The sequence below is a fragment of the Mya arenaria genome, chromosome 16 (genome assembly GCF_026914265.1).
Source record: "Mya arenaria isolate MELC-2E11 chromosome 16, ASM2691426v1".
NCBI lineage: Eukaryota > Metazoa > Mollusca > Bivalvia > Myida > Myidae > Mya > Mya arenaria.
The window spans coordinates 16738360-16882538 of NC_069137.1; the positions used below are offsets into that span (position 1 = coordinate 16738360).

Here is a 144179-nt window from a genome sequence, read left to right on the forward strand (position 1 = left end):
CTGGGCATCTGACCTTCTATAAGATGACATTTTAAATGTAAAGTCGGCGAAGATTGCACAAGTGTCTCATAACAACCCGAGGCATATTCTATAAGAGCATGAAGGCCAATTCTCACGCAGAGGTCAGGTTTTGTCATGTTTTAACCCCTTAAACACATAAGTGTTACTTCTGTTAACCAATATAGTTCTTTTAAAAAACACACAGCAATTCTAACTATAGTTGTTTTCCTATAAGCTTTAAGCTTGACAATAAAACGCACTCTAGTTGGAAAAAAAGCAAACAACAATGTTCTGTAATTATGTTTTTCTATCAATTCCTTTAAAAATAGTAATTTCCTGAAGATTCCTTTTAGTTGAGTTTTGAATAGGTTTTCTAAGGTGAGGAATAAGGTATTTGTTAATATAAATATCATCATGAAACATCTGTTCTAGCGAAACTATATATATATATATATATATATATATATATTTATATATATACACAAAATAAATTGATAAGTCAGCAAAAACTTAATATCTCTGATTATTGTAAATTTGGATTGTTGTGTTGAAGCCAAATTGTGATTGATAGGTTACACAATAAAACATTTTGATTCACTTAGTGTAACAATGCTGTTGATATACATGTTTTTTTTTTAAATATTTAGTCTAATTTTATATACATATGTATAATAGTATGCATTGTCCACATTGGCCTTAGAATAGTTTGTAAATAAATCTTGAATCCTGTATGTGACGATAAATGTTTTTCAATTTCATTAAATACAAAAGTGTGGTAACTGATAGTGTTAGGGGAAGGTAATCCAGACTAAAAATACTACTTCAGATTAAAACCCAAAAGTATAGTTGTGTGTAACCTTTTTTCTTTTTGGCACCAGCCTGCAAGCCCTGCACTAATGCACCAGTCAATTGTAATCATGCCCCCCCCCCCAGGTCCGGAGAAAAGCAGGGACTTTGACTTACAGTCCAGCCAACCCCGGGTAAAATCCCCGCTCAGCGGGAATGAACTGATGGTAAAATCCCCGCCACATGCCCTGGCACCCAAGAGACCCTAGGCTAGGCTCATTCCCAGCTATATTTTGCGCAGAGACAAAACCACCGCATTCACCTGGCACTGTAGGGACACCTAAAAGATAAAAACACGGCCCATTTCCGCGGTATACCCCCGTACCTCGGAGGCCATGGTTACAATTGACTGGTGCATAATAAATCGCTGTCTGGGCTTTCTCAAATTCTGGATATATCGCAGGGCTTGTTATTTGTTTATGACAAGCACTGGTGTCAGAATTCAGGCTTGTTCATCCACAAGATTGATTACATGGTCTGATTAACTGACAAGCTTTAAGACTTGGCCGAGAAAATATCCGATTTTATGTTTCATGTCAGTTGCCATTGAACATTATTCTGAAATGAGTTTTCCTGTGGATTTGTAACTCCTTGATTAATTTCTTTTAAAGCTGCACTTTCACAGATTGAATGTTTCGATAACTTTTGTGGGTTTTTTTTATCTTGAAACGAGCCAATTTATGCGAAAAAGCATGGTAACCAGTGATACTTAAAGAGTGCAGATTTTCATATATGAGTTAAAAAATTGATGTTTTATGCATTTTTCTTAAACCGTTAGTAATGCTTTTAGCCGTAGAACATGAAGTTTAAATCGGAAATATGAAAATCTGCCAACTGATCTTTTTTCAGCAGTATTTTTTCACTGGTTTGCAGATATTTAAGAAAAAATTGGCTCATTCAAAGACAAAAATGAAAAAAGTTGTCAAAATTTTAAATCTGTAAGAGTGCAGCTTTAATGACCATTTTCATCAATCTTTTTAGTTACATCCATAATGGTCTCGAAATCTGCTTCATAAGGTGTTATCCTTTTGACTCATGTGTCTATCTTTGGTTTGCAGTGGATGTAATTAACACAAGTCGTAACAAGCCCTGCACTTATAAAATATTTTTCGGGCTTGCTCAAATTCTAAATTTTATATGGGCTTGCTAAAAAATTTGATGTCAAGCAATAATATAAGAATTCTGGCTTGTTCATCCAAAAGTCTATTTTCGATGACTGGGTTTGCAATTTGTTTTTAAGAAAATGATTGCAAATCTTACGGGGAAAAATATATTCAATAACAATTGGATACTTATAATATTAAGTATCAAAATAGCTATGGAAATTGGCAGAACTCATTTACATTTGATTGATTTGTTTTATTCAGTACGATTGGTTCCCAATACCTTATGATTTAATATATTAAGCAGCAACCAAATAGTTATATTAATTGAACATCAATTTCAAACAATTTGTTCTCCTTGATGTATGCTGAATTAATTCATGGGAGAACATTGAAATGTTTTTATTGTTAACAGTATATTTACAGACGATAACTAAATTGACAAGACATGGCTAAAGTTCTTTTGCTGAAAGATGTACTGTTTTGTTTCTTCAACTATGTTAGGTTTCATATTTTTGGGCTTGTACAAAAAAATGACAAGCACAATGGCTTGCTGTTAAAATGGTAACTTTGATCACTTTATCATATCAGCGTCAAAATATGCATTTATTTTCACTTTTAAGCTCGACTATTCAAAGAATAAGGAGAGCTATCCTACTCACCCGAGTGTCGGCGTCGGCGTAACCACTTGTGTTTAAGTTTGCCTACCACCTCCTCAAATATTTTCAAAGTCCATTGATCTTTGGCTTTGAAACTTTGCACACTTGTTCACCATCATGCCCCCACCCTATACACAGGAGGAGGTAACTCTATCAAATATTTTGACAAAATTATGCCCCTTCTTCTCTTACAATTTATGTTGAAGTTTGCGTACCACCTCAAATATTTTCTAAGTTCATTGACAAATGGCTTTGAAACTTTGCACACTTGTTCACCATCGTGCCCCCACCCTATACACAGGAGGAGGTAACACTATCAAGCATTTTGACAAAATTATACCCCTTTTTCGACTTAGAATTTGCGTTAAAGTTTGCGTACCACCTCAAATATTTTCAAAATCCATTGACATCTGGCTTTGAAACTTTGCACGCTTGTTCACCATCATGCCCCCAACCTGTACACAGGAGGAGGTAACTCTATCAAGCATTTTGACAAAATTATGCCCCTTTTTCAACTCAGAATTTACATTAAAGTTTGCAAACAACCTCAAATGTTTTCAAAGTCCATTGACATCTGGCTTTGAAGGTTTGCATGCTTGTTCACCATCATGCCCCCAACCTGTACACACGACGAGGTAACTCTATCAAGCATTTTGACAAAATTATACCCCTTTTTCGACTTAGAATTTGCGTTAAAGTTTGCATACCACCTCAAATATTTTCAAAATCCATTGACATCTGGCTTTGAAACTTTGCACGCTTGTTCACCATCATGCCCCCAACCTGTACACAGGAGGAGGTAACTCTATCAAGCATATTGACAAAATTATGCCCCTTTTTCAACTCAGAATTTACATTAAAGTTTGCAAACAACCTCAAATATTTTCAAAGTCCATTGACATCTGGCTTTGAAGGTTTGCATGCTTGTTCACCATCATGCCCCCAATCTGTACACACGACGAGGTAACTCTATCAAGCATTTTGACAAAATTATGCCCCTTTTTCGACTTAAAATTTACGTTAAAGTTTGCATACCACCTCTAATATTTTCCATTCAATTTATGTAAGTATCTCAGCACATCAATTCATGTATGGTATTGAAATCTAATCTAACAGTGATCCATGCATGTTTTGCCAAAACTTTTCAATCCATACACCGAAAAGCGGCGGAATTGTCGAGCGCTTGTTATAATTTTGGTTTCAACATGTTGTGGTTTTCTCACATAAGATTATGATATATAGAAAGAAAACATGTAATTTTGCATATAATGCACATATATATATATCACCATTGTAAAATTCAATAGTTTTGCATAAAAATAACAGAATAAATATGCAACACATGCAGTGAGACAGAATTTGAAATACAAATATATGAAAAACTATTGTCAATGTTCAGGTACAGGGCTTCCATTAAGAATTTGAAACAGGAAGTATGAACTTCCTAACATTCAATTTTGGAAGTTTTTCACTGAAATGTGGAAGTTTAAGTCTCCAGAATACAATATCTTGTTCAACTATTTTTCAACAAGTATATTAAAAATCAAATAATTTGCAACTTTAACTTGCCAAATTCACAGACATATATATGTTATAATAATTTATTTTACTTAAAAACAGTTAAACTGATTGAAATTGTGACCATAAAAGTAATATTGACAAAAGGTTTTGATATTTTGAACTTCCAAGCTTTCAACTTTGGAAGTTTTCTTCAAAATTATGGAAGTTTTTGTCCTTCCAAAGGTCCAATTTTGGAAGTTTTAACCCATTTCTAGGGAGTAATATATTTTCAAACTTCCTTTAACGGAAGCCCTGAGGTAGTTATCATTATTACTGTTTTATATACTTAAAATATATTTCAAGTATGCATGTATTTCTTATAACATTTGGTTGAATGAAAGTATATTTACATTTTGAGGGTAAAATTATTTCACTTAGAGGTCTGGTATTAAACAATATCAAAAGTGCATAAATAAAGCAACAATGTCATGTTTTATGAGAAAAAAATGAATGAGGTCATGGTGGATAGCATCGGCGACTGATAAGCCTTGCCTTATCTGGATACTAAATTGTCAGTCTTTTATTGGTTGACCGGTATGGCTTGCAAGGCATTTTCCTGGTTGTACCATTTATATACAGTAAATCAACCCAATATAACCTGATGAATTTTCCCCACACATGCCTCAAAATTTGTCAACAACCTGCGTGCTATTTTATGCTTTATCTCAATAACTACCCATCTTTAAGCATTTCAGACTGGACTCTAACAGTGTTGGATGACTGAATACACATGCATCATGTAACAAATGCTGAAAGTAAGAAAAATAATTTAATCAAATGATAACCAGCAATTGATATGCTTAAAAACTTTCAAATTTTCATTCAGTAAAGGCAGCCTAGTAATTTGATCATTTCTTCATGCCCTATTTAATTAAACAAAATACAATCGTGCATTAATTATTATACTTTGGAACATAGATACATGTATAAGTTCATTTAAAAAGTCCTATGCGAACTATTTATCCACCAACTGGAATTAGAAATGGGCTTTTTCGAAATAAATAAATCAATAAAATACCAATAAAACATCGAAAATAAGAACAAGAAACAGAAACATGATTTCAGTGTAAGGTCGTTTTTAATTTCACCCATGGTTGTAGAAAAGAATAATTTTTATGACAATTACTTCACTTGTGAAATGAAATACGATCTTACACTGATATCAATTAAAATCGTCTGTTTCTTCCCGTGATAAGAAACCATCTTGTCTTAAATAAAAAAACAACAAGATCATTGTGGAAGTTTTTATCATTTGTCATATAGAAAAACATACCGTAAATGTATATTTCACTGAAATAATAAAGTGGTGACAATTTGATGTTGGTTTTACTTAGTTAATCATTAAGGAGAAGATTTTAGCAAATATATGTTCTGTTTTTATCTCACGTGAGCACGAAGTGCTCAAGGTGAGCTATTGTGATCATCCTGTGTCCGTCGTAGTCGTCCGTTTGTCCGTTGCCAACAATTTGACTGTTAACACTCTAGAGGTCACAATTTGGGCACAATATTAATGAAACTTGGTCAGAATGTTACCCTCAATAAAATCTTGGACAAGTTCGATATTGGGTCATCTGGGGTTAAAACTACGTCACCAGATCAAATTAAAGGAAAAGCTTGTAAACACTATGGAGGACACATTTATGACTGTATCTTCAGGAAACTTAGTCAGAATGTTAATATTAATAATGTCTAGGTCAAGTTGGAATCTGGGTCATGTGCAGTCAAAAACTAGGTCACCAGGTCAAATTGAAGGAAAAGCTTGTTAACACTCTAGGTCACATTTATGACTGTATCTTCATAAAAGTTGCTCAGAATGTTTATATTAATAATCTGTAAGTCAAGTTTAAATCTGGGTCATATGTGGTCAAAAACAAGGTCACCAGGTTAAATTGAAGGAAAAGCTTGTAAACAATCTAGAGGTCACTTTTATAAATGTTTCTTCAGGAAAGTTGGTCAGAATGTTTATATTAATAATCTCTAAGTCAAGTTTTAATCTGGGTCATGTGCGGTCAAAAACTAGGTCATTTGGTCAGATCATAGGAAAAGCTTTTAAGCACTCTAGAAGTCACATGTATGACTGAAATTCATGAAACTTAGTCAAGATGTTTTTATTGATTAGCTCTCGGCCAAGTTCGAATCTGGGTCATGAGCCGTTAAAAACTAGGTCAACAGGTCAAATTTAAGGAAAAGCTTATTAACACTCTAGAGGTCACATTTGTGACTGTATGTTCATGAAACTTAGTCAGGATGTTTATATTGATTTGCTATAGGCCAAGATCGAATATGGGTCATGGTCTTGATCAGAATGTTATTCTTGATTTTGAAACTGGGTAATCAGAGGTCAAAAACCAGGCCACTAGGTCAAATAATAGAAAAACTTTGTTCAAATAATAGGAAAAGCATGTTAGCACTCTAGAGGCCACATTTATGAACATATGTTCATGGAACTTGATCAGAATGTTATTCTTGATTTTGAAACTGGGTAATCAGAGGTAAAAAAACAGGCAACTAGGCCAAATCATAGAAAAACTCTGGAAACACTGTAGAGGTAAAATTCTCTCTTTGATCACCATTAAACTATGTCAGAATGTTTGTGTTTATGAAGTCTATGTCAAGTTTGAAACTGGGTAACATGAGGTCAAAAACTAGGTCACGAAGTCAAATTATAGAAAGCATTGTTAAAACACAGTTGAGTCCATATTTTCTACTTTATCTGGTCAGAATGTACTTATTACAGCAAGGTAAGGTTTGTACTTTCCATCGCCTTTAAAAACACTTATTCCCTCCCCCTGTCACAATTGCCTTCGCCCTGAAAACACTTATTTCACACTTGAATTGGAGCGATACAGGGCCTTTAGGGCCCTCTTGTTTTTATTTTTAATAGTATTTTCTTTGTTTGTTCCCAGTTTTAGTACAATGATGCCTTTTATCATGAAACTCCATGATCACACCGTTTGAGACCTTATATTTGCTAAGGCAGACTGTGTGTGATGTTCATAGTTTCATACAAATACTGCATCATATAAAAAGTATTTGCATTAGGTGCTCTGAATTGTATTCCTTCGTCTACATACAGAGTCGGGATTCCTAATCATAAAAGTATTTGGGGTTTAACTATAAGTTTATTAGTTGTTATATTATTAGATTCACTCAAGTTAATGCATACATTGATAAGATTTTCCACTTAAGTTTTTGTTGGGATAATAGTGAGGTTGTGCACACAAACTGGTTTAAACCCGCCCCACCCCTCCCCCAAGTAAATTTACATTTTACTGACCGTTCCTAGGGTCACCTAACAATCCTTGATAAACACACCTAGTTTTTAGCTCTACTGGCCAAAGGCCAGAAGAGCTTATGCGATGGTAATGTGTACGTAGTATGTGCATCCGTGCGGCCGTGCGTCTGTAAACAATTGCTTGTGAACACGATACAGTCTTCATTTTTGATTGTATCTCGATGAAACTTGTACAGTATCTAGATATCCATTAGAGCTGGGTTCCTTTCGAAAACCAGCCAGATCCGCCCATGCATGCCTAGATTATGGCCCTTGATAGTATAAAAAATGCCATTGTGTATACAATTGCTTGTGAACACGATACAGTCTTCAGTTTTGATTTTATCTCGATGAAACTTGTTCAGTATCTAGATATCCATTAGAGCTCGGTTCCTTTCGAAAACCAGTATGATCTGCCCATGAATGCCTAGATTATGGGCCATGAAAGTTTTCAAGAAATGCTTTCTATTTTTAGCCAGGTCTGCATGAGCGAATTCTTTTTTTAGCCAAGTTTACATGTACATGTAAATTCAAGTCTAGAGTTAAGGGAGACAATTTGCAAGTCTAGGATTTTGAGAGACAATTTGCTTTTTGCTTCTGCAGTTGATTTTGTGAATTACTCTGCCTTGTTCTTGTTGAAAGCCCAAAGGCCATTTTTTAGCTTTAAGTTCTGTAGTTTGCGCATTCATCTTAACAAAATTGGTTGTGAATGTTTAAGTTATGCACCTGGTGTCATTACTGGCCACACCCAGGGTTCACAGGTTTGGTAAACATAAATCTGGAAAGGTTTGAAAATCTTTTTGTGTGTTCGTGCATCCATCTCAGCACAATTGATTGTGAATGTTTGTTCAAATTTATCAATGTTGTCCTAGGATGCCCTTGACTTTGACCTTTTGACCAACTTTTTTAACTTTTAAAACTACAGAAATTTTTACTATGAGTACAGTTTTGAAAGCATTTTTTTTTGTCAGATGACTTTTACTTGGCACATAATAAAATAGTTCATGCAACTAATCTGCTTATAATACTTTCTGGGCTCAGATGTTGAACGTGCTACGTGTTCAGGTAACCCAAACACAAAACATAAACTATATGTCTGTTGCCTTTTACCCATACATACATGCTCTGGATTGATATGACCACAAAAGCCATGCCAGTAGAGCATAGGCCCTTTTGGGCCTCTTGTTATGATAAAGTATACATGTACTGTGTTGTTTGTAGAGTTTTGTGCTGTTGTTCCATGTTTCTTGTTTGTGAATTTTTTGTTTTCGTGTTCTATATCTTTGACGTTTACCCTGTGCAATTAAACGGGGTTCATGTTTAAGCTTTCGGTCACTGAGCTTGTTTCTGTAGTTTTTCATATAAATATGGTTATAGAGTTCATTAATAATAAAAAATATACTCATTCTTCGTATACAAGTACATAATTATGCATTGTGCTTTTTCACACAAATCTGCACATTATATAAATTGCACGGTAATACGTCATAAAAATAAGATTATTCATACTGCAAACTTATCGTGTTTGACGTTTATTAAACAGAAATGTACATACAAAGTATAACAAACATGTTATTTTTTAATTTAAGATTCAAATGGATATACACAAAGTCGAAAAGCCGTTCACGTGTGAGGTCTGTGGAGCTGGTTTGTCACGAAAATCTCATTTAAAGCGTCACAAGAGAATACACACAGGAGAGAGGCCATACAAATGTGGGATATGTGGGGCGGATTTTACTGATGGAACTGTTCTGATAAGACACGTGAGAATACATACTGGAGAGAAGCCATACAAGTGTGAGATGTGCTGTGCTGATTTCTGTCAAAAAGGTGATTTACAGAAACATATAAGAATACACACGGGGGTAAAACCATACAACTGTAATACATGCGGTGCTGCTTTCTCCGAGAAAGGTAATTTGCAGGCACATATAAGAATACACACCGGAGAGAAGCCATTCAAATGTGAGACATGTGACGCTTCTTTCTCACGCAAATGTTCTTTAAATATACACGTAAGAATACACACTGGAGAGAAGTCATACCTGTGTAAAATATGTGGTGTTGCTTTTTCGGTGAAATCGTATTTACAAAAACATACACGAAAACACACAGGCGAGAAGACATTTAGGTGTGAGACATGAGGTGCTGCTTACAATCAGAAGGTTGATTTACAGAAACATTCAAGCATACACACTGGAGAGTAGCCATTCAAGTGTGGTACATGTGATTTACCTTTCCCTTGAAATGGTAATTTACTGGAACATATAAGAAGACACTCAAGATAGAAGCCATATAAACAAAGTGGAGGTGATTTACAGAAGCATTTACGGAAACACACCGAAGAGAAGCAATTCATGTGTGATACTAGTCACATTAGTGATGCTGCTTTTTATCAGAATGGTGAAATGCAGAGACATATAAGAATTCACCAACAAGAGATGCTGTGAAGGTTTTGTTTTCTCTCTGAAATGGGGTGGGGGTGAGCTTATTTACCCTCGCCATCGGGTTATACCCATTCGGCGAGTACTTCTGAAAAGTAATTTGCATGACTATTTAATAATCCAAACATTTAAGAAGCCATTCAATTGTGTGACAAGGAGAAAAGCCATTCAATTGTGTGACCAGGGGAGAAGCAATTCAAGTGTGTGACCTGTTTGGCCAATTTCTGTGATTTACAAAAACATATATAAGAAAACATACAGGAGTAAAGCTTTGCAAGTGTAAGAAAAATAGAGCTGCTTTCTCACAGGAAGTTTGTTTATAGAAAAATATACCAATACACGTGGGAGAGAATCTATACAATTGTGAGATGTTTGACGCTGATTTTCCCCCTAATATTCACAGGAGAGGAGCCTTTCCTGTTCTAAATTTCATTGAGTAGGGCTTGTTGAAAGTTTCTGATTCCAGACACTAGTGTAATAGTTTGGGCTTTTTCATTTCATTTTAAAACGTTCGTAGTGCAAAACGTGTTGCTTACGATTTTAACTTGCTTAAGCGTTAGCCTGAGTTTGTGGCGAGTTATGAGAGCCTAAAACATTTATCTAATGCATGTTATTTATAAATCTGAAATAAAGTTATTTTGTCTACATATCTCTAATTAATCTTTTTAAATAATGATAGTACTGGCGATACCGACTGTGGTGTGAGGTTGAGGTTAAGATACATATTCGACCTCTGTTTGAATAAACCTAATGTGGCAGAAGTGTCCAACCTGGATTAAGTGGCCACATGTACCATGCAGCCACTGTGTCCTTTTCCCAAGGGTGGCCACTTAACACAGGTTTGACTGTTACTATTTCATTTTCATATCTACAAAGCTTGATATCTTACATTTTAAAGCTGCACTCTCACAGATTTACCATTTTAACAACTCTTATTTTTTGTCTTGGAAAAAAAGAAAAAAAATGCGTAAATATCTGCAAACCAATGATATAAGACTGCTGACACAAATAAATCGTAGATTTTTCATATTTCCGTTCGAAAATTAATGTTGTATGGCCTAAACCTAAACAAAGCATCGATTTTTCAACTTAAATTTAAAAAAAATGCGATCTAATGTTTTGTCAGCAGTCTTATTTAGCTGGTTAAAATGGATTTTCCCAAAAATTGGCTCGGTCCGAAACAAAAAATGAAAAGTTGTCAAAAAGTTCAATCTGTGAGAGTGCAGCTTTAAAACAGTTACCAAAAATTCAAAAATATAAATTAGTCACCATTTAAAAAAAAAAAAAGCACAGTATACGTCACTGATAGCACCGCATTTGGCATTTGATTAATAACTTAGTTTCTTTAAACACTTCACAAAACTGCCGCCTGATAGAAAACTGGCAAAACATTAGTTTGTCGAACTGAGGAAACCAATTACCTTATCAAACTCTGGTAATAAAACGACGCGGGACTCTTTAAACAACATAGAGGTAGCTTTGTTGCCCTCAAACGACGTTATTTTTCACGTGGAATACACACAATGATGTAGGTGTTTAGGAATGTGCATGCATCATGGTTAAACAATGAATCCTTATGATTAAATTTGGAAGTCAAACGGTTATATCGACATTTACCAGAACATGACGGGCGCTTTCAGTTCCAAACACTATTTTGTGTACTTCTGTGTGTATTCTTCAAACATGGTATACACATTGGCTATGTTCACTTTGTTCTATTCTGTTCAATGTTGTACACATTCAAGAACGAATTTCAACAAAAACAATGTTAGTATGGGGCAACCTTAAATGATCCACACTAAACTGTGTTAATAGCTGTGTATATCAAATATATCAAGTTTGCATCGCTCAGTATAAGCTACTGGCATCTATCTAGTGACAACTAACAATTGAAATTTGATTTATGATGGAACCGCTTTATCGCTTTCATCAGGAATATTATACGAATCAGAAGGTTTGTTTCGCATAAGAAGTGAACGTAGGACAAATGTATACAATAATTTAATATAGAGCACCTCAACGGACGGTTATGCTATTGATGCTATCGTTGTTAAAGCAACATGTTTTGAAACTATACATTGAGAGTAATTTAATTCAAACGTACTCGTGCATTTTCATACAATAATGTTTAATAACTTCTTAGTGTCAGATCCCTTCGTTTCTGTGTGGTCTTGCCTACTGCCTCATATTATCGTACTGAGAAGGCGGGCCCGGTTCAACTCGGGCAATCGCCAGAACTGCCTCATTAATTATTCATGATTAAGAGATTTTTCTAGCCAAATTGCCCACGGTACACAACGAAGCATAGCGTGGTGTGTATCAGGGATATCCGACGATGACTTTTGTATAGCGTGTTTTACAAGTCAGAACTTTATAAATACTTGGCATAGCAAAGGTAGATTTTGCATTTCGTGTTGGTTACAATGTACTAAGAGTTATTGAGTTGCTGTTTTACTGTAACAACACATTTCTTCAAATCCTGTAGTTTGTTAGAAAAGATGATGCTGTAAAGATATAAACTGTGACTTTTGGATGGAAGTAATCAAGATATGCCCTAAGAAAATTGCCACTCATTGCTGTTCCTCCAAACTATATTTATGTGAGGAACTACAGAAACAAGCTTAGTAGCCAAAAGTTTACAAATAAACCCCGTTTGATGGCACAGGGTAAAGGTTTAGGGTTAGGGTTATCGGCTTAATAATAAGAATAAAAATAATGTTTGTAAACTTTCATCAACACTTGAGTACACTGATATTTTCAAATAATTGGAACAACGCACCAAGTTTATAAAGATAACCTGCCTACTGTCGGTAAACTATACCACCGTGAAAATGGCTGCAGTGGTATCGGATATTCTCTGCAGGATCTGATAAGCTCCGCCTACCAGCTAGTCGTCAGCAAATATAATTCACTGCATTAAATTAATGTATTTCAAAAGCCAAAGTTAGTTGTTGTTAAACTGTTGTACAGAATAAACCTATTATGCAAATCCCGTTTCGGGTTTGACTTACTCTTTTACATAAACAAGGATTTGTTTCTTAAAGCTGCACTCTCACAGATTGAACGTTTTGACAACTTCTTTATTTTTTTCCTTGGAACGAGCCAATTTTTGCGAAAATCCATGGAAATCAGTGATTAAAGACTGCTGACAAAAAATAGATTGCAGATTTTTATATGTAAGTTGAAAAATGCATGTTTTATGTGTTTTTCTTAAACCGTTATAGTAACGGTTAAAGTCATAAAACAATATTTTCGAACGGAAATATAAAAATCTACGATCTGAGTGTTTTGTCAGCGTTCTTATATCATTGGTTTGCAGATATTGACGCAAAAATTTGCCCTTTCCAAGACAAAAAAATAAAAAAGTTGTAAATCTGTGAGAGTGCAGCTTTAATGTTCTTATTAAACATACCACAGGACATTAAAATGGCCATACAGCTATTTACATTAAGCAGTTTCTTTTTAACATAAGATTTATTGAGATATGATTGAGTACGTACATGACTTTAACCATGTACATATAAACTAAGATGTTTTTGAAATTGAAGACAATTGTCATTATTTAAATTCCTAGATAACATAAATTTGTAATATTCATTTTCCATTTCATTGAAATTACACTGCGCATATTTAATTTCGGTTCATTGGTTATTAGATTACTTTCATGTTAAAATTTGTTTCGTAACACGTTATTAAGAATTATTGCAGGGTTTATCTACACTGATAAATATCCCTCTAGTATTTACTTTTTACTCTGTTTATGTCGCCTGCATAATATAGTATGTTGATTTACAGGTTTTGTAAATAGAAAACCTTGAATTATTTACAAGACAAAACGGAAAACCACATTTGCTCCATTAGCTACGACACTGCAGTAATTTAAAACTAATACAATCAGACAAATATATAAATCGATGTATAGAAATACTTTGGAGGAAACTCTTTTTTGTTCAACAAATGTTTAAATATTTATCAAAACCTTGGAACACGTTCGAGGTTCGGAAAACACATGGGTCGATTACACTTTGGTGTTAATCGACTAATACAGCAAAAACATCTATTCTTTCTTATGTTTTACCCACTTTTAGGTGATTTCGAATTTCTTCTCCATTTGTTTTCTTCAGAAAACACGTTTCCAAACCGTTGTGATTGAGCACATGTGAATAGCCACCGTATTTCATCAAATATGATAATAAAACCATTATTGTGCAAACTGCACTTTGTTCCAGACGCCATTGGCGGTGATTTAAATGAGGAACACCGTGCATTTACTTATCTGTATCGTGTTTATTATGAAGCGTGAAACGAAAACATTGGATTCCGAGACCCCACTGGTAATTACGATCGGGTGAGTCCCAATGTTAACCGGCCTATATATATTACGATATCATTTTACATACTAAATAATATAAAAAGTTAAACTGTGTTTAGTTTGAATACTCTTGATAAGGTTTTTTGGGGTTTTTTTTGGCGACCGGCCTTCGATAGAGATCACTGCTTAGGAAAGTCATAACTTTGATAACAGAGCGATTACCCTTACTATGTTCACTCGTATATTTTGACACAAGAGTCTTACTATACATTATTTTATAAGAAACTTTCAGATGACTGATAGACTGATAGAAGTATCAATTATATATAGAATATAAACTTTCAGATGTCTGATAGACTAATAGAAGTATCGATTATATATATATATATATATATATATATATATATATATATATATATATATATATATATATATATATATATATATATATATATATATATATATTCAAGAATTATAACATACGACGATAATGAATGCTTATTATCTATATATATAACGGACGCACTCCGTCAGACTTATGGATTTTTTTTGTGCGTCATTTCTAAACAGATTTTTATATCAGCTGAATCCAATTGCCTTGTTTGATTGCAACATTACACGTTCAATGCAAAATAATAAATAAGCCCAACTATGAGAATTAATTTGACACATCTTATCTACCAATGTCACGTCGTAAACTCGGCTGTTAGCTGTTCACGTTTGCCGGAAGTAGTCTCAGCATGGAATTTTTGCTCAACAGCTCTGTAGAAGAATCCATACCATTTTCCCTAATATTCTAACGTTAGCATGTTACTATATATAGAAAATCAAATCTCATAACAACGTTTAAACGGTGTCATTTATTGAATGTATTTAAACGTATAATATAAAACTCATGTTAAAATGTGCCCTCCACTTGCCTGTTTTAAGACCTTAAATAAATAGCAAACATGTGAGTACACCTCTTATTCGAGAAACTAGGATAAATGATAAACGCTGTAATCACGTTTTTTCCTTAATAATTTAAAACAAATACATACATGTATGCAGACATATTAGAATACCGCTGATTTATGTAACTATCATCAATTATAATAAACAAACAAACTGTATAAAATATAAAGAAAGTATTGTGGCGTTGCTCACTTTTGATTGAAAAAAAGTGTTTAAATACTTATTATCTCATATAATCCATTGAACTCATATATTGCTAAAGATAAAAAAACAAAATATTGTTATTAGTTTTCTTTTTTCAAAAATAATATATATTCCAGAAGATGTTACAGCAAATAAAAGGCAGGTTAACAAAGACAAGGACTTGAAAGTGGTGTTTCTTAATTACTGCATATTTAAGCTATGTTATAATCCAAGTCGGAACCAGATCGTAATGAGCTCGGATAGCACTTTAAGCAGCCTTAAATATACACTTTGTTACACAATTACACTTGAATCAATTGGCAATACTCAATGTGTACACTTTATACTGGAAAATATATACATTAAAACGCAGCAAATACTTATTCTGTCGTTTGTGACTCATACACTATTGCAAGAACAAGTATTGATAAACTGACACATTTGTACTTGTTGTGTTTTATTTCGTATTAATTACTAGCAGATCCAGGGGGGCACAATATAAGTTTGAAATAGGCCACATCAGCATGATCCGTAATCAAATTAACATAAAACATTTAGGTATACAAATAGCAATCATGTTAACTATTAACAAGTATATTTGTATATTAGAAGTATGTACAACTGTATCTATAGAATCTGACATTTCAAATATTCACCAAACTTCTCACAAGAATAAAGCTTCTTATTCGACTGTTTTTATGAGAAAGCAATATGCCATGTTCTCTTCTCTGTTTCTCAGGTGAAGTTTTTACAAAGATCACTAAATATAAAGTAAATCCTAATAGCTCAAACCTGTATGGCTTCTCTCATGTGTTTACATGTAGTCTTATAAATATGTGTCGATGATTCTTTCAGGGATTTGGCAACATCGCACGTGTTATATTTGTATGGCTTATCCCCTGTGCGGATTGTCATACCTGCAAACACTCATTTTGAAGAACACAACACAATGAATCCTACACTTATAAGAAATATATTCGAACAGATACAGACTGACCAGCGACAGCAGCAAATATACGGCTTCTCTTCTGTGTGCATTTTACAACACTTTCCAGAGAGAAAGCATCTTCACTTGTTTGCATATTTTGAGAGAAAGCAGCATCGCCTGTCCCACACTTGTTTGGCTTTTCGTATGTGTATATTCTTCTACATTTGTGCATGTGTTCTAAATGACTTTTCGGGGGTAAAGCAAAAACTAATATCTTATACTTGTATGGTTTACCTCTTGTAATGTATGAATTATTGTATGACTATGTGCTTGTAAATGTCTTTTCAAAAGAAAGCAGCATCACATAACTAAAGTGTGTTTATACCCTGTGTTTATTCGTTTATTTGTTTAATATTGTATTGTTTAAGAGAAAGCAGCTTCACATATCACACACGTTAATGGCTTCCCTCACTTTTATTTTCTCATTTGTACCTGTAAAAAACTATAATGATGGAAATCAGCACCCCATACATACAATTGTATGACTTTTCTTTTAAACGCTAACAGCAGTAGAATGGAACTCAAACATTTGTATGACTTCTCTCCTTTGTGTTGTACACTCATATGCTTCTGTAGATAATTTATCTGACAGAAATCGGCATCCCCTGCCTCTCACTTATTGGTCTTATATGGTGTGTATTCTTATATGCCGCTGTAAAGAACTATTCTGAGAGAAAGCAGCATCACATGTCTCACATTGGTATGGCTTCTCTCCTGTATGTATTCGTAAATGTATTTTTAAATGATGGTTCTGCGAAAAAGCAGAATCACATAGTCCGCACTTGTAAGGCCTCTCTCCTGTGTGTATTTTCATATGTGTCCGTAGATTACAATCCTGCGAGAAAGCAGCATAACATATCTGACACGTGTATGGCTTCTCGCCTGTATGTTTTCTTATATGTTTCTGTAATCCATTTTTCAGAGGAAAGGCAGCATCACATATCTCACACTTGTATGGCTTCTCTCCTGAGTGTTTTCCTAAATGTAGCTGTAAATAATCCGTCCGAGCGAAACGAGCGTCACATATCTCACACTTGTATGGCTTCTCTCCCGTGTGCATTCTTATATGTTTCTTTAAATCACCTTTTTGAGAGAAATCGGCATCACACACCTCACAATTGTATGGCTTTTCTCCTGTGTGTATTTGAATATGTTTTTGTAAATGATATTTCCGAGAGAAAGCAGCATCACATATCTCACACTTGTATGGCTTCTCTCCTGTATGCATTCTTATATGTTTCTTTAAATCACCTTTCTGAGAGAAAGCAGCATCACATATCTCACACTTGTATGGCTTCTCTCCTGTGTGTTTTCTTACATGGTATGCTAAATTACTTTTAGTAGCGAAAGTAGCATCACATAACTCACAATTATATGGCTTTTCTCCTGTGTGTATTCTTATATGTTTTTGTAAATTATCTTTTCTCGAGAAAGCAGCATCACATATCTCACACTTGTATGGCTTCTCTCCTGTATGCATTCTTATATGTTTCGTTAAATCACCATTCTGAGAGAAATCAGCATCACATATCTCACACTTGTATGGCTTCTCTCCTGTATGTATTTTCATGTGACGCTTTAAATCAGGTTTCCGTGAAAACTTTGCCCCACAGACTTTACATACATGATTGTATGGCTTCCCTCCTGCGTGCACATCCATGTGAATCTGAAAATACAATACATGTATGTAACTTCATACTGGCAAAAGTGTATACGGGAAATAAATAGACTTATTTAATAGACTTAGTCTCGTGTACATATAACACAGTTTCAAAATTCTGTTTATCTTAAGACATCAAACTAAAATGATTTAAATCTTGGTTGTTTTATAGAATTTTGTAAATAAGTACACGCTAATAGCGGCATTATATATATATACATTTACCCACATTTAAAAGTGAACCAGCAAAAATGTCAGCCCTTTTCAGCATTTTAAAATTAAAACACATCAATGATCATACACAAATACAAATTTAAACACCATGGCGAATTAAAAAATGCATTAACATGTTACCATTAAGTCACATGAGAGTATTTATCTGAGTCTCAAAATAGAACTGAACATGATAAAAACGCCATATAAAGAAGTACTAACATAATACTACCAGAATAATTGCACAGATGGGGCATGGTAGAGTATGTTTCAGTCGGTCGTGTTTTAATGACGGGTGTTCGTAACTGAAGCCATGATGAACTTTTCACATCTGCGTGTTACATGTAATTTAGTGGTTTGCTGATAAATATTGAAATATATGTAAATATTGGAAGGACCCCGGACACTATCAACAGTACATGCGCATTCATCGTAATTGTGAAAAATAAGAGTTCATAATCATATACTAGTATTCATATATAACAAGGGATGTTTGTCAACCATCATTTTCCCCTGAGCGCCATGTTATGAGGAATATTTGGACAATTGAATGAAATACATGTATGCATAGACTAAAATGACAGCTGATTTGTCATTGACATTGGATGCCTTTAAGGCAGTCTTAAGATTTTGAACATTCATTAAATTGGATGATTAAATAAACAACAAGGGCAATCAAGAGATTAGAAACAAAGACATGACATGTTTGTAAAACGATCTGCCAATAAACTTTGAAACTTGTACCACACTTATAGACTGTATGAAGTAATAATCGTACTAATTGAAACATCAATAGAAGAATAAAAGTCAACACATTCAATGATACAGGTAACTATCTAATGTGATGAATTAAAGTTAGAAATGCAATACTTGTGCTACAATCGAAAACACCACTCAGACGCATAAATTCTGCATAACAATGTCCATGCTCTACACGAGATCCTCGTGGGTATAACTTTGAGTTATATGACGTCACACAGTGTGACTGTTTGATCTAAAGCCGATAAAAGGTGTTTATTCAGTTAATTGCATGAATAAAATGGTGTTTAATGGGATTTTAATTAACTTGATGAAGGATTTACACTTTCAGGCGTAATAAATAAGTTTATAATCATTAACAACTACGGATAAATTAATAAGTGGTAAAATGCAAACATAAAGAAAAAAGGCAGATTTAACATACATGTAGATAAAATGTAAAAATGGTTATTTTCTATGAATTCGGACAGCGAAAAAAAATAATTATTTTAAGGTGTCCGAACTCTAAGGTGAATTACGGTATATCTCGTCAAGGGAGATCACAGCACGCCGTACCGATCATTCGGAACTCCTCGGCCATTTTATCGAAAACAACCTCGGATGTATTTGGACGGTTTACACACTCAAAAAGTGGTACGTTTTAAGTCCGCTGCAAGTAGATCGCGTAGTAATTTTATTTAGCAGTTAAACTTTGTGACTTAACTCTTGGGATTCTTCATTATGTTTGCTATAATACAATTCAATGACAATAAATTTAAACTTAGATCAATAAATACAACTCTAAAACACTACATTTAACTAATGATATAATTCAAAATTTTACGAACTACTTCAGCAGATGTACCTGCATACATCCGAGGTTGTTTTCGATAAAATGGCCGAGGAGTTCCGAATGCGTACCGATGAGATATTTCTGGAAATAGGTACACGGTGTCGAGGTAAATATCGCCCCGACAATTTTTTTTATCAACAAGCTCGACGATTTTATTTTCATCGCCCGTCGGGTTATTTTAAAGGATTTTTTCGTAGACCGGGTCATTTTTTCGTCGCCTCGGGCGATCGGGCTACCGTTAATTTCGCACACTGATTCAAAGTGTGAGGATAGTAGGTACAGTTTTTAATCATGTTCAGATGATGACTGGTATTTGCAGATAGGCATGCATGTATCCCCTCAGCGGTAGGGAAAAAGTAAATATGACGTAAATTTAATGACCTATATAGGAGTTGCGACCTTGACATTAGACTCTATGAACTCAAAATCCGTAAGAGTCATCTACTGGTGACCCTAACCTAAATGTCAAGTTTGAGGGCCATGGGTGCAAGCATTGACGAGTTATCACTAGGATAACTTTTTCTTATTCAAGGTCACAGTGACCCTAACCTTTGAACCGATGACTCCTATAATTCATAGGGGTCATTAACTGGCCCAGCCAAAACCTTCATATCAAGTTTGAGGTCCAGGAATTGTCGAGTTTGCATTCAAGGTTACTGAGACCTTGACCTTTGACCCGATGACCCTAAAATCAATAGGAGTTATCTACTGGCTAGGCTCAACCACCAAGTCAAGTCAAGTCTGAGGACCATGTGTGCAGGCATTGTCGAACTATAACTCGGACAACCCTGTAACATATAAGGTCACTGAGACCTTTGACCTGATGACCTCTTAAATCAATAGGGGGTCATCTACTAGTCAGGACCTGCATCCATGTCAAGTTTGCTAACCATAGGTCAAGTCATTGCTTAGTTATCACTCGGACAACCTTTTGCAACCTTTTCCCTTTAAAGTTTCCTGTGACCTTGACCTTTGACCCCTTGAATCAATAAGGGCCAACTACAGGTCAGGCCCAACTTTCATGTCAAGGTTAATGACTATAGGACCAACCGGCCGACATGTGCAAAGCAATATATACTTTCTTCTAAGGGAGGGGGGCATAATTATTAATTATATGTTTCGCTAATGTTCTACTAGTATATGATTTGAATTTCATCAAATAAAACATTGTACACATCATGCATCAAAACATCTTTATGAACAGGTGTAGTGTATCAAAAGACATATTCTGTTAAATGGTTTGTTGATGGACGGGAAAGAAAAAAACTTCCAAATGTGTTCATGCTTAAAGTAGGCTTATAGAACTGAGATAGAACACGCTAACTCTTATCTAACCCAACTAATTTAAGATCATTAGATGTCTTGAGTTGGCTGACTTATTGCCTTATCAAATACTGTAATCTATAAAATGCATGAGGAATTAATTAAGATTCAGAGTCATTGCAGTATAATGTTACAGTCACTGTGTATTTTTTTTCGAAATAAAGAATGGTCTTCCTCCTCAGTGTATGACAGAGCAAATGTTAACACTGGAAAGGCTTTGTTCTTACAGTAGCAGATTTAGTTCTGAAGAGTGTTATTTAACCCCTAAGGTCTAAATATTTTGCAAATCATGGATGTAGTAAGTTTATTATCAACCAATTGATGTTTAAACTATAGACTAGTCACTGATTTTTTTTTAAATTATTTTCACCGCCTGTGTCTCGCAAATTCGGAAAAAATTGTTGACTTTGGGGAAAATCCAAAATTAAGCCAAAATAGCTAATGTAATGGCAAAATGAAATACACATGTTTTCACTTTTAATGCATGCATTATTCTGTGAAAAAGTAATTCTTGTCAAGATTTTGTTCATTATTCAAGGAATTCATTGCTTGTTTATTTATTGAAGTAATATGCATTTATTTAACAATTTTGGGGGGAAAATGGACATTTTTTCACACGGGGAAACAGCATTTAGAAGGCTGTAAATTGCATAAAAAAATAACTGTTGACACACTAAATAATTTTTCAAGTTGTTATACAGTTATATAAAGGTACTTGTTTATTAAACAGACCAGTTTTCCCTTATAAAATCAGTTTTACTATGATTTATTTTTACTTTGAGATTATAAACATTGTATTTCTGTTAACATTTCCCCCAATGGGCATGTGAACTGTAGCATTGTCTTGTCAACTCAATTATCTTCTGTATATATATTTAAAGGTGCACTCCAACAGATATATCGTTTTTACCAATTTTTTTTATGTTTTGTCTTGGAAAGAGCAAATTTTTGTGTAAATATCTGCAAACCAGAATTCTATAAAGGAGCCATTCATTATGAGCAAGAATGGCAATCAATTTGTGAAAATAGTAAATTGCAACCACAGATAGACAAATGAAGCAAATTGGTCACACTTGACAATTTTTTAAAGCATGTTTTCAAAACAATTGAGGAAATTCAAGAAGAACCATGAATACAGTAAAACATTCAAGGGGTACAAAATTCAAGAAGATAAAAATACACAGGAACCCTCATTTTGGATTTTTGTATAATGGGGACTGACATGAAAATCAATTTACTCTTTGCTTTTTCTACAAGCAAAAAAAAGTCAAGCATGTCCGTAATGTCTCGTTCGATAATGAACAAGCTCAACTAGGCATTTAATCTGTCTCAAGCTTGCATGACAGTGATTTTCATTTATAAATATTTTTACCACCTGTGCCTTGCAAATTGGGAAAAATACAAAATCAGATCAAAATAGCAAATATAATGGCAAATATACATGTTTTCACCTTTTTATGTGCACTTTAAGATGTGAAAGAGTTAGTCTTGCCAAGATTTTGTTTATTTTTCAAGAATTCATTGCTTTTTAATTCATTTACATTATGTACATAAAATTTTATCAAATTGGGATTTTTTTTGTGTTTTTTTTATGCATACTTTAAAGCTGCACTCTCACAGATTTACTGTTTTGGCAACTTTTTTTTATTTTTTGTCATGGAATGAGCCAATTTTTGTGTATATATATCTGCAAACTAGTATTATATGACTGCTGACAAAAGGTTAGATCGCTATATTTTATATTTCTATTCGAAAATTAATGTTTTATGTCTTAAACCGTTACTACCGTTGAAGGAAAATGCATAAATCATCAATTTTTGAACTTAAATATGAAAATATGCAATCTGAATTTTTGTCAGCAGTCTTGAACCACTTGTTTATAGATTGGCTTGTTCCAAGACAAAAAATATTTTTTTTGTCAAAACGTTCAAACTGTGAGAGTGCAGCTTTAAACTGTGAAAGAGTTAGTCTTGTCAGGATTATGTTTATTGTTCAAGAAATCATTGCTTTTGTATCCACTATTATGTACATTTATCAAATTGGATTTTTTTTTTTTTTAGATTGAGAAAAATGGACATTTTTTTGCAATCCTTAAGGCAGTAAATTTCACCTAAAAAATCAAGCCTTTAGAAGATGTAGATTGGCTTGCACCAACAAAAATCACATGATTATTCTATGTTATATCTGTTTTTTTCAATTTATATTTATAAGATACAATTTTCAACGTAACATCTGTGTTGGTTTAGATATGTTTTGACAATAAAATGCAGTATAGATACAGTGTTCTCAATAAGAACCGGCTGCTGGCCAAAATGGACGGTTCAAATGGCAATAGGGCCAGTTCAAATTTGGAAAACTAAATGAATTTTCAGTAGAATAAGTAGAAGCTGGTCAGTTACTTTACCATTTGAGACGGTTTAATCAAAACTTATTGAGAACCCTGTAGATATATAATTAGTAATGTTGCAATAATCCATTTTAACAGATTGGTTAAAATTGGTGAAACAATCAATTGTATTTGGTCATAATCCATCATTGTTTCAAGTGCTGAGTTATTTTTCATCTTTCCTTATTTGCATTCAGTTAATGTTCACCAATTTTTTACTTTGGGTTGCCTTGGTGAGGGCTACCAGACAAATCGGCCCCTTACCAAATCGCCCCTAGCTCAAACGGTTACCTTTTCGGCCCCTTACCAAATCGTCCCCATCCCGTAGACGTTTCGGCCCCTGATTACCGAGACGTTTCGGCCCTTATTTTTATTTTATTTTTTTTATATCTAAATACATTGTTTAAGTAAAAAACATGTAATTTCATTTTTTTTTAATAGACAAAGCTTTATACATGCATACAAAGGTATAGATAAAAATAGATTTAAAGAAAATATCTGTACACTTGAAAACATATTTTTATTTTATTTCTAAATATAAGTAAAAAACATGTAATTTCATTTTTTTTATTTTAAGAGACAAAGCTATATACATGCATACAAAGATATACATAAAAATAGATTTAAAGAAAATATCTGTACACTTGAAAACATGTAAAAATTTATTCACGAGAAATTTTATAAGACGAAATAGAGTTGAAGAAGAAATGTTTAAACTTCATTTTTTTTAAATAATCTTTAAATATTATACATAACTATGTTGCTAATATTATGTATAATGACATGTCCATTGTCTAACATCAGTCTTTACCAAACACCTATCGCCCGCCGTAGATGGCACCAACATTTTTCAGGAACTCCTCGCAGGTGACCTTATGCGAATCGTATGAGTCCCACTCATCCATTATCCTGGTGATGTCCCTGTAACGCTCTCGATATAAGTTATAAATTTTATGAAATTCAGTTATTTATATTCAAATCAGGTATATATAAGGATGAAAAAAACAAACTATTATTAATCTTATATTGAATACGTATGCAAAACCATACTGGCTTAAACGGTGATTTTAGACAGACGGTCTTATGGCGAATTGTCACATTCCACAGAGGTATCAGGCGTTGAAATTGTGACACTTTGTGTTTACAAGCTTATAAATACGTCTACAAGGTTTGTTCCGACTTTCCCAACCGCTAATCCTCACACTTAAAGATTAATACCAATTATCTCTTCGCACCTCAAACAGAATATTATTTCACTTTTTTATTACGTATATATTGTTTTACTCTTGTTAAAATGCATTTGAACTATCAAGTTGTATCTTGTTTGCAATTCATATCTATAAAACAAACATTATTTCCTAATTATGTTTAGATAAAACACTAATTGTCAAAAATAATAATTAATAATTATTCTGGAGCAATAGTATACCACATAGATAACAAATTAATGGTTGAAATGTAAAGGCATTTTTAAAAAAAGCAACACGTTTAAAACAAATGGTACCCACTTTTAGAAACGATTTAATATATATACTTACGTTGTTTATATTACTCAAATCTTCTTCAATCAACTCTAAATAACATTAACAAATTAAAGACAATTATTCACACGTCTTTGAATGTCTTTTTCACACCCACAACACTAACAGTTTGCCTTGCAAAAAAGAACGCATGGTTCAAAGACAAATTTTCTTTGAAGTCTTTAATGATCAATTAATAATTAACAGTTATAACAAATACAATTTCTTAGATTTTCTAACATTTTATATTAAAAATCAGGGTTAATAGTTATTTAGATTTTAATCATATTTTTATATCAGTCATATCAATGTTTTTCATGCATATCTGTCTATTTTTAAATTTAAATATTTTATTTACAACTTATTTACAGATCTCATTGACATTTATAAGACGACCTACAATGTTTTATTATACTCAAGATAAAAAATAAAATAAAATTAAGGGGCCGAAATGTCTCTATTGAAAATCACTAAGGGGCCGAAACGTCTCGAGTCATTTTAATTAAGGGGACGAAATGGCAGGGCCGAAACGTCTTAGGGGCCGATTTGGTAGTAGGCCGATTTGGTAAGGGGCCGATTTGTCTTGCTTCCATGGTGAGAAGCGAGTGCGCCAACACTGAGCTTACCAAAAATACAAACGGGAATAACAAATAAGTTATTGTCAAAAAAAACAATTGAACTATGGAATATCAGTTACTTGAGCGGAAAAAATATATATAAGTCAAACTTGAATCAATACACAACACTAGATTTATTATCCTCTGATGATTAATTGAATTAGAATTCTAAGCTAACGTTGCATTTGTACACGGTTGGAACCAGTACGGTATCTATTTCACTGGTTCAGAATGGGCCATTTAGTGTTAGATACTTACATAAATCTGTTCCGATCAATTGGTAAAAAGGTTAAAACAATTTTTAAGTTAAAGAAATATATTTGTTGAAATCCACCATTAAAAGGTAACAGACAACAATAAATGAGACGTATGAAGCAGTCAACACTTTCTGAGCTGTGTGTATGGAATTCTTCGCAGCGGTTATCTCCCCTGTTTATCAAAATAGCGTAACATTTATGAAGTTTTAAATGTAACAGTATTCATAGCTTGCAAAGATTTTTTTTAATATTCAATCAAATATTATGTGCTTATATTATATTACGATCACCACCATCAGAATTATATGGTTCAATAGATCAAGGTTTACATCATTTCAAAGGGTTCTTTACAAACACACTGTTATAATTAATTTAAAGCTGCACTCTCAGATATACTCTTTTTACAACTTTTTCATTATATGTCTAGGAAAGAGCAATGTTTGCGTAAGTATCTCAAACCAGTTTTATAAGATTGCTGACAAAAAATCGTATCGTAGATTTTCATATTTCCTTTCGAAAAATATTTTTTATGGCTTACTAATGGTTTAAAAATGCATCAAACATCAACTTTTAACTGAAATATAAAATTATGCGATCTATATTTTGTCAACAGTCTTATTTGACTAGTTTACATACATTTTTGCAAAAATATGGGCTCGTTCCAAGACAAAAAATAACAGTTGTCAAAATGTTCAATCAGTGAGAGTGCAGCTTTAATGCATGCTGACATCAATGTATGAATGTATGATTCTATCGCTTTAAAAAACCGATCATGTACCGAATACGGCCAAATCTTAAGTTGTTCGTACCTGGAAAATCTCTTGGAATCCTGCATTATACTTCTTAAAGAGCCTATGAATACCGCTTTCAATCAAAGCGCGAGGCGCTGAAAGACTATCTGCGGGCAAATATGTGAGGGTTGCAAATTTGAACTATGGGAATGGGTGAAGGGCACATAAATAAAAGTGAAAAATGTGCCGAGAGCGCTTGTGCCCACACTCGGCGAGGAAACAAACATATCTATATCTTTATGGCGTCTTGTGTCATTTTGTTTTTGTAAATGTCACTTCAGTCGTCGTAATCCCCCATCCCCATGTATTTACTGTTACAAAGGCATGCCCCATTTCATTCGTTTCTAAAGGTTTTTCGTTGCTTTGATTAAATATCATACGATAGGAAAATACAATACATCATATATATATATATATATATATATATATATATATATATATATATATATATATATATATATATATATATATATATATATATATATATATATATATATATCATTTCCTTTTATTAACATACACGTTTTATTTAGGGAAAACCATTTTTTTACAAACAACTTTAGCAATAATTCCATTCAAAATGCACAGTTTATCAATTCAGTCGACGTATCCCCATGTATTTGAAGTGACAATAAATGTTCTTTTCATTCGCGTCTAAAGGTTTTTCGGTGCTTTGATTAGATAGCATACGTTAGACAAGTTTTATGAACTTACACGTTTAAATTCTTTTAGGAAAATGATTCTATTTTTACGAGCAACTTCAGCAATAATACCTTTTAAAATGCAGAGGTTATCAGATGGTCGTTTTCCCGCTGTGAGGACAAACATGTGGTCAGTTAATGTATGTCTGAGAAACTATGTTTAGAATATCGGTCAGTTAATGTAGTTGAAACAATTTTTAGATTATCGGAACTTGTCTGTTTTATGAATGAGAATATGATTGTGCTTTTTAAAGTTCATTGATAAATTTAATGTTATTAATGTTTTATGTAAGTACCTGCGTAGAAATAGTACTAGTGCTGTTATGAATGCTTCGTACGTACTATTTGGGTGTTAAACAGGATTAATCCGAACTACTTTGCTTCACCAAACGTATGCATGACTCACTGTCGTATCAGGGCATGTGTGCTTATATAAATTGAAAGCCTAATGTCTAAAACTATGCCAAGAATACACCGGAACGAAGCTTTATGCAAAAAAATGAAAACATCTCATTAGAAATATAAACGCCTAAAATCATAGAATGAATAGTATCTTGTTATTGTGTCAGCAGGTAATTTTACAATGTATAGTATTTGAAGCATTAGCAATGCGAAACCTGAGATACAACTATTTTAACACTAAGACAATTATTTTTGTTTCTTATCTCATAAAAGTCAAATAAAAAAGCACCATTACAAATAAGCGTATTCAGGGTCACGTCAGGTTATAATAACAAATCCTGCAGGCGATGGGACACTTGCGGTCGGTAATAATTTCTGAAACAGCATGGGCTAAACTAAGAGTGAATATCAATATGTTATCTTTTTACCAGAGCCTCCATTATCTTGACCCTCATTAATCTGATAAATATAACGATCTAAAAATAGTTATATTCTGCTAAAAATAAAACACCGGGATACGTAATTACAGCGCGGAAATAGCCGAACAAGCAAAAACTCATACTCGGACTGCAACACAACTAATCTATTTTTATGGTGTCGACGTCATTCTGCTAAACATAGAGCGCATTGAGACAAAAATGGGTTAAAACGACATGAATAGAAGCAGATCTTTGGAGTTTGTGGTCTTAAGACTACCTGCGCGCATGCGCAGATAGTCTAAACACGAAACAAGCAAGAAGTGTATAAAAGGGTATTAGATAACACAACAGAAAGTTCTTTAGCTGTAGATGTTATGTGCAACGATGTGTTCTTTCATTGCTAGTGGGGGTATTTCCACGGTGTTTAAGTTCCGTTATGTCTCATGTTCAAATGGTTATCTGCCCATGTAAACGCTAGTGTACAAATAAAAGGATTTTATCAAAACACTTACTAAATCAAAGAAGCGACGCATGTTTGTGTGTTGCAGTTCTTTTTGTATTCCTTTGTGAAAGTGCTATTGGAAATAAGTAAAAGTGTATATATCATGGTAAATATTTGTGAAAGAAATCAGCCCCACATGTCTTACATGGTTCGGTTTCTTTCCCGTGTGTATTGCTTTGTTTTTGAAAATGACTTTACGAGGGTAATCAGCTCCACACATCTCGTACTTATCATCTCCTGTGTATTCGTTTATGCCTCTGTAAATTACCTTTTTTTTGAGTGAGCTCCACATAACTCACACTTGTACGGTTTCTCGGCTGTGTGTATTCGTATATATACGAATACATATATGTGTGATTAACCACTTTTTCTGAGAAAAAGCAACATCATAATATTACTTCACACGTATACGGCCACTCACAGGTCCCATCTTATTATGTTAAAACTTATATTGTTTAGATTTGTGACATTGTAAAGTTTTGGTTTTTAAATATGGTGTTTTAAAGTCTGCTTTAACTTAAGACTGTGGCAATGACCTCTTGCATATTATTGATATTATTTGTATGTGTGATCAATGGACATTGATGAGATTAAATTAACAATAAATATACAATGATATAATAATATTGTGTTTGTTTGAGAGAAAGGTCAGAACTTCATATACGTTATACACATATTCAAAGTAATTTATTAGCTCTTATTTCGATTGCATTTATCTTTTGGAAAAGGTAAAAATCAGTTAACTACAAGTTGCTGTTTATTCAATATAACAAAATAAACAATGGTTTATATTGATTTGCAGCTTCAGTATAAAATGCGTCCTAGCTAGCTTTATAGTTATAAAACTTTTAACCATTATCTTTCAAATCCATCGTATAATATTGATAATATCTGTCATGTGTTCCCGTTCCGGATCGAAAAATCCGACCCGAGAGCACCTGCGTTGCCAGGTAACGAGGCTTGCCGAGTTACCGGCTACACAGCGTGCCCGAGGGTCGGATTTTTCGATCCGGAACGGACACACATGATAGATTTTTTTTAGCATACCTTAAATTACATTTTTTGTGAAGAAAATACATAAGAAAGCGCGTTTTTGTACATTTCACCAAAAAGCGCATGCGATGACGTCATGGCGCGCAGTAATTTGTATTCACTGCATACGTCAATAAGTTCCGTCGCTATCACATCTTTTAAGGCATGGGGGGATGCCAGATGGAGTTTTCCAGCACGGCTGAAATCACCGGAAATGCCTATCCGGTGTGCTAGCATTCGGAACTCCTCGGCCATTTTTTCAAAAACAACCTCGGATGTATATGGACGGTTTACATACTTAAAAAGTGGTACGTTTAAGTCCGCTGCAAATAGATCGCGTAGTAATCTTATTTAGTAGTTAAAATTTATGACTTAACTCTTGGGAATCGTAATTATGTTTGCAATAATACACTTCACTGGCAATCAATTTAAACTGAGAGCAATGAATACAACTCTTAAACACTACATTTCATTAATGCTTTTATTCAAAAAAATACGGACTACTTCAACAGATGTACCGGCATACATCCGAGGTTGTTTTTGAAAAAATGGCCGAGGAGCTCCGAATGGTGTGCTAGAAAGATTTATATTTACGGCAATATCATTAAAATGTTTCTACAATCAAAATGTCAATATTGTTCCACTCATATAAAGAGTGTATATGTATGTTTTCTTTTCAAACATAACACTGTAACGGGGAGATAAAGAGCTCTTTATGTTAACAAAATGTCAAAAAATACACCCATCCAAGTTTAAGGACACCACGTTCGGCAATGAGTGAATTTACGTAATAGAGCGGGCACTGTTAACACATTTTTATGAGGATTTACAGGAAATAAATCTAGAATAAATGAGGCGATATGGCTGACCATCAAGCTTGACCAAATTTGGTATTTATTGGACAAACGGTTTTTAAGTTATTGATCGGACAAGACCGATTTTAGGAAATTTCTAGATGAAGAGGACGGACGTTATCGAGTGGCTCAAGCCATGTGGCTGAGATATCATGCCCAAACATATTCTGACCAAAGTTGGTGATTATTGCAGACAGGCTTATAAAGTTAGTGATCGGACAAGACGGACTACAGGGCAATTTCTATAAGCAAACGATGATAACTCTCGAGTGACTTTAGCGATGAAGCTTGTTATCAAACTTGTCTCATATCATACCCGTACAGATTCTGACCAAATTTGATGATGACTTTAACATCATATTTTGCTGGTATTCGACCTATGCTACATAATATATATATATATATATATATGCCTTCGCAATAAAATGGTAAACCGAAGTATTGAATATCCATTGTGATATTTAGTACCCTAGCTCCCTGTAATGAAGATACAAACACATTAGGTGAAGTTATATAGTTTATGTTTAAAACAGTTCTTGTTAAAGCTGCACTCTCACAGATTTACCATTTTAACAACTTTTTTTTATTTTTTGTCTTGGAAAGTACAAATTTTTGTGTAAATATCTGCAAACCAATGATATAAGATTGCTGACAAAAAGTCAGATCGTAGGTTATCAGATTTCCGTTCAAAACTTGTTTTATGGCTTACTAATGGTTTAAGAAAAATGCATAAAACATCATTTTTTTGTACTTCAATATAAAAATCTGCGATCTGATTCTTTGTTAGCAGTCTTTTATAGCTGGTTTCAATGGATTTTCGCAACAATTGGCCCGTTCCAAGACAAAAAATAAAAAAAGTTGTCAAAACGTTCAATCTGTGAGAGTGCAGCTTTAAATTACCAAAACAACATATATGCATTTACAAATATCAACACACGAACAATATTTAAATAACCACTGATTAGTTAATTACTTCTCAATGTAATACTAATCTTTAAATCAGTTCTGAAATGGTAAACACCGATCTGTTCTTAATCACGTAGAATGAGCAAAACAATAAACTTGCACATTCTTGTTGTAAGATAGAAATTGTTAACTTGAGGACGGCACATGCAGCACTTTATTAGGAATATACCTACATTATTATGCTGTTTATCGTATTTCGTATTTGCGCCCTAAGACCTTAGTGATATTTAAGTAAAATATGCAAACGTTCAAAGAACAATAATTGTAAATAATTGTTTATTCTAAGACAGTTTTTCACAGACAAATATAAGATATATATTCAATTTGATTATTCAGACACTTTCTAGTTGGAGTGTACCTAGAAATACATATGTGTCTATAATTTACTCTACCAAGATAATGAAGCATCGCATGTATAACAATTGTATTGCTTCTCGCCTGTGTGTATTATCATATGGGACTACAAATCAGAGACAGCAGCCTGTAGTTTTACACTGCATGGAACGCCTCCTATGTGTGTATTTTTATATCTGTCTGTAAATTATTATTTAAGAGAGCAGCATTGTATATCTCAAATAAGTATAAGTCTCTCTCCTGTGTGTTTAACATTCATTGGAGAAATATGTCATATGTCTCCCACTTTCTTATAAGTGTCTTTAAATTACCTTTCTGTGAGAAACGGCATCACATATCTTACAATTGTATTACTTCTCTCCTGTGTGTACAGTTGTTTCTAAAATCAATATTTCCTGAGGTATAAGTCTCTCCCCTGTGTATTTTCTACAAACAACATTCATTGGAGAAATATGTCATATATGTCTGACACTTTCTTATAAGTGTCTTAAAATAACCCTTCTGCAAAAAGCAGCAGCAAATATCTTACAATTGAATTACTAGTACTTCTCTCCTGTGTGTACAGTTATATTTCTAAAAACAATATTTCCGAGGAAACACAGCATCACATGTACCACAATTGAATAGTTTCTCTACTGGAGTGCATACTTCTTGTTTCTGTGATCTGTATTACCGAGTAAAAGCAGCATCACATGTCCTATACCTGACAGGCTCCTCGACTGCATGGTGCCTTATGTGTTTTGTAAATCACCTTTATGAGAGAAAGCAGCATCATGCACATGTTTCACTTTCATACGGCTCATCTGCTGTGTGTATTTTTAGATGTGTCTGTAGTTTTCTTTTCCGAGAGAAAGCAGCATCACATGTCTCACATTTGTATGGCTTTTCTCCTGTATGTATTCTTATATGTGCTTTTAAGTTTCTTTTCAGAGAGAAACCAGTTTTACATATCAGACATTTGTATGGCTTCTCTCCCGTGTGTACTCTTATATGATTTTTTAATTCACCTTTCTGGGAGAAAGCAGCTTCACATAACTCACACTTAAATGGCTTCTCGCCTGTGTGTTTTCTTGTATGTGATTTTAAATGATATTTCATTGAGAAAACAGCATCACATATATCACATTTAAATGGCTTCTCTCCTGTATGCACTCTTAAATGTTTCTGTAAAATACTTTTCTGACGAAAGGCAGTATCACATATCTCACACGTATACGGTTTTTCGCCTGTGTGTATTCTTAGATGTGCATGTAAAGACTGTTTTTGAGAGAATACAGCAGTACATATCTCACACATGAATGGCTTCTCTCCTGTGTGTGCTCTTATATGCGCATTTAAAGAACTTTTTTTAGTAAAATTAGCATCGCATAGTTCACACTTATATGGACTCACGCCTGTGTGTTTAATTGAATGTGTTTGTAAATGATGTTTCATTGAGAAAACAGCTTCACAAACGTCACATTTGTATGGCTTCTCTCCTGTGTGTATTCTGATATGTTTCTGCAAAATACTGCTCTGTCGAAAAGCAGCATCACATATCTCACACCTGTACGGCTTTTCGCCTGTGTGTACCCTTATATGTGAACGTAAAGTTGATTTCTCAGTGAAAACAGCATCACAGAGCTCACACTTGAATGGCTTCTCTCCTGTATGTATTCTCATGTGTTTTTGAACCGAGTATTTCTGAGTAAATTCAGCACCACATATCTCACATCTGTATGGCTTCACGCCTGTGTGTTTTATAACATGTATTTTTAAATGAGATTTCATCGAGAAAACAGCATCACACATATCACATCCGTATGGCTTCTCTCCTGAGTGTATTCTTAAATGTTTCCCTAAATCGCTTTTCTTCAAAAATGCAGCATCACACAGCTCACACCTATAAGGTTTCTCGCCTGTGTGTATTCTTGTATGTGCATATAGAGAACATTTCTGAGCGAAAACAGCATCACATATCTCACACTTGAATGGCTTCACTCCACTATGCGCTCTAATATGCAATTGTAAAGTGTTTTTCTGATTAAAATCAGCACCACAGATCTCACACTTGAATGGCCTCTCTCCTGTATGTATGATCATGTGACGCGTTAAACTGGAGTTCCTGGTGAAATTAGCTCCACACACCTCACATATGTATGTCTTCACCTGTGTGTGTAATTCCATTGGAATCTGAAAATAAAATACATATCAGTATATCTCTTTATTTATTATACATGTACTGTTTTATATAATTCAAACAATGTTGGTAATATGTTCACTCTTGTTGTTACTTTTCTACTTTTAAATATAAGTCATGTTCAATACTAATGTGAAAAACTACAGAAACAAGCTCAGTGGCCGAGGGTTTAAACATAAATCCGGTTTAATGGCACTGGGTAAACGTCAAAGACAAAGAAGACAAAGGTACCGCCATGGAATGGTCAGTAAAAATGTAAATTTACTGGGGGGTTTAAACAAGTTTATGTGCACAAACCTCACTCTTATCCCTACAATCCTAAATAAAGAAAACAAAACATAAAAGGTAAATCTTATCAAAGAATTAACTTGAGGCAACTTAATGATAAAACAAATAATAATAAACAGGTAAACCCTAGGTACTTCAATGATGACAGATCCAAACTCTATCTGCAGACGAATGAATACAATTAAGAGCAAAAACTTTTCAAAGATAAGATACAGTCATTGTTTGTAATTATGAGCACCACACACAGTCTGCTTTATGAAATAAAAGGTTTAAAACTGTGTGATCATAGATATTCATAATGAAAAGCATCATTATAAACCTTCTAATACCTATTTTATATATTATGTGTAGAATTATTCAATGCGCCAGAAATAATAACTGTTTTCCTACTGAAGCATTAGAAATTAAATATACATGGACACTAAGGCTCTTATTGATATATATCAGAAAATGACGCCTTTGTGATACTGTCTTTGACAGCCGATAAATCGGATAGTCGACAGATCAGGGTCTCTTATTTATCAGTTATGAAAATCAAAACCGGTTGCCCATCACTTAAACTAATTAATTATAATGAGATCAGGGATGGGTTATGTTTTATTGACATGATTCGTTATTATAATTGCTTTGCAATGTCATATAAATGTTTCAGTTTGACAACAAAATATCTATTTTCTTTCTACCCTTTTTAATCAAGAGGGCCCTGAAGGCCCTACATCGCTCACCTGATCCAATAAAGATCATCAAGAATAACATTCTGATCAAGTTCCATTAACATTTGGTCATAAATGTGTTAACAAGCTTTTCCTATTATTTGACCTGGTGATCTAGTTGTTGACCGCACAAGACCCAGATTCAAACTTGGCATACATTTAATCAATATAAACATTCTGACTAAGTTTCATGAACATACAGTCATAAACGTGACCTCTAGAGTCCTAACAAGCTTTCCTAAGATTTGACCTTATGTCCTAGTTTTTACCCACACATGACGCAGATTCAAACTTGATATAGAGATTATTAATATAAACATTCTGACCAACTTTACCGTCTCCGTGGCCTAGTGGTTAAGCGTCCGCCTTCGGAGCGGGAGGTCGTGGGTTCGATCCCTGGCCGCGTCATACCAAAAGACGTTAAATATTGGTACAAGTAGCTCCCTTGCCTGGCGCTTGGCATTTAAAAGGTAGTGCTTGGAAAAGTGGTGTACTCAGTACTGGTTTAACCCAGGAAAGTTGTACCCCGTGTATCGGTGCTTTACACCGAGCACGTAAAAGAACGAAGGGGTCTCTTCGAAAAAGAGCTAGGGTATCGCACCCGGACTTCCTTGTATCCCACCACTGTCTCTTCAGCGTGCTGTCCCTTCAGCAAAAACAAAGGACCCCGTTGGAAATAAGTGCTTGCACTTTCACGGGTTATCCTTGACCGCAAGGTCTAAAGAAATACATACAAATACATACACTTTCATAAAGATACAGTTATAAATGTGACCTCTAGAGTGTTAACAAGATTTTCCTTAAATTTGACCTGGTGACCTAGATTTTGACCGCACATGACCCAGATTCGAACTTGGCCTAGAGGTATTCAATATAAACACTCTGACCAAGTTTCATGAACATACAGTCATAAATGTGACCTCTAGAGTGCTAACAAGCTTTTCATATGATTTGACCTAATGACTTAGTTTTTTTAAGGCACATGACCCCGATTTAAACTTGACTTAGAGATAATTAATATAAACATTCTGACCAACTTTCATGAAGAAACATTGATCAATGTGACATTTAGAGTATTAACAAGCTTTTCCTTGAATTTGACCTGGTGACCTTGTTTTTGCCCATAAATGACCCAGATACGAACTTGGCTTAGAGCTTATCAATATAAATATTCTGACATAGTTTCTTGAACATACAGTCATAAATGTGCATCCAGAGTGCTAACAAGTTTTTCCGATGATTTGACCTGTTGGCGTAGATTTTGACCGCACATGACCCAGATTTAAACTTGACTTCAAGATTATTAATATAAACATTCTGACTAACTTTCATGAAGATACAGTCATAAATGAGACCTCTGGAGTGTTAACAAGCTTTTCCTTCAATTTGACCTGGTAACATAGTTTTTGACCGCACATGACCTAGATTCGAACTTGACCTAGATATTATTAATATTAACATTCTGACCAAGTTTCCTGAAGATACAGTCATAAATGTGACCTCTATAGTGTTAACAAGTTTTTCCTTTAATTTGACCTGGTGACCTAGTTTTTAACCCCAGATGACCCAATATCGAATTCGTCCAAGATTTTATTGAGGGTAACATTCTGACCAAGTTTCATTAAGATAGTGTCCAAATTGTGATGTCTAGAGTGTTATCAGTCAAAATGTTGACGACGGAAGACGACGGACGACGATGGACGACGACGGACACAGGGCGATCACAATAGCTCACCCTGAGCACTTCGTGCTTAGGTGAGCTAAAAACAACAACAAAGTACTCTGTTTAAAATATATATATTATGTGATAACAAACCGATTATCTCGATCTAAAATTAAATATTCAATAGTGCAAATAAAATTCTTTACAATAAATTATCTTTTTTTACTATTTGAAGATTCATTTAAACCTGAAACATCCTATTTCTTTATTCTTATAGCAATCATCATGGGTGATTTTGCCAAACAATTGACTTAATAGGTTGGGCAAACCTAACTGGTTCGGTCGAAAAAGTGGTCCCTTGCCATAGTATAACGATGTGAATTTTTAAAAAAGCTTTGCATGTCATAAACTTCCAAAGCAGAAGTTAAAACCAGTGCAGAAATTACCAAGAGGTTCCTGAGAATCTCATGAGAACAAATCCTGAGAAAATCCCAGGAAATTCCTGGTTTTCTGGACCCAGGATTTATCCGGGAACAGCAGGATTGAAATTTCTTCAAAAAATCCTGGGATCAGGATTTTCTCAGGAATTACCCAAGATCTCAGGAAATTCCTGGAACCAATTCCTGAGAATTTCGTGGGACCAGGAAATTCCTGGGAAACTCTTAAGGACCTGGAATTTTATTAGAGAACACATTTTGTCCAAGAAAAATACAAGACCATATTTCATATTTAGTTTCATTAAAAGTAAACCACAACATTAATTTCATATAATTTCTTATTTATTAATATTTACAAACAAACGATTATTTCAATTTTGTTATTTGCTGGGTATGTTCCTTTGGCACATGATCTGAAGGCATTAACCAGTTGCAATTTAGATGACACTTGTGTTCACACCGAACCTTTTGTGCACCACATCTGAAAAATTATGAAAACTTGTATATTTTATAATATCTTTAAATACGCCCCAGGTTAGAGCAATTGGTCATTGTTAGATTCTATTTTTAGTAACAGTGACCTTGACCCTAGGGACCCCAAATGCAATCGATAGAAAGGTATCTATAAACTCTTCCTTTATACCATGTTGGGTCAGGATATTTCAACCCTAACTTAAGTTATTCAGTTTCAACCGTTTTTCTATTTTTAGTAACAGTGACCTTGAACTTGAATCTAGGGACCCCATACAAAATCCCATGAAAGGTATCCATAAACACTTCCTTTATACCTGGTTTGGTCAAGATTTGTGGACCCTGACTAAAGTTATTCAGTTTCAACTATTCTTCTATTTTTAGAAACAGTGACCTTGACCATGACACCATGGACCCCAAATGCGATCCCATGAAAGGTCTCCATAAACTCTTCCTATAAACCAAGTTTAGTCAAGATACGTCAACCCTTACTAAAGTTATTCAGTTTCAACCGTTTTTCTATTTTTAGTAACAGTGACCTTGACCTTGAACCTAGGGACCTTAAACGCAATCCCATGAAAGGTCTCCATAAACTCTTCTTTTAGACCAAGTTTGGTCAAGATATTCCATCCCTTACTAAAGATATTCAGTTTTAACCGTTTTTCAATTTTTTAGTAACAGTGACCTTGACCTTGAACCTAGGGACCCCAAATGCAATCCCATGAAAGGTCTTCATAAACTCTTCCTATAGACCAAGTTTAGTCAAAATATGTCATCCCTAACTAAAAGTATTCAGTTTCAACCGTTTTTCTATTTTTAGTAACAGTGACCTTTACCTTGACCCTAGGAACCCCAAATGCAATCCCATGAAAGGTCTCCATAAACTCTTCATATAGACCAAGTTTAGTCAAGATATGTCATCCCTAACTAATGTTATTCAGTTTCAACCATTTTTCTACTTTTAGTAACAGTGACCTTGACCTTGACCCTAGGGACCCCAAACGCAATCCCATGAAAGGTACCCATAAACTCTTTCTATAGACCAAGTTTTGTCAAGATATGTCAACCCTTACTAAAGTTATTCAGTTTCATAGGTGAGTTTGACGATGCCCGCCCGCCCGCCCGAACAACGACGTTCGTCATTCTAATAACCAGATTTCACCATGTGAAAACCTGGTTAATAACATACATCAGGAATGTTACTGTTATTATATAATTAAAAGTTCTACTTTATGGTTCACATTAATATTATATAAAAACATTATATAGGATCTATAGGATGATGCAATTTCGCCAATCTAGGATTTTAGCTAGTGACCTCATATTTTTTACCAAAAAGACCCATATTTATACTTATTGGAGATATCGTTCATACAAATAACCTGATGAACAGAAACAATTCCATTTATAAGTGTGTGGAAAAATGAGCATTTATTATTTTTGACATTTATTACCGTGAAATATTTCTTTTAAAAATTTGACCTAGTGACCTAGTTTTTGACCCAAGATGACCCATTTCTTTAATAATCAAAATAACATGCGGACAAATAGACTGACCAAGTTTGATAACCATTGGATAAAAACTTGATTTTATTTCATATAATGAAATATTTAATGCAGAATTGTTAACGCCTGTGCCCGGTTTTCGCCATTCTATAACCCTCAATTTTTTATGAAAAGTCCGGCTAATCAAATAAAGTTTGAAAACTAAATCCGAAATTAAATAACAGACACCCTGCAACCTACCATGTGGTTGAGTAGGGAGTGCCATCATTGTTCTTTAGCTTTCCAACTTTCCCATCATATCTTGTTTGGTCTGAAGATCCTCATCTTTACAACATTGGTCATCTGTAGTATTAAAATAATAAGATAATGCACATGCATACATACCCAATTGATCATCAATGATAAATTAATGATAGCTCAATTGTAAAATTGTAAAACTAATATAGAGATACAGCTTATTCTTTCATGTTATAGCACTTGTGCATATATTCGTATAATACCACAGTCACACAAAGTATTACAGTCATGAAGCTTCAAAACATCCCAACATTGTATAAATGTTGGGAAAGAGAGCATAACACAGAATGTTTAAAATTTAATGCTGTCAGATAAAGAATTTCAAAAACATTATACTTAAATTATTCCTAAACATATTGTATTTAAAGATACATGTTGAAACTGTTCTTACCTTTTTAACGATTCGGAAAAATATCCAAAATATGGAAAGCTTCAGAAACCACCATGTTTACTTTCTTTTCCATACATTTAAATTTCCGACACAAACGAATGTAAACCTGATGCTGATTGGCTCATGTAAACCTCTGCAGGAGGCTTTCTGCCTGACCTTTCAATGGGCTTAGCCCAGGATGTGAGACACCAGGCCCCAATATCACGAAAATACTTAAGTCAAATCTTAAACTCAATCCCAGCTCATTTTACCATATAACAACAGAATTTATTGACAAAAATATGTTTTTTTACAAATTTTGAAAGCGCATTCCATCATTGAATATATTGATTAAAACCTTTGGTCTAGATTCTAATGAAAAATATTCTACAGCCAAAGATGTACTTGAGTACAATTCATTGCCTTTTAACAATTACTCAAGTATATTTGTTGCTCTAGAATAAGTTTTCTCCAAAATATTGACAAAATCTTTCAAAAACACATTTTATGAGAAAATACGTTTTCAAAACAAATAAAAACATGAAAGATTTTGACTTATACTAAGCTTTAATGAGGTAAAATGAGTTAAGATTGAGATTAAGTATTTTCGTGATTAAGTATTTTCGTGATATATACCCATGAAGAGTGAAAAAATCTTGAACACGTAGCAACAATAAACCTGTCAGCAGTATTCTTTCTGTTCATTTAGATAAAAATGATAATTGCCATACATGCATGATAAAACAAAATATAGCATCATTTTATTTAGGAATAATACAATAAAAAAACAGTTACATGAATTATATTTATATGATCATACATGTATATATATTATAGTTTGAAATGATTTTGACAGTATTCTTAATTAGTAATAAGTTATATTTTAATATTAATTTCATTTTACTCATTAGAATGAAGATTAAGATATTCTGAACAAAACCTTCTTTTTTAATAATGCCTGCTATTAAAGGAAAACAGGAATTAAACTTTTGAATGTTTCCTAGCTACCAGGATAAACAAGCAATTTTGTTTTGTTGCTGAATAATTGAGAATTTATCTAAATTCCTGACTTTCAGAATAATTTGAATGTAAAATTCCTGGTGTTGACTGATAAATTCCTGCCCGTTATCTTATTTGCTAAAAGAAAAGTCCTGGAGTATCTTGGAATTGTCCTGGTCCTTGTCTCTGGGTAACTTAAAGATCCTGGTGTGACAGGATACCTGCTCCAGGAATCATGACATTCTCAGGAAATTCCCAGGATTTTGAAAAGACCAAGATAAATTTCAGAACGGAACATCCCCCTCAAATGGCTAGTGAATTGATCAAATTGGGCAATATTGCTCGATCTTGAAGTTATGGCCCAAACAAGCAATTATAAGAACAAAAAAAGTAAAAGTTTATGCCTGGTCCAAGAAGCAACAAACCATGAATACTCGGAATACTTACACCATATGTACCTTAATGCACCAACTTGACTTGATTTTTTTACATGGTAAATCCTTCAGAATTAGAGTAATCCCGCAATAATGCAGCAGTCAATTGTAGTCATGGCCCCCAGGTCAGGTGAAGTGGGGACTTTGACTTTTGGTCCAAATCATCACTCCATGGCGAAGAATTGCTGGTAAAATTCAGACCGCACCCCCCCCCCCCCCCCATTCACAGGATTTATAGGAAAGGCCTATTCTGCGTTAATTTTGGAGTGAAAACAGAACCACCGCATTCACACGGCACTTATGGGCCACCTGGAAGGTAAAAAAACAGCCCATTTCCCTGGCTATCCCCTTTTGACCTTTACAAAATTTCGTGACATTTAACCTAATAACCTAAAATATATATTTTTTTCTTCAGATTCCTAAAGATATATATTTTATGTTATTTTAGGTTAAATGTCACTAAATTTTGTAAAGGTCAAAATTCAGCTCATTCCCACCAAATCACTGTGGACAAGATTGGCCTGATTGTGATAATCCATTTATTTGAGTCGGAGAAATAGCGATTCCTAAACATAAAAATAACTTGGCATCTTTAAAAATTGATATTTTTATGCATTGATTTACGATACGAAAACTCATGTTACAACTTGCAATTTACAAGGTTGCATTGATTGGATTTTAGAAAAACGTTTACTGTTGTATATAAATACTTTATTAACGTATATATTATCTCTATACTAATAGGGGTCCCTAGACTTACCGAAATACGATTATTTACCGAAAGACGGATAAAATTACCGAAATACGCATGAAAGTTACCGAAAGACGCCTTCTAATGCATTTATTTTTAAATAATCTTGTATATATAATGATTATACGCATTGTAGTCAAAAATTATAAAATAATATTTAGAAATAATGACTTTATTGACAAAAGAATTTCCCTTTTTTAGTCAAATAGAGTTATCTCCCGTCGTCAACCGAAATACGATTTATGGATATGGTTAAACTGGAGTAAACATGATAGAAATTTACCGAAATACGCTTGCTATTGTATTTATTTTTAATATTCATATATATTTGATGATTTTACACATTGTAGCCAAAAATTATAAAATAATATCTAGAAATAATGAGTTCTTTGACAAAAGAATTTCCTTTATTTAGCCAATAAGAGTATTCTCCTGTTCTCAACCGAAATACGATTTATTGATATGTCTAAGGTGAAGTAAGAACATGACAAATATATACAGTTAACTTAATACTAGATTTTTATTTTATTTTTCATCATTTCTCTACATACATGACACATACAATTAGAACAATGTATGCATTGATCACTACTACAGTCAACAACACATATAGCACAAGGAAACTCATCCATCATTAATGATTTCAGAGTGTAAAGTTCTATTCATGTGTACTTCTTTAATACGATTATGAATCTTCAAATGAAGCCGTCAATTTGTGTGAAAATCACCCGCAATTATAAATGTACACTTAATGCGGTCCTTTAATGCGTAATTATTATGGTATTTACTCAACACGTGTCACAGAGCCGAAAAGAATTAACACTGTCCTCCAAAAAACGTGCCGCTACTTTGTGGGGTGTCATATACCGGGTGATAATTATGTTGTTTTAAACATCGCCTGATTCTGTGTATTTGGTGTGGTCTGGTTATTAGTGTTAAAGATGAGAACTTCGCTGTTTAAAAACTTCTTTTTTCAATTTTCATATAAACAAAATTAAAATTTGAAAGCCCTGAACTATACTGTAGATCTAAGTTAGTTTAAAAGAAAATGATTTTAGCGACATTTTCGACCTATTTCAAAGGCAATGTTTCAAGTATATTCCAAAATACTTTCAAATGCTGTTTATTGATCTAACATTTCCATAAGAATATAAATGATATTATTTGAATCCAAATTCATAATCATTTTCATAATACAACAACTAATAAGTTATTTTTACCTGCGTTAAAGCGTCTTTCGGTTTGCGAAGGGAGACAACTATTTCACTGACATATTGTCTTTATTCAATTGAACAATAAGTAAATATTTTCATGAACTTTTTCATTTTTATGAGTGTGTTTTAGTTATATGAATATTATGAGATCATCATTAATTGGAATAATTGATTATTTTGGAAGCTTTTATCTGTCTTTCGGTTGGCGAGTCGGCACGCGGAATTCTATCTCGAACTCTGAAATTTCAACTGCCTATTACATCATTATATTTTAATATTTTTCTCTAAAATTTTGTTTGGTAATGTATTTGTATAATATTAATATAAAAGCAATAAAATAAATGCACTAGAAGGCGTCTTTCGGTAACTTTCATGCGTCTTTCGGTAATTTTATCCGTCTTTCGGTAAATAATCGTATTTCGGTAAGTCTAGGGACCGTACTAATAGTTTACCTTATGTTTATGTTGCCTATATTGAGACACTTTAAGTTTGCAAAAAACACTGAAGTGTTTGCTATTACTGATGCAGAGTCTCAATTTTTCTTATCTTTGTTATTATGGTCATATAATGGTAAATTTATAACTAAGGGACGTTACTGCGACTCATACAAAACAAGAGCGCATGAAACAGGCAACTGCTCAATACAGCTAGTCTTCGAACTAAACGTAAAATAAATGTTGTCGGACAATATGACTGAGCTAACCGGGCGGACTTATAAAGGGAGTATGATATGTTTAAGGTATAAATATTCTCCGCCTGGTTAGCTCAGTCGGTATAGGTCCGCCCGGTTAGCTCAATCGGTAGAGCGTTGGACTGTGAATCGGACAACCCTGGTTCGATTCCCGAGCGGACCAGGTTACTTCTGTTGTGATTAGTTATGAAATCCGTTCTACGACTATTCGCACTGTACCACTGCCCCTGGCATGTACACAAGTTGTCAGTTCCTTGCAGAGGTGAAGGCACCTTGTAGTGGTTAACCGCTTGATAGCTAGTCTGCCCAGGATAGGTGTGCTGTGATTGAACTGTCACTCTGGGACCCTTCAATGTGCTCACGCCGGCACCCGGGGTATAAACTACTTACACCACCTCAGTCGATAGCGCGTTGGACTGTCAATCGGACAACCCGGGTTCGATTCCCGGGCGGACCAGGTTACTTCTGTTGTGATTGGTTATGAAATCTTTTCTACGACCATTTGCACTGTACCACTGCCCCTGGCATGTACAGAAGTTATCAATAAGACATTATAAGTGAAAATTCCGATGTAAAAATCTTACAATGATCAGCAGAATGGTCAGTGAACGTTGTAATGGCTCTCATTGTCCCAATCAGCCCTAGTAGCTGGTATTCAATATGCAACTTAAGTCATTATCAAGGCGGCTCCAGGATTTGACGTTAGAGGGGGCGTAACTCAAGGGTGTACCATTTTTACCTGCGCCCCTCCCTCGGAAACAAAATTTATTTGGTTTAAAGTGTAGACAGGGGAGTTTGGGGGCCCCCAGAACATTTTAACAGTGTTATTTTATGATTTTTCTTATCCTGCATTGAAATAAAAAGTTATCTTGGACGATTTTACGTCCCCTGAATCCGCTAGTGATTCTTACGTTCATACATCGTTAACCTCATTCATTGTATAGGTCCGTTATTATAACGAGCAATCCGATAAGCTACATCGTTCCTTGATACAATGAAAACCAACAGACAAAGATATTCAATTAATTATACCTAAACATGTTTTAGTCTTATTTTCAAACACTTTTTTAACAGAATACGGACAATTAAAGTATTTTTTGTATTGATTGATAAAGAAATAATTATTGCATAGCAATTTTTCACAAGTGAAATTAACACAAGTTAAATACCACTTCGAAGATTGAAAGAAAGTACCAAGACTCACACTATTTAACATTTACAATTTTATCAATATTGGCCATTTTTAACAAAATCCAATTTGCAACTGACTACATGGCCATGGAATAACACCTTTTCGTACGTGGTAACGTTAAACTTTTATTTCCTCCACGGCATATGAACAGCATAATGATCAAATGTGTGTTTATACAGATATATAACATAGTAGTACAAATTGAAGAATATACAAGTATGAAAGCATAGAGAAAAACTGTTGCTCTATTAACACCTGTGAAAATTAGCATGGTCCGTTACGTCCATGGTCCGTTATGTCCATGGTCCGATATGTCCCCAAATCTGGTCCGTTATGCCCATGGTCCGTTATGTCCCCAAATCTGGTCCGTTATGCCCATGGTCCGTTATGTCCCCAAATCTGGTCCGTTATGCCCATGGTCCGTTATGTCCCCAAATCTGGTCCGTTATGCCCATGGTCCGTAATGTCCCCAAATCTTGTCCGTTATGCCCATGGTCCGTAATGTCCCCAAATCTGGTCCGTTATGCCCATGGTCCGTAATGTCCCGAAAAAATGGTCCGTAATGTCCCGAAAAAATGGTCCGTAATGTCCCCAAATCTGGTCCGTTATGCCCATGGTCCGTAATGTCCCGAAAAATGGTCCGTAATGTCCCGAAAAAATGGTCCGTAATGTCCCGAAAAAATGGTCCGTAATGTCCCCAAATCTGGTCCGTTATGCCCATGGTCCGTTATGTCCGTGACCAAAGCATTTTAGGCAAACGCAAGTACCATAACGCAATGCACTTCAACAAAAGGTGAATAACAAGTCAGTTTATATATTTATAATCAACTCACTTCAGTTGAGAATCTACACACGAATCCGAAATTCTATAAAGTTTAAAGTGAATATAACTTAAACAGTATCACCTTTATCGTGTAAGAGAAAAATAAATGTTAAAACTGAATAATCCTTAAGTTTTACACTGGATTCAGTACTATGAAATCTCTATAGATTATTTTTCAACGTGATCACTAGTTTATGCTGTTTATATTCGTACGTTTCTTTTCGTAGGGAACACAGAATTATATATCTCAAGTATCTGTATTGCTTTTCCGTCTGAATTCGTATATATATGTATACATGTTTGTTTCAATAAATTACTTCATGTATTACGAGAAAAAACAAAACGTGAGAGTTTCATTCATAAAATAAACCAGAGTCAAGCATGGTTTTCTTCTCTTCTACTCTTCTGTCTTTTCTTCTCCTTACGTTATTTCAGCACTATGGCACGGATTAATCAAATGTGTATTCGTTAATACCTTTCTAAAATACTTTTAAGAGAAAGCCGAATCTTGCACCTCTACATCATTTTTCCTGTGTGTTTTTTCATATGTGTATGTAACGTATTTTTTTGAGAGAAACCAGCATCACATATCCCACACTTGTATGGCTTCACTTTAGTGTGTTTTACCATGTGTTTTGTAAATCAGCTTTCTGTGGGCAAGCAGCATCACATAACTCACACTTGTATGGCTTTTCTCCTGTGTGGTTTCTTATATGTAAAGTACTGTTTTGAGAGAAATCGGCATCACATATTCCACACTTGTATGGCCTTTCTCCAGTGTGTATTCTCATATGTCTATGTAAAGTATTTTTCTCCGAGAAATCAGCATCACATATTCCACACTTGTATGGCCTCTCCCCTGTATGAATTTTCATGTGTACTTGTAAAGACTTATTCTGAGAAAAAACATCCCCACATATCTCACACTTGTACGGTTTCTCTCCTATGTGTATTTTTATATGCCTGATTAAATTACATTTCAGCGTGAAATCTGCATTACAAGTATCACAGTTGAATGGCTTCTCTCCTGTGTGAACTCTTAAATGTTTTTGAAACTGGTTTTTCCAAGTGAAAGCGGCATCACATTCTTTACACGTGTATTGCTTCTTTTCTTTGTGTTTTCTTTTATGCGTGTATCTCATGTGTGAATGTAAAGTACTTTTTTTAGAGAAATCAGCATCACATACTTCACAATGGTACGGCCTCTCTCTTGTATGTATTCTCATGTGTGCTTGTAAAGACGTATTGTGAGAGAAAACATTCCCACATATCTCACATTTGTACGGCTTCTCTCCTATGTGTGTTTTAATATGCCTTAGTAAACTACTTTTCGTTGAGAAATTAGCATCACACATATCACACTTGTGTGGCTTCTCTCCTGTGTGTACTCTTATGTGTGTTTTTAAATGATAATTCCGAGAGAAAGTAGCATCACAGACCTTACACCTGTATGGCTTCTCTCTGGTGTGTATTCTTGAATGATTCTTTAAATCAGCTTTATGAAAGAAAGCAACATCACATGTCCTGCATTTGTACGTTTTTTCTCCTGTATGTACATGTATATCCATGGTAATCTGAAAAAATATATACGTAAGTTATACTCCGTACTGACAATTAGTGTTTATATGGGTCAAAGAAATTATGTTGGAAATATAACAGGTTTTATTCCCATACATATTATAAAGTGTTTCAATAAAACTAATTCACATCATCAAATTAAAATTCATTATTCATGATTTCTGTCTAAAAAAACGATGTTTGATGACAAGGACAGTGTTTTTGGTGATAAGTTTATCAATATTTATAAGAGCATCCGCAAAAGTGTCTCTACGTACTTACTATTTAGCAATTCGATTTTAAACTTTATACAAGTATGTATATTTCTTTACACATGGGACATTTAAATGAGATTCACCTTTCTTGAATCTGTCTAGAGTGATTGGCTTTGCTATACATGTGCAAATTGCCCCTGGCAACATGGGTACCAAGTTTCAGTTGAACATCTAGGTTATTTACCTATAAACGTTTTTGCACAACGCCGATGATGACCACACTAATGCAACACACAACAATTTTTGTTAGAGGAATTGACAATGTCAACTTTCAAAAAAAACACACAAGTAAATGTAAAAATAGGAAGCAAAGGGATTTTGATCTACAGAATTAAAAAAAAATCTAAGAGATCAGAAATGCATTTAAACATACATGAAACGTTATTAGTTGACCTTTTAAGAGTTGATAAAAGAATTTGTTTTCCTAGACAGTCTGACTACTGTAAATGTCAAACACCTAGCTATTTTTATACCAATCTGAAATTACTGAGAAAACTCCAATATTTTTAATAATTGTATTTCAGGGAAAAGCATTGGAGGAGTAACACTTATGAAATAAGTCTCATTTCAGATATTGGCATAATGGCAACTGACATAAAACTTTTAATCAGAATTCATTCTTTGCAAAGCCTGTATTTTAGGGGATATTTTATATCAACACTTAAATGCAAGTCTGTCGGTTATGCCTTATCAAATAATATGCAATTTGGGGCTTGTTCTTATTTTGACTACATCTGATACAGGTTTTTTATATTTTATTCTGTTATGACAATATCATAACAACATAAATTATAAAAAATGTATCAGCAGAGTTTGAAACAAGAACAAGCTTGAAAAATATTTATATAATATAAATTGTTTGTATTCATAATGCATGGGTAAATTAATATGTACATGTTCTAGCATAGTCCATATAAACAGCCGCTTAAAGTCTTTGACGATTTTTGTTTGGGTGATTCAAAGTATTTCTTCACATTTCTTACCAAGAATGACAGATCCAAACAGTGAACACTAAGTATATCGAGCAGCAAGATATTGCATACCTGCTAGATAGTTCCAAAATACCAATGAATTGTTGACAGAAGCCCACCTGAGATAATTTTTTCATGATACACTAATGTTAAAAAAAAGGAATTGGTTAAAAATAATTGATGTTCAGGTTTCGAATTTAACTTTGAATAGCACTCGCAAAGTTTTGAGTGCTTTTCGAGGCAACTCGCAATTTTAAGGAAAAATCAACTCACAATTTTATTATTGGCTTATAATTGAAGTAGATATGTTCACCTTAGACATAGCTGGTAGTATGAATATTAAAAAGTATTAATATTGAAAACAGTGTTCAGCTTACTATTCAACCATACCAGTATCAAATATATATAGAGGATATTTGTTTATTTCAGTGTAAGATCGTATTTTATTTCACGAGTGTCATAGAAAAACATATTTTCACGAGTGGCGAAGCTATTAGCTACTATTTCTTGGACCATATGGCTGAATCGTTTGTCTTTTTGTATATCCACCTGTAAATTCAAAGCGCTTGTGGATGGCTTATTCTTTTTGGGGGCTTCGGATGACTCATCAAATGTGGCTGGGCACTTTTTGATAACAAAGCTGTTTACTGACATTGTTTACTTTGACAGTTGGGCAGAAATATTAGAAAGTTGATGGGTTTAAATATTGTGCACAAAAGCGCTACTGAGTTAGGTAATTACGTCATTTGTACTTACTTTGTATTCAACATACCTGGGAGCACAGGGGCAAAATTCAAAATTATACTCGGTCTTTTCTGTATTTGTTAGAGTGTGACTCCGTATTGCCTACTATACTGGTAAACAAATCATTTATAAGCTGTTTACTTTTGACTTCGTGGCAGAGATAAGTTTATGTTTATTCTACTTTTGTTTTAACATTTTGACGTCAAGAAAAAGCCGTCACAGAATTTTGCAAGCTTGAATAAAAGTCACTAGCAATTTGCAAATGTCCCTTGCACATTGCGAGTATGGGAGTCTAAATTCAAACCCTGATGTTTTAGTTTTGTGTTTTTAATATGCAGTGCTAAATATTTTGGAGTTACAGTCAAAGAATATTTTACATTGGTATGAATCAGTGGTATTGTGGCATTAATGCACCAGTCAATGGTAACCATGTCCCCCCCCCCCCCTTGGTCTGGGGGTATACCGGGGATAGCCGGGGAAATGGGCCGTGTTTTACCTTTCAGGTGGCCCCGCAGTGCCGGGTGAATGCAATGGTATGTATTTGCTAGGGTCCCTGGGGTGCGGGGGCATTTTACCAGGGATTTTACAATCTGTTTACCCCCACAGGACTGGGATTTTAGCCGGGGTTGGCTGGACCGAAAGTCAAAGTCCCCGCTATTCCCCGGACCTGGGGGTGGGGGGGGGCATGGTTACAATTGACTGGTGCATAACTTAAGAGAACTAAATGAATACTTAAATGTTAAAGAGTTTGCTAAACGCAAAGTAGTGTGGATAGTTCTGTAGAAGCCCATTTTCTGTATCAGATATAATTGTTTTTAATAATTTTGACCATAAAATGCAGTGAAGAATTACGATAAAATATCATAATTACTAATTCAAGTCCGTTTTGTACAACAATACTCCCCCTAGTTCTAAATAGGCCACTAAACCCTTCATTGAGTTATTTGTACTTACACAAAAAAAATCAAACTTGTATAATGGTCAGAACAACTTTGATGTTGAAGAAATAACAATGTTGGCAATCCACCATTAAAAGGTAACAGACATAATAAAACGGATATATGAAGCAAACAACACGTTAAAAGGGGATGGTGCTAAAGCCTGGTATCCGGTACCTTGTATCGCCCAGTACCAAGTATCACTTTCTGATACCGGGTTATCTTGATACCGGGCTAAGGTGATACCGGATATTGTAGGCATATTATTTTTTTTAAATGTACCTCTATTATTTTAGTAAAAAAACTTATATATTTGCAAAGTGCAAAGTAATACAAACAGGCGGAAGATTAAACGAAGTTATCAAAGAGACAGAGTTACGCAGATAATATAGGCAGAGAAGGGTTTAAAAAACACAGATAACATACACACAGAAGGCCATGAAGAAACGCAGTTAACATTCACACAGAAGGCCATGGAGAATCGCAGGTAACATATAATAAGAAGGATTTCCTAAAACATAACTTTAAATGTTGTCCTCTAAATGAAATACAAATCAAAATATATGTACTGTTTCGTAATCAAGAGTTTATCACACTTTATTTTAATGTTTTGTAATTAAACTACATCCTAGTTATTAAAGTGTTTCATATAATATATGATGTGTATGTTAATATTCTCACGTTTCTTGAATATCGTAAGTTGTGTTTAAATAAAATTAAATAGCGTTAGATCAAAAGACTGTGTTTGCTATTGCAAAATACCGCAGGTGGGACCTTTTGGTTGATACTGAATTTGAGATGTTTCATAATGCACTTTTGAGGGATAAGATGAAGTCAATGTTGTATGTTTTTAGATAGTTGAATGTATAGGTTTTATTTTAGATGTTTAACATTTAACATCCAAGTAAGCCGTCTCCTAAACATCACAATTATTCTCCAGTTGGAAGCTTGTAATCCAATGGCAATTCCCGACAAAATGAATGTGTACTTTAGAGATGGTGCATAGTTAATCTAATGTGATGTATTTAATTAAAACACGAATTAGAAATAAATTATTAATATATGTTTGTTATCGGTGTCAAAATATCTTAGTTGATGTGGTTGAAAATCCAAGTATACGTTTAAAAACGAAATGCACGAAAACACACACCTATACCCAAACCATGTGATTCATAATTGACCAATTGATTACGATACATATACTGTGTACTGTGGATTTATCTACAGGCTCGGAGGAAACGTTTTCTCTATGCGAACATAATCTGCCTTGTACATATAATGTATAAAACAATCCATGTTCGTGTTTTTATGACAGTAAAATAAGCCTTACGCGCATTATTTAGCACGGGCGGCCTCGTTGCATTTTTGTATATCCTTACTACTGTAACGTGCGACGTCAAAGACGCAACAGATCCCTTCAGAGAAAAGCATGCACAATCCTGAAGGGGTCCACTGGTCTTTATATTCACAACAATTAATACAGTAAAGTCATATTCCACACGGAGCCTGGTCTTTGCTAATTTGCATATTACCAAAACAAGTACATAAGCGTACTTCCGTCTATAACGGAATTTTATACTATGAATGCATATCCGCCTACAGCGGACCGCTACACTGCCATTCACGAGGTATAAATATATATATTCGAGAGATGGCAGAGTTGTAACGATTGTTTACAATATAGCAACATAATATTGCTCTTTATGGCAATAACCGTACACTGATTTAAGTACATGGGTACAACATAAATGAATACATTTTACACGGCTTTCTGAGTAAAGATCGAAGCTACCGTATGATAAAATTAGCTACAAAGACAGAAATTAAAGAGAAAACAGGCCAAATAATTAAATGCATTCAATGACAATTAAGTAAAGGGTGAGGCGAACTGGTAGATCTGGAAACATAAAACACTCACACACCTGTTTCATCTATTTATGTTTAGTTTCGAAAATAAAGCATCGAATATTAAATCATAATTGATCAGAATGTCACAGAGTGAACTTCCCGCCATTTATTTCGTGTAATACTTCAGTTATGTTACGTATAAATATCAAATATGCGTATACTCTTCTCCTTATTAATAGGCTTACACAACTCTCTCTAACGATACCATGACAAGATTTCATTCGGATAGAAATGAATTAAAGCGAAAGTATGGGAACCCGAATAAAAAAATTGTCATAAATCGTCAAGAATGAAATTTAAAAGTAAAAAAGAGAAGAAGTTTGGAAGAAGTTGAGACATATTGAACTTCATTATTTTGGGATTTTAAAATTAATGATTTTTACAATAATTAGTGACGACCGAGGACACAGATTGAGGCTCAACTATTTTGACATAATTTTGTAGATAACTAGCAGAAGTCAAATATTAAAAAAAATGTTGAAATATACGATGTGTTTAAGTGCTGAAGTCGAATATTATATGCAGGCTGTGAATAGTTAACATTTTTATCCCCATATACAGGGGAAGTAACCGCTGCGAAGATTTCCGTATATGTTGGCTGCTTCAAGTATCCACATAATTGTTGTGTGTTACCAAAATATGGTGGACTGCGCCCAATAAATTGAAACATGTTCAACTTTTTCTGACCAACTATTTCAAACAGTTGGTGTAAGGTAAACCTACTCATTATTTAAGAATATATAATATGTGCCTTGATTTTGTGATGCACGGTTTTCTCAAATTAAAAAAATCAAGAATGACTGGAAAATATTTTTTATGAAAGTTTTAGATTTTGTTAAAAACAGGTAAAGATTCTGCACCAATGCAAAAATCATATAGAAGTAAAGTTTCATATCCATTCTTTCAAGAAATGCAAAACAAAAATCCTAATTAAAGTGGTGTTAATTATTTAAAGTTAACCATTATATACAGTGCACTCCACCACAGGCAGCAGTTTCGTTGATAAGACCCACCCTATGGCCACCCCCCTCGTGTGGTCATTAATATACCTTTCAACTAATATTTGTTAATTGCCTGTTGATATCCACACACATTTTAGATATAACACCTCGTGTTGTTTGTTTACCATAATACGTCATACAGCTTTTGTGTTGTTGAGAACTAAATTGGCTAGGAGTAATATGAAGAACAGTATTCAAATAAATTACACAAAATCAGATACATGTACAGTAGGCGATTCTTATCAGTTTCCTCAGAGTTTCGCGGTGTTTTCACTCCTGAGTAACGTGGCGATTGTAATTATACGGTCCACTGATCAGCCTCGGAGGGAAAACGTGTGAAAACACCGAGGAGAGAGGATTATGATAAATTGGATGTCGTGTCCGCGATGACCAAAATCCACCGAGGAAAACGGAAAGTTTTTGTTCAGCGTGGAGTGTACTGTACCTGCTTGAATAGGCTTATTAGTTAATCATTTTGTGTATAAGTTAATATTTTTAGTGCAATATGTTGCATTTTTTTGTGAAAAGTACTTATTTTGTTGTTTTTTTACTGCAGTAATGCTCAAAATTAATAAAAACCTGAAATTTAAAGTGTGTATTTGTTTCGGACATCAGCTATTTCGGATGGTATGCTTTTGGGGATATGTTTCAATATACATACATGTATATATTCTACTTTTGATTGAACTTGAAACTGATTTTCGCTTAATACCGTTATTATTCTATTAAGTGCCCAACCCCTCAGTTTTCGGCTTGAAAACCATCATTTTTTGGGGCAAAATCTTGCAAAGAAAGCATATCTTTTAAACAAAGAGTTTCCTGATTTCCTGCTTTATATATGATCTTATTTCACTTTTTTTGTCTTTAATCCAAATATTGTACCGGTATTGTTAACTGATTTTTTTATCTCTGATAAAAGCAGTTGTCTCTAATTAATGCCAATCCCCTACTTCGAACTGACAGGTACAATTATAATAAAAGCCCAGGCGATTAATAGAATGATTATGGTAAGATGTATAATTAGTCAAACTATGAACAGCTTTGTATAAAACACTATAGTGTATGACTTTTCTTAGTTTAGGATTTATGTTTTTTTTCTAAAAGTACTTTTATTATAATTTAGCTTTATAATAATAACATAAAATATGGTAATATTTTAGTCTAATGAAACTTAAACATTAATTATTTTAATAACTTTCAACAAGTGATATTCATTGTAGCATTCTAGTATCAACATTTAATGTATTTATAGGAAGTGTTTGGTAAGTAAAATTATACTAATATTGATGCTTAGATTACAAAATGACACATTATTTCAATTTATATTCATGTGACTTTTGTCACAAGTAAAAAATTCAAAACTTATATCATTCCAATAACATGATAATTTTGTTATATTTCTCTGGTGGCATAGGATTGAATTGAAATATGGAAAGTCTATACAAGCTACAATAACATGTTTATTTCATTTCCAAGTTGACTATTTAAGAAATATAACACACCACTGAGGGTCAAATGACATTATAAGGACCGGCCAGTCAACCACCAAAGGTGTATATGGACCGAGGCGTTAGACGAGGACCATTCACCTTCGGGGGCTGACTGACCGGTCCATATAATGTCATATGGCCCGAAGTGGTGTGTTATATTTCTTATATTATACCAAACATTTTTCATTGTAATTCAATATTTTTTAAGCGATTTAAATGTGTTTTATTGAACAAAGCTAATATTTTTTACTTGCGACAATTTTTCGCCGTTGTGAAAATACAGCAAGCCGCACATACCAATTGTATGACGTCAGCGGCCAAAAATATAATATGGACCGCTGACGTCATTAAACTGGATTTTCATCAAAATACAGTGATCAAGTTTATGTATATAAAGAAGGGACAAATTAATGTGAGGTATAATATTCACCAATATTCTGTATTTAAATGTATCACTTAATGCATTTGATTGACATTATCATCCACTTGATTGACATAATCTTCCATTTTTTTCTCCAAAGGTGGTTAAATAGGATTTATACAACCATAAATACATAAAAGAATTACAAAAAACATAATCCTATGTGTGTTTAGGTCAGAGATCCCAAAGTTGAAAAGGAGGAAACCCTGCAGGATTCCTTCAAAAAAAGATTGCAACAAACTTCAAAGAGTTTTTTGAGCAAATATTATCTGGAAAAGTGCACCTTCACACAAAACTATGAGACCAAATGTTCTGTTTGCTCACGCTGGTTGCAGAAAAAGGAAATCTTATTTTTTTTGCATGTGGTTTAATGAGCTTAAATTCTGATTTCACTTGGATAAGATGCTGTAAAGTACATCAAGAATATTTTTCACTATGTGGCTGTTTCTTATCAATTCATTTTTATCACATTTGTATAATGAACTTCCTACCATGCATCAATGTGTGTATTCAGGGTTCCCACTTACGTTTGATTTGAATACGAAAGTCACAGGTCTGTTTGGGGGTAGCATCAGGTAGCATTTGTTTAGATTTGATGGAATTGATTTCTCAAGTTTAGGATTATTTCTAAAAATCAGCGTTGAAAATAATTAATCTCAGACTATTGTCCAATTGTAAAACATGTATTTGCTCAACCATTTCTATTTCATCTTAGCTCTACTGGCCAAAGGCCAGAAGAGCTTATGCGATGGTAATGTGTACGTAGTATGTGCGTCCGTGTGTCTGTAAACAATTCAGCGTTAACACGATACAGCCTTCAGTTTTGATTGTATCTTGATGAAACATGTACAGTATCTACATATCCATTAGAGCTCGGTTCCTTTCGAAAACCAGCCAGATCCGACCATGCATGCCTGGATTATGGGCCTTGATAGTATAAAAATCATGTAACCAAGTGCTCGTTAACACGATACAGACTTTAGTTTTGATTGTATCTCGATGAAACTTGTACAGTATCTACATATCCATAAGAGCTCGGTTCCTTCCGAAAACCAGCCAGATCCGCCCATGCATGCCTAGATTAAGGGCCTTGATAGTAAAAGAAATCAGTATGTCAGTAAACAATTGCTCGTTAACACGATATACAGTCTTCAGTTTTGATTGTATCTTGATGAGACTTGTACAGTATTTGGATATCCATTCTAAAGAGCTGGGTTCCTTTCGAAAACCAGCTAGATCTGCCCATGTATGCCTAGATTATGGGCCTTGAAATGATTAGATTATGGGCCTTGATAGTATAAAAAAGTGCTATTGTGTAATAAATGCTTGCGAACGTGAAACAGTCTTCAGTTTTGAGTATTCAGATATCCATAAGGGGTTGGTTCTTCTCGAAAACAGTGATGTTGACCACACAAGCGCAGCCAGTAGAGCATAGGCCTTTTTGGGCCTCTTGTTTGTTTTCTCCATTGATGTTTTACATTCCTTCTTTATATGTAGTATTCATTTGAACAATAGTGAGGAATACATCGTCACCTTGGTGCAAGCATCATATTCTTTTATTATGCCCCCCTTCGAAGAAGAGGGGTATATTGCTTTGCACAGGCATGCCGGTATGTCGGTCGGTCGGTCGGTCCGTCGGTAGACCAAAGCTTGTCCGAGTGATAACTCAACAATTCCTGGACGTATGGTCATCAAACTTGACATGAAGGTTGGGCCTGACCAGTAGATGACCCCTATTGATTTTAGGGCTCATCGGGTCAAAGGTCAAGGTCACAGTGACCTTTAATGGTAAAGTAATTTTAAAGCTTGTCCGAGTGATAACTCAACAATGCCTGGACCTATGGTCATCAAACTTGATATGGAAGTTGGGCCTGACCAGTAGATGACCCCTATTGTTTTTGGGGGTCATCGGGCCAAAGGTCAAGGTCACAGTGACCTTGAATGGTAAAAGGTTGTCCGAGTGATAACTCGACAATGCCTGCACCCATGGCCCTCATTCTTGACTTGGAGGTTGGGCCTGACTAGTAGCTGACCCCTATTGTTTTTGGGGCTCATCGGGTCAAAGATCAAGGTCACAGTGACCTTGAATGGTAAGAGGTTGTCCAAGTGATAACTTAACAATGCCTGCACCCATGGCCCTCATAATTGACTTGGAGGTTGGGCCTGACCAGTAGATGACCACTTTTGTTTTTGGGGGTCATCAGGCCAAAGGTCAAGGTCACAGTGACCTTGAATGGTAAAAGGTTTTCCATGTGATAACTCGACAATGCCTACACCCATGGCCCTCAAACTTGACTTTCAGGTTGGGCCTGACCAGTAGATGACCCCTATTGTTTTGGGGGGTCATTGGGCCAAAGGTCAAGGTCACAGTGACCTTGATGCGTAAAAGGTTGTCCGAGTGATAACTCGACAATGCCTGCACCCATGGCCCTCAAACTTGACTTGGAGGTTGGGCCTGACCAGTAGATGACCAATATTGATTTTAGGGGTCATTGGGCCAAAGGTTAAGGTCACAGTGACCTTTAATGGTAAAAGGTTGTCTGTGTGATTACTCGACAATGCCTGCACCTATGGCCCTCAAACTTGACTTGGAGGTTGGGCCTGACCAGTAGATGACCCCTAATGTTTTGGGGGGTCATCGGGCCAAAGGTCAAGGTTACAGTGACCTTGAATGAAAAAAGCTTGTCTGTGTGATAACTTGTCAATGCCTGCACCCATGGATCTCAAACTTAACATTTAGATTTTTGGTGACCAGCTGATGACTCCTATGTATTTTGAGGTCATAGAGTCAAAAGTCATGGTCATAACACACTCTATCCTCAAACTTTGAATGATCATAATCTTAAAACTGCCTCAACGGCATCCAATGTCAGCGACAAATCAGCTGTCATTTTGGTCCATGCAAACAATGTATTTCATTCAATTGTCCATATAATCCTGACAACATGGCGCTCAGGGGGGGGGGGGGGGGGGCATAATGTTTGACAAACATCTCTTTTTTCTATATATGTAGTACCGTATTTCCTCGACTATAAGACGGAGAACTGGTCCCGATTTTTAACCTTAAAGTAGGGAGCCTGTCTTATAGGCGAGTCTAACAGAAATTCATAAAGAATAGAGTCAGAATCAGGAATATTCATCATGAGGTATTCGACTGACTGATTTATTGTCTGTTGATGACACCCAAATAAAGTTTCACAGGAGACATATTTTGCTACCTTTATATTAATTGAAATATTTTGAAAAAAAAATATTTAAAAAAGTGAATTGTTATTCTTTCTATGTCTTAAATTCAACTTACTTTTTCCTTATTATAAGGCTTTGCGTATATCATGCACGTACATGTAACTGGCAGATTTCAATACACATATCCTTAATCGTTACATTAATTTATCCGCAATAGTTAACTAGTTATTGAGTTATTGCACTAACGTGACAACATGTACGTATTCTACATAAAATGAACGGTATGTATTAAACCGGACTGTTAATACATGCATCCATTCTGTCCATTTTCAGATTAAAATGGATTCACACACAGGAGATTAGCCATACATGAGACATATGTGTCGTCTGTAACAAATCATTTACTATAAAAGATACCCTACGAAACCACATGGGAATACAAATTGTTGGAAAACATATACTTGAGTTTTGTAACGCTTCTTTCTTTAAGAACAGAACCTGACAGAGATATTAAAGAAAACACACTGGAGTAAATCCATACAAGTGTGCAATATGACATATGCTCCGTATCATGATCAAAGTGAAATTGCATATAGTGGAGAAGCCATTCAAATGTGAGAAATGTGATTTGGCATTTTTCCCAGGGAAGTGATTTACATACACAAATGAGAACACACACAGGAGAGAAGTTGTACCAGTGTACAATATGTGGTATCCCCTTCTCTCAGAAAAGTAATTTAAAGCGACATATACGAATACACACAGGAGAAAAACCATACAAGTGTGCGTTATGCGATGCTGCCTTTTCGACTAAATATAATATAAACAACCATATGAGAATTCACACGGGAGAGAAGCCATTCCAATGTGAGAAATGCGGTTCTGCTTTTAATATGAAGAGTACCTTACAGAAGCATATGAGAATTCACACGGGAGAGAAGCCATTCAAGTGTGAGATATGTGATGGTGCCTTCACTCGGAACGGTGGTTTAAAGAGACATATAAGAATACACACAGGGGAGAAGCCATTCAAGTGTGAGATATGTGATGCTACCTTCACTCAGAGAAGTTCTTTACAGTCACATAAAAGCATACATACAGGAGAGAAGCCATACAAATGTGAGACATGTGGGACTTGTTTTATCCAGAAATCTCAGTTAGTTCGTCATATGAGAACACACACACATGAGAAGCCATACACGTGTGGAATATGTCATGGTGCCTTTACACGGAAAAGTAACTTACAAAATCATATGAGCACACACTTAAACGCCAATCGCATATCGGACTCACGGTAATTTACTGCAAAGGATATATGTGGTACAGTACGAAGAAAATAATGTGATGCTTGAACTAAAGATCTTTATTGGAGTAGTGATACAAGCGAGCGATATGTGTGTGTGTGGGGCACTTACAGGTTTATATTTTGTGTACATGCCTGCGTGTTTGTGTGTATGTGTGTGTGTCATTGTGAAAAATAAAGTTCGCATAAGGATAATATTAATGACACATGGGTTTAGTTTTTTAAACATATTTATTTTACAACGATTGTGAAACAAGTTATTACAACGGTATATTAATCACTCTAATTGGCACGATTTTACGCGAGAGTGTGGTCTGGTGTTGTGGAGGAAACCGGAGAACTCGGAGAAAACCCACTTGTCTGGCTTGGTGACCACGAACCAAACTCACATGCGCCCGAGCCGGGAATCGAACCCGGGTCGCCTAGGTGAGAAGCAAGTGCGCTTATCAATGCGCTAACCGGACCACATAGGTTTACTGACTTAAGAAAAAGTTGTTGTTTATGATGTGTATATTTGTTTTATCATTTATTTGTGCGCCGTAGAAAATGTTATTAACGGACATATTTTTTATATCATTTTGATCATGTGTAATGTTAAATTGTGTAATTTTATTTTCTATAATATGCATTCCATTGACAAGTGTTTATAGAGCTATCGTTTCTGAAATAAAATCTTCTTCTATTTCTTCTTCTAAAATATACATACATGTACCTATTGTACATTTGCTTTTCCACGAGCTGGCATAGTCGGAGAAAGAATGATTTATTACTTAAGTATTAATTAATCGTTTTCTGTATTAATTAATAATGTTTGCACTATTGATTGGCATGCAATGCGCCATGTTGGTTAATAATGTTTGCACTATTGATTGACATGCAGGGCGCTATGTTGGTTAATAATGTTTGCACTATTGATTGGCATGCAGTGTGCCATGCTGGTTAATAATGTTTGCACTATTGATTGGCATGCAGTGCGCCTTGTTGGTTAATAATGCTTGCACTATCGATTGGCATGCAGTGCGACATGTTGGTTAATAATGTTTGCACTATCGATTGGCATGCAGTGCGCCTTGTTGGTTAATAATGTTTGCACTATTGATTGGCATGCAGTGCGCCTTGTTGGTCAATAATGCTTGCACTATCGATTGGCATGCAGTGCGCCTTGTTGGTTAATAATGTTTGCACTATCGATTGGCATGCAGTGCGCCTTGTTGGTTAATAATGTTTGCACTCTCGATTGGCATGCAGTGCGCCATGTTGGTTAATAATGTTTGCACTATCGATTGGCATGCAGTGCGCCATGTTGGTTAATAATGTTTGCACTATTGATTGGCATGCAGTGCGCCATGCTGGTTAATAATGTTTGCACTATCGATTGGCATGCAGTGCACCATCCTGGTTAACAATGTTTGCACTATCGATTGGCATGCAGTGCGCCATGTTGGTTAATAATGTTTTGCACTATTGATTGGCATGCCGTGCGCCATGTTGGTTAATAATGTTTGCACTATTGATTGGCATGCAGTGCACCATGCTGGTTAATAATGTTTGCACTCTCGATTGGCATGCAGTGCGCCATGTTGGTTAATAAAATTTGCACTATCGATTGGTATACTGTGCGCCATGTTGGTTCATAATGTTTGCACTATCGATTGGCATGCAGTGCGCCATGTTGGTTAATAATGTTTGCACTATTGATTGGCATGCAGTGCGCCATGTTGGTTAATAATGTTTGCACTATTGATTGACATGCAGTGCGCCTTGTTGGTTAATAATGTGTGCGCTATCGATTGGCATGCAGTGCGCCTTGTTGGTTAATAATTCTTGCACTATCGATTGGCATGCAGTGCGCCTTGTTGGTTAATAATGTTTGTACTCTCGATTGGCATGCAGTGCGCCATGTTGGTTAATAAAGTTTGCACTATCGATTGGTATGCTGTGCGCCATGTTGGTTAAGAATGTTTGCACTATCGATTGACATGCAGTGCGCCATGTTGGTTAATAATGTTTGCACTATCGATTGGCATGCTGTGCGCCATGTTGGTCAATAATGTTTGCACTATCGATTGACATGCAGTGCGCCTTGTTGGTTAATAATGCTTGCACTATCGATTGGCATGCCGTGCGCCTTGTTGGTTAATAATGTTTGCACTCTCGATTGGCATGCAGTGCGCCATGTTGGTTAATAATGTTTGCACTATTGATTGGCATGCAGTGCGCCATGCTGGTTAATAATGTTTGCACTATTGATTAGCATGCAGTGCGCCATGCTGGTTAATAATGTTTGCACTATTGATTGGCATGCAGTGCGCCATGTTGGTTAATAATGTTTGCACTATTGATCGGCATGCAGTGCGCCATGCTGGTTAATGATGTTTGCACTATCAATTGGCATGCAGTGCGCCATGTTGGTTAATAATGTTTGCACTATTGATTGGCATGCAGTGTGCCATTTTGGTTAATAATGTTTGCACTATTGATTGGCATGCAGTGTGCCATGTTGGTTAATAATGTTTGCACTATTGATTGGCATGCAGTGCGCTATGTTGGTTAATATATTGTTTCGGTGAAATTACACAGCGCTAGATCATTGTGTGTATACCACGTGATAAATTGCGTCATAGATGCTACGTCGGAAGGCAACAATTTGCTTCGAATGAAGACTTTAAACAAAGATAACTTCACTATTTCTACAGTGTCACGGTAGATCGGACCTTGTGGATAAAGTTTGATAATTTTGGAAATTTAAGAATACACGTTTGAATACGAATTGCCCTTCTAGAAGCATATATAAAGTATAAGATCATGTGTATTAATAGCCTTACGTACAATGTAGAATTAAGCTTGATCGAAATTTTTCATTAATGTCTAACAATGTTCAATGGAATTGGTAAATTCTCGTTTTGGATATCAAGAAAGTTTGAATTTCAGATATTAGTATTTATTTCGAAAGGTTCTGATTCTATAAAGCAAAAAGAAAATCAGTCAAGAGAAAACTCAAGTGATACTCAACATCTTGGTTTAACACCATTCGGAACTCCTCGGCCATTTTATCGAAAACAACCTCGGATGTATGCCGGTATATCATTTGAAGAAGTTCGTAAATTTTTGAATAATATCATAAATTAAATGTAGTGTTTAAGAGTTGTTTTTATTGATCTCAGTTTAAATTGATTGCCAATGAAGTGTTTTATTGCAAACATATTAAGATTCTCTAGAGTTAAGTCATAAAGTTTAACTACTAAATAAGATTACTACGCGATCTATTTGCAGCGGACTTAAACGTACCACTTTTTGAGTATGTAAACCGTCCAAATACATCCGAGGTTGTTTTCGATAAAATGGCCGAGGAGTTCCGAATGGGTTTAACACAATGCAAAAGGTAGAGCAGATGAAATTGTTGATGCTCAGCAATTCAAGGCTCCCCTGTGTAGTTCTAAATAATCGCCCTTTTTCATTGTTTTTGTGACGCAAATTAAGGTTTTCCATGAATGCTCAACATATTTCAATGAAATTTGTATCTCTTAATCTTTAGTAACAGAACCATTGTATATTTTAATACATTTTAGTATTTCAGATTTTCATACTTATAATGCAGTTTTCATGAAAAACAAAGATTTTGAAATATTGAATAAAACTAAACTCAACTGACATCCCGGTTCTACACAATGCGAAAGAGCCAATATATCAACTTTTTAATGCTTGGCAACTAAGTTTGTTTTTCACTGTGATTAAATGAAGTTGATGTTGTTTTGAACGCAAAAACTCACAAAATACTCACTATAGAGATAACAAAAATATAAGCAGTGTTTGGATAGGACTTTAGATGGTAGAACCAGTCACATATGGTGGTAAAAATTGTGGTGGATGTAATTATATGTATTATATATTAAGAGAAATATTTGCTGATATCGGTAGATGAACGTTTTTATTTCACAACATAAGATATGTCACCGAACTCAATGAATTTCATGTTTTTACTTATTTTGTGCTTCTGTAATGAAATAAACATTTGATATCCAAAACACGAAATATGTTATGTATATAACCACATATGACAGCGTATAAGGGGTAATAAAAGTGAATTTGAATACATCGTAAGGACAAGGAAAATGGTGCAAGCATGTACCAAAATATAAAAAACATAGGGAAAATACAACCAACACAATATGAGTTTTTACCCAATAAAATAAAGATAAAAAACATCCATGACATAAACATTATAACAACGAATCAGGCAGTTTAAACGCCTTAACACAATACGTTGCATTTTTTTACCGCATATGTTATTACATGTACAATGTGTGTAAACATACCCTCATTTAAAGTCTTGTTCATTTGGGTTGTTTTTGTAAAAGTAACTATCTATTTCACTATGTTCACTTAACTTATAAATATCACTCCTTTTATATCATTGTCATAACTCTATCTAAAATGCAGGACGATGTGTAATGTAGGGACATGTCATTTATTTCCCATTCTTTGTATTGTTGTGTACCCTGAAATTGATTTCATGCATATCATTTTCCTACTCTTTTCTATGTTATGATTTTATATCAACTGTATATTCATGTATTGTATGTTATAAATATGTACTGCTCTCCGTTTTTGGAGGAATAAAAGAATCTACCTATCAGATCTATTACTTCCTCGCATTAATAAAATATATTAACCAAAGGCTAATATGAGTATAAAAGTACTTCGGAATATACTGGCGTCTAAGGTCTGCATACACAGGGTATTTATGAATACATGTAACTAGTTATTTATGACTTACACACTTGAAGAACCTAAGTTAATTTTGAAATATATTTAGACCATGGGTATGTTATTCAATGAAAATTTCAGGAGAGGTAGATTTTAAACGACGTACAAATATATATATATATTGAATACATTTTACGGCACCATTTTGATTTTTGGTACAAAGCATAAGTAAAAAGTAAAAACTCAAATCATTATGCAAATATCATTTAATTGATGAGTTTTGCTTTTTTAATTCATAATGCATGATTTAATATAATGTTGATTCATCACCTCTGTAACATATTATTGTTTTGGTATTCAGAAGACCTATATTATATTATTTTGAGATCAGTTTAAGGTCGAGGTAACAAGGGTCATGAAGGCCAAATGATTCATAAAAATCGTAAAATTAAGACGCATATTACATATATCCAATAAATTTGATTGCAACATAATTAACAAAAAGCTATGCAATATCCAGTATCACTACAGTTAACAACAGTCAATTTCAAAATACATTGCTGACTCGACATCAATTTTTAATAGGGATGCAAACGAATGGCAAATTGATATTCGAATATTCGGTAATTATTTTTATCAAATATTCAAATACCAAAATGAACCTTTTAGAATTGCAGTAAACTATTATTAACTGTAGTAACTAAGTCGGGCCCTGTTACCCTTCTTTGTCGTATCGTTTACACGCGACGGATACTTATTGTTCCACAAATTAGCCTCTGAATTTCCCCATTTTCAGAATACATTCCAAGAAAAAGGATACATCTTTAACAAAAAAAAATCGAATTATTTCAATTCCTGTGTGTTCATATTTGTAAACAATGCAAAATTAGATCCGGGAATTACGTATTTTCCCGGTCACAGTAAATGACGATATGCGCCAACATGTGACTTGCAGCCTCGTTCTGGTATTAATGTTTACGAACAATATTTAAAGAAGACGACACCATGGCCAAACGTCGATTTTGACTTATGTATTGTACAACAATACAGGACATATATCCTTAAAAGTTAAACCACGTTTCAAGGCAAGAGCGTTTTTTTTTCGAAACATGGAAAACTGTTTAAAGCACAAAACTAGCACATGTCCTTCATATTATCAAGGCGATTTGAGCAATATCGACAAGCTTGATTAGCAATGTAAACAACTCACTTGTATAAAGGCCAATCTCTTCAAACCTTAATTGACATAGTCATTTAGATGTATCAAAAATAATTGTAATGTGTTTAATGTCACTTGTCTAACAGCCAGTAAATGCAAAATTACAAGGACTGTTTATAGTTCCCGGCGATATATCCGATATGACGCGTGACAAGTGTCATCAAGTTCACACCTCTGGCATTAGGAGTCAATCGTTGTAAAAACAAGACAGACGAAGAACATATTTGTAGGCAAAAAGTTTATTAATTTAATAATTCAACAAAAGCATCGAATATTCGAATACCGATTTTGATATTCGAATACCAAACGTTCGATCGAATATTCGGATATTCGAATATTCGTTTGCATCCCTATTTTTTAATAACTCGTATGGCTTCCATTTGCCACGAATCACAGCCTCAGTCAATTTCCAAATTCATTGCTGGCTCGACATCATTTTTTAATAACTCGTCTGGCTTTCATTTGCCACGAATCACAGCCTGGCAATCCGACCATGGGACATTAAGTAACTATATACGGAACCAGCCATCAGGGATCTTTTGGCATTCCATTACAACCCTGTGCTGCAGTTCCTTGAGAGGTTTGTTTGTGTGTGTGTGTTTTTGTGGGGGGGGGGGGGGGGGGTTAATGGGATGGGGGCATTCTTACATACAAAACGGCTGGAGGTCTGCCCAAACATTTTGATACTATTTAGTTGGGGACTTAGACGGCCATGGAAGATGCTGTAGCCTATTTGCATTCAGGAATTTCATTGTTGTGCGAGTGGGTGGCATATAGTCCCGTTCTGGGGCAGTGATTACGAACAGTCTCACGTGTGAGCACAGACTCAACCCTCAATATGGCAAAACTTCATTTCACTGTAACTTTCCTTCTAGCAAAGCATTGATAGTAAATTTTGTTGAAATATGTTACTATTTAAATGTTGTTTTATTAGTTACATATATTATTGTAAAATATATGGAATAAAAAAATTAAAAATGATTTTGTGTTCCTTCATTAAAATGCTTTTCTGAGTCTGAGTCTTGATTTGGACTTGAGACTGTTCGTAGTCCTGGCCCCAGGACCAGCCTAAGTCCCCGACTGTCCCTCATCAAAGATTCCAACATGCGGAGAAAGTAAATATGCCTGGTACGTCATTGCGAGTACAGGGTGATACAGGAATCCAGTGGATTTCACGTGAATTCCACTCACCACGTGAAATACACCCAGGTCACATTCATTTTAATTAATTATTATTATTATTATTATTTGTATTAATTAAAATAAATGAGTTCTGAGTGGATTTCACGTTGGGTGGACGTGAAATCCACTGGATTCCTGTATCACCCCGCTCCACATCAACTCAGTCTACTAATGACACAGTGACACATCCGCTCACACTAACACATAATCGCCTTGCATATCGCTCTCTACAATGCATTGGCAACTCAACGTTCCCCCCCCCCCCCTTCGCCTGTGTACTCGGGCGCGGCCATCTTGACCATGAAAGCGAAATCTCTTTTCATCACTGAACAAGATGTTCGCCGAGTTAGCACGTGTAAAGCGATAGCCCATCGCAGTCTGCCTTGTCTGTGTCTTGGTAATAAAACAATGCATATAGAAAAGGCGTGTGGAATGCATCATGTGAAAACCAAAAACGTAATCAGTGAATAAGCAGATTGGTATTTTTAATTTATTTAAAAACTGACTCGTCATGAGTGCACTAAAATAACAATTGGAATATTACCATATGTATTTATGTAATAAAATGAGCAGGGCAGAACTGTTACACATTGTATTAATATTGTACCTTCAAATGGCGTCGAGCCTGACTACGCATCCGCGCCCTTTTTGTGTTTTCAAAGGTGGGGGCGGGGAGGAGAGTACATGGTTCTACTGTATATTAAGCCAAGTGCGATTTTATTTCGCGCGACAGAGCGATTTAATTCCTCGTTCCTCATCAGTTTGGCTATTTATCGCACAATCTTTATAATAAAATTGGTATTGGTAAAGATATACTATATATATGTGGTCCATTTTTTCGGTGGACATAAAACAAGTGTATTTTAAAATCTTAACGTTGAAAAAACGTTATGGCTTACAAAGGGAGGTTAATGCGTAATCCCGACCCCACCAAATAGTTGTTTGTAACCTTAGATTTATTGTGCAACATTTTTAGAAACCTCCGATACCAAGAGACTTACAGGTAAAATGCAAATGACCTAATGTCTGTAGAATTTAATTCATTTTTATTGTTTACGCATTAATGTTTGAAATAAAATTGCATATCAAAAGCTTGTTTGTTTTCTCCAAAAAATGGTTTGTAATATAATTTCGCGACAAGCAAAAATAAACTTGGATTTCCAAAAGATAGGATGTAAGCATACTCTGGCAGTCATTGTTGAGCACTCGATTCAATTCCAATTTTTACACAATGATTCAGCCGCACCATATTTGCACACACACACAAGATTGTCAAGACAGCACACTGCACTAGCTACAATAATGAGCGGTCAGGAACACTTTTTTATTATTTTAACATTTCCTATATGTATCCTTGTAACGCTACAACTCTCTACCATTTAACACTGGGCGAAAAAATACATAGTAATATCATTGACCTATAACCATGGATTGGCAACCGCCCTATATCGGTGAAACAATAAGAGCTTGCATGAGTTTGAGCTAATCGCATTAACACAGAAGATAGTTGCCAATCCATGGTTAATACATCCGTTGTAATATTATGCATCGATGTTGAATAATTATGACAAATTGTTCACTATATACCTGACAGTGATCTAAAGTGGATTTTATTTGTCATTAGAGTTGTTATTTTCACATTAATATATTCTGGGTCACGAATTCTGTTTTATACTAGTCTAAAATAATAGACGTGTTATGCGGGATTCTTCCAATCCCTAACGTCTAAACGGGAATGTGCAAAAAACGGGGGTGTTTTAAAAAATATTGAAATTGTTTTAAGTGAAGAATTTTATGGTTGAAATTGATCATAAAGAGTTATATTCATATTTTACCATGTAAGTGAAATGTTATTTTGCACTAAACAAGCATTTAATGCATTAAAACAAGTTGTTTACCTTTCCAATAAAACGAAAGTTGACTGACACAGAAAACAATTATGCGAAGGGGAACAACTCGATACAATCGTAATAACTCGGCCTCCTCCGACAAAGCTTCGAGATAGACCTCGTTGCACAATCGTAACAACTCGGCCACAGCCGAAATGTTCCGAGCGATTTAAAACTGTGCCCGAAAGCCTAATGCAGGTGTCCTTCATGTATGTATCGTTCTGTTTTGACAGAATGAAATGAAGAAAAACCGTCAAACTCATAATTATAAGTTGGATATTTATTTTTTGTATACGGAACTACTATAAAAAAACATTATCTGGTAATATTTCTTGTTTTTTATGATATTTTATAGACACTATATGCTTTAACCCGGAATCCTGATCGGAACAACTACCCACTTTTGATACTAAACAATTTGTACGTGAAGGATTTGCCATATATCAAAAATCTTAAAAAAATCCGTCAACGTACAATTATTTGGACTATGTTTTATACATACATGTACAAAACATGTCAGATTTGCCCCAGATTTAGTCCTTTAGGCCAAATAAAAAAAATAGTCTGGTTCAGGTAACGTTGTTCAAAAAAGTTAGGGGGGTAGGGATTATTAATTTTATTTTTTTGCATGGGCTCGACATATTGTTTAGATAGTGAATTTATCTTCCATCATGTGGTAATTGTACATGTCTTGTGCTTGCTGCTTGCTATATAACCATTTTAACCATTTATCCTTTGTAATCCTAACTTCTAGACTAGCTTTTTATGTACCCTTTGCCTTTTAGTCACCCTCTGTGCTATGCTAACCTGTATACAAAGTTTGCCTCGATAGTATTAATTTACACTTTTTCTTTTATATAAAATATGTGAACAGAAATGTTCGAAACAAACCTCCCAAAACGATGCCCCTTGTAGCGCCGTAGAAACTTCGTATTTTATGACAACACGTTTTACATCTACAGCACCATGTATCTCATGGAATATTTGATCAGACGTGCAAACATTTTGGACTGCTTTCATGAGCTGGCGCTCGCCGTGGTAATCACATTTTAATAGTTTAATTGCGATCACATTTGAAGAACTGACACACGCCGCCATCTTGTATCAAGGGAGGTTACCCGAACGGTAATATTAAATAGGCGCGGAATAGAAATATCGTTGTCGGCGCACGTTTACGATCAGATTTTCGGCGGATTTTCGAAAAAATGGCGAAAATTTTTATTGACGAAAAAATATCGCAATAAAAAGTGTTAGGGTCGGCGGTAATTATTAGGGTCAGTCGGGTTACCTGAACCAGACCTATTTTTGTGTCGCCTGAAAAGACTACATATAGGGGTTACTTTTGTCGGCGTCGGCGGCGCCGGCGTCCGCGTCCCATTTTCGCTTGTCCGGGTTATATCTCCTAAACTATTAGTGGTATCAACTTGAAACTTCATATGTACATAGATCTAATTGAGGGCAAGTGCAGTGCACAAGAACTGTTACTCTTGCTTCCATATTTTTAGAGTTTTGCCCTTTGTTATTTTTCATGCTTAAAATTTTGTCCGGGGCATATCTTGTAGAATATAAGAGTTATCAACTTGAAACTTCATATGTAGATAGATCTCATGGAGGGCAAGTGCAGTGCACAATAACAGTAACTCTTGCTTTCTTGTAGTTTTAAAATTATTGCCCTTTGTTAATTTTCATGCTTAAAGTTTTGTCCGGGGCATATCTTGAAGAATATAAGAGGTATCAACTTGAAACTTCATAGCTAGACATATCTCATTGAGGGCAAGTGCAGTGCACAATAACAGTAACTCTTGCTTTCTTAGTTTTAAAGTTATTGCCCTTTGTTAATTTTCATACTTAAAGTTTTGTCCGGGGCATATCTTGAAGAATATAAGAGGTATCAACTTGAAACTTCATAGCTAGATATATCTCATTGAGGGCAAGTGCAGTGCACAATAAAAGTAACTTGCTTTCTTAGTTTTAAAGTTATTGCCCTTTGTTAATTTTCATGCTTAAAGTTTTGTCCGGGCCATATCTTGAAGAATATAAGAGGTATCAACTTGAAACTTCATAGCTAGATAGATCTCATTGAGGGCAAGTGCAGTACACAAGAACCGTTACTCTTGCTGCCATATTTTTAGAGTTATTGCCCTTTGTTAATTTTCTTGCTTAGGTTTTGTCCATGGCATATCTCGTAAACTATAGGAGGTTTCAACCTGAAACTTATTCCGTAGGTATATCTGATTGAGGGTTCAAATGCCACCTACACTTGAAAGTTAAATGGCAACATCATTGTCTATAAATGAATAAAATGCCAATCTAACAGCTATAATGTCGACAGTAAATAATTCGTCAGGCGACACATCCAACTCGCGGAGTTCTAGTTTTATTTGGCCTTACAGATATCGGGATATTTGATAAACTATCGACGCATGTAAGAGTGTTTTGATATCTGATCACGTTTTTGGCATAATGATATAAATATGTGTTTAATGGTAGGCAATAATATTTTGGTAGAAATTTGAGTTTATATAGACTGATCAAGATAATTTCAAAATTGATTCCAAAAGGATTTTCTGGGCCAGGACTATTGCTACCTTTTGCTGGGATGGTGGACGTCTTGAGTCTTCCAAAGTAAAACAAATTGTCAAAGACTCATTGAAGATTGAAGACCATTTAGGTGGACTACACACTTCACAAGTTTCTTGGAGAGTCTGTATTGTTGCAAGCAATAGACTACAATATATTGGACGAACAAAATTTGACATCGACACAATGTTTCGTGCTCAGTCATCAAAATAGGAGAACTGGCAGGGGAAAATGTGACTTCATTGTGTGACTTCCTCATACAAAAAGACTTATTAAAACCTTCTAGAAACAAAAATCAAAATAACAACAATAGCTCTCATTTTGTCATTGGCAACTTTACAAAAAGCAAGGAGAGTTTAGGTGAACAAAAGCACCAAGACTATAAATGTCAACAGCACATCAAGATCATAGGCTAGAACCAACCCATAACTTGACGTACCAACACAATCATTGTTGTCTGTGTGTACAGGCTGCCCAGTTATCTCATTTGGTAAGAGCACCGAATCTTAGTGTTGGGAATCGGTTGCAATTTTACTATCGATGATCGGTTCCACTCAAGTAACCGATTATCGATAGTACAATCGGTTTTTAAAATACTAGATAGTACCTGAGTTGTAGTTTTATTCATGTACAGTATTAAACTCTTAATTATTATATGCATATACCTTATGTCTATGATTGAAATCATTAAGTGTTGTTGTATAAAAAATAGTTCATTTTCTTGCTCATTGTGGCTTTCATCAGCCATTTTGTTAAAGATAACATCTGAACACTTATTAATTTTTTTTATTTTTTATTTTTTTTTATTTTGTATTTTTTTTCGATAATCGATTATAACTAAATACTATCAATTGTCGCCGATTTCAGGCCCAACCAATCGATTTTCGATTATAATCGATCATCGGAACATCACTACCTAATCTTTCTGCCAATTTTAGGAAAAAGACCTTAGACTATATAAGAAAAAATTGTGTCGCAAAATATGCCTAAATTGGGAAATGTTACAGTTAAAACATAATTTTAAAAGTTAAATTTAATCATAACATTAAAGTTAAAAGATGTTTTTCATGCATAAGGCAAAAACAAAATATGTATGTTACCAGGCTATTGTTTTTGTGTTTTATTCTGTACAGCTGTTTAGTGACAAAACTGTTTCTGGTTTAAAGCTGCACTCTCACAGATATACCGTATTATATCATGCATAGGACGCACTTTTTTACCCCCAATTCTCGTCTTAAAAATTGCCTGCGTCCTTTCTATGCTATTAGAATTTCATCTGTTTTTTTTCCAAGTCCATTTCAGGTTGAAAATATCGGACCGGGGAAGAACGCGGTAATAGTAAGTATCTGTACTGCGTCACCGAAGAGAACAACTGACATAGGTAAAATCACGCAAGTTAACACACGCAGAAATATATTGAATGTTTACTTTAAAATGATTTATTGAGAAATAAATTGAAAAAAACACGAGTGTTTACTTTTTTATAAAAGGGACGCTACTCACAAAAACTCGATGTGAGTCAGCACTTTAACTGGATTGAGTTATAACGGCAACGGAAATCGGGAAAGGAGGTAAATAGCAATTAATCGTTGTTTATGATTTTATTGTTTCGATATTTTACAAAACATTTTGTTGTATGTTACTGTTTTAAAAAATTGATAAATGAATGTGCATAACGCAAAGTAGCATTATTATCACTATCAAATCTTTTCAAATGTGCGGAGGTGTGAAAAACACCCGCTGTCTGTCATTAGAAAAACATCAATAGAACAAACTATTGTGATGGTAAAACCTTATGGTTGTTTGTTCACACTTTACCCGATGTGCCTTCCGCTGGCAAGGCTAATTACTGACACTTAATTATGCCGACATGCTTTAATCCGCACAGCGACAAGCCTTATCAAAACAATCATCAGTTTTGACAATACACAGTTTTGTTGCGATTGCAACGGTTGCAACGGTTGACTGTCATTCAGAAAGCATGTCGAGACTATTGCAACGGTTGCAACGGTTGACTGTCAGTCTGGACTATTACGGCATTTGTATAAGTCTTATAATATGCGTAAATGTTCTCAAAATGTCAAGACATATATCATTGTTGTGTACACTAAATTACCAAAATAAGACAATAATTATCGAAATACACATGACAGTTACCAAAATATGCCTTATATACAATTTTTTGTTTGTTTTTTACTTCAATATATATGTTATATATACTTGACCAACCTCAATTTTTCGGCTCCGATTTTGACATTTTTCCGCTGCGTCCTATCTTATATATCAAGGGTTTTTACCCGTTTTCTCAACTATTTTTTTGCCTGCGTCCTATCTATGCTAGCGTCCTATACATGATATAATACGGTACCATTTTTACAACATTTTTATTTTTTGAGTTGGAAAGGTCAAATTTTTGTGTAGATATCTGTTTACCAATGAAATAAGATTGCTGACAAAAAATCAGATCGTAGATTTTCATATTTCAGTTCGAAAATTGATGTTTTAAACCTTTTATGGCTTAAACCGTTACTAGCGATTTAAGAAAAATGCATAAAACATCAATTTTTGGACTTAAATATAAAATCTTCGATCTTATTTTTTGTCTTTTTTTATTTCAGCAGTCTTACATAACTGGTTTCCATGGGTTTTCGCAAAAATTGGCTCATTCCAAGACAAAAAATAAGAAAGTTGTCGAAACGTTCAATCTGTGAGGGTGCAGCTTTAAATGGCATTGCAGTTCAATCAAGAAATATGAATTGTGATTACTTATTTTGTGTGCCTTAGAGGAGGTAGAGGTTTATTCAAATAATTTATTTCCATATAAAAAATATCAGAATTGTCACAGTAAGATTTAAAGTTTCAATTGCATTGAATGACAAGGTTTTGCTACATTTTAAAACAATAATCATTCATCGTTCACTTTATTGAATGAACAAGTGCATGGCTGTGCCCTTTTTTGCAGGCATTTAGTTATAGCTCAGGATCAGTTATTAGGACCATTGATTCATTCACAATTATAAATGCATAATTTACCAGCACTTTTGGTGACATTAATTTCAAGGTTAAATACACTAATTTCACTGCCCAAAATTTATTTCCAATATAGCTAAATAAAACTTTACTCAAAAAATCTTAATTTATCCCATAATTGACAGAAAGGTGTGAAATTTCTTCCCAAATTGGTAAATTTTGCAAATTCTCCCAAGAATGAACTGAAAAGTCTCTGTAAATTTATATATTATCTTATGCTTTCAGACAAAATGGCCACACATGAGAATATGACATTGATAAAGGACCAACTGTTTCTTGGTAACTTCACGGCTGGCACAGATATAGACTCTCTCAAGGAAGGGGGTATCACACACATAATCACAGTGGATATGATACAGCATTACTACCCTGAGGTAAGTATCTTTATGTGTTGGGGATTTGAATTGATGAACAGTGACTGTATTAAAGTGGCATTCTCACAGATGGACCCTTTTTAATTTTTTATCTTGGAATGAGCCAATTTTTGCATAAATGTCTGAAACTAGTGATATATATATACATGTGGAAGACTGCTGACAAAAGGTCAGATCACAGTTTTTCATATAAATTTACGTTAAAAGTGTTACTTACACTCTTAGCCCTAAAACTTCCAATTTTTGAACGTTAATATGAAAACTACGATCTTTTCTCAGCAGTTTTAAATCACTGGTTTCAAAATATTAACGCAAAAATTGACTTATTCCAAGACAAATAATATAAAAAGAAAGTTATCAAAACGGGAAATCTGTCAGAGTGCAGCTTTAATGTGACGTGATATTCTTATTTGGGGCGGAAATATGTCACCAACTCTTCAAAAACTACTGGTAAGGCCAAAAAAAATAATGTTTGTTTAGGGTAACCTTCCCAAAATTTCTAGGTAGAGTAGGTAGGGATTTTTTTTTATTTTATATTTTTTTTTTTCAAAATCTGTCGTACATTCATACTGCACGACCAATCAAAACATGTATAACAAAAAAATACCGATCTTAATCGTCTCAACGCTTTACAATATCTTGGCAAGCGTCCAATTCGCATTTATCTGCCATTCATAACTCTCTATTCGCTAACGAATATTTTTTTTCTCAGAAACGGTAAAAAATAGTTAGGCGCATTTTTATAGGTAGGGTCAGGTTACCCGAAACGGACATTTTTTTTTTAGGCCTAAGCATTAGTTTTTATGCCAAAAATGTGCTGGGTTTCTGATGCCATATTAAATTTAGTTTTATTCCCGTGTCATAAATAGATGTACAACATATTAAAACACTGTGAATATAGGCCATCTTTAGTTAAAAACACCACAAATATATAACTGTATGAATTCTAATTTCCAGAGTGGGGAAGCACACATCGACCCACACCACATGTATATCAACTGTATGGATCTTCCTTCCATCGATCTGCTGTCCAAGTTCCAGGAATGTTTCGACTTCATTGACGAGGCTCTGACATCGCCAGAAAATAAAGTTCTCATACACTGGTACTTGTGACTTTCATATTTTGTTGACCTATGTCTAATTCTATAAGCTGTATGTTTGCATGTATTTCACTATTTGCACATCTTTAAATTCCCTAAAGACCAATCCGTCTAAGAATGACTATAGTGGGGCCAAAAAAATAAATTGTTTGTTTAGGGTAACCTTCCAAAATTTCTTAAGTAGGGTAGGTAGGATTTTTTTTTTTTTGATTAATTTTTCAAAATCTGTCGTAAGTTCAGAGTGTTTTCTTGCACATGGCAGTCTTTCCTACATTACTGTCATTGCCTGACTTTGTTTTATCATATAAACAATAATTCTGATTAAAATCTGCATTTATCCGCCCTTCGTAACTCTCTATTCGCTAACGAATATTTTTTTTGCTCAGAAACGGAAAAAAATAGTTAGGGTCGGCACATTTTTATAGGTAGGTTTTTTTTTTTAGGCCTGGTCAATAAGCTCACAAGCCCTGCCCCCGTATTCATAAAGTTTCTTAAGTCACTTCCTAACTTAAGATGATTTCTTCAAATTTTCATTGTCAAATTAAAAGAAATGTATGAGTGTTTTTAACATTCAATTACGGTATGTTTTTTTTCCATAAGGTCAATGAAAATAATGTATTTCGGAAATTTTTAATTTTTTATTTCATATGACTTAAAGCTGCACTCTCAGAGATTGAATGTTTTGACATCTTTTTAATTTTTTGTCTTGGAACAAGCCAATTTTTGCGAAAATTCATAGAAACCAGTTATGTAAGACTGCTGACAAAAAATTAGATCACAGATTTTATATTTAAGTTCAAAAATTGATGTTTATGCAGTTTTCTTAAACCATTAAAAACGCTTTAACCCATAAAACATTAATTTTCGTACAGAAATATGAAAATCTGCGATCTGATCTTTTTTTATTGGTTTGCAGATATTTACGCAAATATTTACTCTCTCCAAGACAAAAAATTAAAAAGTTGTCAAAATGGTAAATCTGTGAGAGTGCAGCTGTAAGAGATACTAAAATAAGAAAAGTGACTTAAGTTAGAAAATGACTTTTTTGTGAAGTTTTATGAATACTAGGGATTGAAAATCGGACCAAAGTCATAATCGATCATAAAAAATAATCGGAGGAGCCATTTCGATGAATCATCGATTATATAATCGAAACGGAAAAAGTGAATATATTACAAATAAATCCAAAACTATATTGGTTTGTACATACATGTCTTTAAATGAATAAACATATTACAATCAGTTATGTTTTATATGCTGTTTTGTTATACATTCCAGGTTACAATTGATAATTTAGTAAAATGTTTTTAGGAGATTACTTAATTCTAAAATAATTGAGAATAAATTGCCGTATAACCCCGTATAAGTCCGTACCGTTTCCCGTTTTAAAGAAAATCAGAACATACACAACATGGTTACTTCCCTTTGCCGTACATTGGAATCGTACATCGATTATGGAATAATGAAATCGATTATCGCCGACCTCGGACACAAATAATCGACTTTCGACAATACTTGATCATCGTTTTATCCCTATTGAATACCACCCCTGGTCTGTAAATATCTTGAAATGGGTTGTTTAAACTTTGAAGTTTAAATGACTGGGTTAGTTGAATATTTTTATGCCAAATATTTATGTAAGAATTTAGGATTGCTCATCCAAAAGTCTAGTTTAATTGGCAGCGGTCAAACTGGGAGGCCCTCAAGGCTTTGTTTGCCGAGGGTGTAATGGTGAAATTGGAGGAATCAGCCTGTATTGATAAAAGGCTTTTAAAAGTGAAATATTTCATCTAAGTAGTGAAAATATCAATTTTCTTCTAAATTGAATTATAAGAAACCAAACAATGTTTTAACACCAAAACTATTAAAACGACAAGAAAAAGGTCAAACTAATTAATGCATGAGAATAAATCGAGATAAATAAAAGAAGAGAGTATTTTAAATATAAAATTTGTTTAAAACTTTCTCACTTAGTTTAAATTTTGCACCAAAAACCGTTAAATGAATACGAACCCAGCCCTGGTTCTTACAATTGTCTGCTGATGTTTAGTTTATCAATTAGGATCTGGATCACACTGTGTACTGTGAGATCATTTCTCGAGGGCATAAAATTTTGTGGTTTTTCGAAAAAAGACAATTTTGTTGTTCATTAAATTTGAGGATTTTTATTATATTTGATTAAAAAAATGTGATCGTAAAATGTCTGCAAATTCACCACACGCCTTTCTCGTGCTATCTGTAATTATCATCTACTCACAATGCTATAGTGGGCCAGTATATGCATGTCAATATTCGCAGATATCCATATATCAATTATCACTTGATTTGTAAATTAATGGTCATAAATAATGATGCATCCACATCATGGATATGAAATAGCCAAGCTATCGAATGTCAATTAAACATTTTTACAAACAGAGAACATGTTACCTTTTACATAATCCGTATAATTTGAGAATTAAAGGTCCAATTTTAATTGAAATCATGAACTTTTGAATTACCCAACCCACAGAAACCATTAAAACTAATGTCCCATGAATATTAATGATTTCACTTCAATAATAGCTATTCCCTCTTGTTAATAAATGATCCATGGCTTTTAATGTTGTTTCTTTTAAGTTTTGCCGGTATGTCACGCAGCGCCACCATAATGATTGCCTATCTTATGTACAAGGATGGAATGGGGCTGGATGAAGCCTATGCCACTGTGAAACAGCTCAAACCAAATATAAAGTAAGGATGATTTTCATTGGTTGTGTTACAGTAAAGCCTGATTTGATTGGTTGATTGCTGAATTTATGTACAAGGATGAAATGGGGCTTGACAAAGCCTAGGCCACTGTAAAACAGCTGAAACTAAATATTGTAAAGGATGATTTTTATTGGTTGACTTTTAGTAAGGCCTGTTTTGATTGGTTGATTTTTACTATGTGTCAATTTATTTGAATGATTGCCTACCTTAAAGGGACTTGCTCATGTTTTTGTGCCATTTGTTTCTCCTGGTAATGCATCTGAAAACTCTGATATTATCTTTATTTTACTCTTTGATACTGAACCCAGGTGCAAACCCACAAAGGAACAGTTAGAAAACTGACAACAAAACTTAAGGCTCACAATGAACTGTACACAATGAACTTACCGTAACCTTTAAGCCTTTTGTTGAATTACATTACTTACACTGAAATCAACACGTAAACTCATGGCATTCAAAGACAATATTTGAGCTCTCAACATTTTTAAGGGGTTTCAGCTGCCAGTAGTTTATTTTAACACTTCTAATGGTTTGCCACACTTTATATATGTATACAAAAAATATGAGCGAGTTCCTTTAAATTCAAAAATAGAATGTGGCTGGAATTATTTCCAAATTTAGTCAGTGTATAATGTCTTAGGTAAATTTGATAACCAGTCATATGGCTCGTTTACTAGATGAATTATCACTCTTGAACTAAAGTAATTACCTACAAATCAATAACCTTTTATTAAAAGCCTCTGTCCATCATCACTTAAGTTGGTCAGAATGTGAATGGGCATTTTGGTCAGGTACGGTAACCAGCCATGTTGCCTCAGTCATTCCAGAGTTTAGACACTTGATATAGCAAAAATTGTATTAAGAGTAATAGAGTTCAATCTCTTAATTTGGCTTAATGTACATACCACCTTAGAGTTGGTGTCCTGAATGTACATACCACCTTAGAGTTGGTGTCCTGAATGTACATACCACCTTAGAGTTGGTGTCCTGAATGTACATACCACCTTAGAGTTGGTGTCCTGAATGTACATACCACCTTAGAGTTGGTGTCCTGAATGTACATACCACCTTAGAGTTGGTGTCCTGAATGTACATACCACCTTAGAGTTGGTGTCCTGAATGTACATACCACCTTAGAGTTGGTGTCCTGAAAATAAGACAGACATACTTTAACTTTACAGCAATTGGCACTTTTTTATCACTGCAATCTTGAGTCCATATTGTTATGCTTCTTTCAGACCTAACCCAGGATTTATGGATCTTGAGATCATACCATTATGCTTCTTTCAGACCTAATCCAGGATTTATGGAGCAGCTGTAACTTGAGTCCATATCGTTATGCTTCTTTCAGACCTAATCCAGGATTTATGGAGCAGCTGGATCTTGAGTTCATATCTTTATGCTTCTTTCAGACCTAACCCAGGATTTATGGAGCAGCTGTAACTTGAGTTCATATCTTTATGCTTCTTTCAGACCTAACCCAGGATTTATTGAGCAGCTGGAACTTGAGTTCATATCGTTATGCTTCTTTCAACCTAACCCAGGATTTATTGAGCAGCTGGAACTTGAGTCCATATCTTTATGCTTCTTTCAACCTAACCCAGGATTTATTGAGCAGCTGTAACTTGAGTTCATATCGTTATACTTCTTTCAGATGTAACACAGGATTTATTGAGCAGCTGTAACTTGAGTCCATATCTTAATGCTTCTTTCAGACCAAACCCAGGATTTATTGAGCAGCTGGAACTATTTGAGAACATGGGATGTAAAATAGATGAAGACAACTTGCTGTATCGGAGATACAGACTTCAAGTCATGTCTGAGAGAGTACAGGCAGGTGGGTGCACAGTGTACAGTAAAAATATTTGAAAATAAATAAATGTATAATATTACATATATTTTATTTGACAAACATCTCTTGTTATCTAATCAGTTTAATGATAACCTACCATCATGGCCTATGAATGTTTTTCAGCTCAAAACAGTGAATATGTTTTGTTTTTGACCAGCACTAGCCTCTGCCAAATAAACTTGCAAAACTGAAATTAAGAAAAAATAATAGAAAAATAAGAAAACTGTTTTCAGTTCAAAACAAATTATTAGCTGCTATTTCTTTTATCCTTTAAAATCAGGCTATTCTGTATCCTTTATTTTTCATAGACATTTTCGATATTGCTCTAAAATTACACAATTATCATCTTTATCACTGTAGAGTTTTTTAGCTACAGATCAAAAGAAGGGTACTGCACCCTGCTTTTTTATGGTTGCACCCCTAATGTTGACCAGCAGGTTCATCATTTTGCCTTATTTGGATTAAATAATTTAGATTATCCAATTTTTCCACTGTTTTGTTTAAAGGGACTAGACACCAGATGAAACAACTGCAAGAAAAAAAAATCGTCAAAAACTTACATAAAATTGACATCGTTGTGTACAATGCAATAAATCTTAATTATGACACATGCATATTTCGCAGTTTTTGCGCATTTATCCCGCTTGAAATTTACAATAATACCAGTTTTAAAAAAAGCATTGGTATGTTTATATATACTCATAAACAGATTTGATTCAAACTTGGAAACCATTATGCGCTATTGTTAGGAAATACAGTATTTGCCAACTTTTGGACCATCTGGTGTTTAGTCTCTTTGAAACATTTAAACATGGTCATAAATACACATACTATTAAAATTATCTGGCAGTGGAACCTAAAACCTCTTCATTTTAACACATTTTTCACATTTGTTGTCAGATTTATAATATATCAGTTCTTCACAGCAAGATACTACTTGTAGGAGCTTTTCCCCATTTTGAACCTTTCTAAAACCCTACACTGTGATGGTCATTTCAGGTGATGTTCTGGCAGATGCAGACCTGGGATCCACAGATGTTAAGATCAACACTGATAGTTTCTACAAATGTATGAAATGCAGGTATGTTATTTATCTGTTTCATATCAAATACATTGGACCAATTGGCTTGCTCAGAACTTCGTTAAAGTTAGCAATGTTGTTAAAACTTTTTAGCTCACCTGAGCACATACTCATAACCAGTGTGTGTATACCACGTGATAAATTACGTCATATATATGCTTCATCAGAAGGCAACAACATTTTGCTTAAAATGAAGAGTTAAGTCAAAGATAACTTTCCTTTTACTACACCATTTTTAACAAAACAAAGGGAAGTCTATGCCGCTTAAAGAGCCCCCACCTTTGTCTAATTACCGGAGTTTGATAAGGTGATTAGTTTCATCAAACACTTTGACAAACCTGTTTCCAAAATAATGTATTAATAGTGCTCCGTCAGACGGCCGTATTGTGAAAAGGTTTGTCGAAGTGTTTTAAGAAACTTCACTCTCAATCAAACTCTGGTAAAATACCGAAGGCGGGGCTCTGTAATCGGCATAGACTGCGCTTTGTTTTATTTAAAATGGTAAATAAATAGGAAAGTTATATTTGTTTAAAGTCTTCATTCGAAGCAAAATATTGCCTTCCGACGTAGAATCTATGACGCAATTTATCACATGGTATACACACACCGATAACTCTGAGTGAGCTTTTCCCATCGCCCATACTGTTTTGTCTGGCGTCTGTTAACAATTGCTTCAAACCTCATCTCTTCATAAACTGCCCAGCCAATTGAGATGAAACTTAACTGTTTCTTGGATGGTGCACTTTCAAAGTTATTCAAAGAAACTAATTCCATGCAGAACTCTGGTTACCATGGCAATCAAAAGGTAAAATCTTCTTTGATTCATTTTTTTTCCAATTTGTCTAGTATAGGGTCTTATATTGGGTCTTTTCCTCAAAATGATAAGAAAAGGCTCTGGTAGTTTTGAAAAAAATATCAAGCTTAGATACTTGGAGTGTAGCATTGACTAATATTCCTTTCCAAGATTTTTCAATTAATGCCCTTGGGCACAAATAGGCCTCACTCAGAGGGTCACCTTTGTTACATAGAGATATGAAGGAAAACATTAATAACTCTTGTCTTAAACCGAAAGGCCTTGAGGTAAGATATTTGGTGTGCTTAGTGGTTACTAAGGATTAAAACTTTAACTCAGGTGAGCGATTTATGGCCATCATGGCCCTCTTGTTATTCTTAACTGCTCTGGAAGTTTCATAGACACTCCAGTGATCTCCATCATTGCTTAAAATATTTTAGACAACTCTTTTAGCTATGCTTGTTTTATTTCAATTTATGAGAATATGGTCAAATAGATCAAGTTAACAACGATGCCGTTAACAATGTTGTTAACAATATTGTTTACTTTAACAAAATTCTGAACAAAAGGCCCATTGTCTGCCCACTGGATAGTCCAGGTTAATGGTGGTATATTTGTTACAATACTCACTTCTATCAGTAATGAATTAGACCGACATTTACATACTCTATATGCTGATGAATATTTTGTTCTTGAATGTAAATTATATACTGATACAAGAAAAGCTTACATAGATAAATATTGTTATGCATGACCTAGTATGATTAAATTTATAGAATAATTCACCTCTCAAAATACTCATGTAAATAGAAAATTATCTATGTTTGTTTTCAAAGCTTTCGAGTTGATAAATACCTACTAGAGTTATTCCTCTCGCTGTGTTAATGTTGTTCTATGAAACTGTGATTGTTAAACCAATTTGTAACTATGATTGGAAGATTGAGTGACCATTGACTATGTTATAAACATTAACGTATTTATTGATTGTGTACGCATGGGCGTATTGCCTATTGTATTCTGGAATAAACTCTATCTATCAAAACTCTATTATGCAATCATTTTCCGCTTCATTTTAGACAAATTCTATTCAAAACGAGCAGCATCGTTCAACACAGTAAGGGAGAAGGTGAAGCTGCATTTGATTGGAGAAGTAAAATGCCAGCCAATCTGAGGCCAGCAGACTGTGTCAATCAAAGTTCAGGTTCAGAAGTGTGTGAAAAGTCTCTTTTTATTGAACCAGTCAGATGGATGGCCGAGTCCATTAAACAAATGGAAGGGAAGGTTAGTGAAAACAATGATAACAACTTAGTTTTATAACCAATACTTTTTCATGTTTTATAGATAATGATGAATGTCAATTTATATATGCCCATCATAAATCCACACCCATAGCAAATCTCATTAAAATACGGTAGTCTGTATTCCACTCCAGTTCAATACTGCCGTATTCCAATTTGCTGACAGCACATCATAAACATGTTAAATAATCTATCAAATGTCTTTTTCGACTGTTAACTTTGTAATACGAGCTTCCTGGAAAATTCACACAACAATTAGCAGATAAACTGATGATTTTTAGCTCGACTATTCGAAGAATTAGGAGAGCTATACTACTCACCCAAGCGTCTGCGTCGGCGTCACCCCTTTGGTTAAGGTTTTGCGTGCAAGCACACATAGGTTAATATCTCAGCAACTGCTTAAGGTATTGCATTGAGACTTTATACAATGGTACTCAACCATCCAACCTACTTAATTAACCAAGTTAGATAACTCTACTTTGCATTTAATGCCAATAATTGGCCTTTATTATTTGACTTAGAAATTCTGGTTAAGGTTTTGCGTGCAAGCACACATAGGTTAATATCTCAGCAACTACTTGAGGTATTGCATTTAGACTTGATACAATGGTACTCAACCATCCAACCTACTCAATTACCCAAGTAAGGTAACTCTAGTTCGCATTTAATGCAAATAATAGGCCTTTATTATTTGACTTAGAAAGTCTGGTTAAGGTTTTGTGGGCAAGCACACATAGGTTAATATCTCAGCAACTGCTTGAGGTATTGCATTGAGACTTGATACAATGGTACTCACCCATCCAACCTACTTAATTTACCAAGTTAGATAACTCTAGTTCGCATTTAATGCAAATAATTGCCCTTTATTATTCGACTCAGAAATTCTGGTTAAGGTTTTGCATGTAAGCACTCATAGGTTAATATCTCAGCAACTACTGGATAAATTGCATTGAGACTTTATAAAATGGTACTCAACCATCCAATCTAGTATAATAACCAAGTAAGATAACTCTAGTTTGCATTAAATTCAAATAATGGCCCCTTTTTAATTCAACATAAAAATTCTGGTTAAGGTTTTGCATGTAACCATTTTAAAGTCCATGCTTCAGCAAATACATCATGTATTGCATTGAAACTTAAAACACAGGCTCCCAACCATTGAACCTTCTTATTTAATCAAGTAAGATAACTCTATCTTTCATATTATATAATTTTTGCCCCTTTATTATGCGACTTAGAAATTCTGGTTAAGGTCTTGCATGTTAGCACACATAGGATAATATCTCAGCAACTACTTGATGTATTACATTGAGACTTTATACAATGGTATTCAACCACCCAACCTAATTGAATAATCAAGTTAGATAACTGTGTTTTGCAAATAATGGCCCTTTATTATTACACTTAAAAATTTTGGTTAAAAATTTGCATGTAAGCACATTTATGTTAATATCTCCGCACATCATGTATTACATTTAAATCTAATCTAACAGTGATCCATGCATGATTCGCCAAAGCTTTTCAATCCTTACATGGAAAAGCGGCGGAATAGTCGAGCGCGCTGTCTCTGTGACAGCTCGTGTTTTTAGCTCACCTGTCGCTTTGTGACAAGGTGAGCTTTTGTGATCACCTTTTGTCCGGCATCCGTCGTGCGTTGTCCGTCAACAATTTACTTAAAAGACATCTCCTCCTTAACCGCTGGACCAATATTAATAAAACTTCATAGGGATGTTCCTTGGGTGGTCTTCTATCAAAGTTGTTCAAAGAATTCAATTCCATGCAGAACTCTGGTTGCCATGGCAACCAAAAGGAAAAACTTTAAAAATCTTCTTCTCCCAAACCACAAGGCTTAGGCCGTTGATATATGGTAGGTAGGATCACCAAATGGTCCTCTACCAAGATTGTTCAAATTATGGCCCTTGGGGTCAAAATTGGCCCTGCCCCGGGGGGTCATGGGTTTTCTCTATATGTTTATAGTGAAAACTTCAAAAATCATCTCCTCTGAACTTACGTGGCTTAGAGCTTAGATATTTGGCATGATTCATCGTCTAGTGGACCTCTACAAAGTTTGTTCAAATTATGGCCCTGGGGTCAAAATTGGCCCCGCCCCGGGGGTCATGGATATTCTCTATATGTTTATAGTTAAAACTTCAAAAATCTTCTCCTCTGAACTTACTTGGACTAGAGCTTAGATATTTGGCATGATTTATCGTCATTGGACCTCTACAAAGATTGTTCAAATTATGGCCTTGGGGTCAAAATTGGCCCCGCCCCGGGGGGTCATGGGTTTTCTCTATATGTTTATAGTGAAAACTTCAAAAAATTTCTCCTTTGAACTTACTTGGACTAGAGCTTAGATATTTGGCATGATTCATCGTCTAGTGGACCTCTACAAAGTTTGTTCAAATTATGGCCTTGGGGTCAAAATTGGCCCCGCCCCGGGGTGTTAGGGTATTCTCTATATGTTTATAGTTAAAACTTCAAAAATCTTCTCCTCTGAACTTACTTGGACTAGAGCTTAGATATTTGGCATGATTCATTGTCTAGTGGACCTCTACAAAGTTTGTTCAAATTATGGCCTTGGGGTCAAAATTGGCCCCGCCCCCTTGGGGGGTCATGGGTTTTCTCTATATGTTTATAGTGAAAACTTCAAAAATCATCTCCTCTGAACTTACGTGGCTTAGAGCTTAGATATTTGGCATGATTCATCGTCTAGTGGACCTCTACAAAGTTTGTTCAAATTATGGCCCTGGGGTCAAAATTGGCCCCGCCCCGGGGGTCATGGATATTCTCTATATGTTTATAGTTAAAACTTCAAAAATCTTCTCCTCTGAACTTACTTGGACTAGAGCTTAGATATTTGGCATGATTTATCGTCTAGTGGACCTCTACAAAGATTGTTCAAATTATGGCCTTGGGGTCAAAATTGGCCCCGCCCCGGGGGGCCATGGGTTTTCTCTATATGTTTATAGTGAAAACTTCAAAAATCTTCTCCTTTGAACTTACTTGGACTAGAGCTTAGATATTTGGCATGATTCATCGTCTAGTGGACCTCTACAAAGTTTGTTCAAATTATGGCCTTGGGGTCAAAATTGGCCCCGCCCCGGGGTGTTAGGGTATTCTCTATATGTTTATAGTTAAAACTTCAAAAATCTTCTCCTCTGAACTTACTTGGACTAGAGCTTAGATATTTGGCATGATTCATTGTCTAGTGGACCTCTACAAAGATTGTTCAAATTATGGCCTTGGGGTCAAAATTGGCCCCGCCCCCTTGGGGGGTTATGGGTTTTCTCTATATGTTTATAGTGAAAACTTCAAAAAGAATCTCCTCTGAACTTACGTGGCTTAGAGCTTAGATATTTGGCATGATTCATCGTCTAGTGGACCTCTACAAAGTTTGTTCAAATTATGGCCCTGGGGTCAAAATTGGCCACACCCCGGGGCTGATGGGTTTTCTCTATATGTGTTATAGTGAAAACTTAAAAAATCTTCTCCAAACTCACAAAGACAAGTAACGTCTTAATTTAAACTGGATAACATATTTAGTACACATACCAATTTTCAGTATGGGCCACATACAACAATTAATAACAAATATACATATATAGATACACACGTAAAATCAAGTAGTGACAAGAGCTTAGATATTTGGCATGATATATCATCTAGTTGACTTGTACCAATATTGTTCAATCTTTGGCCCTGGGGTCAAAAAATGGCCCCACCCGGGCGGTCATGGGTTTCCTTATATATGTATATGATGAAAACTTAAAAAATCTTCTTCTCCGAAACCAAAAGGCGAAGGCCTTAGATATTTGGTATGAAGCATCGTTTATCGGACCACTATTAAGATTGTTCAAACTTTAGCCCTGGGGTCAGAATTGGCCACGCCCCGTGTTCATAGGCTTAGGTTTTCAATATTTGTATATAATGGAAGCATTAAAAAAAATTATCTCCGAATTCACAAGGACTAGAGCTATTTGGCATAATACATCATTAAGTGGACCTCTACCTTTATTGTCCAAACTTTGGCATTGGGGTAAAAAATGACCCCGCCCCATCAAACCAATGTGCAATATATGACAGGTGAGCGATTCAGGGCCATTTGGCCCTCTTGCTTACTCTACCCATTAGCCTCGAATTTGTTGATTGCCTAGCGTGGTCCTTTCTCTTTATCTTTTCGAGTCGCCTGAAAGCGGAATCAGACTGGTGTCTGACAATGAGGGATGATTGAATATCCATGTATCATGAAATAAACTATAAAACTAAGAGACATATTTAAATCCAATGATCATCCGCAATTGATTTGCTAACATGTTCGACCTTCCAAATTTTAATTCGCTAAATGGTTCCAGTGACATGACGTATTTGTGCTCTGTGTTATTTAACTGCTTTCGTGCATTAACTGTTATTAATTGGAACAAAGATGCATCAATTAATGTCCATTTATAAAAAAAAGTTCATTAAATGTTCTCACTAAAAATAATATACTGTTAGAGAACTATTTATCCACGAGTCGGATTTGTTGATTTCAATGTAAGATCATATCTAATTTCACTTTTTATAATAGAAAAAATAAATTTTCACACGTGAATATATGTTTTTTTGTGATACTCCTGAAATAAAATATGATCTTACACTGAAGTCAACAAGTACCGGCAATATATTTAATTGTTTTTTTTATATTGTTATATTTATCATTGAGGTAAAATATATTGTGATATTACACTTAAATATTATAATAATATCCCTTTGAAGGGTATTGAACCTTTTTTTCAGAAAAATGCGCTAATTTATTGGGAATGTTACGTTAATTTAAGAAATAGCATCGTTGAAATTTTGCCTAAACCTTGCATTTGATGACGTTTTATGTTGACATGGATATTGGTTTATTATGCCCCCGAAGGTGGACATATTAAAATCGCACCGTCCGTCCGTCCGTCCGTCCGTCCAGCTCTGTAACTTTCCCTTGTATGGACAGATTTTAAAATAACTTGCCACATGTGTTCCACATACCAAGGCGACGTGTGGCGTGCAAGGCTCGTGTCCCTACCTCAAAGGTCAAGGTCACACTTAGTGTTTATTCACAATGGAGTGCTGCATATAAGGACATAGAGTATAGGTTGTCGTGTCCGGGCTGTAACTTTCTCTTGTATGGACAGATTTTAAAATAACTTGCCACATGTGTTCCACATACCAAGGCGACGTGTGGCGTGCAAGGCTCGTGTCCCTACCTTAAAGGTCAAGGTCACACTTAGTGTTTATTCACAATGGAGTGCTGCATATAAGGACATAGAGTATAGGTTGTCGTGTCCGGGCTGTAACTTTCTCTTGTATGGACAGATTTTAAAATAACTTGCCACATGTGTACCACATACCAAGACGACATGTCGCGTGCAAGACCCGTGTCCCTACCTCAAAGGTCAAGGTCACACTTAGTGTTTATTCACAATGGAGTGCTGCATATAAGGACATAGAGTATAGGTTGTCGTGTCCGGTCTGTAACTTTCCCTTGTATGGACAGATTTTAAAATAACTTGCCACATGTGTTCCACATATGAAGACGACGTGTCGCGTGCAAGACCCGTGTCCCTACCTCAAAGGTCAAGGTCACACTTAGTGTTTATTCACAATGGAGTGCTGCATATAAGGACATAGAGTATAGGTTGTCGTGTCCGGGCTGTAACTTTCCCTTGTATGGACAGATTTTAAAATAACTTGCCACATGTGTTCCACATACCAAGACGACGTGTCGCGTGCAAGACCCGTGTCCCTACCTCAAAGGTCAAAGTCACACTTAGTGTTTATTCACAACAGAGTGCTGCATATAAGGACATAGAGTATAGGTTGTCGTGTCCGGGCTGTTACTTTCCCTTGTATGGACAGATTTTAAAATCACTTGCTACATGTGTTCCACGTACGAAGACGACGTGTCGTGTGCAAGACCCATGTCCCTACCTTTAAGGTGAAAGATACACTTAGTGTTTATTCACAAGGGAATTCTGAATATAAGGACATAACAGTGTAGGTTGTCAAGTAGTAATAAAACTCATCACTAATCAGTTTTGGCATATTTTTCAACATGAGACATTATTTCCTTGAATAAAAATCTTAAGTATCAGCACAAAGACATTATTCCCTTTTAAACTTATCATCAGTTTTGGAATTTTCAACCTAAGTCTGAGGCATTATTTCTTCATACATTTATCATTGGTTTTGGCACTTTTCAGCATAAGACTGATTCATTATTTCCTTTAAAACTAACCCTCTGTTTTGGCACTTTATCAGCCTAAGAGTGATACAGCATTTCATTCAAAACTTGTCGTCATTTGTGGCACTTTTTCAGCCTAAGACTAATACATCATTTCATTCAAAACTAACCATCAGTTTTGGCACTTTCCAGCCTTAAAGATTGATAATCATTTCATTTAAAACTAACCTTCAGTTTTGGCATTTTTTCAGCCTAAGACAAAACATCATTTCATTTAAAACTTACCATCAGTTTTGGCAGTTTTCAGCTTAAGACTGATACATCATTTCATTTAAAACTTACCATCAGTTTTGGCAGTTTTCAGCTTAAGACTGATACATCATTTCATTTAAAACTTACCATCAGTTTTGGCAGTTTTCAGCTTAAGACTGATACATCATTTCATTTAAAACTTACCAGTTATCAGTTTGGCCCTTTATCACCTTAACACTGAGACTTTATTTCCTTTAAAAATCAGTTTTGGCACTTTTGGCACTTTTTCAACCTAAGGCTGATACATTATTTTTTTGAACAGTTATGGTACTTTTTCAACCTAAAACTAATGCATTATTTCATTTAACACTTATAGTCAGTTTTGCATGTTTGAGCCTTAAGCTGGGACATTACTTCTTTTTACACTGATCAGTTTTGGAACTTTTTCAGCCTAAGACTTGATCAGCATTTCCTTTATCTCTGATCATCAGTTTTGACACTTTTCCACATAAGACCGGGACATTATTTCATTCAAAATGTATTATTAGTTGGACATTTTTAAGCCTAAGCCTTCCTATAACACTATTGATTAGTTTGTTACTTTTCAACCTTAAAATGATATTATTTTTTTCAAGACTTTATGATCATTTTGGCACTGTTTCAGCCTATGTCATTATTCCCTCTATCACTTATCCTCAGTTTTGGCACTTTTTCAATCTTACATGGAGGCATTATTTCTTTAAAAACTGATCAGTTTTGGCAACGTATTCAGCCTTACTCTGAGACAGTCTTACATTTGAAATTAACCATCAATTTTGGCTCTTTTTAACGTAAGATTGAGACATGAATTCCTTTAAAACTTATTATCAACAGTTTTTGCACTTGTTTATACTTATGTAAAAACTACAGAAATAGAAACTCAGTAGCTAAACATTTAAACATAAACCCGGTTTAATGGCACAGGGTAAACGCCAAAGACATAGAACACACAAAAAAAAATAATCACAAACAACAAACATGGAAGAACAGCACAAAACTCCACAAACAGCACTGTGCATAGATTGTTAGGCACAGCCTTGGAACGGTCAGTAAAATGAAAATTTACTGGGGGTTCAAACCAGTTTGTGTGTACAACCTCACTCTTTAGCCTTAAACATAGTCATTGATTCATTTAACACTTAATGTCAGTTTTGGCACTTTCAACCATATACCATAGGCCTAACTTCAAAATATGTTCACAAAAATGTTCATAAGGTGACCCTTTTATCATTCTTTTATCATTTTCTTTTTTTATTGTGTTTTTGTTTATAATTATTTTATTGCTTTACCATTATTGAAGACAATATCTTCAAACTTCTTGAACATCTTACACAGTAACAATGTTTTCTTTTGTGACAAGGTATATATACATCCAACTTAAATATTTTAACAGTTATTGTTTGTATACAGACAAGTGTTTTGGCGGGAAGCGTCCGGTAGTTGTCCAATCAATAACTTGAGAACCCTTTGTAATACCATGTGATAAAGTGTCATCCTGCCCTCTTGCTCCTTTTAAAGAGTCTTGTCTGATATCAATGTTATACCACCTTCTACCTTCTTGAATATTTTTCAGCTGAATTGTCCCAAGTGTAACCTAAAACTGGGATCCTTTATCTGGTATGGCGAAAAGTGTCCGTGTGGAACCTGGGTCGCCCCTGCATTTCATATTCAAAGGTAGTAATGATTGAGGTGGTTGATAAATGATCCATAATTTTGGAATTGATTTTCGCTATTAGTGTTGAAGTATTACCTTAATATAGAATTATTTTGTAGGACAGCAATTTTAAGAACTAGCCTTTTATTTGGATTGATAATAATTCAAGCATTCAAATTTGTTTTCAATTGCATTTATTGCTTTAACTATATTTTATATTTACAACTAGATTTGGAACATCTGTTAAAGATGTATGACTAATGTTTTGTTCCGATAACATAACTAATTATATTTTAGTATAGACAAATTATTTTAAATAATTGATAATCATTTTTAAAAGAGTTTAATCCCTTTTCAAAAGTTCAAAGGTTGATCTGGTGAAGCCACGCCTTCTAGCAACCATCAACCAACCAGCAATGAGAAACCAAGTGGCTACTAACCAATCAGAATCAGCCAATATGATATTGGACCAATCAGAGAAGAATAAAGTTCAAATGATAGAAACAACGGAAGGTATGGCTACTTAAAGCCAAAATATGTATTATTGTTACTGTTGGGTACATTTATAAAATGTTAATTTTTGTTACGTCTGTTTAAAGAGATAATATATTTATAAACCCAGGGCTTTTTCAACTTCCTTCGTCCCTCCAAAAATGTAAGAGTTTGTCTCAATATTTATTATATTTTTGCATAAAATCCCCCCCCCCCCACCCCCAAAAAAATAATGCAAAATAAATAAGAAGTAGAATAATAAATATATAATAATAATCAGGAAATCATTGGTTGTGCTGATGTTATGGTTGTATTTCTTTATAATAATATTTCATTATTAGGATTAAAGATGGAAGTGTCTACCCATACTGCTTTTAAGAAATCCAAATTTAAGGACTTAAGCATTAATATTTCCCAAGTTAAACAGACCCAGCTACTTAACCTGATTTACTCTCACAGATTTACCGTTTTGGCAACTTTTTTTAATGTTTGTCCTAGAACAAGCCAATTTAAGCGAAAATGCATGGAAACCAGTGATTTTAGACTGCTGACAAAAAATCAGATCGCAGATATTCATATATAAGTTTAAAAATTAATGTTTTGTGAAATTGTTAGAAACACTTTTAGCCATAAAATATTATTTTTTGAACGGAAAAATGAAAATCTTCGATCTGATCTTTTGTCAGCAGTCTTTTATCAGTGGTTTGCAGATTTTGACGCAAAGATTGACTCATTCCAAAACAAAAATTAAAAAGGTTGTCAAAACGGTAAATCTGTGAGAGTGCAGATTTAAACGTGCCCTGAAAACTGCATATTTATTTAGTCGATGTTTGATGATTTGGTCAGATACAAAGTGATGTATTTTAAATTGTAGCGACCATACACAATACCTTGTTTACTAAGTATCACTGTCTTTCCTCTTTCTTTTTTATGAATCAAACATGTTTTAGTTATTTTTCAGTCATGTGTCTATTGTGCTAAAGCTGCGCTCTCACAGATTTACAGTTTTGACTGTCCTTTTAATTTTTCCCCAGCATCAGCTGATTTTGGCATCAATGTCTTAAATTCAGTCATATAAGATAATTCACACTAGAACCGATCTCAATTGTTAAATTGCTCAATTGTTAACTGCCGATTTTTCTTTCTTAAAGCAATAGTAACGATTTCAGCCATAAAACATAACTTTTTGAACGTGAATGTGAAAAGTTGCTATTTGATATTTTGTCAGCAGTCTTATATCACTGGTTTCCAAACATTTGCACAACAATTGGCTGGTTCAAACTAAAAAATGTGTCAGAACGTACAACATGTGAGAGTGCAGCTTTAAAGTTTTACCTCATTTTGCAAATATTATTGATTCTTGTTGTGTATGCCATATAAATCAATTCAAAGAGATTTAAATTGGTTTTCTAAGTAGCAGTTATAAATGTAATATCAGTGCTTTTAAAGGTATATTTGTTGAATTTTGTTCCGTATTAATGCAAGATTGGCATTGTTTTAAAACATGAATGCTTGAAAAGTCCTCATTTATAGTTCAATTGTATTGTATAAATATACTGTAGAACAATGCTGTAGAATGGAAGTGCAATGCAGTGTGCAAGAGCTTTAATCCAACCTTACGTAATTACCTAGTAACCTCCCTTTTCGCTATTTGTTTCTTAACGGATGCTTGTTATAAAACCACTTGAACCAAATCCTCTCAACATTAAACTGAAGTATTGATGATGGTGAATCTGTCCACAACCAGCTTCTTTGTCAAATGTGTAACGGGTAGGTTGAATATATAACTTTATTCTAACCATTAATGTTTAGTAGTCAAGTGGAGCTTTTTTGTGTTTTTATTATATTTTTACATGTTCAATTCCAAATTAGCTTAACTCGAGTGCACAAAGTGTAAAAAAATATCATTTTTATTATTTTCTCTTATGATTTTGACTCTGGGGTTGGCTGTTTCAAAGAGCAAAAAAACAACAAATCAAACTCTACTTTGAAATAATTAACTCATGTTAATAATGAAGATTTATACAAACGAAAAATAAACGGTTATCATGTAGGCATATTTTAAGTCAATATCTCGGCAAAAACTTAATGTATAGCAGTGGAACTTAACACAAGTGTTCCAAAACCATCCAACATATTGGCATATAATGCAAATTATGGTCCTTTATTATTTCACTTAGGAAATCTGGTTAAATGCGGCGAAATAGCCACGCTCTTGTTACCATGATGGTCAACTGTTCGGTTACTTTTAGTGATACTGTTTTTGATAATCATATGTCCTGTTTGTTGTTATACATTGAACTTTTTATTCATATTCTTAACTATGGTTTAAAGTGGTTCATTTTGGTATGACTTGGAATTAAAACAAAGCATATTTATACCCCTGACAAACGAAGTTTGAAGGGGGTATATTGGAGTCACCCTGTGGTCGGTCAGTCGGTCCTTCGGTTTGTCGGTCGGTCCGTTGCAATTTAACTTGTCCGTAGCATAACTTAAAAACTATTGGATGAAATTGGATTAAACTTCATATAAATGGTATAGCATAATGAGAGGAAGTGCAGTGTACAATAACCATAACTCTATTCTTGCTTATTACTGAGTTATTGCCCTTTGTTACTTTTTTTGTCCGGAGTATAACTTGAAAAGTACTGGATGGAATTCATTGAAACTTCATACAATGGTAAAGCACAATGAGAGGAAGTGCAGTGCACAAGAACCATAACTCTATTTTAGCTAACTACAGAGTTATGGCCTTTAATACGTTTTTTCTTGTCCCGAGCATTACTTGAAAACTATTGGATGGAATTTAATAAAGCTTCATACAGTAATAGATCATAATGAGAGAAAGTGCAGTGTACAAGAACCGCAATTCTATTTCAGCCAATTAAAGAGTTACTGCCCTTTGTTACTTTTTTGTTGTCCGGAGCATAACTTGAAAACAATTGGATGGAATTTAATAAAACTTCATACAGTAATAGATCATAATGAGAGAAAGTGTAGTGTACAAGAACCGCAATTCTATTTCAGCCAATTACAGAGTTATTGCCCTTTGTTACTGTTTTATTGTCTGGAGCATAACTTGAAAAAAAGTAACTGAACTCATTTATAGATGGTCATAGGCAATCGTATATTCTGTGCTTTAGAACATCAAATATATCAGTATTAACATCTCAGTATTAACATCACTGATATTGTTTAAAGCCTTTTTTCCAACTTTTAAAAACATAATCAAAAAATGAATAACTGACGATAGTCCATAAGATAAAGATGTTATTTATAGGTTGGCTTTCCAAATAGTTGACTGCAATTTCATATCAGGGCGGCGTTCGGGGGTATTTATCACCTTCAGTGATAGCTTTAGTTGATTTTTGAGTTATTATTGCTTTTTTTAATGCTTTTTATGTTTTAAACATTTTACTTATAATGGCAGCCTTTCATCATGACCAACCGCTTTTAACAAAAAAATCAATAAGCCTGATTTACTTAATTATCGGTACTCGCTCATGCCTTTGGGCCAAAAATCAGTTTTCCCATGAATGCATCTGAAAACACTTATTTTATCATTATTTAACTCGGTGATATCGATATTGCAGAACAGAAATACACAAGTATAAAAAACTATTTTGATTTTAGTGGTATGCGAATCCACGCCGGTAAAGTCAAGAAAAAAATAGAAAACCGACGTCTTAATCACACGACCACCGGGACTTTTATATAAGTAGTAGATATTTTGACCTCTTAGCAATACATTGATAACATCACGTGATCATGTCAATCAACCAATCATGCAACATCAAAGATGTAATTAAGTGATTGATAGCGTTGTTTATGCAAATGAAAATTGTGATCTTCAAAGGCGATATTTGAGAAAATATCAACATTTGCTGAAGGATTTCAGGTTTCGGTATCTTAGTTTTAAAACTCCCTATGATTTGCCACACTTTATTTTGTCATACAAAAAAGTCTATTTTACAAAAACATGAGCGAGTACCTTTGAGGCTCAATAAATAGAATAGCTATTGTTTTTTTCCCGCATACATATTTCATATTACTGTTCATACACTTTTGTACGCTAATGTCTAAATGTTTTTTTCTTATAATTCTATGCGTATGCTTCCCAATAAGCGTTTTTTTCGAAGACAAATGTTCTAAATCAATATATTATCAATTTAATAGTCTACCCTTAATTCATTTTGTTAAGTGTATATTGGTTATCAGATATGTGTGCGTGTTTATATTCACACCAAATGTTGTTCATGAAAATTATGGCATTTTGTACAGTTGTGTAAATTTATTTGTTATAGCAGAAAGTATAGAAAACAAACTTTTGTCTTATGAATTGATAACTAAAATTTTTTTAATGGGTGTTAGAAATTTCAAAATTGTATTGGTTAAAAAGACAGGGGTTTTGTGGTGCAATTCAAAGATGGTTCTATTTAAGTATGATTTTCTGTCAATGTGCTATTCTGTATGACCAAGAAGATCACTACTAAAGTAATTAGGATGAGGAATCACGTGAATTCTAAGGGGTTCTCACATGGGTCATCACGGGCCACAACCGATGTAAGTCTAAAATATTTCACAGGTGCAGAAGCAAAAGTAGCAGTCTTTAATAGGCTGAGAAATATTTTTATATCTTTTCTGACAAAAAAGTTATAAATAAATTATGTCACTTAGTTGTTTGTTTACAATCATGTGACCCGCGATGATACATGTGTGAACCCCATTGAGGTCACGTGACTCCTCACCCTGGTAATACTACAATAATCCACAATATGTTTACTGTATATATTGCACTGTTGTAATGGTTTGTTTTATGTCGATATGTTGTGCATTTTAAGCCAGTATGTATTTCGAAGAAAAAACTGTCGATGTTATGCCAAAGCCTTCGTGTCGTTGACGGCATCGTTCGGAAAAAAAATTAAATTGGCCATTACTCCAAAACCCGATCAAAACATTCAAATGAATTTTCGTGAACAAGTTGCCAGAGACAATACAAACACGTGTAGCAAGTTGCATAACTCTGCATTTAGTTATGTCCCCTATTCAAATGAACTATCTTGGGGAAGGTACATAACTCTGCAATTAATAACTTTTTTAGTTTTATTATACCTCACTTCTATAGAACCTATAGTAAAAACAGAAGGGTAATACTACCTCGCACTATCACCTTTTTCCGCTCTGTTACCTTCTGACGTCATGAAAGTTTCTTGTTCGGTATTATTAAATAGATATTGACTGCCTTGAGGGTGACAGTGTATATTGACAACTTTCGGTCGACAGGTTTACCTAGGTTGACAATATGCACTGCCACCATCAAGGCAGTCAATGATTATGATGTCCCCTATTCGAATGACTACCTACCCCACATCAAGAATGGATGAGCGTCCGTGATGCTGGTTTTTGTCTTCGCATGGTATTTATGGCATTACGATATTGACGATTATTATGTTATGTATCACTTTGTTATGAAACTATACATATTTTGTTACACATAATTTACCCTTCATAATACAAATGAAAGCGTTGAAAGGCTGTTAACTCGACACGCGTTTGTTTTTAGCTCTACTGGCCAAAGGCCAGAAGAGCTTATGCGATGGTAATTTGTACGTAGTATGTTCGTCCGTGCGTCAGTGCGTTCGTGTGTCCGTGCGTCTGTAAACAATTGGTTGTGAACACGATACAGTCTTCGTTTTTGATTGTATCTCGATGAAACTTGTACAGTATCTAGATATCCATTAGAGCTCGGTTCCTTTCGAAAACCAGCCAGATCCGCCCATGCATGCCTAGATTATGGCCCTTGATGGTATAAAAAATGCTATTGTGTAAACACTAGCTTGTGAACACGATACAGTCTTCAGTTTTGATTGTATCTCGATAAAACTTGTACAGTATTTAGATATCCATTAGAGCTCGGTTCCTTTCGAAAACCAGCCAGATCCGCCCATGCATGCCTAGATTATGGCCCTTGATAGTATAAAAAAATGCTATTGTGTAAACACTAGCTTGTGAACATGATACAGTCTTCAGTTTCGATTGTATCTCGATGAAACTTGTACAGTATTTAGATATCCATTAGAGCTCGGTTCCTTTGCAAAACCAGCCAGATCCGCCCATGCATGCCTAGATTATGGCCCTTGATAGTATAAAAAATGTTATTGTGTAAAAACTAGCTTTTGAACACGATACAGTCTTCAGTTTTGATTGTATCTTGATGAAACTTGTGCAGTATTTAGATATCCATTAGAGCTCGGTTCCTTTCGAAAACCAGCCAGATCTGACCATGCATGCCTAGATTATGGGCCTTGAAAGTATTAAAAAATCAGTTCGTCTGTAAACAATTGCTTGTGAACATGATACAGTCTTCAGTTTTGATTGTATCTCGATGAAACTTGTACAGTATTTAGATATCCATTAGAACTTGGTTCCTTTTGAAAACCAGCCAGATCTGCCCATGCATAACTGGATTATGGGTCTTGAAAGTATAAAAAATGCTATTTTAAGCTAAGTCTATTTTTAGCCAAGTCTACATGAGCGAAGACTATTTATAGCCAAATTTACATGTAAAGTCACAATTGCGTGAAGGTTTGTTCAAATTATGCCCCTTGGGTCATTACTGGTCATTACCAGTGCGGCAAATGCAAACGACCTCGGCGGAGGCCCTGGGAAGAGTTATCTTTTCTTTGTAAGGGACGGACTCCCCCCCCCCCTTAAATTGGGAAATATTAAAAACCTTTTTGTCTGAAACCACTATGCAAATCCTTGCTATTTTGAACAAGGCTTTATTTAGTGGTCCACTACCATGAATGTTCAAATTATGCCCCTTGGGTCAAAACTGGCACTGCCCTGGGTGTCACAATTTTCCTTATTTTACTTATTTAAGAAATATTTTCAAAATCTTCTTGTTTCAAACCACAAGGCTCATACCTTTGATATTTGTTGTGGAGCATCATATGATGCAATTGAAAACATTTGAAATAATGCCCCTTGGGCAAAAGCTGGACCCACCCCTTTTGACTTATTTATTAATTCTTAAAGCTACAGTAATGAAATTTTGACCATGTGAACAGTTTTGCAAACAAGCAGTAATGTTGTCCTCGGATGTCCTTGACTTTTACCTTTGACCGACTTTTTATTTTTAAAGCTACAGAAATGAAATTTTGACGATGAGTACTGAGTTTTGAAAGCAAATATTTTTTACCCTCAGATTACCTTTACTTGGCACATATTAAAATAGCTCATGCAACTAATCTGCTTACAACACTCCCTTGTGAAAATGACCACAAGAGCCATGCCAGTAGAGCATAGGCCCTTTTGGGCCTCTTGTTTTTCTATTTACAGTTCTGTTCGCAGGCAGAAAAATCGAATCCAAAATATCTTTTGAGTGGCCTTAAACAGTATCCGATCACTGCCTGTCATTACCTAAGTATAGGAAATGTCAAGTTATACATGTAAATTGTTTATGTAATTATATAAAGCTAGTTTCATAATAGCAATTGGTACGTACATGGATAAATGAACATAGCTTTAAAACCTGCCATTCGAGAACAAAAAGTTGTTTGTCATCGAGGATGTGGGAATCGAATCTCATACCCTCCTATCCGGAATACCATCCGACACTTTGTCATTGTCACCGATGTACGGTACATCAATAGTGCTAAAATTCACCGATGTAACCTCCGACCCTCCGATCCGGAATTCAATATGCCTCTTGGCCTTTGTCAACTATGTTTGATCCATCAAAAGAATTTGAATTCATCGGTGTAACCTCGGACCCTGCGATCCGGAATTCAATATGCCTCTTGGCCGTTGTCAACGATGTTTGATCCATCTAAAGAATTTGAATTCATCGGTGTAACCTCGGACCCTCCGATCCGGAATTCAATATGCCTCTTGGCCGTTGTCAACGATGTTTGATCCATCTAAAGAATTTGAATTCATCGGTGTAACCTCGGACCCTGCGATCCGGAATTCAATATGCCTCTTGGCCGTTGTCAACGATGTTTGGTCCATCTAAAGAATTTAAATTCACCGATGTAACCTCCGACCCTCCGATCCGGAATTCAATATGCCTCTTGGCCTTTGTCAACGATGTTTGATCCATCTAAAGAATTTGAATTCATCGGTGTAACCTCGGACCCTGTGATCCGGAATTCAATATGCCTCTTGGCCGTTGTCAACGATGTTTGATCCATCAAAAGAATTTGAATTCATCGGTGTAACCTCGGACCCTCCGATCCGGAATTCAATATGCCTCTTGGCCGTTGTCAACGATGTTTGATCCATCTAAAGAATTTGAATTCATCGGTGTAACCTCGGACCCTGCGATCCGGAATTCAATATGCCTCTTGGCCGTTGTCAACGATGTTTGGTCCATCTAAAGAATTTAAATTCACCGATGTAACCTCCGACCCTCCGATCCGGAATTCAATATGCCTCTTGGCCTTTGTCAACGATGTTTGATCCATCTAAAGAATTTGAATTCATCGGTGTAACCTCGGACCCTGTGATCCGGAATTCAATATGCCTCTTGGCCGTTGTCAACGATGTTTGATCCATCAAAAGAATTTGAATTCATCGGTGTAACCTCGGACCCTCCGATCCGGAATTCAATATGCCTCTTGGCCGTTGTCAACGATGTTTGATCCATCAAAAGAATTTGAATTCATCGGTGTAACCTCGGACCCCCCGATCCGGAATTCAATATGCCTCTTGGCCGTTGTCAACGATGTTTGATCCATCAAAAGAATTTGAATTCATCGGTGTAACCTCGGACCCTGCGATCCGGAATTCAATATGCCTCTTGGCCTTTGTCAACGATGTTTGATCCATCTAAAGAATTTGAATTCATCGGTGTAACCTCGGACCCTGTGATCCGGGGTACTGTACAACTCTTGGTCATAGTCACCTATGTTATGTTCATCAATAGTGCCTGAATTCACCAATGTAATTTCGGAACCTTCGACCTAGAATTGACCGTTAATGTGTGGTTAAGTTTATCGGTACAATTTTTTAATAGTGTACGCCTCATGCCATTATGAGCGATGTTTGGTTTATCAATAGCGCATGGATTCACCGATGTACATAACGGAATACTATTCGGAAATTGGCCATTTTCACAGTTGTAAGGTCCGCGTATTGATACCTGGCAGCATGCAGGTTACCGTAGTAGCGAAGACAACAACATGATGCCAACTGTCCAGCCTCGCTAAAATAAAATTCAGACATCCCACGACATGAAGATACATAGAGAAAGAGAGAAAGTTGATAGTTATGAATACTTTTCAAGGCGCACAATAACTCATTTGACTAGAATGAGCAAAACAAAAAAGGATCGGATTTATGTACAGATAAAAAAATACAAGCATATACTGTTTGTATTTCAATTAATAGCTACGTGGCCATACATTCCAAAATTGAAAGCGACAAAATATCTCTAATATTTTTATCGGTACGGATCGGGGCACCTCGGCAATTTTTCTTCGAAACAATCTCCGATTATATATGTAGGATTAACAATATCAGATTTATTTTGCATTTAAGTAACCTGCAATTAGATTGAGTAATAATTTTTAAAGAATTAAATTACATAATACACCAGACACTGTGCTGCTTTGTAAATTTTCAAGCAAAGAATTAGCCTGTCTGACACTTAACATATAGAACATGCGAACACCATTTTGTTGCCGCCATTTAATTTTACGAACAACTGTAACTTATGAACTGGCATATATACTAGTGCCTCGTCATGGCAGAGATACATGTCGCAGTTGATGTTATCGGAATCATGAACGTCTGGTAAAGCCAGACCATATCGTAATAAAAAAAATATGAACTGATCCAAATAAGTTTTTAGAAAAATAAAATGATAATATAGTTATAATTGTTTAAGTGCATTAAAGTTTTGTTGCAAAAAAGCGTAAATACATGTACTATATTAAATATTCTTTAAGTTAAGTAAAGGGAAGTTATATTTCTTAGATAAGTATATTGTAGTGTGGGTCCATTATCTAATTAGCGTTCAAATTTATTATTCCGCCAATGGCATCAACGGACGGATTATATCCACATCATATTACAACGCTATACTTGCATGCCCCGCTCGCAGACTTAAATGTATAAAAAAAAATATCCTTAATAAACATTTATATGTAAATGTGGAAGGTATTACATGTGATTTGCAGCAAATCTGGGGCGCTAGATTTTTGAAAATGTTTTGGTTCTTCGGATAAATGTATATGCATCAAAAGTTAAAACTCAACAAACTTCTTGCTCTTCAGTTTAATTTGGTAAAGAGGGGTAAATTAAAAATGATACGCTTTTTTTCGGACAATTTTCTTTTTTTCGGTCTTTTTAAGTTAAATAATTTGATTGTTTTTCATAATATATGTCCACAAATAGAGCTTCAGTGACGTATGAATTAAGCATAGATTGCTAGATTATCTTGCCTGGGTGGCCGTAACATTATAACAACGCGAATATAACTGTTTTCTTTTTTATTATGTCCCTTGGATATTGTAGAATTTAAAAATCAGAGTCACAGAAACAACAGTTATAAACCACTGGAATATATACTTTATTTATAAGTGACCAATATAGGTGAAGTTATTATATAAGTCCACTTACATATATTTATCAGTATGCACGCGTTATTGATCACGTGACAAGCGCGATACCTATTATCAATAATATCCAGACTAACGCCGCCTATTGATCAATTTTAGAGGTCCATCAAAGGCCTTTATGTGTTCCCGTTCTATGATTACGAATATTTTATGAAAAGTAAAAACAAAACCTATGCTTACTAAATCACACTTTAGTTTCAACCAATGACAGGTATGCAACCATTAAAGGCCTAGTTTAAACTTTCTATAAGTGACCCCCCCCCCTCCCTTAATCGTGTATAGAGTACACAACCTATGTGTATTGATCTTTATCTAAATGCATGGTGCCTTCTTATCAGATCTCTAATCTGTGCAGTTTTGGATGTTTTATTATAGAAATGGACCCTAAATGGTCTTAAGCCAATAAACCAATATTCAGGAAATTGGCCCATACTGTGACACCAGTGCAATAAGCAGAAGATGCACAGCAGGGGAGTATCATGCCAAACATTCCTTAAACTAGGCCATTAAAAGGACTTTATTTGGTCCCATTTAATGCCTACGAAATCATCCTTCAGTTTCAACCAATGTAATGACAAGTATGCAACCATTAAGTACTAGGTTTAATTCTGGACCAATAAAAAACTCACAGGTTTAATCAATAAGAATTTTAACTTTCGCGGATGTCGAAGGTTTGCCTTCTGTCATTTATCCGATACACACTCCCTGTGTCAGAGTTTTCGTTGGCAATGTGTCAGCAAGTAAATATACATTTATTCTAAGTCAGTTATGTAACCTGAAGTCACATCTTAATTATTAAGAAGAGCTCGTCTTCGCCCAAGCTGCACTTTCACAGATTGAACGTTTTGACAACTTTCTTTTTTTGTCTTGGAACGAGCCAATTTTTGCGAAAATCCATGGAAACCAGTGATATAAGACTGCTGACATAAATTAGATCGCAGAATTTTATATTGAAGTTCAAAAAATCATATTTTATGCATTTTTCTTAAACATTAATTTTTAACGGAAATATGCAAATCTGCGCATCTTTAATCAGTAAACATTTATCATTAGTTTGCAGATATTCACGCAAAAAAATCCTCTTTCCGAGACAAAAAATTTATTCCCTTTATAACTTTTATTCTTCCCTCAATTAATGTTTATAAGTTACTTGCAATATCAGGCAAATTTGATCACTTAAAATAATTAAATTAAAAATAAATTGGCAAGAATGGAATACAAAAATGAAATAAGTAGCGAAATGTTTTCTGTACGCGTAACAACGATGTTCGTCATTCTTCCAGCACCGTTTAAAGTTACGAAACCAGGTAGATTAATTTTGTTTATCCTTTAATTGGATTACCAATCACCACGCTGAGCTTCGTACGTACTCCTTGACTGAATAATTTGGGGGTTTTTTATTATTATGAATGTCTTCAAAGCAAACTGTTTTTTATCTCCCTTTCCTAGTTAAAATTGTTTTATTAATATAAAAAAATCGCAACTGAAAAATAATGTGGTATTTAAAGCAGTATGTATTTAATTAAAGGTTTTTGTAAAAAATAAGGTTTAATTTTTTTCATATATTTATATTTAAATCACTTGTCAAGGTTTGACAGACAAGGGTAACTCTATTATCTGTATTATCCAAAGAAACGGATGTCCCTATAGATAATGTATATTTGACATCCACGTCCGTGGGTAAGTAAGGGCACATTCCATTAAGTATCCATATACACGGATGCCATATCGTTACAAAATTCTGTATTTGAGAATCATAGCGTTGGGTAAGTGAAGTCATATTTAATAAATCCCCACTAAACACGGATTCCCTGTAAAACGTTATCATGCATGTCTCATTAAAGGTTATGCATTAATAAACGAGGACATCGACTTATATACAGATGTTGATTGACAGTATACAGCCAGCTGGAGAAACAATAAAACCACACTTATTTAACAATGTGAATCGTATTATAACCCTATACATCATTTACTACCATCATGTCATTTAACGTACACGTACAGTTGTCAAATAATGCAAACTGACTCTGGTGCACAGCGAACACATTTTTAAAAATGAAAATAAATAACTATAGTAAGTCTGCGGAAATGCACATTGTATGACTCCTGTTTCGTTCACATTAGGGCTGATTTTACATTACCAACATTATATGTCTATGACTTACGATCGGTCATGAGAGAGGGGTCTCGGTCGTGTGGTACCATCACTGACATTTATGTAAGGCGAATATAGTGTTAACTATACACGTTAAGTGGCAGTGAAAGGCTAAAGAGTAAATGTAAATTGATAAAGGATGTTTTTCGCCTTGTTTTCATGTAATGATGAATGAAAGTTTGTTTACTTTCTGATGTTGGAACATGTAGTTATCCCCCTTTTCCATAATGGTATTTATTGTTCTAGATATCATCGCTTTTGTTTGGTCTTATACAGTGTGTGTATACCACGTGATAAATTACGTCATATATGCTACGTCGGAAAGCAACAATTTGCTTAAAATGAAGACTTAAAGCAAAGATAACTTTTCTTTTACTACACCATTAAAAATAAAACAAAGGGCAGTCTATGCCGCTTAAAGAGCCCCGCCTTCGTTACATTCGAGTTTGATGAGGTGATTAGTTTAATTAAACACTTCCGCACACCTGTCTCCAAAATAATGTTTTGACAGCGCTCCGTCATACGGCCGTATTGTGAAAAGATTTGTCGAAGTGTTTTAAGAAACTAAACTTTCGATCCGAATCTGGTAAAAGACCGAAGGCGGGGCTCCGTAAGCGGCGTAGACTGCGCTATCATTCATTAAAATGTTGAAGCAATAGTCAAGATATCTTTTATTAAAGTCTTCATTGGAAGAAAATGTTGCCTTGCGACGTAGCTTTTATGACGCAATTTATCACGTGGTATACACACACTGTTATAGTTATATGCGTACGTAGAGTTTGGTTAACCAAACTTTTTGAAAATTATATAGTTTTCTTTAATAAATTGCGTTTACTTTAACTTTGAACACAGGCAAATTCAACAAAAGCCATTTTGTAACTTTATTGTCACATCAAATGGATCCCAAAACATCGGTTTCAAATCGGAATACATTGCACAGTGATCGCGATCATGTTTTCATGAGTGATAATATTATAAGGCACTATTAAAATAGGTTCCGATCTTTGACCAAAAGTTGACAAAATTACTGTTTTTTTCATTTAAATTATAATATTTATGTGAAAAACTACAAAAACATACTTAATTACATTTAAGAAATACTTTTAATCATCCTTTTTCACCCATTCTTTATATAGAACGACCCGACCGCAACCGGAAATAGTTTTTGATATGACGTCATAACAACGCAGGAAAAAACTCCATAGTTGATTTTTAACGTAAATTTTCTGCTGCTGAGTTTGTTTCGTAGTTTTTCATATAAATATTGAAACGCAAGTGACAACAATATTATAAATCATAAATAAACACTTTTCAGCATGTTGATTTAACTTTTTTCTTGGCCTGCTGACAAACAGGCATCTGAATCATTGTTTGTCACTAAAATATTGTTTAAAACCATTTTGGGTACATACAATGAGTTAAACAACACATCTGAAGATATTTAGTGTACATCAATAGTGCTTAAATTCACCGATGTAACCTCCGACCCTCCGATCCGGAATTCAATATGCCTCTTGGCCTTTGTCAACTATGTTTGATCCATCAAAAGAATTTGAATTCATCGGTGTAACCTCGGACCCTGCGATCCGGAATTCAATATGCCTCTTGGCCTTTGTCAACGATGTTTGATCCATCTAAAGAATTTGAATTCATCGGTGTAACCTCGGACCCTGCGATCCGGAATTCAATATGCCTCTTGGCCGTTGTCAACGATGTTTGATCCATCTAAAGAATTTGAATTCATCGGTGTAACCTCGGACCCTGCGATCCGGAATTCAATATGCCTCTTGGCCGTTGTCAACGATATTTGATCCATCAAAAGAATTTGAATTCATCGGTGTAACCTCGGACCCTCCGATCCGGAATTCAATATGCCTCTTGGCCGTTGTCAACGATGTTTGATCCATCAAAAGAATTTGAATTCATCGGTGTAACCTCGGACCCTGTGATCCGGAATTCAATATGCCTCTTGGCCTTTGTCAACGATGTTTGATCCATCTAAAGAATTTGAATTCATCGGTGTAACCTCGGAACCTGTGATCCGGAATTCAATATGCCTCTTGGCCTTTGTCAACGATGTTTGATCCATCTAAAGAATTTGAATTCATCGGTGTAACCTCGGACCCTGTGATCCGGGGTACTGTACAACTCTTGGTCATAGTCACCTATGTTATGTTCATCAATAGTGCCTGAATTCACCAATGTAATTTCGGAACCTTCGACCTAGAATTGACCGTTAATGTGTGGTTAAGTTTATCGAATACTATTCGGAAATTGGCCATTTTCACAGTTGTAAGGTCCGCGTATTGATACCTGGCAGCATGCAGGTTACCGTAGTAGCGAAGACAACAACATGATGCCAACTGTCCAGCCTCGCTAAAATAGAATTCAGACATCCCACGACATGAAGATACATAGAGAAAGAGAGAAAGTTGATAGTTATGAATACTTTTCAAGACGCACAATAACTCATTTGACTAGAATGAGCAAAACAAAAAAGGATCGGATTTATGTACAGATAAAAAAAATACAAGCATATACTGTTTGTATTTCAATTAATAGCTACGTGGCCATACATTCCAAAATTGAAAGCGACAAAATATCTCTAATATTTTTATCGGTACGGATCGGGGCACCTCGGCAATTTTTCTTCGAAACAATCTCCGATTATATATGTAGGATTAACAATATCAGATTTATTTTGCATTTAAGTAACCTGCAATTAGATTGAGTAATAATTTTTAAAGAATTAAATTACATAATACACCAGACACTGCGCTGCTTTGTAAATTTTCAAGCAAAGAATTAGCCTGTCTGACACTTAACATATAGAACATGCGAACACCATTTTGTTGCCGCCATTTAATTTTACGAACAACTGTAACTTATGAACTGGCATATATACTAGTGCCTCGTCATGGCAGAGATGTCGCAGTTGATGTTATCGGAATCATGAACGTCTGGTAAAGCCAGACAATATCGTAATAAAAAAATATGAACTGATCCAAATAAGTTTTTAGAAAAATAAAATGATAATATAAGTATATTGTAGTGTGGATCCATTATCTAATTAGCGTTCAAATTTATTATTCCGCCAATGGCATCAACGGACGTATTATATCCACATCATATTACAACGCTATACTTGCATGCCCCGCTCGCAGACTTAAATGTATAAAAAAAATATCCTTAATAAACATTTATATGTAAATGTGGAAGGTATTACATGTGATTTGCAGCAAATCTGGGGCGCTAGATTTTTGAAAATGTTTTGGTTCTTCGGATAAATGTATATGCATCAAAAGTTAAAACTCAACAAACTTCTTGCTCTTCAGTTTAATTTGGTAAAGAGGGGTAAATTAAAAATGATACGCTTTTTTTCGGACAAATTTCTTTTTTTCGGTCTTTTTAAGTTAAATAATTTGATTGTTTTTCATAATTTATGTCCACAAATAGAGCTTCAGTGACGTATGAATTAAGCATAGATTGCTAGATTATCTTGCCTGGGTGGCCGTAACATTATAACAACGCGAATATAACTGTTTTCTTTTTTATTATGTCCCTTGGATATTGTAGATTTTAAAAATCAGTGTCACAGAAACAACAGTTATAAACCACTGGAATATATACTTTATTTATAAGTGACCAATATAGGTGAAGTTATTATATAAGTCCACTTACATATATTTATCAGTATGCACGCGCTATTGATCACGTGACAAGCGCGATACCTATTATCAATAATATCCAGACTAACGCCGCCTATTGATCAATTTTAGAGGTCCATCAAAGGCCTTTATGTGTTCCCGTTCTATGATTACGAATATTTTATGAAAAGTAAAAACAAAACCTATGCTTACTAAATCACACTTTAGTTTCAACCAATGACAGGTATGCAACCATTAAAGGCCTAGTTTAAACCTTCTATAAGTGACCCCCCCCCCCCCTCTCCCTTAATCGTGTATAGAGTACACAACCTATGTGTATTGATCTTTATCTAAATGCATGGTGCCTTCTTATCAGATCTCTAATCTGTGCAGTTTTGGATGTTTTATTATGGAAATGGACCCTAAATGGTCTTAAGCCAATAAACCAATATTCAGGAAATTGGCCCATACTGTGACACCAGTGCAATAAGCAGAAGATGCACAGCAGGGGAGTATCATGCCAAACATTCCTTAAACTAGGCCATTAAAAGGACTTTATTTGGTCCCATTTAATGCCTACGAAATCATCCTTCAGTTTCAACCAATGTAATGACAAGTATGCAACCATTAAGTACTAGGTTTAATTCTGGACCAATAAAAAACTCACAGGTTTAATCAATAAGAATTTTAACTTTCGCGGATGTCGAAGGTTTGCCTTCTGTCATTTATCCGATACACACTCCCTGTGTCAGAGTTTTCGTTGGCAATGTGTCAGCAAGTAAATATACATTTATTCTAAGTCAGTTATGTAACCTGAAGTCACATCTTAATTATTAAGAAGAGCTCGTCTTCGCCCAAGCTGCACTTTCACAGATTGAACGTTTTGACAACTTTCTTTTTTTGTCTTGGAACGAGCCAATTTTTGCGAAAATCCATGGAAACCAGTGATATAAGACTGCTGACATAAATTAGATCGCAGAATTTTATATTGAAGTTCAAAAAATCATATTTTATGCATTTTTCTTAAACATTAATTTTTAACGGAAATATGCAAATCTGCGCATCTTTAATCAGTAAACATTTATCATTAGTTTGCAGATATTCACGCAAAAAAATCCTCTTTCCGAGACAAAAAAATTATTCCCTTTATAACTTTTATTCTTCCCTCAATTAATGTTTATAAGTTACTTGTAATATCAGGCAAATTTGATCACTTAAAATAATTAAATTAAAAATAAATTGGCAAGAATGGAATACAAAAATGAAATAAGTAGCGAAATGTTTTCTGTACGCGTAACAACGATGTTCGTCATTCTTCCAGCACCGTTTAAAGTTACGAAACCAGGTAAATTAATTTTGTTTATCCTTTAATTGGATTACCAATCACCACGCTGAGCTTCGTACGTACTCCTTGACTGAATAATTTGGGGTTTTTTTTATTATTATGAATGTCTTCAAAGCAAACTGTTTTTTTTACCTCCCTTTCCTAGTTAAAATTGTTTTATTAATATAAAAAAATCGCAACTGAAAAATAATGTGGTATTTAAAACAGTATGTATTTAATTAAAGGTTTTTGTAAAAAATAAGGTTTAATTTTTTTCATATATTTATATTTAAATCACTTGTCAAGGTTTGACAGACAAGGGTAACTCTATTATCTGTATCATCCAAAGAAACGGATGTCCCTATAGATAATGTATATTTGACATCCACGTCCGTGGGTAAGTAAGGGCACATTCCATTAAGTATCCATATACACGGATGCCATATCGTTACAAAATTCTGTATTTGAGAATCATAGCGTTGGGTAAGTGAAGTCATATTTAATAAATCCCCACTAAACACGGATTCCCTGTAAAACGTTATCATGCATGTCTCATTAAAGGTTATGCATTAATAAACGAGGACATCGACTTATATACAGATGTTGATTGACAGTATACAGCCAGCTGGAGAAACAATAAAACCACATTTATTTAACAATGTGAATCGTATTATAACCCTATACATCATTTACTACCATCATGTCATTTAACGTACACGTTCAGTTGTCAAATAATGCAAACTGACTCTGGTGCACAGCGAACACATTTTTAAAAATGAAAATAAATAACTATAGTAAGTCTGCGGAAATGCACATTGTATGACTCCTGTTTCGTTCACATTAGGGCTGATTTTACATTACCAACAATATATGTCTATGACTTACGATCGGTCATGAGGGAGGGGTCTCGGTCGTGTGGTACCATCACTGACATTAATGTAAGGCGAATATAGTGTTAACTATACACGTTAAGTGGCAGTGAAAGGCTAAAGAGTAAATGTATATTGATAAAGGATGTTTTTCGCCTTGTTTTCATGTAATGATGAATGAAAGTTTGTTTACTTTCTGATGTTGGAACATGTAGTTATCCCCCTTTTCCATAATGGTATTTATTGTTCTAGATATCATCGCTTTTGTTTGGTCTTATACAGTGTGTGTATACCACGTGATAAATTACGTCATATATGCTACGTCGGAAAGCAACAATTTGCTTAAAATGAAGACTTAAAGCAAAGATAACTTTTCTTTTACTACACCATTAAAAATAAAACAAAGGGCAGTCTATGCCGCTTAAAGAGCCCCGCCTTCGTTACATTCGAGTTTGATGAGGTGATTAGTTTAATTAAACACTTCCGCAAACCTGTCTCCAAAATAATGTTTTGACAGCGCTCCGTCATACGGCCGTATTGTGAAAAGATTTGTCGAAGTGTTTTAAGAAACTAAACTTTCGATCCGAATCTGGTAAAAGACCGAAGGCGGGGCTAACCGGCGTAGACTGCGCTATCATTCATTAAAATGTTGAAGCAATAGTCAAGATATCTTTTATTAAAGTCTTCATTGGAAGAAAATGTTGCCTTGCGACGTAGCTTTTATGACGCAATTTATCACGTGGTATACACACACTGTTATAGTTATATGCGTACGTAGAGTTTGGTTAACCAAACTTTTTGAAAATTATATAGTTTTCTTTAATAAATTGCGTTTACTTTAACTTTGAACACAGGCAAATTCAACAAAAGCCATTTTGTAACTTTATTGTCACATCAAATGGATCCCAAAACATCGGTTTCAAATCGGAATACATTGCACAGTGATCGCGATCATGTTTTCATGAGTGATAATATTATAAGGCACTATTAAAATAGGTTCCGATCTTTGACCAAAAGTTGACAAAATTACTGTTTTTTTCATTTAAATTATAATATTTATGTGAAAAACTACAAAAACATACTTAATTACATTTAAGAAATACTTTTAATCATCCTTTTTCACCCATTCTTTATATAGAACGACCCGACCGCAACCGGAAATAGTTTTTGATATGACGTCATAACAACGCAGGAAAAAACTCCATAGTTGATTTTTAACGTAAATTTTCTGCTGCTGAGTTTGTTTCGTAGTTTTTCATATAAATATTGAAACGCAAGTGACAACAATATTATAAATCATAAATAAACACTTTTCAGCATGTTGATTTAACTTTTTTCTTGGCCTGCTGACAAACAGGCATCTGAATCATTGTTTGTCACTAAAATATTGTTTAAAACCATTTTGGGTACATACAATGAGTTAAACAACACATCTGAAGATATTTAGTGTACATCAATAGTGCTTAAATTCACCGATGTAACCTCCGACCCTCCGATCCGGAATTCAATATGCCTCTTGGCCTTTGTCAACTATGTTTGATCCATCAAAAGAATTTGAATTCATCGGTGTAACCTCGGACCCTGCGATCCGGAATTCAATATGCCTCTTGGCCTTTGTCAACGATGTTTGATCCATCTAAAGAATTTGAATTCATCGGTGTAACCTCGGACCCTGCGATCCGGAATTCAATATGCCTCTTGGCCGTTGTCAACGATGTTTGATCCATCAAAAGAATTTGAATTCATCGGTGTAACCTCGGACCCTCCGATCCGGAATTCAATATGCCTCTTGGCCTTTGTCAACGATGTTTGATCCATCTAAAGAATTTGAATTCATCGGTGTAACCTCGGACCCTGCGATCCGGAATTCAATATGCCTCTTGGCCGTTGTCAACGATGTTTGATCCATCTAAAGAATTTGAATTCATCGGTGTAACCTCGGACCCTGCGATCCGGAATTCAATATGCCTCTTGGCCTTTGTCAACGATGTTTGATCCATCTAAAGAATTTGAATTCATTGGTGTAACCTCGGACCCTGTGATCCGGAATTCAATATGCCTCTTGGCCGTTGTCAACGATGTTTGATCCATCTAAAGAATTTGAATTCATCGGTGTAACTTCGGACCCTGCGATCCGGAATTCAATATTCCTCTTGGCCGTTGTCAACGATGTTTGATCCATCAAAAGAATTTGAATTCATCGGTGTAACCTCGGACCCTCCGATCCGAAATTCAATATGCCTCTTGGCCGTTGTCAACTATGTTTGATCCATCTAAAGAATTTGAATTCATCGGTGTAACCTCGGACCCTGCGATCCGGAATTCAATATGCCTCTTGGCCGTTGTCAACGATGTTTGATCCATCTAAAGAATTTGAATTCATCGGTGTAACCTCGGACCCTCCGATCCGGAATTCAATATGCCTCTTGGCCTTTGTCAACTATGTTTGATCCATCAAAAGAATTTGAATTCATCGGTGTAACCTCGGACCCTCCGATCCGGAATTCAATATGCCTCTTGGCCGTTGTCAACGATGTTTGATCCATCAAAAGAATTTGAATTCATCGGTGTAACCTCGGACCCTCCGATCCGGAATTCAATATGCCTCTTGGCCTTTGTCAACTATGTTTGATCCATCAAAAGAATTTGAATTCATCGGTGTAACCTCGGACCCTCCGATCCGGAATTCAATATGCCTCTTGGCCTTTGTCAACGATGTTTGATCCATCTAAAGAATTTGAATTCATCGGTGTAACCTCGGACCCTGTGATCCGGGGTACTGTACAACTCTTGGTCATAGTCACCTATGTTATGTTCATCAATAGTGCCTGAATTCACCAATGTAATTTCGGAACCTTCGACCTAGAATTGACCGTTAATGTGTGGTTAAGTGTATCGGTACAATTTTTTAATAGTGTACGCCTCATGCCATTATGAGCGATGTTTGGTTTATCAATAGCGCATGGATTCACCGATGTACATAACGGAATACTATTCGGAAATTGGCCATTTTCACAGTTGTAAGGTCCGCGTATTGATACCTGGCAGCATGCAGGTTACCGTAGTAGCGAAGACAACAACATGATGCCAACTGTCCAGCCTCGCTAAAATAAAATTCAGACATCCCACGACATGAAGATACATAGAGAAAGAGAGAAAGTTGATAGTTATGAATACTTTTCAAGGCGCACAATAACTCATTTGACTAGAATGAGCAAAACAAAAAAGGATCGGATTTATGTACAGATAAAAAAATACAAGCATATACTGTTTGTATTTCAATTAATAGCTACGTGGCCATACATTCCAAAATTGAAAGCGACAAAATATCTCTAATATTTTTATCGGTACGGATCGTGGCACCTCGGCATTTTTTCTTCGAAACAATCTCCGATTATATATGTAGGATTAACAATATCAGATTTATTTTGCATTTAAGTAACCTGCAATTAGATTGAGTAATATTTTTTAAAGAATTAAATTACATAATACACCAGACACTGCGCTGCTTTGTAAATTTTCAAGCAAAGAATTAGCCTGTCTGACACTTAACATATAGAACATGCGAACACCATTTTGTTGCCGCCATTTAATTTTACGAACAACTGTAACTTATGAACTGGCATATATACTAGTGCCTCGTCATGGCAGAGATGTCGCAGTTGATGTTATCGGAATCATGAACGTCTGGTAAAGCCAGACCATATCGTAATAAAAAAAATATGAACTGATCCAAATAAGTTTTTAGAAAAATAAAATGATAATATAGTTATAATTGTTTAAGTGCATTAAAGTTTTGTTGCAAAAAAGCGTAAATACATGTACTAAATTAAATATTCTTTAAGCTAAGTAAAGGGAAGTTATATTTCTTAGATAAGTATATTGTAGTGTGGGTCCATTATCTAATTAGCGTTCATATTTATTATTCCGCCAATGGTATCAACGGACGGATTATATCCACATCATATTACAACGCTATACTTGCATGCCCCGCTCGCAGACTTAAATGTATAAAAAAATATCCTTAATAAACATTTATATGTAAATGTGGAAGGTATTACATGTGATTTGCAGCAAATCTGGGGCGCTAGATTTTTGAAAAATGTTTTGGTTCTTCGGATAAATGTATATGCATCAAAAGTTAAAACTCAACAAACTTCTTGCTCTTCAGTTTAATTTGGTAAAGAGGGGTAAATTAAAAATGATACGCTTTTTTTCAGACAATTTTCTTTTTTTCGGTCTTTTTAAGTTAAATAATTTGATTGTTTTTCATAATTTATGTCCACAAATAGAGCTTCAGTGACGTATGAATTAAGCATAGATTGCTAGATTATCTTGCCTGGGTGGCCGTAACATTATAACAACGCGAATATAACTGTTTTCTTTTTTATTATGTCCCTTGGATATTGTAGATTTTAAAAATCAGAGTCACAGAAACAACAGTTATAAACCACTGGAATATATACTTTATTTATAAGTGACCAATATAGGTGAAGTTATTATATAAGTCCACTTACATATATTTATCAGTATGCACGCGTTATTGATCACGTGACAAGCGCGATACCTATTATCAATAATATCCAGACTAACGCCGCCTATTGATCAATTTTAGAGGTCCATCAAAGGCCTTTATGTGTTCCCGTTCTATGATTACGAATATTTTATGAAAAGTAAATACAAAACCTCTGCTTACTAAATCACACTTTAGTTTCAACCAATGACAGGTATGCAACCATTAAAGGCCTAGTTTAAACCTTCTATAAGTGACCCCCCCCCCCTCTCCCTTAATCGTGTATGGAGTACACAACCTATGTGTATTGATCTTTATCTAAATGCATGGTGCCTTCTTATCAGATCTCTAATCTGTGCAGTTTTGGATGTTTTATTATAGAAATGGACCCTAAATGGTCTTAAGCCAATAAACCAATATTCAGGAAATTGGCCCATACTGTGACACCAGTGCAATAAGCAGAAGATGCACAGCAGGGGAGTATCATGCCAAACATTCCTTAAACTAGGCCATTAAAAGGACTTTATTTGGTCCCATTTAATGCCTACGAAATCATCCTTCAGTTTCAACCAATGTAATGACAAGTATGCAACCATTAAGTACTAGGTTTAATTCTGGACCAATAAAAAACTCACAGGTTTAATCAATAAGAATTTTAACTTTCGCGGATGTCGAAGGTTTGCCTTCTGTCATTTATCCGATACACACTCCCTGTGTCAGAGTTTTCGTTGGCAATGTGTCAGCAAGTAAATATACATTTATTCTAAGTCAGTTATGTAACCTGAAGTCACATCTTAATTATTAAGAAGAGCTCGTCTTCGCCCAAGCTGCACTTTCACAGATTGAACGTTTTGACAACTTTCTTTTTTTGTCTTGGAACGAGCCAATTTTTGCGAAAATCCATGGAAACCAGTGATATAAGACTGCTGACATAAATTAGATCGCAGAATTTTATATTGAAGTTCAAAAAATCATATTTTATGCATTTTTCTTAAACATTAATTTTTAACGGAAATATGCAAATCTGCGCATCTTTAATCAGTAAACATTTATCATTAGTTTGCAGATATTCACGCAAAAAAATCCTCTTTCCGAGACAAAAAATTTATTCCCTTTATAACTTTTATTCTTCCCTCAATTAATGTTTATAAGTTACTTGTAATATCAGGCAAATTTGATCACTTAAAATAATTAAATTAAAAATAAATTGGCAAGAATGGAATACAAAAATGAAATAAGTAGCGAAATGTGTTCTGTACGCGTAACAACGATGTTCGTCATTCTTCCAGCACCGTTTAAAGTTACGAAACCAGGTAGATTAATTTTGTTTATCCTTTAATTGGATTACCAATCACCACGCTGAGCTTCGTACGTACTCCTTGACTGAATAATTTGTTTTTTTTTTATTATTATGAATGCCTTCAAAGCAAACTGTTTTTTATCTCCCTTTCCTAGTTAAAATTGTTTTATTAATATAAAAAAATCGCAACTGAAAAATAATGTGGTATTTAAAACAGTATGTATTTAATTAAAGGTTTTTGTAAAAAATAAGGTTTAATTTTTTTCATATATTTATATTTAAATCACTTGTCAAGGTTTGACAGACAAGGGTAACTCTATTATCTGTATTATCCAAAGAAACGGATGTCCCTATAGATAATGTATATTTGACATCCACGTCCGTGGGTAAGTAAGGGCACATTCCATTAAGTATCCATATACACGGATGCCATATCGTTACAAAATTCTGTATTTGAGAATCATAGCGTTGGGTAAGTGAAGTCATATTTAATAAATCCCCACTAAACACGGATTCCCTGTAAAACGTTATCATGCATGTCTCATTAAAGGTTATGCATTAATAAACGAGGACATCGACTTATATACAGATGTTGATTGACAGTATACAGCCAGCTGGAGAAACAATAAAACCACACTTATTTAACAATGTGAATCGTATTATAACCCTATACATCATTTACTACCATCATGTCATTTAACGTACACGTACAGTTGTCAAATAATGCAAACTGACTCTGGTGCACAGCGAACACATTTTTAAAAATGAAAATAAATAACTATAGTAAGTCTGCGGAAATGCACATTGTATGACTCCTGTTTCGTTCACATTAGGGCTGATTTTACATTACCAACATTATATGTCTATGACTTACGATCGGTCATGAGAGAGGGGTCTCGGTCGTGTGGTACCATCACTGACATTTATGTAAGGCGAATATAGTGTTAACTATACACGTTAAGTGGCAGTGAAAGGCTAAAGAGTAAATGTAAATTGATAAAGGATGTTTTTCGCCTTGTTTTCATGTAATGATGAATGAAAGTTTGTTTACTTTCTGATGTTGGAACATGTAGTTATCCCCCTTTTCCATAATGGTATTTATTGTTCTAGATATCATCGCTTTTGTTTGGTCTTATACAGTGTGTGTATACCACGTGATAAATTACGTCATATATGCTACGTCGGAAAGCAACAATTTGCTTAAAATGAAGACTTAAAGCAAAGATAACTTTTCTTTTACTACACCATTAAAAATAAAACAAAGGGCAGTCTATGCCGCTTAAAGAGCACCGCCTTCGTTACATTCGAGTTTGATGAGGTGATTAGTTTAATTAAACACTTCCGCAAACCTGTCTCCAAAATAATGTTTTGACAGCGCTCCGTCATACGGCCGTATTGTGAAAAGATTTGTCGAAGTGTTTTAAGAAACTAAACTTTCGATCCGAATCTGGTAAAAGACCGAAGGCGGGGCTAACCGGCGTAGACTGAGCTATCATTCATTAAAACGTTGAAGCAATAGTCAAGATATCTTTTATTAAAGTCTTCATTGGAAGAAAATGTTGCCTTGCGACGTAGCTTTTATGACGCAATTTATCACGTGGTATACACACACTGTTATAGTTATATGCGTACGTAGAGTTTGGTTAACCAAACTTTTTGAAAATTATATAGTTTTCTTTAATAAATTGCGTTTACTTTAACTTTGAACACAGGCAAATTCAACAAAAGCCATTTTGTAACTTTATTGTCACATCAAATGGATCCCAAAACATCGGTTTCAAATCGGAATACATTGCACAGTGATCGCGATCATGTTTTCATGAGTGATAATATTATAAGGCACTATTAAAATAGGTTCCGATCTTTGACCAAAAGTTGACAAAATTACTGTTTTTTTTATTTAAATTATAATATTTATGTGAAAAACTACAAAAACATACTTAATTACATTTAAGGAATACTTTTAATCATCCTTTTTCACCCATTCTTTATATAGAACGACCCGACCGCAACCGGAAATAGTTTTTGATATGACGTCATAACAACGCAGGAAAAAACTCCATAGTTGATTTTTAACGTAAATTTTCTGCTACTGAGTTTGTTTCGTAGTTTTTCATATAAATATTGAAACGCAAGTGACAACAATATTATAAATCATAAATAAACACTTTTCAGCATGTTGATTTAACTTTTTTCTTGGCCTGCTGACAAACAGGCATCTGAATCATTGTTTGTCACTAAAATATTGTTTAAAACCATTTTGGGTACATACAATGAGTTAAACAACACATCTGAAGATATTTAGTGTCTTTGATATACAAAAAAGAAACAAGTTATGTAACTCAAACTTACCCGATTTCACGGTAGAGTCCAGTTTTATGTAAATTTCTCAACCAACATATAAACAATCCATTTTTAAACAAGGGACATGGAAAGAAGAGTCAATTACCTTTAAAATGATGTGCGATATGTTGGTATAACTATATTGTCTTTAGACACACAAGCATAATTCAATGTCAAATTCTCATGTTTTTCTTTAGTCGGAAAGAGTACAGCAAATTAAAATCTTCAATTTTCCCCGTGTAAACAGTACTGAACACAGACCTATTAAAGTTATTTTATGCTTCAGTGTACAGTGCCTAAAGGTCGTTCATTTAAGGAGTGTGTGTTTGTTTATTTGAGTTTATCAAGGTCTGCCCGCGCCCATCGGCTGCATTTTGGCTTGACCCCGCCGTGACGCCATCTCGACTTAAATTGTGTTTTAAATGCCGTAAGTGACATGAGATAGAAGTGACAGCAATTCCCAGTCAAATCCAGACATTGGAAGACTTAAAGAAACAGAATGAGATACAAGATATCCGGGAGCGATACCCTAGCTCTGAGTACACCACTTTTCCAAGCACTATCCTTTAAATGCCGAACACCAGGCCAACTTTTAACGAGTGGAAGTTGAGGTGTAAATATATAATGATGTGCAGACCGGCTCTGTCGGCACATTTGATGCCTAAATTCTGTTCTTATAATATTTAACTAGTGCATGGTAGTCCATTTAAGTGGACTTACAAAATTGAACTACCTGGTTTCGTAGCATAATACGGTTTAGGTAGAATGAGGAACGTCGTTGGTACCGCGTAGTTAGAAAATGTAGTATATATTTTGAAACTGTATAACATTTATTTCTAAACAATTTTATAGCTTTATAATCTGCAATGATTTATTTTGGTTATAAAAAAAAATAATTAAATGATTTATTTAAAATAAAAATAAAATTTATTAAAGGGAGTTAATAAGTGTCCACCTCTTCCCAAGACGTTGTGGGCTCGATTGACACAAAGATACGTTCTCATGGCTTTTCAAAAAGGACAAAGTATACGTATCTGTCCAAGAAACGGACTCGAGAATGATTGTGTAACCTTGCGGATTGGATGATTTTAGATGGGGCATACGCCGGGTGCGCCCCCCTCTAAAATCATCCAAGTTTACTGTTTTCATCAATATGAGAGAAACAAAGGTAATAAAATAAGCAAATAATGCACCATTTCCAAATTTAAATTGTTAAATTTTTCATGAGGGAGTAACCCCAAATTGGTTCAAACAGTTCATGTCATATACTTTCGGTTCTTAGGGAGGAGCACATGTCAAAAGTTGCGCCCCTAAGTTACGCCCCCTCTAACGTCAATTCCTAGAACCACCCCTGACTTGTATATATGCAAATAATATGAGTCAAAGTAAAAATTGGCAAAACCGACAGTCTCCTATGCTTTTCCATTAGAATAGACGCGTACGTAGCAGTGATGTTTTTTTTTTTGTAATAATATCCATCGACTACTGCTCTCCATGGATGGAAGGTTTATTTATGATAATTTAACACAATTTACACTTAAAAGATTAACCCAGCAAGAACAGAAAAAAAATGTCTTTAAAAATATAAGATATCTGTGGTATTTTAGCAAGGATAGAAATAACTAGCGGTCGCTCACGTAAGTGAACAAACTGATTTGTTTTGAATTCCTGTTGCATCGATACGCAAACACTGCAATTGCGAACATAAGTCGCAAATATGTTAAAAGGTCGTAGCTCTCGGGTGCTTTGCGAATAATTTTTCGCTATACATGCAAGTCCTTCGCAAAAAGCTCTAAGTAACCATACCCAGTGGCACTTATGCACAAGTCAATTGTAACCACGCCCCCCCCCCCCACCCCAGGTCCGCGGAATAGCCGGGACTTTGACTTTCGATCCAGGCAACCCCGGGTAAAATCCTCGCCCTGCGGGGACGAACTGATGGTTAAACCCCAGCCAAATGCCCCCGCACCCCAGAGACTCTATATAAGGCACAATCTCCGCTGAATTTGACGCTATTACAAAACCACAGCGGCCACCCGGCCCTGTGGGGCCACCTGGAAAGTAAAAACACGGCCCTTTTCCCCGGCTATCCCCAGTAAACCCCCGGACCTGGGGGGCCGTGGTTACAATTGACTGGTGCATTACGTCCTCTTGCATAAAAGGCAAACCCTTTTAAATCCAAGTACCACTTAGTATTATAAAGGGCGTAAGGATGTATGATTATGTCTCAATTAATGTTTGGCAAACGCCGCCTATAGATAAAATGAGACTGTCCATAGATGGTCACCTAGAAGTCTTTCAAAGTTTCAAAATATGTTTTACTCGTCGACGAATTCATTGTTTACAAATGCAAAACAAAGTAAGATATTTGGAGTGACCGCGAATGCCTCTTAACTAGGCAGCGCGCATGCGCGACCTTTTAAACAACTAAAGTTATAATTATGTACTAAAGAGTGTATGCCCGAACCGATAATGATGGTAATTTGGCGGTCGTTTTAGTCAGCATCTGTTTAAATGATTAAATGTAAATCTTTACGGTGATTCCATTGTCAGCGACATTCATTTTAACACTTTTACACATATATCATAACTTATTGCGCATTTGATCGAATAGGGGGATTATCGGTCACTCGAAATAAGTTATTATTCATATTTGCATTTTTTAAATATATGATGAATTATTTCTAAACACGCTTGACAGACGGTAAATTTAGTCCACTAATGAACCTTCAAAATTGAATTTATCAGGCGGCAGTTTACCGTTTACTGATAATAAAAGTAGTAACGCGTTGTACAGTACCAAAAGTAATATAATATTATTTTATAACATACATTTTAAAAAAAAATTATTTATTTATTTAAACATTTTTATAAAAACTATTGCTTTTGTTCACTATTTTAACTGATATTATTTTTATTTTAATAATTTTTTTAAAGGGAGGTTATAAAACTTAAGCTCAATAATGTATGCCAGTCAGTCATTATTTACCATTTATAATTTAGGCGAAAAGAAATACACTCGAACCCCGTTGGATCGAACTCTAATAATGCACCAGTCAATTGTAACCACTCCCCCAGATCCGGGGAATAGCGGGGACTTTGACTTTCGGTCCAGCCAAGCCCGGGCATAATCTCCGCCATGCACGGACGAACTTCTGGTAAAATCCCCGCCAAATGTCCTCGCACCCAAGGGAAAGTAGGTAAGGCCCATTCCCCGCTATTGTTTGCGCCAAGATAAAACCACCGCATTCACCCGGCACTGCGGGGCCACTTGGAAGCCCATTTCCCCGGACCTGGGGGGGGGGGGCGTGGTAACAATTGACCGGTGCATAGGTTATTATTAAAATAGTAAAGACTTTAATTGTCATCTAGGCCATCATTCGGAGCTACTCGGCCATTTTATCGAAAACAACCTCTGATGTATGCAGGTACATCAGTAGGAGTAGTTCGTAAAATTTTGAATTATATCATAATTTAAATGTAGTGTTTTAGAGTTTTATTTATTGATCTAAGTTTAAATTGATTGCCATTGAATTGTATTATTGCAAACATAATTAAGAATCCCAAGACTAATGTCACAAAGTTTAGCTGCTAAATAAAATTACTACGCGATCTACTTGCAGTGGACAGCTAGCCCATCAAAGGACCTTCAAAATTGAAAATTATCAAGGCGGCGTTAACCGGGGTATTGATAATAGGAGTCAACTACATACTTCTAAAATAATATTCATCAATATAAACACGTTTTAATGAAAAGTATCGCTTTTGTTCACTATTTTAACTAATAGTGTTGCTATTTTAAGAAAACATTTTTAAAGGGAGGTTATAAAAATAAGCTCAAAACTATGTGCATGCCTTTCATTTATAAATATTTTAGGCGTAAATAAATAAATTGTTTGTTTCCACTTAACCGATCGACCGACCCTATCCCCCCCCCCCCCGACATATTACACTTTTTTGCAATACTGCAGTAGCAAATTTTTTTTTTATTGTGAACATGTTAAAATTTGAATAACAGTTCTAAACAGATAGGCGATATTATGTTAGGACACTTTTCTGGTGATATGACATATCTCGTCGAGTTCGCTTTGTGAAAAGGTACCCGTCGAGACTGCAGGCATCCTCGGCACCCCAAGCGTATCAACCTATATGATTCCCTGGGCAAATTGGCTTGGGAAACTTCGTAAATCTTTAATATTCGTAAGCGTTTTTGACCAATAAAATATCCGATAACGAAAAAAAAACTCCGCTGTGAAGAGCTATCGGTATATTTAACAATATCCTGCCTAAAACGATTTATAAGCCATGATCTCATTGGATTATATCATGAGTACGAGATTTATACAGCTGATTTGTCCAGGGTATCATATAGGGTATGATAAGCTGAGGTTCCGAGGATGGGTGATATTATGATAGGACACTTTTCTGGTGATATGACGAGTTCGGTTTGTAAATAGGTACCCGTCGAAACCGCAGGTTGAGATGGATAGAAGTTGACTGACCGAAAGAGTAAAGGCAACATCATTCGTAACTTCTCCGCCATTTTTATCGAAAAACAACCTTGGATGTATGCCGGTACATCAGTAGAAGTAGTTCGTAAAATTTGGAATGCATTAATTAAATGTAGTGTTTAAGCTTGTGTTTGTTGTTCTAAGTTTTAATTGATTGTCAGTGAAGTGTTTTATTGCAAACTTATTTAAGATTCCCGCGAGTTAAGTCATTAAGTTTAACTGCCAAATTAAATACTACGCGATCTACTTGCAGCGGACTTAAACATACTAATTTCTGAGTATGCTCAAGCAATACAAGTTCGTTTGAAAAAAGCATGTGATTTCAATTTTGCAAAGTGGAGATAAAAAAATATCAAATATGCGCATACTTATTTATGAAGTTTCATTCTAAATGAAGCCAAATGTTTGAAAATGTGCACAGCATCTGTGAATAAGATGATTGTTTACCTATATGTGCATAGAAAAATCTTGGAGCCACTCTCAGTGTAAGTACATGACATTGTGATAAACCATCGCCATTGATAAAACAATATTGCATGCTCAATTTTGATTTCCTCTCTTATATAATGCACCAGTCAATTGTTACCACGGCCCCTCGGGTATATACCAAGAACTTCAGCGAACACATATATTACCTTTTTGGACGTGTTGTAAACATCAAAAAAATAAATATCAACATTACAGTTATGGAAGCCAGAACTAGTGTCCTCGCAATGCCGGGTGATTGCGGTGGTTTTGTCTTCCCTCAAAATATATCAGGAAATTGCTCTTACCTTAGATCCCCGGGGTGTGGGGTTATTCACGGGATTTTACCACCAGTTCGTTCTCCCAGGGCAGGGATTTTACCGGGGATTGGCTGGATGGAAATCCGGGGGGGGGGGGGGGGCGTGGTTACAATTGACTGGTGTATACTTTACAATATCTTTTTCTGATGACGCTTTGTGCTCACTTTTTGTTTTCTAGCCAAGAATGAAAATCAAAAATCAGTCAGAGATACAGTATGGTGATGCACTGTTGTTGATAGATCATTATATAAATTTGTGAAATATTTGAGGGAAAGGTATTTGGTTAAATAATTTACAAGTGTAACTTTTGAGTTTTATTTAACAATGCAGTGCCGAATATTGTGGAGAATTGAATTTGTATTAATTAATCAATTGACTTGTGGCGTTTAGGGAACAAAATCGAAATATTCAATAAAGATCCCATATCACCAATGTTGTGGAATAGTAAAGTAATGAAGATTTAATCTCACAGCAGTCTTTCTCAAATGCTGTCAAGGCTTTTTTATGCTTAAGAATATCTAACCTCGCGATGTCAGACCAGAACTCATCTTGGCATGAGATTGGATCACTATGTATCATTATGCACCAGTTAATTGTAACCACGGCTCCCACATCCGGGCGTATACCGGGGATAGCCGGCGAAATGGGCCATGTGTTTACCTTTCAGGTGGCCCCGCAGTGCCAGGTCTTCCCGGAAAATACAGTGTGGATGGGGCTTAACCTAATGTCCCTTGGGTGCGGGGCATTTGGTGGGGACTTTACCATCATATTATCTCCGCAGGTCGGGGATTTTTGCTTGGGTTGGCTGGACCGAAAGTAAAAGTCCCCGCTATTCCGGGACCGGGGGGCGGGGGGCATGGTTACAATTGACTGATGCATTAGCTTGTGTATTCAGATAAAGTTAAGAATATATATTTATTTATATAAGTTATACTTTGTAATCTAAATCAAAGATTTGAAAAAGGTATCCTTTATCAATAAATGCAAGTATACATAAATGACTGTGCAAATCTTTATGTATTATCCAAACATGAGTACCTTGCAGGGTGAATTTATTTGTAAAAATTATACTAAGTGAGCTTTCATGATTACCTTTCCAATCGCATACACAATGCAGTTTGAAACCGGAATAATTAAAACAAATCTTGGTTGTAGACCATTCCTATTAAATATTTAATAAGTCACAGACATTATAAGGTACAGTTTAAGGGGGCTGTGCTCAGTTAATGTTGAAAAAGCAAATATTTAAAGACAATTGTAGAAAATTGACATAAACTTGGTATCGATGTGTACAATTAATGCATTGAAACTTACTAACTGATGATCCCCATAGTTTACAAATGATTTATTAATAGTAGTTATTTCGTGTGTTTTTTCCATTAAAAAAGATTAATAGGTATTGTCGTTTCAAGACAAAAAATTAAAAAAAAGTTGTCAAAATGAGAGTGCAGCTTTAAACTCATAATAAAATGTCAATGCACTTCATTTGACATAATTTTAAACATATGAAAAAAATGTTAATTTTAAAAAGCACAATATATCCTTTATGTGACCTTACATTATAATGAATTTATTGTTTATCAGGAAAATGTTGAAATCTCATGTTTAGGCCTATAGTGATCAAACTTGATTGCTATGTTATTGGCACTTATTGCAATATTTCTGTAAAACATTAATTATTATGTTGACTTAAGTTTGTAGATAAGAACTAATGGTATAGGTGATGTGAGTATGGTCTCATAAGTCTTTAAAATCCCTTTTGGTATTTTGAGTTTTTTTGCTCAAGTCTTGTTCAGTTCAGCTTTTGAAAATGTTCAAAGTAACTGCAAAACAAGTCCAGCTGTCTAGAAAGACTATGTCAATCCCTGACCAGATATAAATTCTTGTCTTTTCAAAATACCAACTTGGCAATGGTTTTATCATAACATAGGATGTTGGTTTGAACATGTTAGTGTTTTTGTATGTGGAATGAAATATCATAAGTGGCACTAAATTGAACATAATTTATAGTTCTCATTGATATTACACATAGCCCCAAGTACATGTTGATCTAAGATTTAAGGCTTGGATGGAGTCAGGGCAAGAAAAATGCATGTTAATACATTGTAATTTCCAACACAAGAACTGTTTGTTTATTCAAGTAAATAAAGCAATCCCAACACCAAGGAACTGCAGTATTGCATAACCAGCTTAATTGACATTATGAGTTGGAGTTCAAATTGCTGTAATTAAAGGCACATCTAGTTTTCAGAATTATTCAAACTCTGATTTAGCAACCTTAATTTTGTTATATGAACTACTTTTGCGAAATGAAAGCGTTTTTAGATTTACAAGGACGGGTAAAAAGTATTTGCCAAATGTACTGCAACACCTGATACTTTCTGCCTAGGAATCCAACAAAATCTTGGCACTCCAAATGTTACAGTACTATTCAATTTGGAGTGCCTGAAAAGAAAGCTTCCTGATTCTACATTCAACATCTTCTTTCTGTATGACATATTGGACCAGGAGAATCATGAACCTACAACCTTTTGCATCTATTGAGAGAGAGGGAGCTATCAGGACAGTGACAGAGGACAATATAAGAATGGCCAACTGCTGCATTTATTAAGTTATCTAATGCATACAAATTAAGACGGAGAAAATAATTATATTTTTTTCCAAACTACTTCCTTAAGCATCTTGTACATGTATGTAGTTGTCTTTTACAATGATTGCTCAAAGTTACAATGGCCCTGTGGGTTAAAGATGCTCTGTCCACGGGGTAACAGGTTTTGTACATAATAGGGTGATAAGTACTGCGTTTTGATCCAGGAGGTTGTATTCGACTCAAGTAGATTTTTGCAGATTCGGACACCACAAGGCACAAGCCGAGTAAAATCAAAATCTACAAAAAAAATACCAGAATCAAATATTCCGCCATATCCGGATCAAAACGCAGTACTACTAACCCTTTTATTATATACATTACTGATTAGATGACTTAGAAGCCACATCTTTGCATAATAAATTTCATTTTAAGGATGCACTCATTGGTTTAATGACGTCAATTTAATATTGCGCAACATACTTGTTATGACGTGACGTCACAAGAGTGGTATATGGCCGCATTGCACTGGAGCAGAATATGGGTTAAAGTATTTTGTGATATGTACTGCATGTGGATGGATGATGGGTATAAAATAAAGAATAAAATTATGTTTGGTATTCCATTCTCACTAGCAATGTGATGAACTGCTGACACCATGTTATGAAATTTGATGGTCAAATTATTTAAAAGACATTTCAATATTTCATACTTTAAAAACGATATTCATCTCATCTTAGTCTACTCAACTTGCTTTGCTATGTATACAATTCTGCAGCAGTTATATGATTAGCATTAGACAGAAAGCAGTGCCTAATATTTATCAACAGCACTAAGTTATCACCAATTGGTCTGACAGGCAAACTGTCAATGCCAATTAAGAACCTGTTGATTGCTTATTAAGAATTTCCTGTCAGCCTTTTGTTAGTTGCTTTGCAGGTGTCACCGAGTTTGTTTAATGCCAATTAGTGCTTTAGTGTACCAATTTATCAGAGTCAATTAGTGCTTTTGTAAGTTTGTTTTCTTTTTCCTTTCTCCTAAAATTGTTAAAACTGAAGAGTTAAAGTAGAAGTTAATAAATAAGGAAATAATAGTTTTTCCGACGATTAATAGTGTAAATGTATAGTATAATACGTATATATTTGTTAACTATTACAATAATACTTGGGACACCACTTTGTATTATTTATTTATTATAAACTGTACTAAACCTATTGATACATTTTACTTAAGACTTAATTCTTTTGGCATACAACTATTTGACAAATTGTTCAGCTTTTAATTGTTATATCTAAAATAAATAATCTTAATTCAGATAACAATTTGTTATTTTTGGTTGTTAGTGAAAGTAGTGTCACTTTTATTGACTTAGCTATTTCTGGAGACCAGGAACATTGCAACTAGTGACGATCCACTCACATTTAACACAACCACAAAACACACAGATATGAGAAAGAAACCCAGAGCGTAAACATCAATTATCTATATATCATTTATAAATATTTTAGGCGTAAATAAATAAATTGTTTGTTTCCACTTAACCGATCGACCGACCCTATCCCCCCCCCCCGACATATTACACTTTTTTGCAATACTGCAGTAGCAAATTTTTTTTTTATTGTGAACATGTTAAAATTTGAATAACAGTTCTAAACAGATAGGCGATATTATGTTAGGACACTTTTCTGGTGATATGACATATCTCGTCGAGTTCGCTTTGTGAAAAGGTACCCGTCGAGACTGCAGGCATCCTCGGCACCCCAAGCGTATCAACCTATATGATTCCCTGGGCAAATTGGCTTGGGAAACTTCGTAAATCTTTAATATTCGTAAGCGTTTTTGACCAATAAAATATCCGATAACGAAAAAAAAACTCCGCTGTGAAGAGCTATCGGTATATTTAACAATATCCTGCCTAAAACGATTTATAAGCCATGATCTCATTGGATTATATCATGAGTACGAGATTTATACAGCTGATTTGTCCAGGGTATCATATAGGGTATGATAAGCTGAGGTTCCGAGGATGGGTGATATTATGATAGGACACTTTTCTGGTGATATGACGAGTTCGGTTTGTAAATAGGTACCCGTCGAAACCGCAGGTTGAGATGGATAGAAGTTGACTGACCGAAAGAGTAAAGGCAACATCATTCGTAACTTCTCCGCCATTTTTATCGAAAAACAACCTTGGATGTATGCCGGTACATCAGTAGAAGTAGTTCGTAAAATTTGGAATGCATTAATTAAATGTAGTGTTTAAGCTTGTGTTTGTTGTTCTAAGTTTTAATTGATTGTCAGTGAAGTGTTTTATTGCAAACTTATTTAAGATTCCCGCGAGTTAAGTCATTAAGTTTAACTGCCAAATTAAATACTACGCGATCTACTTGCAGCGGACTTAAACATACTAATTTCTGAGTATGCTCAAGCAATACAAGTTCGTTTGAAAAAAGCATGTGATTTCAATTTTGCAAAGTGGAGATAAAAAAATATCAAATATGCGCATACTTATTTATGAAGTTTCATTCTAAATGAAGCCAAATGTTTGAAAATGTGCACAGCATCTGTGAATAAGATGATTGTTTACCTATATGTGCATAGAAAAATCTTGGAGCCACTCTCAGTGTAAGTACATGACATTGTGATAAACCATCGCCATTGATAAAACAATATTGCATGCTCAATTTTGATTTCCTCTCTTATATAATGCACCAGTCAATTGTTACCACGGCCCCTCGGGTATATACCAAGAACTTCAGCGAACACATATATTACCTTTTTGGACGTGTTGTAAACATCAAAAAAATAAATATCAACATTACAGTTATGGAAGCCAGAACTAGTGTCCTCGCAATGCCGGGTGATTGCGGTGGTTTTGTCTTCCCTCAAAATATATCAGGAAATTGCTCTTACCTTAGATCCCCGGGGTGTGGGGTTATTCACGGGATTTTACCACCAGTTCGTTCTCCCAGGGCAGGGATTTTACCGGGGATTGGCTGGATGGAAATCCGGGGGGGGGGGGGGGCGTGGTTACAATTGACTGGTGTATACTTTACAATATCTTTTTCTGATGACGCTTTGTGCTCACTTTTTGTTTTCTAGCCAAGAATGAAAATCAAAAATCAGTCAGAGATACAGTATGGTGATGCACTGTTGTTGATAGATCATTATATAAATTTGTGAAATATTTGAGGGAAAGGTATTTGGTTAAATAATTTACAAGTGTAACTTTTGAGTTTTATTTAACAATGCAGTGCCGAATATTGTGGAGAATTGAATTTGTATTAATTAATCAATTGACTTGTGGCGTTTAGGGAACAAAATCGAAATATTCAATAAAGATCCCATATCACCAATGTTGTGGAATAGTAAAGTAATGAAGATTTAATCTCACAGCAGTCTTTCTCAAATGCTGTCAAGGCTTTTTTATGCTTAAGAATATCTAACCTCGCGATGTCAGACCAGAACTCATCTTGGCATGAGATTGGATCACTATGTATCATTATGCACCAGTTAATTGTAACCACGGCTCCCACATCCGGGCGTATACCGGGGATAGCCGGCGAAATGGGCCATGTCATTGTGTTTACCTTTCAGGTGGCCCCGCAGTGCCAGGTCTTCCCGGAAAATACAGTGTGGATGGGGCTTAACCTAATGTCCCTTGGGTGCGGGGCATTTGGTGGGGACTTTACCATCATATTATCTCCGCAGGTCGGGGATTTTTGCTTGGGTTGGCTGGACCGAAAGTAAAAGTCCCCGCTATTCCGGGACCGGGGGGCGGGGGGCATGGTTACAATTGACTGATGCATTAGCTTGTGTATTCAGATAAAGTTAAGAATATATATTTATTTATATAAGTTATACTTTGTAATCTAAATCAAAGATTTGAAAAAGGTATCCTTTATCAATAAATGCAAGTATACATAAATGACTGTGCAAATCTTTATGTATTATCCAAACATGAGTACCTTGCAGGGTGAATTTATTTGTAAAAATTATACTAAGTGAGCTTTCATGATTACCTTTCCAATCGCATACACAATGCAGTTTGAAACCGGAATAATTAAAACAAATCTTGGTTGTAGACCATTACTATTAAATATTTAATAAGTCACAGACATTATAAGGTACAGTTTAAGGGGGCTGTGCTCAGTTAATGTTGAAAAAGCAAATATTTAAAGACAATTGTAGAAAATTGACATAAACTTGGTATCGATGTGTACAATTAATGCATTGAAACTTACTAACTGATGATCCCCATAGTTTACAAATGATTTATTAATAGTAGTTATTTCGTGTGTTTTTTCCATTAAAAAAGATTAATAGGTATTGTCGTTTCAAGACAAAAATTTAAAAAAAAATGTCAAAATGAGAGTGCAGCTTTAAACTCATAATAAAATGTCAATGCACTTCATTTGACATAATTTTAAACATATGAAAAAAATGTTAATTTTAAAAAGCACAATATATCCTTTATGTGACCTTACATTATAATGAATTTATTGTTTATCAGGAAAATGTTGAAATCTCATGTTTAGGCCTATAGTGATCAAACTTGATTGCTATGTTATTGGCACTTATTGCAATATTTCTGTAAAACATTAATTATTATGTTGACTTAAGTTTGTAGATAAGAACTAATGGTATAGGTGATGTGAGTATGGTCTCATAAGTCTTTAAAATCCCTTTTGGTATTTTGAGTTTTTTTGCTCAAGTCTTGTTCAGTTCAGCTTTTGAAAATGTTCAAAGTAACTGCAAAACAAGTCCAGCTGTCTAGAAAGACTATGTCAATCCCTGACCAGATATAAATTCTTGTCTTTTCAAAATACCAACTTGGCAATGGTTTTATCATAACATAGGATGTTGGTTTGAACATGTTAGTGTTTTTGTATGTGGAATGAAATATCATAAGTGGCACTAAATTGAACATAATTTATAGTTCTCATTGATATTACACATAGCCCCAAGTACATGTTGATCTAAGATTTAAGGCTTGGATGGAGTCAGGGCAAGAAAAATGCATGTTAATACATTGTAATTTCCAACACAAGAACTGTTTGTTTATTCAAGTAAATAAAGCAATCCCAACACCAAGGAACTGCAGTATTGCATAACCAGCTTAATTGACATTATGAGTTGGAGTTCAAATTGCTGTAATTAAAGGCACATCTAGTTTTCAGAATTATTCAAACTCTGATTTAGCAACCTTAATTTTGTTATATGAACTACTTTTGCGAAATGAAAGCGTTTTTAGATTTACAAGGACGGGTAAAAAGTATTTGCCAAATGTACTGCAACACCTGATACTTTCTGCCTAGGAATCCAACAAAATCTTGGCACTCCAAATGTTACAGTACTATTCAATTTGGAGTGCCTGAAAAGAAAGCTTCCTGATTCTACATTCAACATCTTCTTTCTGTATGACATATTGGACCAGGAGAATCATGAACCTACAACCTTTTGCATCTATTGAGAGAGAGGGAGCTATCAGGACAGTGACAGAGGACAATATAAGAATGGCCAACTGCTGCATTTATTAAGTTATCTAATGCATACAAATTAAGACGGAGAAAATAATTATATTTTTTTCCAAACTACTTCCTTAAGCATCTTGTACATGTATGTAGTTGTCTTTTACAATGATTGCTCAAAGTTACAATGGCCCTGTGGGTTAAAGATGCTCTGTCCACGGGGTAACAGGTTTTGTACATAATAGGGTGATAAGTACTGCGTTTTGATCCAGGAGGTTGTATTCGACTCAAGTAGATTTTTGCAGATTCGGACACCACAAGGCACAAGCCGAGTAAAATCAAAATCTACAAAAAAAATACCAGAATCAAATATTCCGCCATATCCGGATCAAAACGCAGTACTACTAACCCTTTTATTATATACATTACTGATTAGATGACTTAGAAGCCACATCTTTGCATAATAAATTTCATTTTAAGGATGCACTCATTGGTTTAATGACGTCAATTTAATATTGCGCAACATACTTGTTATGACGTGACGTCACAAGAGTGGTATATGGCCGCATTGCACTGGAGCAGAATATGGGTTAAAGTATTTTGTGATATGTACTGCATGTGGATGGATGATGGGTATAAAATAAAGAATAAAATTATGTTTGGTATTCCATTCTCACTAGCAATGTGATGAACTGCTGACACCATGTTATGAAATTTGATGGTCAAATTATTTAAAAGACATTTCAATATTTCATACTTTAAAAACGATATTCATCTCATCTTAGTCTACTCAACTTGCTTTGCTATGTACACAATTCTGCAGCAGTTATATGAATAGCATTAGACAGAAAGCAGTGCCTAATATTTATCAACAGCACTAAGTTATCACCAATTGGTCTGACAGGCAAACTGTCAATGCCAATTAAGAACCTGTTGATTGCTTATTAAGAATTTCCTGTCAGCCTTTTGTTAGTTGCTTTGCAGGTGTCACCGAGTTTGTTTAATGCCAATTAGTGCTTTAGTGTACCAATTTATCAGAGTCAATTAGTGCTTTTGTAAGTTTGTTTTCTTTTTCCTTTCTCCTAAAATTGTTAAAACTGAAGAGTTAAAGTAGAAGTTAATAAATAAGGAAATAATAGTTTTTCCGACGATTAATAGTGTAAATGTATAGTATAATACGTATATATTTGTTAACTATTACAATAATACTTGGGACACCACTTTGTATTATTTATTTATTATAAACTGTACTAAACCTATTGATACATTTTACTTAAGACTTAATTCTTTTGGCATACAACTATTTGACAAATTGTTCAGCTTTTAATTGTTATATCTAAAATAAATAATCTTAATTCAGATAACAATTTGTTATTTTTGGTTGTTAGTGAAAGTAGTGTCACTTTTATTGACTTAGCTATTTCTGGAGACCAGGAACATTGCAACTAGTGACGATCCACTCACATTTAACACAACCACAAAACACACAGATATGAGAAAGAAACCCAGAGCGTAAACATCAATTATCTAACAAAGTCTAAGGCTGAATGATTCCAAGAATAATATATATCTAGAGTTATATCTAATCACTTAAATTTGAATAGCTCCCGGGAACTTTGTTATCTTATACGGATTACGGAGTATTAGATTCTATATATTTATTTACTAATTCACATAACTTTACCAATAATAGACAATATTATTAATCCTTTAATCCAAACTAAGGTACGTTTAAGCTAAATGAAATATGTCCGGTTAAATTCAAACACACAAACACACGAAGCAATTTGAACACGACACGGGAAGATCTCATGGCTTTTCAAAAAGGACAAAGTATAAGTATCTGTCCAAGAAACGGACTCGAGAATGATTGTGTAACCTTGCGGATTGGATGATTTTAGAGGGGGCATACGCCGGGTGCGCCCCCCTCTAAAATCATCCAAGTTTACTGTTTTCATCAATATGAGAGAAACAAAGGTAATAAAATAAGCAAATAATCCACCATTTCCAAATTCAAATTGTTAAATTTTTCATGAGGGAGTAACCACAAATTGGTTCAAACAGTTCATGTCATATACTTTCGGTTCTTAGGGAGGAGCACATGTCAAAAGTTTCGCCCCTAAGTTACGCCCCCTCTAACGTCAATTCCTAGAACCACCCCTGACTTGTATATATGCAAATAATATGAGTCAAAGTAAAAATTGGCAAAACCGACAGTCTCCTATGCTTTTCCATTAGAATAGACGCGTACGTAGCAGTGATGTTTTTTTTTTGTAATAATCTCCATCGACTACTGCTCTCCATGGATGGAAGGTTTATTTATGATAATTTAACACAATTTACACTTAAAAGATTAACCCAGCAAGAACAGAAAAAAATGTCTTTAAAAATATAAGATATCTGTGGTATTTTAGCAAGGATAGAAATAACTAGCGGTCGCTCACGTTAGCTAAAGTGAACAAACTGATTTGTTTTGAATTCCTGTTGCATCGATACGCAAACACTGCAATTGCGAACATAAGTCGCAAACATGTTAAAAGGTCGTAGCTCTCGGGTGCTTTGCGAATAATTTTTCGCTATACAACCAAGTCCTTCGCAAAAAGCTCTAAGTAACCATAGCCAGTGGCACTTATGCACAAGTCAATTGTAACCACGCCCCCCCACCCCAGGTCCGCGGAATAGCCGGGACTTTGACTTTCGATCCAGGCAACCCCGGGTAAAATCCTCGCCCTGCGGGGACGAACTGATGGTTAAACCCCAGCCAAATGCCCCCGCACCCCAGAGACTCTATATAAGGCCCAATCTCCGCTGAATTTGACGCTATTACAAAACCACAGCGGCCACCCGGCCCTGTGGGGCCACCTTGAAAGTAAAAACACGGCCCTTTTCCCCGGCTATCCCCAGTAAACCCCCGGACCTGGGGGGCCGTGGTTACAATTGACTGGTGCATTACGTCCTCTTGCATAAAAGGCAAACCCTTTTAAATCCAAGTACCACTTAGTATTATAAAGGGCGTAAGGATGTATGATTATGTCTCAATTAATGTTTGGCAAACGCCGCATATAGATAAAATGAGACTGTCCATAGATGGTCACCTAGAAGTCTTTCAAAGTTTCAAAATATGTTTTACTCGTCGACGAATTCATTGTTTACAAATGCAAAACAAAGTAAGATATTTGGAGTGACCGCGAATGCCTCTTAACTAGGCAGCGCGCATGCGCGACCTTTTAAACAACTAAAGTTATAATTATGTACTAAAGAGTGTATGCCCGAACCGATAATGATGGTAATTTGGCGGTCGTTTTAGTCAGCGTCTATTTAAATGATTAAATGTAAATCTTTACGGTGATTCCATTGTCAGCGACATTAATTTTAACACTTTTACACATATATCATAACTTATTGCGCATTTGATCGAATAGGGGGATTATCGGTCATTCGAAATAAGTTAGTATACATATTTGCATTTTAAATTAAATTAATGATGAATTATTTCTAAACACGCTTGACAGACGGTATACTTAGTCCACTAATGAACCTTCAAAATTGAATTTATCAGGCGGCAGTTCACCGTTTTACTGATAATAAAAGTTGTCTGTGTCAGTAATGCGTTATATAGCACCAAAACTTAATATATTATCATTTTATAACATACATTTTTGAAAAAGACATTTATTTATTTAAACATTTTTATAAAAACTATTGCTTTTGTTCACTATTTTCACTGATATTATTTTTATTTTAATAATTTATTTAAAGGGAGGTTATAAAACTTAAGCTCAATAATGCATGCCAGTCATTATTTACCATTTATAATTTAGGCGAAAAGAAATACACCCGAACCCCGTTGGATCGAACTCCAAGGGACCGTCGAAAATACCTCGAGCCTAGGGAAATTCGAGCCATGCGGAAATGAGGTACGAAACGTGATGCCGAAAGGTCACCAGAAAAGCGTCCCATTGTAATATAGTCAATTTATCGTATGCCTTTCTATTTATTTGTTTATATTTTTCCATTGCAATTTTGATTTAAGTTTACCGCTTGTCAAGATTGATTCATACAAGCCAGCGCGCGTGCGCGTCCTTCTAAACAACTATAAAAGTGAAAAAAGAGAAGATGGAAATTTTGCGGTCACTCTAAATAATGCATCAGTCAATTGTAACCACGCCCCCATGATCCGGGGAATAGCGGGGACTTTGACTTTCGGTCCAGCCAAGCCCGGGCATTATCTCCGCCATGCAGGGACGAACTTCTGGTAAAATCCCCGCCAAATGTCCCCGCACCCAAGGGAAAGTAGGTAAGGCCCATTCCCCGCTATTTGTTTTGCGCCAAGATAAAACCACCACATTTACCCGACACCGCTGGGCCACTTGGAAGGTAAAAACACAGCCCATTTCCCCGGACCTGGGGGGGGGGGGCGTGGTAACAAGTGACTGGTGCATAGGTTATTATTAAAATAGTAAAGACTTTAATTGTCATCTAGGCCATCATTTGGAGCTCCTCGGCCATTTTATCGAAAACAACCTCGGATGTATGCAGGTACATCAGTTGAAGTAGTTCGTAAATTTTTGAATTATATCATAATTTAAATGTAGTGTTTTAGAGTTTTATTTATTGATCTAAGTTTAAATTGATTGCCATTGAATTGTATTATTGCAAACATAATTAAGAATTACAAGACTAATGTCACAAAGTTTAGCTGCTAAATAAAATTACTACGCGATCTACTTGCAGTGGACTTAAACTAACCTCTTTTTAAGTATGTAAACCGTCCAAATACATTCGAGGTTGTTTTTGAAAAAAATGGCCGAGGTGTTCCGAGTGCTAGCCCATCAAAGGACCTTCAAAATTGAAAATTATCAAGGCGGCGTTAACCGGGGTATTGATAATAGGAGTCAACTTGTGGTCGGTATTAGGCCATGATCCACCAAAGAATAATATACTAACATTGTATTACACACTTTTAAAATAATATTCATCAATATAAACACGTTTTAATGAAAAGTATCGCTTTTGTTCACTATTTTTACTAATAGTGTTTCTATTTTAAGAAAACATTTTTAAAGGGAGGTTATAAAAATAAGCTCAAAACTAAATAAATTGTTTGTTTCCACTTAACCGATCGACCGACCCTATCCCCCCCCCCCCCCCGACATATTACACTTTTTTGCAATACTGCAGTAGCAAAAGTTTTTTTTATTGTGAACATGTTAAAATTTGAATAACAGTTCTGAATAGATAGGCGATATTATGTTAGGACACTTTTCTGGTGATATGACATATCTCGTCGAGTTCGCTTTGTGAAAAGGTACCCGTCGAGACTGCAGGCATCCTCGGCACCCCAAGCGTATCAACTTATATCATTCCCTGGGCAAATTGGTTTGGGAAACTTCGTAAATCTTTAATTTTCGTAAGCATTTTTGACCAATAAAATATCCGATAACGAAAAAAAACTCCGCTGTGAAGAGCTATCGGTATATTTAACAATATCCTGCCTAAAACGATTTATAAGCCATGATCTCATTGGATTATATCATAAGTACGAGATTTATACAGCTGATTTGTCCAGGGTATCATATAGGGTATGATAAGCTGAGGTTCCGAGGATGGGTGATATTATGATAGGACACTTTTCTGGTGATATGACGAGTTCGGTTTGTAAATAGGTACCCGTCGAAACCGCAGGTTGAGATGGATAGAAGTTGACTGACCGAAAAAGTAAAGGCAACATCATTCGTAACTTCTCCGCCATTTTTATCGAAAAACAACCTTGGATGTATGCCGGTACATCAGTAGAAGTAGTTCGTAAAATTTGGAATGAATTAATTAAATGTAGTGTTTTAGCTTGTGTTTGTTGTTCTAAGTTTTAATTGATTGTCAGTGAAGTGTTTTATTGCAAACTTATTTAAGATTCTCGCGAGTTAAGTCATTAAGTTTAACTGCCAAATTAAATGCTACGCGATCTACTTGCAGCGGACTTAAATATACCGATTTCTGAGTATGTTAACCGTCCAAATACATCCGAGGTTGTTTTCGATAAAAATGGCCGAGGAGTTCCGAATGAGGCAACATATGCTCATATGTGAAATTTATCCATTTTAAGACGGACTCCCCAACATCTCGTCCCAGTATCGGTATAAATCCATGAAATGTTGTTAGAATGTTCTTGCAATATTAACTGTTTTGATGCGACTCAGTCAAATAACCATTTATTTTGTGTAAGAACATACTTACAACCTCTATTTGTTTTGGTGGTCCACAATTTATTGTTGAAACTTTCTACTAAATGGAGTTGTCACTGTTGATAACTATCGCCTTAACCAGTTATTTAAATCAATAACGGCTGACTGCTAATTTACTGAAATAGATCTATTCCTTGTGTGTATACCACGTGATAAATTACGTCATATCACCCAATGTTGTGGAATAGTAAAGTAATGAAGATTTAATCTCACAACAGTCTTTCTCAAATGCTGTCAAGGCTTTTTTATGATTAAGAATATCTAACCTCGCGATGTCAGACCAGAAATCATCTTGGCATGAGATTGGATCACTATGTATCATTATGCACCAGTCAATTGGGATAGCCGGCGAAATGGGCCACGTTTTTACCTTTCAGGTGGCCCCGCAGTGCCAGGTCTTCCCGGAAAATACAGTGTGGATGGGGCTTAACCTAATGTCCCTTTCGTGCGGGGCATTTGGTGGGGACTTTACCATCAGATTATCTCCGCAGGTCGGGGATTTTAGCTGGGGTTGGCTGGACCGAAAGTAAAAGTCCCCGCTATTCCGGGACCGGGGGTCGGGGGGCATGGTTACAATTGACTGATGCATTAGCTTGTGTATTCAGATAAAGTTAAGAATGTATATTTATTTATATAAGTTATACTTTGTAATCTAAATCAAAGATTTGAAAAAGGTATCCTTTATCAATAAATGCAAGTATACATAAATGATTGTGCAAATCTTTATGTATTTATGTATCATCCAAACATGAGTACCTTGCAGGGTGAATGTTATTTGTAAAACTTATACTAAGTGAGCTTTCAAGATAACCTTTCCAATCGCATACACAATGCAGTTTGAAACCTGAATAATTAAAACAAATCTTGGTTGTAGACCATTACTATTAAGTATTTAATAAGTCACAGACATTATAAGGTACAGTTTAAAGGGGCTGTGCTCAGTTAATGATGAAAAAGCAAAAATTTAAAGAAATTTGTAGAAAATTGACATAAACTTGGTATCGATGTGTACAATTAATGCATTTAAACTTACTAACTGATGATCCCCATAGTTTACAAATGATTTATTAATAGTAGTTATTTCGTGTTTTTCCATTAAAAAAGATTAATAGGTATTGTCGTTCCAAGACAAACATTAAAAAAAAGTTGTCAAAATGAGAGTGCAGCTTTAAACTCATAATAAAATGACAATGCACTTCATTTGACATTATTTTAAACATATGAAAAAATGTTAATTTTAAAAAGCACAATATATCCTTTATGTGACCTTACATTATAATGAATTTATTGTTTATCAGGAAAATGTTGAAATCTCATGTTTAGGCCTATAGTGATCAAACAAATGTTATTGGCACTTATTGCAATATTTATGTAAAACATTAATTATTATGTTGACTTAAGTTTGTAGATAAGAACTAATGGTATAGGTGATGTGAGTATGATCTCATAAGTCTTTAAAATCCCTTTTGGTATTGTGAGTTTTTTTCTCAAGTCTTGTTCAGTTTAGCTTTTGAAGATTTTCAAAGTAACTGCAAAACAAGTCCAGCTGTCTAGAAAGACTATGTCAAACCCTGACCAGACATAAATTCTTGTCTTTTTAAATTACCAACTTGGCAATGGTTTTATCATAACATAGGATGTTGGTTTGAACATGTTAGTGTTTTTGTATGTGGAATGAAATATCATAAGTGGCACTAAATTGAACATAATTTATAGTTCTCATTGATATTACACATAGCCCCAAGTACACGTTGAACTAAGATTTAAGGCTTGGATGGTGTCAGGGCAAGACAAATGCATGTTAATACATTGTACTTTATAACACAATAACTGTTTGTTTATTCAAGTAAATAAAGCAATCACAACACCAAGGAACTGCAGTATTGCATAACCAGCTTAATTGATATTATGAGTTGGAGTTCAAATTGCTGCAATTAAAGGCACATCTAGTTTTCAGAATTATTCAAACTCTGATTTAGCAACCTTAATTTAGTTATATGAACTACTTTTGCGAAATGAAAGCTTTTTTAGATTTACAAGGACGGGTAAAAAGTATTTGCCAAATGTACTGCAACACCTGATAACTGTTGCCTAGAAATCCAACAAATTCTTGGCACTCCAAATGTTACAGTACTATTCAATTTGGAGTGCCTGAAAAGTAAGCTTCTTGATTCTACATTCAACATCTTCTTTCTGTATGACATATTGGACCAGGAGAATCATGAGCCTACAACCTTTTGCATCTATTGAGATAGGGAGCTATCAGGACAGTGACAGAGGACAATATAAGAATGGCCAACTGCTGCATTTATTAAGTTATCTAATGCATACAAATTAAGACGGAGAAAATAATTATATTTTTTTCCAAACTGCTTCCTTAAACATCTTGTATGTAGTTGTCTTTTACAATGATTGTTCAAAGTTACAATGGCCCTGTGGGTTAAAGATGCTCTGTCCACGGGGTAACAGGTTTTGTACATAATAGGGTTATAAGTACTGCGTTTTGATCCAGGAGGTTGTATTCGACTCAAGTAGATTTTTGCAGATTCGGACACCACAAGGCACAAGCCGAGTAAAATCAAAATCTACAAAAAACTACCAGAATCAAATATGACATTCCGCCATATCCGGATCAAAACGCAGTACTAATAACCCTTTTATTATATACATTACTGATTAGACGACTTAGAAGCCACATCTTTGCATAATAAATTTCATTTTAAGGATGCACTCATTGGTTTAATGACGTCTAGCCAATGCGAGTGCGCGTCCTTCTAAACAACTAAAGTGAAAAAAGAGAAGATGGAAATTTTGCGGACACTTTAAATAATGCACCAGTCAATTGTAACCACACCCTCAAAATCCGGGGAATAGCGGGGACTTTGACTTTCGGTCCAGCCAAGCCCGGGCATAATCTCCGCCATGCAAGGACGAACTTCTGGTAAAATCCCCGCCAAATGTCCCCGCACCCAAGGGACCGTAGGTAAGGCCCATTTCCCGCTATTTTTTGCGCCAAGACAAAACCACCACATTCACCCGACACCGCGGGGCCACCTGGAAGGTAAAAACAGCCCATTTCCCCGGCTATCGGCTATCCCCGGACCTGGGGGGGGGGGTACAATTGACTGGTGCATAGGTTGTAATTAAAATAAGAAATGATTTAATTGGCATCTAGGCCATCGAAGGACCTTCAAAATTGAAAATTATCAAGGCGGCGTTAACCGGGGTATTTTGATAATAGGAGTCACCTTGTGGTCGGTGTTGAACAATGACTCACCAAAGATAAATATACTAACATTATATTACACACTTTTAAAATAATATTCATTAATAATAACACGTTTTAATGAAAGGTATTGCTTTAGTTCACTATTTTACTAATGGTGTTTCTAAATCAAGAATATATTTTTAAAGGGAGGTTATAAAAATAAGCTCAATACTATATGTGCCAGCCTTTTATTATCTATCTTCCATTTATATTTTAGGCGTAAATAAATAAATTGTTGGTTTTCTCTTAACCGACCGACCGACCCTATTTTTACCCACCGGCCCTACACTTTTTGCAATACTGCAGTATAATTTTTATTTTGTTAATTCCTAACAGATGCATTTTTTTGTGTGAACATGTTAAAATTTGAAGAAAAAAAAAATATATATAAAATTTTCTACAATAGTTCTCAATACGAGAGCTGTCCCTCTATATCGTAGACTTTGTTGATAAAAAAATTATACGACGTCACATAGGCAAAATGCATTGCATCTAATTTATTCATTACATTATAAATAAAGAAATCATGAAAAACTGAAACGGTATTGTTTAGTAAATTTAGTTTTTATACATTGTTTTTAATGTACAAGCCAACAACTTTTGTTAGAGATGGAGACTTATTCCACTGGATCACTCTCACCCTGGTTGCGGTTGAGCCAACAACCTCTTTCGTGAAAGGTTTATACCTAAACCACTAGACCATTTTCACCCTGGTTGCGGTTGAGCCAGCAACCTCTTTCGTGAAAGGTTTATACCTAAACCAGTAAGCCATTTTCACCCTGGTTGCGTTTTGACCAAATTCTTCTTGGGTTAGAGGCTGACACCTGTACCACTTGACCACTCTCACCCTGTAGGCGATTGAACCCACGACCTCCACTAGATCACTCTCACTCTATCGGTAATCGAACCCACATTTTTGGTTGAAATGTGGACACATATACCACCAGACACCAGACCACTCCCATTCTGATTTCGATCGAACCCACGACCTCTTGGGCGATAGGTGAAAACCTTGTCTCTAGAACATGTTCAGCGTGTCCCTAGAACACTTTCAACGTGTCCACAGGACACTTTCAACGTGTCCCTAAAACATTTTCAACGTAATGACAATGACATACATGACCATAGGAAGGAAATGGACATAAATTTTAAAACTTTTCACAAAAATCAATACTGAAAATGATTTTAGATGTACTCTTCTTCTAGAATACGCTTATATGTCATTCAACGTCCATATGGGCAGACAATACAATCAATTAAAAGTCATACTTATATTACAATATGAATCATAGAAATAACTTCTATATCCTTTATCACTTTTTATGTCACAGCTCGACACGTTAGGCTGTCAATTATGAGTTATAAAGAAATCACCTGGCGTTCAAGTAACACATATCAATAACCGAGGTTTGCATTTTATTATAAACGCCTTTATTACCAAGTTTGAAAGAAAGTGAAGTAACTGACACATATTTGCATAGTTTATTACCAAGTTGACAAGTGACCATCTGAAGAAACCCTGGTATCTATTTTCTGGGTCACATTAAAAACTAGGTCGGCGAATATGGTGTCGGCCAAAAAAAATATCCATAAGTCTGCTTATGAAAGTAGTTAATTAATAATGTTACTCAGCGTTATGTCAAAGAAAAAAAATAGGCTGGCGATATTGTCAGTTGACACAGTAACTACAAGTTCTCATATCTCATCTCTGATTATTTTAGTGATAAATTAAGAAATCTACATAGCAAAATAATGTGACATTTCTTGGTGTGAAACTGTCTGAAATAATTACCTCGATAATGTATCAGTCCGTAAAGTAACCATCAAACACATGACATTAAGAGTAATATATTGTAATGTCTCATTGGTTAAGAATCACATTTGTAATATTATCACTTCGGATTTTTATCCGAAAAAAACACACCAAGATATAAATACTAAATCATGACTCTGAACAAAAGAATGTCGGTAAACGTTTAAACTAATGCGTTTATTAACTTATCAGGATCGGTGCATGCCTTAGGACCATTTAAATTTGAGAATTGCATTTTACAATCGTTAACCGGCTTTGTTTTTGATATATAACGTGTGTGTTCTGACCAGGCCTCTATTCAATTCAGCCGATCTTTCTGAATATAATCGATAACCATTGAGGGCTGACTTACTAGTAACTACGCCAAATTTGAAGAGAACTGCAAACCCGTTTTACAAAAAACCCAGTTTTGTTTAAGTATAAAAAATAGAATATGCTTATGCATATTCCTATACTGTATCTTAAAAACGTACATATAATTGTTTA

General features: G+C 34.9%; 4 protein-coding genes across 6 annotated transcripts; 2 read left to right on the forward strand and 2 right to left on the reverse strand.

The window, feature by feature from the left end:
• Positions 1-4864: 4864 nt before the first annotated feature.
• Positions 4865-10531, forward strand: LOC128221098 (zinc finger protein 501-like). The gene is made up of 2 exons (XM_052929547.1): positions 4865-4923; positions 9032-10531. Exons 1-2 carry the CDS (start codon positions 4915-4917, stop codon positions 9584-9586), a joined length of 564 nt encoding a protein of 187 aa, XP_052785507.1. The 5' UTR covers positions 4865-4914; the 3' UTR covers positions 9587-10531.
• Positions 10532-15546: 5015 nt separating this feature from the next.
• On the reverse strand, positions 15547-25978 carry LOC128221090 (zinc finger protein 271-like). Its single transcript, XM_052929540.1, has 2 exons — positions 25892-25978; positions 15547-17989 (listed from the first exon to the last, which is right to left on the reverse strand). Exon 2 carries the CDS (start codon positions 17981-17983, stop codon positions 16949-16951), a length of 1035 nt encoding a protein of 344 aa, XP_052785500.1. The 5' UTR covers positions 17984-17989; positions 25892-25978; the 3' UTR covers positions 15547-16948.
• Positions 25979-31819: 5841 nt separating this feature from the next.
• Positions 31820-43820, reverse strand: LOC128221084 (zinc finger protein 234-like). The gene is made up of 2 exons (XM_052929532.1): positions 43686-43820; positions 31820-34083 (listed from the first exon to the last, which is right to left on the reverse strand). Exon 2 carries the CDS (start codon positions 34075-34077, stop codon positions 32683-32685), a length of 1395 nt encoding a protein of 464 aa, XP_052785492.1. The 5' UTR covers positions 34078-34083; positions 43686-43820; the 3' UTR covers positions 31820-32682.
• A 9168-nt stretch (positions 43821-52988) lies between these two features.
• Positions 52989-92765, forward strand: LOC128221089 (dual specificity protein phosphatase 12-like). 3 transcript variants are annotated; one of them, XM_052929538.1, is made up of 9 exons: positions 52989-53045; positions 74566-74714; positions 75672-75817; positions 78434-78547; positions 80281-80402; positions 81417-81498; positions 83368-83572; positions 91665-91765; positions 92107-92765. In XM_052929538.1, the coding sequence occupies exons 2-9, from the start codon at positions 74571-74573 to the stop codon at positions 92270-92272; spliced, it is 1080 nt and encodes a 359-aa protein (XP_052785498.1). In that variant the 5' UTR covers positions 52989-53045; positions 74566-74570; the 3' UTR covers positions 92273-92765. The 3 variants fall into 3 exon arrangements, with proteins under 3 accessions (XP_052785498.1, XP_052785497.1, XP_052785496.1); XM_052929537.1 differs by lacking the exon at positions 52989-53045 and adding an exon at positions 67786-67844; XM_052929536.1 differs by lacking the exon at positions 52989-53045 and adding an exon at positions 68122-68150.
• The last annotated feature ends 51414 nt before the right edge of the window (positions 92766-144179 follow it).

Bases quoted from the DNA above. Each gene is read 5' to 3' on its own strand.
- LOC128221090 (XM_052929540.1), bottom strand. From the start codon at position 17,983: ATGGATGTGCACGCAGGAGGGAAGCCATACAATCATGTATGTAAAGTC.
- LOC128221084 (XM_052929532.1), bottom strand. From the start codon at position 34,077: ATGGAATTACACACACAGGTGAAGACATACATATGTGAGGTGTGTGGA.
- LOC128221089 (XM_052929536.1), top strand. The intron at 75,818-78,433 runs GTACTTGTGACT...GTTTCTTTTAAG, and splicing joins AATAAAGTTCTCATACACTG to TTTTGCCGGTATGTCACGCA. The intron at 91,766-92,106 runs GTAGTAATGATT...CCTTTTCAAAAG, and splicing joins CCTGCATTTCATATTCAAAG to TTCAAAGGTTGATCTGGTGA.